The 142483-nt window shown below is 39.4% G+C and overlaps 1 protein-coding gene across 4 annotated transcripts; it reads right to left on the bottom strand.

Moving 5' to 3' along the window:
* Window positions 1-25862: 25862 nt before the first annotated feature.
* Window positions 25863-138624, bottom strand: SLC24A2 (solute carrier family 24 member 2). Of its 4 annotated transcripts, none has more exons than XM_058043389.1 (11): window positions 138578-138624; window positions 135648-136722; window positions 82562-82600; window positions 81468-81576; window positions 65307-65357; window positions 57810-57905; window positions 56129-56214; window positions 42503-42634; window positions 35513-35602; window positions 34926-35092; window positions 25863-32896 (listed from the first exon to the last, which is right to left on the bottom strand). In XM_058043389.1, the coding sequence occupies exons 2-11, from the start codon at window positions 136578-136580 to the stop codon at window positions 32647-32649; spliced, it is 1953 nt and encodes a 650-aa protein (XP_057899372.1). In that variant the 5' UTR covers window positions 136581-136722; window positions 138578-138624; the 3' UTR covers window positions 25863-32646. The 4 variants fall into 4 exon arrangements, with proteins under 4 accessions (XP_057899372.1, XP_057899371.1, XP_057899370.1 ...); XM_058043388.1 differs by lacking the exon at window positions 138578-138624 and adding an exon at window positions 138337-138508; XM_058043387.1 differs by lacking the exon at window positions 138578-138624 and adding an exon at window positions 138354-138508.
* Between the last annotated feature and the right edge of the window lie 3859 nt (window positions 138625-142483).

The raw sequence follows: 142483 nt of genomic DNA, 5'->3' as shown, positions 1-142483 counted from the left end.
AAGCCAGGCCTCTGAGACAAGCTATTGTTAAAATAATAGACAATTTACCCAGGAAGGAAATCTAAGCAGTGCTCAGGTTCTGGATTTGCTTTTCCTGTAGTTTGTACCAGCTACAGCATCTGGAGCTCTTTACACATGGAAGGAATTTCACATGCTTCTGTTCCAGGGATAGAGGAATTACTTTCTTGTGTAACACACAGAGATCAACATTTTGCTCCAAACTTACAAGGCAGAAACTCCATCAAGAGGTTGGTTGGCAATGTCTTGTATTACTGTGCTCCAGGCTGTCACAGTGCAAGCTGAGAAAGACTGCACTTTGAAGGAGGTGACTTCCATGTCACAAACTCAGAAACCACAAAAACCTGTTTGTAAACTTCCAGTATGTAGTGAGGAGATGAGTAGGTGTTGGTTAAAAACAAGTTGTGTCTACCTAATTTAGTTTTTTTCTACAACGGGGTATTTTCTGTCCATGTGGCTATAGAAGAAACTGAACTGTTAGATTTTGACACATAAGCATTTTAGCATGGTTTGACAGGACATTAATATGAAAGTGCTAGAAAATCTGTTTTTGATAGAAGTTCTGTCTGTGAATTTATGTAAAATTGTTTGAATAGCTGTTCCTGAGCTGTCCTAGATGATCCATGATAAAATAAGAAAAAGGTACAAAGTGGACTTCAGTAGAGTCCTTCTTGGGTCACCTTCTGTTAATTGCTTAGCAGTACACACTAAAAGTTGCTGATAAAGTCTTGGAATATTTGTGGATACCTTGAGAAAGAAGTCTGAAATTCAAAGGTGGTTGGCTGAATTGTGAAAAAAACCCCAAGAACCAAAACCAAAAACAGTGTATTGAATCTGTATAGTTATTATTGACAGTGCCAAATGCAGAATAACTAGGAAAGGAGAAGTTCTTAGTACAAGAACTGAAGGACTAGTGTGGATAAGGAGCCAAATATAATACAATAACATATCACCTCATTAAAAAGAAAAAACCCAAAATCATTCTGAAAAAAGCCTTTAAGACAGGAATCAATCCTTTCCTTCAGAGTGTACTGATGAGGATTACCACAATTGGAAAAAACAAAAGGCATGTATGGAGAAAGAAACTTAGCCTTAAAAACCAGTGTGAAATAGATATGAATGTGATGCAAGTATGTAGAAGGAAGTGTGCAAAGAGTCAGGCATTAGGAGAGGGTAGGTGCAGGAAACAGGAGTAGACTGTGGAGGGTCAGTATCTCTATCTCTTCATGAAGACAGATATTTAAGGAGCAATTGGAGAAGCTGTAGGCATTTGTGTAGGACATAGACTGCTGATCCTGCCTTGGCAGAGAGATATGGAGTAGTTGGTTGTAGCTGCAGGGGGGTTTAGATGGTGGATGCTGCTACCTCTTTCCCAATAAGCATCTCCTGTGGAAAATCCGCTTGGGTAGACATTCAGACAAAGAAGTCAAGTCCACACACCACACTCACCATGGCTAGCTCAGTGAAGAGAGGCAGAAGGGCCTTTTGTATTATAAGTTCCAGCTAAGGTTTATTCCAGCATCCCAAAGGGGAAATCAGCCACAAAAGACTAGGCCATGTGGTGTGCACAAGGTTAAGTAGGGGTCAGTGGTCTGAGGGCACAGGGGCAGCACAAGGGACAGGATAAAGGTCATTGGCCTACAGGGAAAACAGGGCTGGCCACTAGGGATACCACAGCCAATGAGGAAACAGAGAAAGGAGAAACTGAGAATTTGGGACATACGGGGAAGGCAAACTGAGGTGGATCAGTGTTGCAAGGCTCCATGGGGAAGCCTTTTCTTTCAGCCGAGGTGGAGACTCTATGGTATATGCTTCCAGAGCAAGGCCCTTGGGATTTCCCTGAGGAGTTAAAACAATTCCAGGGTTGGTGGCAGTCCAGATGCTCAGACACTGATATTTTTTTTCCTCTTGTTGCTGTGCCCATGGGCTGGACAGAATGGGTTGTGGGCAGAGGTAAAGATGGGTACTTGGCCTGATTGCACTGGCAGAGCAATACCACCTGTACATAACAGTATAATTGTGGGCATTACTGGAAAGTAATTGCCATTGAAATTTGTGTAGATTCTTAGGTTAGGAAGACCCCAGAAGCACAAAGGTCAAGCCATGATCATGCTTATGGGAAATCTGCTGTGACACTGACAGTTTACAAAGTCCAGTCTGTTTGGAGAGCGCAGAATACACAAAATCACACAGGATATTCTGACTAGAAAGGTACTCAAAAGTATCATTGAGTCCAGCTCTTAGGCAAATGGCCTGTATGGGGATCAAACCTTGACCATAGTGTAACAGCACTATCCTCTAACCAACTGAGCTAATTTTTAAAAATGGAAAGGCCCACATAGCACTGGTTGTGCTGACATCAGATGGGACTCACTTTCCTCAGCAAAGGAGGAGAGACTGCTTGGGAGCTAGCAGGGCTCACTGGCAGAGCTTTAAACTAGACCTGATGGGAAAGGGGGACAGCATCAGTCTTGTCCCTGGCAAGCTGTAGGATGAGAGGCAAAGGTTAGAGGGACAGGGTGCTGGCAAGGGCCCTCAGAGTCTGAACTGTGCTGGAGCGCACTTGCTGTCTTACAGAGATGAGCCAGAGACTCCTGAGGTAAGAGGAGCCAACAGAGAAACACCAGGAAGTATCTCAAAAGAATTAAGGGGTGCACCTCTAAGAAGGCGGCGCTGCTGACAGTCCAGCTGAGGTGCCTTTATACCAATCCTCACACCATGGGCAATAAGCTGGAGTTGGAAGCCACTGTGCTGCTAGAAAGTTATGATCTTGCTGCCATTACTGAAAGTTGGTGGGATGAATCCCATGAAATAACTTTCTGTAGTACAGCTGTGGATGGCTGCAGGCTGTTCAGAATGTACAGGGGAGGAAGGAGTGGTGGAGGAATTTCCCTCTGCATCAGTAAGTCAATCCAGTATGGAGAGTTGTCTCTCAAGAAGAGCCATGGCCAGGTTCAACTTTGGATCAGTTGTATTATTTTGCATCACATGCAGTGCTCTGGTGCAGGGTCTAGGGAACCCTTTAGGGGGGCCTTTGATGGGCTATGACACACTCTGTTACTACTCATGTGAATGTTGTCTAGATGTGCACAGCAGAGGATGGATGCTCACTCCCTCTGATCAGAGGTTTTCACATGCAGCCAAAACCCTCCTTCTCCCCCCTGGTGGAGTGTCTGTACAAATCTAGCAACAGATAAGCCTGGAGCTGTGACCTCCACCCCGAAGCTGCTGGGCTTGTTGCTTCTATGAAAGCTCTCCTAGCCTTATCCATTACTTCCTAGGCGTGAGATGCTTTGAACAGTAGTGTCACTTTTATCTGGAGTAGCCTTAGGCAGTTTAACTCACATTTAAGGTTTTCAGTCAGGAGACCCATTCAGGGTGGGCTTTGGTGCTGCAGCTTTGTTATACAATTTCACCATAATGGGCAAAAATCTTTATGACAGTGTTTGAGCCATGAATTGTAACATTTCAGTCTCTGGCCCACCCGGAGTTCTGTGTCTAGCTCTTGGGTCCCCAGCACAGGAGGGGACATGAACCTGTTGGAGCATGTCCAGAGAAGGATCAAGTTGATTAGAGGGATGGGACACCTGTTGTATGAGGAAAGGCTGAAAGAATTGGAATTGTTAGGCCTCAAGAAGAGAAGGCTTTGAGGTCACCTAATTGTGGCCTATCTGAAGGGAACTTAAAAAAAGACAGACTATTTACAAGAGCATGTTGTGACAGGACAAGGGGAAATGAACTGTAAATAGATGTTAGCAATATAAATAAAATAGATAAATAAATATATAAATAAATATATATATATATAGATATATATAGATAAATAAATAAATATAAATAAAATAGATAAATAAAATAATAAAATAGATGTTAGCAAGAAATTCTTTACTGTGAGGACAGTTAGACTCTGGAACTGGTTTGCCAGAGAAGCTGTGGATGCCCCATCTCTGGAAGTATTCAAGACCAGACTGGATGGGGCTCTAAGCAGCCTGGTCTAGTGGAAGGCATCCCTCTGCAGGGCAAGGAGGCTGGAACTAGGAGATCTTTAAAATGCCTTCAACCCTAGCATTCTATGAGTCTACCATTCTCTAAAGATGCTTACAAAACATTTTGAGAAGTAGTGTGGCTCTGTCTCTATTCCCATTATCTTAAGTATTTTTATGCCAGGGCTTCTACCTCAATGCCAAAGTAAGTATAGTGCTTTATTGTGTTGCAAAGATTCTGTTAAGTCAGTGTTGTGGTTTGATATTTGGCCAAACACCAGGTACCCATGATAGTCATTCACCGTCTTTTGCTATAGTTGGGCAGAGGAGAGGGAAAAAAGATTAATGAAGGGTTCATGGGTTGAGATAAGGATTGGGAGAAAAAAACACTCTAAGAGCAAAACAGGTTCAAATTTGAAGGTATTTTTTTCTGTTCACTCGCAGAAGCAGGTAGTTTCTCTGCTATGCTGTGGGGTTCCTCCCACAGGCAGTCTTCTCAAAACTGTTGTGGCATGGGTCACTTGTCCATGGTGTGCAGTCTGCTCTAGTTTGGAAGCAAAGGCCTTCTCTCTCTCTTTCTGTCTTTGGGTCTCCCATTTGATCACAGCTTTCTCTAACATCCACCTGCTCCAGCATGGGCTGTGGGTGGATCTCTGCATCACCCATGGACTTTGTGCCTTACAAGGAGACTGTTTGTTTTACCATGGTCCTCACCATGGCTTGCAGAAGAATCTTGGCCCTGACACTTGAAGCACCTTCTCCTCCTCTTTCTTCTCCACTGACCTTGGTGTCACCATGTTGTTTTCCCTCACATGTCCTCCCTTCCTCCTCTGACTAGAAGAAAAACTGCTGTTTATAGGCGCCATTGTCAACAAGTCCCACCAATTCAAAGATTCTTGCCAGATCCTGCAGCGCCAAGAAGTTGATTTTGTCTAGGTTCTGTATCAGGAAACCACTTGTCATTCATCTACTACCGGCCAGATGACCCCACTGCCATTGCAAGGCAGTGGTGGCTGCCGCAGTGCTGGTGCTATTTAACACCTCTCTTCCTGCAGGGCGCCAGGAAGGGGAAGCTGCTGCCACTGCCACACCACCCTTTCACCTGCAGCATGGCTGGCTAGGGCAGCCAGGCAGGGAGAAGCCACGGGCTGCACCGAGATGGTGGCAGCTGCAGCAGCGCATTGCCATGCACCGCGCCGGGGACGGCTCCCAGTGATGGTGCTTCACCACCCCTGGAAAAAATCTCCGCCTGCACTGTTTAGATTTTCTTCTTAAATATGTTATCACAGAGGCGTTACCAACCTTTCTAATTGGGCCAGCAGCATGTCCATTTTCAGAGCCATCAGAAATTGGCTCTGTCAGACATGGTAGAAGATTCTAGCAGCTCCTCACAGTGGCCCCACTGTTGCCAAAAACCAGGCTGTGCCGAACCAACACAGTCAGTTAACTCTGTTTTTCATGTAGCTCATGTAAAACATTCTTAGAATTAGAAAGTGATCCATTTAATAAATACTAAAGAAGGAAAATATCAACAACCTACAAAAACAAGAACTAAATTCTAAGGGAGTTGTTTTGATCCTCATATTCTCATATAACCTTGGTATCAATGAGGACTGTGAAGAGTTCAAAGAATATAAAAGGTCTGTAAGTTTTCTCTGGATGACTTTCATGGGACTGGATGAAAGGTAAAACATATTTTGATCAAGAAAGAATGGTGCAATATGGTCACAGCATGAACAATTTAAGTATTGAAAGACACGTCTTCAGCAACCACACAGGTACAAAATAGAAGGAAAAGCACTTGGATAAAAGAAAATGTATATTTAATGAAAAAAGATAAAAATTACTTGAAAACACTACATACACTCAATATTTACATAATTTGCTGTGGGACTTCACTCTGCTTGTAATGTATCATTTGTGACCACGTTGTCACAATGTGTGTCAGGTAGACTTTCTCCATGAAAAAGGAAGTTACAAGCCCTTGCAGATGCTAATTTACAGTGTGATGAGTGACATGATCTTGAAAAAACCTGTTTTCTGAGAGAAATAAAAAAGAGTGCATATTTGAACAATGCACCAGAGGGCAAAATCTGCACAAGGCTAGATATTGTGTTTGTATAGAAGTGATACCTGTTATTGAAAATAATGACTACTTGGAGAAATTACTTAACAGCTGGGATGCAAAACAAGTGCCTTACTCGTCATCTGTGGGGAAAAGAGGGCTGTGATAGGGGTGACTGTCTGTTCAGGGAAGATCTTCTGCTGACAAGAGGTCAGTTGCTAAGTTGTCTGTGAGAGAAGTGGGAAAGAAACTGTGAATGATGGGCTTACTGGTAGGCAGGAGGGGAAGAGTCACAAGCAGACAGCTGCCTAGGGGAGAGACTATGAAGGGAAAAACCTAAAACAAAGTGTGGGCGTTGTAAGAGGACTGCAGAGGAGGGAAGATGACCTAGTTTTTTGTAGAAACCCATACAGCACTGCAACGTGATTCTCCACATGAACACATTTTGGAGTGATGCACTCCTTATAAGTCTGTCTACAGAACTGTGGTCTGCTTCTCTGCTGGCCATGCACCAAGCAAGGATTGCAGTGTCTTAGGCAAACAGACAACGCAGTGTTTTAATATTGTGCTGTCATAGCTGCACATAATATCTCCACAGCAAAGTGATGTGGTCTGTTTCACTGACCACAGTATCTGGACCACCTTTGTCAATTGCTAAGCTATTTTGCTAAAAGGAGAGAAGTTGATCACTACAGCATAACCCATGTGTAAGTCTGCTGTCATTAAATGATGCCAAAATAGGGCTAGAAATCATATCAGGAAGTCACGTAAATCAACAGAAGCTCAAAAGCAAGTTCAGCCCTTCAAAAGGTTTTTTCCTTCAAAAAGCCTCAGGACGGTTTTTGCCTAGCCTGTTCAAAAATGCCAGTGCTGCAGTAGCTACATTTCCCCCTTGTTCCAGTCACACAGTCAGAAGGGAACAGTGGGCAAACAGAGTGCAAGACTTACTACCAGCACATTTGTGCAGTATGAGGAAGAAGGATTTCGTAGGGCAAGGCTTCCTGCTGTCCTACATTCACATGTCTGGCTGAGTCAGGGCTTTAATGGTGCAGAAGTCCCCTGGGTAACATGCTAGCTAGTTTGCCACCTTTGTGAAATGCAGTGAAAGGGATGGATCAGGCTACGGGTGAGAAGGTGCTAACTTAGGCTTGCCTTCTGAATTTAACTGTAAAAGAAACCCTAAAACCAACCAATGAAAAAATACAAACCACAAAGAAAACAAAAACAGCAAAAAAGAACAAAACAAAAAAAAAACACCAAAACCTTCAAAAAAACAAACCAAAAAAAGCCATGGCAGAAGTCACTCAGTATGTTAGTGATGCCTATTATATCTTCCTGTAGAAATAGAGAGGTGTAATCACAACAGGACTTTTACTAATCCACTTGCGTAATCTGAATAAACCCTGATCCTGAAAAATGGAGTACATAATTTGGACTATCTTTGTAGTACTATTATTTGAAATAAATAAAGAGGCAGTGATGTGAAGAAAAGTTTAATTTGAAAGTTGGATTGAAGCAATCTGATTCCAGAGCCTGCAGTAATTTTATTAATGGAATTGTTTATCTTGATTACTGTAAACGCTTGGTAGTTATTAGGGCTGCTGGAAGAATGAAATATTAATTAAACCTGTGAGCAGGATTCTCTATCTCTGGATGCCCTAACTTGTGGTTTTCCTGGTAGTCATGAAGCTGCAGTGTTATGAAGAGCTACTGAATTGATTTTTTTGTCTGTGTTAAGGTGCTATCTTACCTTTGAAAGTATTCCTTCCTCTGGCAGTGCATAATCAGTTTCCTATACCTTTAAAAACATACCACAATAGGACCACCCTAGCATATTCAAATATGGGTTTGTGTGAATCCTATTAAATGCTACTGTAACCATATCCCATAACTCCAGAGACTTGCTGATATGCTGCTGTCCAACTCTGCTTGCAGGTGATGAGGTAAATTCCCTTTCAAGTCAGTGACACGTCCTGTATCTTAGACATCTGAGGACCACGAATGAAGTCAAGCCAATCAGGCTCTATATAGGTTATTGTGAGTCTTTCCCCAAGATCGTGAAGTTTGTGTCAAAAGCTACACTATTTTAACCTTAGACAATTAAGACTTTTTTCTGGTATTACCTTACACACTCATGCAATATTTCCATTCCTTGTTTTAAGTAAAAGCTATATCTTTGAGCCTAAAGTCAACAGTTCATGTTGCTTCTGTGGAGCCAGACATCACAATCCATATGCAGAACTGAGGCCTACCATTAAGAAGCCAGGGTGACCCATCCTTCACCCATTCAGGAGAATGAATGAAGAAGCCAGAGCTTCTCTTGCTTGGGTTCTCCTGGTCTCTGAACTGTAGCATGGCATCAATCCATGCTTAACACATGTTTATTTTCACACTGTAGTGCTGTACCCATGTCAAACTAAGGTGTCTTTATAAATGGTCTTCTCTTGAAGACAAAAATCCATTGGGTGTCTGTCACAGGAAGTCTGTTCAGTTGAGATCGTGAGGAGCAAACTGGGTAAGTGGCTCATGTCTTCTCCACAGCACAAGGGAGGAGGAGAGGGTTAATGGCACTGCAGCGCCTCATAGAGCATGGCATGAGGCATCCACCAAAGGCAAGGTTGCATCTGCTATCTGTCTAACAAACACTTGTTTCTTACTTCGTGTCTGTGTTAATTTTGTCACTCCCTGAACGATGATGGATGGCAGTATGTCTTACCACTGAAGGAAAGGAATAAATCACCTGGGGAGGGAAGAAGCTAGTGTGCCAGAAAAGAGCTGCAACATGCATTGACAATACCAGTTTTAGCTTGACTGCAGAAAGGGAGAAATACACAAGGAATAAAATGCATAGGAAAGGAAAATATTTCACAGTGTCATAAGTGATATTGGTGAGCACTTTCATGGTGTTTTGCAATCGCAGATCATGTGGCACAGCAGCCTTGTCCTTTGACCTTACTGCTTGGTACTTTTTCATCAAATCTTCCCTTGCTAGTTACCTATTTTGCTAGTTAACCTGATGTGTGCTCTCACAATTCAGTGTCTTTGTAGTTCTCTTTTCCTCTCTCTCTTAGTCACCACAGCAAATAAAACTCCTGTGTCCTGCCTCTCAAACTCATACCTCTCCTAGACTGAGTTCTTAAATCTTTAATTCTCTGTCTGTGCAACCACTGCCAGTGATTGCTACACTGAGAATTAATACAGACAGCAGAGCTGTTAGATACCTTCTAACCTGCTGATACTGGTGGTAGTTTGTGGCTGCAGTGTTCAGCAGCATAGGAATGTCTAAATACATAATATACATTGGACCTGAGCATACAAAATAAATTTTAATGTAAGTCATAATATAAAGACCCTTCCACAAGCAGTGCTCTGCCGAAAGTGAAAGGTGTTGCATCACTTGCAAAGGGGGAGATCAGCTGCTCTCTAAAGACTATGTTATCTTAATACTGCACATTGCTGTAAATTATATGAAATGCTAGTCCTCCACTGAGGACTGGTGGTGAATGCCTGACTCAAATAAAATATAACTTTAACTATGAATATCAGAATTTAATTGTAAAGTGTGAGATTTTGTTCATTTTTACAAGTGTTAAATGTTTTTTTATTCAATATTTTTATACTTGTGTCATGAGGTGAAATCTTTTCCTGAACCAGTGGGGGGGGGGGACGGGGGGGACGGACTGCTTGAATCTGCTTTCTAGAGGAAAACTTCCCTTTGGAAGTTTCCTCCCAAATTTCCTCTAAACAAGACAACTTGTAAAACTGAGGAGTAAAGGTCAGTCAGTCCTCAGACTGTAGCATGCTGTTTTATAGCTGATAATTATCTGCAATATGAATAATAATAAAGATAGCTTAAAAATGCATGTTTTATCCTGGCCAGAAATTGAATGCAAGTGTTAGTTTTTGCTATAAGGCTCTATGACTGTTTCTAATAAAGTGGAGCATTTAAATAAGCAAATAGTTCTTACTATCTTAATTAACCACATTTTATTTACTTATTTAGAGTACAGTATAATCTGCTTTTATTGCTATTTCCTTTTGGGAAGGTTGGATGTGATGTTAGTAATACAAGTCACTCTGTGATCTCACTGATTACTGCAGCAATCAAAGCTGTAGCATAGGCAGGACATTGGCAAATGTAACATAGAGTGAAAGATGGACCAGAGAAAATCACAGAAGTCTTCTCCCCTGGTGGCATTTGTGGCAGAAAGAAGTATTACATTTTAGAAAAGACTCTGTATGCAGTATCAGTGATGTTATTTCTCAAACAGCATTTAGGAAGTAACTGCAACCTAGGGAATTTCAGCCCATTTAGTCTCTCAGCTGGAATCAGAAATGGAAAGGGCAGAACTGCAGTATGAGCTGTCATTTTTTAATAGTATTTAACTGGAATATGTGGGTGATAGCATCTTGATAGTGTGAAGAAAATGCATAGAAAAAAATGCCTTAACTGTGGAACAGCTTTGAAATCACTGACACGTTTGCAGCTGAATGACAGCTTAGGTGCTCCAGGAGACCTCATGTCAGGCTCTCTCTGTGAGAAACCAGCTCTTTGCTCCTCCATTCATAATGAAATATATGATTGACCCTTAAACTGTTCCTAGCAATAATCACACTCTCAGGAAAAAGTGGATATTCTAGCAGAAAAAAATTTTGAAATATTCTGCAGTCATCTCCTTTTTTTCTCTGTTCCCATTGCTCCTCCATTCTCTGACCCCAAATGTTCATTTTAGGAAAAAGATGGCTCCTACAATAGAAAACCGTAAATGTAAAGCATATACTCTACATGTAAAGCATAGGTAAATGTAAGCATATATGGCATCATTTGTGACTGTATAAATGTGCAAGTGAAAAATTGTACAGTCCTGCTTTTATAAGGCCAAAGCTTTAAGAAAAATGGGTAAGACAGTCAGTAAACACCATAGTACCTGAGTACCAAATTCATGCTAGCTATTAGAGAAGTCTTGTTGACAGCATGCAGGATTGGTTCTCTGTGAGGCAGATTATTCATTCCTTGTGTGCTGCCTTTTAGTGTGGGTGGAGGACGCCATGGAGCAGCTTCTGAGAGAGAAAGCTCCTCAAAGCTTCTACTATATCCAGCAGAGCCAATCTGTGAAGGCTCTGACAATGGACATTTGCTGGCCCGATTAGAGAAGTTGGTAACATCTCTGTGATGACATATTTAAGAAGGAAAAAAACAGCAGTCCTTCTCCTTGGGAGGGGTGGGGAGGTGCCATGGCTGGGGCCCTCCTGGCACCACAAGGCCATGCTTGACCCACACGGCCGAGGCGTCACAGCCAGGACCACGCACTCGGGTCATGCGGCCGCCGCCGTGGCTCGTCAGGTAATTTGTCTGCTTAGCCACTTTTAACCAGCCGTGCTGCCAGCAGTAGGGCAGAAGCAGTGGCAGCAGCTTCTCCTTTTCAGCGCCCTGCATGGAGCGAGGCACTGCTGTGGCACACTCTGGCACTGCCCATCTGGCGCTGATGGGGACCACATGGCCAACAGCAAAGAGCATGGTGAGCAATTCCCTGGTATGCAGCCCAGAGGAGATCAACCTTTCAACACTGGAAAACCCTGTGTGAACTTTTCAACTGATGGACCTTGAGAACAAACAAATTTGCGGGCAACAATTTTCTCCTGAGTCAGAGAAAATAAAAAGTGGAAACACATGAGGAGAGCAATATGGTGACACTAAGGTCAGTGAGGGGAAGGAGGGAGAGGAGGTGCTCCAAACATTGGAAGTGAGATTCCTCTGCAAACTGTGGTGAGGACTATAATACAACAAACTGTTCCCCTGTAATTCAGGAAGTGCAAGGGGGGATGCAAAATTCACCTGCAGCCCATGAGTAAAGGTCCTCATCTATTGTTGCAGAGCAACCCCCAGTCAGGGAATAAAGAACTTTGACTCCATGATTGCAGAAGGCTGTTCGATGCTTTTTTAAGCCATACTATATTACACTATACTACTAGTATACTAATATTATACCAATGAAAAACCCCTTACAGACAGTCACAACACAGCTTTGACCTAACTCATCAATCAATCCAAGCAACCATCATCAGAGTCCAATTAAGAAATCCCTCTTTGGTAAACAATCTCCATAACACATTCCACATGTGCCAAACAACAGATGCAGCAAGTGAAGATGAGAATTGTTTTTTCTTCTTTTGCTGAACTTTCTCACAGCCTTCCCCAGGTTTTTTCCAGGGAAAGTTGTGCCTGCTGCTTTCTGTGGAGAGCTGTGGCCACAGTTACACTAGAGAGAGTTGATGCTGAAAAGCTATAATCTAGTGGGAAACTCAAATTGAGAGAGAAGATAGAGGACCCTTGCTTCCAAATTAGAACAGCTCATCCTTAAAAGACTACACCCCATGAAACTAATGACCCATGCAAAACAATTGTGGGAAGACTGTTTCCCCATGGCGGGGAGGGACTCACATTGCAGCAGGTCAGGTAGGACTGCTGCTTGTGAAAATTAAAACCACTCTGGAGAAGCTCACAGAAAACTGTCTTCCATGGGAAGCACAGCAGAAAAAAACCCCTCCTTTCCCTAAGCAAACTGAAGAAAGATTTGTAGAAATAACAAGCGGACTAAAAACCTGTGCTTTGTGTCTCTATGCTGTTGGTGAAAAAGAGGGAGGGTCTGGGAAAAAAAGGTGTTCTAAAGGTTTAATTTAGTTGTCATTGTAATATTTTAATTTTATTAATAAATTTTATCTATATAATTTAAATTTGAGCCTATTTTGCCCTTAGAGTTTTTCTTCCTAATTTTTATCTCAACTCATGAGCCCTTTGACTTTTCCTTCCCCTCCTCTGCTCAACTATAGCAGAGGAGAATGAGTGAATAAATTTTTCATAGGTGCCTGGCTTTTGGCCAGTGTCAAATCACAACAGCTTGCTTCAAGAAGGAAGGTATTAAAACCAAATAAAACCTCAGTGGGTGAGGCTTATGATGCAAATTCATCAGGCCATTGCTAATTGGATACTAGGAGGAAGACAGGTTGCAAGGATTCTCCTGCTTTCAGTCACCATTGGGGAAAGGCCTCTGGAAATGTCTTCTCAGTGTAATTCTCTGCCACTAGAGATCCATGATAAAACCACGAGAAGTGGCAGATAATCACACATTTCTATTGAAGTTTCTCACTAGAGAAAAAAAATTTGTATCTTTTGTCCCTCAAAACATACTTAGTTGAACTTTAATCAGAAGACTAGGAGTTAACCCCATAGGCAACCACTGGAGAAGGAAGACTTTACAAAACTGTTACCCTCCATCAGTATTAAGTCTGCAGTTCAAATATAAAGGTCAGCTGTCTTTCTGTATGTTTCTTTCCATATGTCCTCAATAGGAGAAAACAGATGTCAAATTTCCTTCTTGATATAATCCTGATAGCCTTTTTAATAAAGACTGTGGAAAAAAATTTCTGAAAGGTCAGGCGTTTCTCAGTCTATTTAATGTTTGAAGTTGCTTAGTACCCAGATGAAAAATCCTACCATGTTAAGCAAATCCTCTCCCTCGCCCTGCTGGCCACACTGCTTTGGATGCAGCCCAGGATGCAGATGTGTCTCTGGGCTGCAAGTACTGTAGTACAGAGTAGTGTAGTGTGCAGTATTGCCAGGTGTCATGGTTTGATGCTGGCACAATGCCAGTGCCCCCATGAAAATACATTCTCCCTGGTGTCTGCTGTGAAATGTGATCAGGAATAAGCAAAGCAGGGTCCCACTTAGAAATAAAGAAGACTTTATTAACTAAACTACAAGAAAAAAAAGGAAACACACAAGGAAAATGAAAACCTTACAAATACATCTCCTCCTTCTCCTCCCCACCAAATCTCCAATACAATACATCCCCCAAATCACCAAGTCTCGGTCCAGCACCACCCTTTAGACAATCAATCCTCAGTTCATCAAGAGGCAAGGAGTCCTTCTTGTGCCATGGTGACCTCTTCCTTCATGTCCAGTGCTCTGACCACTGAACATGGACCAGAGCTGCTTCTAGGGTCATCTTTTAAGGATGTTTTGTCCCATTCCAAAAAGGGCACAGTCTCTCCTTTGGGACACCTGTCCCCCGCCCACATTTTTTCACTCCTTGGGGCTGAGGGGTACCCACACTGCACCCTCCTGGTTCTGAGGCCTTGCCTCCCCCTGGAATGCAGTCTCTGTATCACTAGGAAACATGGTTCTGTCCATGGCTATATAAAAAGAGTCCAGCAAAAATGCCACTCCATCATCTCTTCCACCCAAGGTTCTTCCCTATTCTTTTCATATCTCTCCCTTGCTCAGACCTTCAACACTTGCACAGTTCCCTCTTCATTCTCCATCTCCCCTCCAGGAAAGGTCAATGCTCTGCAAAGTTTTCATTGTCCACAAAGGGTTAAAAGCTCCTACAAGCGGCCAGCCTCCTCGGTGCAACGCGCCTTCTCCTCCTTCTCAGCCATGCTGCCTGCTGCCAGCACATGTTTATCAAGTTTCAAGGTAACACAGTCACAAGTACAGGCTGCCTTCTCTCTCTGTCTCCCAGGGCAGGGGGTTGGGGGGGTCAGGGGACGGGGACGGGGACGGGGACGGGATGGGACGGGCTGCCTGGTGCCTCCCGGTACTTCTCTCTTCCACCCTTGGGCCCCTCAGGGTCAGGCCCACCTCTCCCAGGCCGCGTGGCTTTCTCCTCCCCTCACCCAGCCAGCAGCTGGGCCGGGGGAGAGATCCGAACTCTTCCCACCAGAAAACCCAAGAGAGCTTCTCATGGGAGAGCTCTGCGTTTAACCCCTATGTTCTCAGAGGCAGATCCAATGTCCCAGTGGCCACAGTAGGTGCCTGTATTAAAATCTGAGCACCCATTGGTTTGACCACAGGATCCCAGAAAAACCTACTTCCTGTCAAACCACCACACCAGGTCATACTGAGCTTCTCATCCATCACCAGCTCCAAGTCCTTCTCCACCCCGCCTGTGTTTGTACTTGATATAGCGCTGACCCAGGTGTGGAACCATGCACTTTGCTTTGTTGGACTTCATGAGGTCCACACGTGCCCGCCTCTAAGGCCTGTCAAGGTCCCTCTGGATGACATCCCTTCCATCCAGCGTGTTGACTGCACCACACAGCTTGGTGTTGTTAGCAGCCTTGCTGGGAGTGCACTCAATACCACTGTCCACGACACTGATAAAGATGCTGGACTGGACTGCTATGAATACTGACACCTGAGGAGCCCCTCTCATCCCTGGTCTCCACTTGGACAACAGATCATTGACTGCAACTCCAGAAAATTCCTTATCCATTGAATAGTCAATATGTCAAATCCATGTCTTTCCAACTGAGAGACAAGGATGTCACACATGACTATTTACCCTTTAAAAGAGGAGGTTTTTTTTCCCCTTTTTTCCCTTTTCCATTCAGTGGAAACTTCACCAGACTGCCATGACTTCTCAAATGTGATGGATAGTGGCTTACCCATTTCCTCGGCCAGTTCCATCAAGACCTGTAGATGTATCTCATTAGGTCCCATGGACATGTGAACCTTCATTTTCCTTATGTGGTCTCAAACCCAGTCTTCTAGAGCAGGTGGTTCTTCATTCTCCCAGTCTCTGATCTCACCTTTACGCAACTGGAGTATTTTCTGGTGAAGATGGAGGCAAAAAAGCAGTTGAATACCTTGGCCCTCTCCATGTCTTGGGCAACCAAGTCTCCTTCTGACAGATGTCAGGTTGTTGAAGTTCCCCATGAGGACCAGGATTTGTGAATGTGAGGCTGCTCCTCTCTGTCTTAGAGGGCCTCATTTGCTTAGTCTTCCTGGTCAGGTGGCCCATAGCAGACTTCCACTATAAAGTCACCTGTCCTTGCCTTCCCTTTATTGCTGACCCATAAGTTCTAAGCTCTTTATCCAGCTCCTGGTGGAGCTCCATTCACTCCAGATGGTTGCTGACATAGATGGCAAGATTGCCTCCCTGCCTCCCCTGCCCATCCTTCTTAAAGAGCCTGTTCCTTCCATTCCAACACTCCAGTCATACGAATCATCTCACCCTGCTTGTGTGATGCCAGTAAAGCCATAGCCTTGCAGGTGGGCACACGTTTCTTTTTCCTCCTGGTTATTCCCCATGTCACTGTCTGCATTAGCATAGAGACATTTAAATTGGGCCCTGAATGAGGCTGACTTTCTGTCTGATGTGGCTGGAATTCCTTAAAGCTGCCCTTCAGATGCTCTCCTGTTGACCTCTCTATCTTCTCAAGGCTCTGGGCATGTCTTGCAGGCTCAGGCATCTACTTACCTCATTGCAACGGAGCATGATACACAGCTTGGGTTTTTCTTGTTTAAAAACTCATATAGTTCTTCCACTGAGGAGACTGACTGTATATGCAGCAGTGCTAAACTGTTAGCCCTGCTGCGGAACAATCACCTGGGCTAACAATCAGTCCTCCACCCCCTGCTGCCTGCCTATAGCTGGCACTGCCACTGGACTGGTGCCTACCTCAGCCCCAGCCTGGGGTGTCTGGGTAGGATCTTGTAGCAGGTAATCTGTGTCTTCAGAACCATACCCTCCAACACTCCCTGCTTTTGCTGACCCCAACGCTTGCATGACTGCTGCTACAGAAAAAGCTTTAGTTACTGCAAAAGCCAGCCAGCTAGCCAGGCAGGAAAAGCAAACAGGGAGCTCCACAAGCTGAAGAACTTGAACTTAGAACAGTTCTCTGCCTTACAAATTGAAAGCCTTCATGTCATTGATAATGTCTCTGTCTCTCCCTCCCATGAATTCTCTACGCTTAAAAGTGCAGAATGTCATTGACCTCTTTTTAAACAGAGGTACTTGATAGCAACTATTTGCTCTGCACTAAGGTATTGGCTTCCATGTAGCTCATGGAAACTGGATTGCCTTTGGGGTCTTCACCTTTGTGTCAAATCTGAGTGAAACTAGCCAATGAGTAAAATACAAGAATATGTCATCACTGGAAGAGGCAGGCATCCTGTCATATTTTCCAAGGAAATCATATCAGACTCTTAAAGGAAAGAGAGATAACTGAGATACTGGGAAATCCCTTTCTGTTGATCCCCACTTGTTTTAACTGCAGCAGACTTCATACCTTCTGGATATTTCTTCATTATACTTTGGAAGACAGAGGTAATTGTCTAAAATCAGCAATTACCATTCCACAGGATGCATTTTGTCTTTTTTTTCCCTACAGCAACACAATGAATTTGAACTCCTGTACTGCCATCCTAGCCCTTTTGTTCATGAAGAAGTACTGCACAAATTATATCCATCTGAGAGTAGTTTTAATCTTTTGTTGGCTCTAATGGATTTATCTTGCTTTTAGTTCTCCTCATGCAATCTCTGAATGCAACAGTCCAGCAAGTAAGAGACGAAGTCACTCTTTTAGGCTCACTCTTCATGCATCTACTTCATCTCCCACTGTGAAGTCCATGGGGATTTTGCTATGTCTGATGACAAGGCCAGTAGACACTGTTCAGACTGTGAAATAAGCTAGCTTGGTTAACTCAGGCTGCACTGAGTTTGCACTGCACAAAATTAAGGGAATGTAGACTCCAGTAGGAGTAATGCAGACCAGTTTAAAGGAACAAAGAACTGTAGACCTGACAGAAACAAGACAAGGGACCGTGTCATGAAGAAAACTCTTTCCCTTTTGTATTCTCTCCCTGACCTATTTGCAGGAAGATGATCATCGCTCAGGCAGCACAGCTGTACTGTCTGTGGCTTTGATCTGAGGACTTTAGAGTGCTCTGTCATTGAAGTCTCCTGCCTCCTGAACTTTGCCCAGTTGTCCTTTTGACAAAGGCACTGTAGGTAAAATGAACAGATTGTTCTTTGCAGCTGCTCAGGGAACATTTTCCTCTCCTTTCTGTTAATCCTATGATTCCCAGTGTTGCCCTTGACCCAAATAACATCCTACAGTTAGGAGAACTCACAGCAGCTCTTCAGCTTCCAGGACTGAGCACTGACTATACACAGCAGAAATACCTTCCTTCAGACATTGTCAATTGCAAAAATGTACTGTGTATTGCTTCGGGTAGGTGCCTCAGGAAGGAGAGTTCATCATTCCTCGTGGGTTCTCAGTCATACTGCTGTGGACAACAATCTGAAATGCATGTTAGAGCTTGTGGTATCAGATTAAAGAAAAGTCAGAAACAGAAATGCTATTAGTCAAGTTGTCATTAAAACTGGGAAAACCAGAGAGTTTCTTTTCAGTGTTAGAGAATCAACAACATCTTTTCAGTGTTAGAGAATCAAGGCATTGCCTCATTCTGGCCAGGATGTGCAACTGAAATCATTCCATGCGTCTTTACCAGACTTTTCACATACCTATACTGACAAAACCCAAAGAAATTCTCAGAAATTCATCTTAAATTACACAGTTCTTAGTATTCAGTCTCCTATTGGCTATTGATCCCTTCACCTCCAATGCTGACTTGGTCCTCCCTCTTTGGTTCTCTTATCAATCTTTTCCCAGACCAGGTGTCTCATCAGGGGATGATGTTTGGGGTAATATTTGTTAATGTTCCTTTCTGTCATGTGCATCTTCTGGCTACTCCCCATCCACAGATCTTAAACTCATCAGGCCTCTCCCTGAGAACAGAGTCTTTTGTAGAGAAACTTCAATTCCCCTGCCCCTGGGCAAAGGGAAACAAACCCTTTACTTAAGTTACATTAAAGAATATTAAAAGTCATATAATTTCCAGCAAAGTCACCTACCTCAAACCTGTTCTGGCGGAGGAAGCTTTGCTGTTTGCCATATGTTGCCCTGAAAAATGAACTATATAGTGGTTTCCAGCAGTATTTGATTTTTCTGGTTGAAAAACACTATCAGCCTAATAAAAATGTGATTGTTCTGCTAGATTTTTATCCTAGTTGCTGGGGTATAAGGGCAGAAAGATGTCAACAGGCCTGGCAGTGCAAGGGATCCAAGCGTTTCTCTCCCATAGATTTCTGTATCTCTTCCTGTCATAGTCCACAGACAGCAGATACCTTATGCCAGAATAGGGTTTTATTTAAAGCAGATATTCAAAAACATAAAGATGAGAATCTCTGGAAGATGACTTTAAATAGAACAAAACAAGAGATTAACCATTTCATAAGCCAGAGGAAGATGAGGCGCTGTAACCTCAGAAACTCACCGCGCCACTGTCCATGGCAAAAAATAGGCAGGCGGGAGTAGTTATGCCAGGAAAACATTTGCTACAGCAATCTGATGAAGGCAATGCAAAAGAAATGTGTGGAAATCACACTATGAAAAGGCAGTCCATAAAGGAGACAGAGGAATCCTGCAACTTTATTTGTATAAAGGGAGAAAACCAGAGGGGCAGAGGAGTGCTGTGGGATTTCCCTCTCTCGAGTTTCCAGAGGATGCAGCTTTGTCCTCAACTCAGCCACATGTTGCTCCCTTCCTTTCCACATTGGCTGAGGTACCAGGAAGGTACAGCCTTCCCAAATCACCTACCACATATTCCCCCCTTGAGAATGTAATTTTCCTCCAGTGTTTGAAAATTCAGGCTATCTGGATTCTGCAACAGACTTTGTGTCGACCCATTTGCGTATTAGCCTAAGTTCAGGAGTCAAACCAACCAGGTTCTGTAACAAACTTGTGGGGCTTGAGGGTCATAGAGACATTAAGATCCATTTCAAAGACATTAACACCCATTTCTCCTGAAGACCCTCCCCCATCAAATTGTTTGTAAAGAGATTAGCACCAATCCTTCCTATTAGAAGTAGGGCATCAACTGAATGCCTGAAAATTGCAGCATAAGCTATTTTTCAGCAGTGCATGTGAAACAAGTTGTCAGACATCCTGTAACTCCATTTTCTGGTTCATGAGAGACAGGGACAGGGGAGGGAGTAAATTAAAGGGACATTGTTACATGAGGACAAGTCATACTCGAGGTGAAGGACACTAAGTACCATAAAGGCCAGATATATCTTTAATAATTCTTTTGTAATTCTGGTGGAAACAAACATACATTTGCACTATTTCCAATATTCTAAATAGCTGTACGCCTGGAATGGTTTTGTTTGCAATTTTGTGTTAAAAAAATTTACCTTATTCCATAGCAGATACTGTTGGAAATTATACAACTTAAAAAAAAAAAAATACTGTAACTTTAGTAAAGGATTTGTTTCCCTTTGCCCAGGGGCAGGGGAATTGAAGTTTCTCTACAAAAGACACTGTTCTCAGGGAGAGGCCTGATGAGTTTAAGATCTGTGGATGGGGAGCAGCCAGAAAATGCACATGACAGAAATGAACATTAACAAATATTACCCCAAACATCATCCCCTGATGAGACACCTGGTCTGGGAAAAGATTGATAAGAGAACCAAAGAGGGAGGACCAAGTCAGCATTGGAGGTGAAGGGATCAATAGCCAATAGGAGACTGAATACTAAGAACTGTGTAATTTAAGATGAATTTTTGAGAATTTTTTTAGGTTTTGTCAGTATAGGTATGTGAAAAGTCTGGTAAAGATGCATGGAATGATTTCAGTTGCACATCCTGGCCAGAATGAGGCAATGCCTTGATTCTCTAACACTGAAAAGATGTTGTTGGAGAGTTTCAGTTTTGGTGACAATATCTCCTTATTAGCATGCAAAGCCAAACTTCCAAGCAAGAAATTCATGCCCAGATATTGTCTCCCAATTCTACAGAAAGGCCAGTTTAAACACACTCACTTGATTTCACCTAGTTGTGGTTAGACTGCTTTTTCTGGTGCCAAAGAAAGGTGTTATCTTCTCAGACTAACTCTCTACCCAATAAACGACAAATTGAGGAAGGTCTATAGTTTAGGGTAGAAAAATTACTTTTCCTATATGAATTTGACTTTCTGGTTTTTTTATTTCTTTCAAATTAGCTGCATATTAACTTACATTAAAACCAGACAGCACTGTAGAAGAAAGAGAGAGGTTGATTGAACCTACTTCTTTTGCAGTTTCTAGCTCAGTGTAGTTTGACAAGCTTCTCAAAGACATCAGCATTTTACTCTGCTGCTGACTCACTGTTCAGAACACAGATCAAAATCAGCAAGGCTTTCAGATGCAGCCAGTCTGGACAAGTTGTTCCCTGCAGCCTGCTGGCAGGCTGCGTGCTGCACAGTGGGTTTGTGTAGCTCGGAATGTTGAGCAGATGTGTGCTTTCACCCAGAGCCCTCCTGGAGGTGCGGAGACCTTCACCATCCCTTCCCCAGGAAATGATGGGATTCACTCCATTACTTGGCATGGCAACCAGAACACACAGTGAACAGAAGGGAATCTGTTGAACCTCAGTCTAGAAGGGAAATACAATTCACAGCTCTTCAGAGGTGATTGGTGGGGCTGAGGAAAATTCACCCCATGTGAGAGTTAAGTTAAGACATTCCCTACATGGGTCCTTACAACAAAAGGCAAAGTTCCATGCAAGCCCAGCTGCTCTTTATCGTATCTTGGGCTAGTGCTGGAGCCTAGAGAAACCTAGAGATTTGTTTAGGTACCAGCCCTGTATTGGCAAATGTAATAACAATTTACTGCACTCTTTATGATCTCTATCACTGCCCTTATTCTTTAACATTCAGTATTGAGATCAGCCCAGAGGAGGATGCTTTTGTTGCAATGAAGGCCAGCAGGGGTTTTGACTGGAGAACAGCTGCTGTAATGCTAAATATATATTTGGAACAAGGACATGATGAGATGTACTGCCCTGCTTAATGTCCTTGCCTGGCTGTGCCTTGCTCTCTTCCTGCATTAAGGGTTTTATTATATCTCCTTGTCAGCAGAGATAATTTTCTGCAAATGTCCGCAAGCACACCTGCTACCAGACACTTTGCTATTAAGGTAATTCCAAGAAAATGAAAGCTTCAGCAACCATGCCAGCACAAGTTATTAATCCAGATAAGCCACCTTTCATGCACTGAGGACATGACCTGTTTGTGTTTCAGTCCATCTACTTCCCCTGACAGTCTACAAGATTAATGTTTCTCTGGGAGATCACTGTGCTCATCTTTTCTTGATTTTGTGGCAGGCCTGGTGATGAAGAGATTTTTTTTCCCCTTTTCCAGAAGTGTCCACTCACAAGGCATGCATATTGGGGTTTGTTACTTTAGCAGCTCTAGACAAGTTGGTACAGGTGCCAAAGTACCTTCATGCCAGTAAACTTTCTGTAGGGCAGGAATGGCAGAGCTCACCAGGGCAGGTGAGGCAGTGGGTGCACGTGCTCGGCATCACCTTTCTGTTGGCACCCAGACTTTGCACAAACCCACTGTGAAACAACTGAGGGCGCCCTGCTTCTGCCAGTTGCTCTCTGGTCCTTCCACAGTGCCTGGTGGTACCTGCAGAGCTGACCTGGCCGCTCTGTGTTTAGCTGCCAAGTGATACCACAGACAGCTAGAAGTGGTGTCAGCTGTGGCGCCAGCTGGGAAAAGCTGGCCTTGCCTGGCCTGAGACCTTCTCACTCTGAGCATCACCTGCCTCCACTTGCTGGGGCACCATTTGTGACAGGAATTCTTTTGGATGCTGAGTAGAGTGAGGAACAGAGAGGACAGGAGTGTAGAGGGAGCCAGAGCAGTAAAAACAGGCCTGAGGACAGGGAAGATTTGGCTTCACCATGCTTGTCCCGGCTTTTCTCAGAACAACAACACCCTGGCATGTTTTAATAGGTTTTTAGCAGGACAGGTGGTGGGGAAAAGCTGTCCAGGAAATTTCTTTTTGGAAAAATTGCATATTAACAATCATTAATCTTTAGCAATTTCTGTTTCCAGTCAGTTTCTGGTAAAATCTTTGCTGAAAGTTATTCTTCTGAGTGGAAAATAAAGTGAATTTTAGGGAATAATTTTTCAAAAATTCATTATATAACAACAGAAAATGGGTTTACTAATACTTTTGACTGAGGCGTGAATGCTGAATCCTACAGCACGTTAGCCTGGAACAAGCTAATTTAAGCTAACAAACTGATTTTTCTTCAACAGTCTTGTGTTTTGTGAACTTCAGTGAAACTCTTTCGAGATAGTTTTGGCCAGCAGTATGTCCTAGTTCCAGAGGATCAGACTACAATCTCTTAGTCTTGAGAATCAAGCTACAAAATTGGCAGGAGTTGGTCACTGCTGTGAGAGACAAATTCTGACCATCACTATGGCATGGTATCAAGGTAGGCAGGCAAGCAGGCGGGCAGTACAGTGCAAGAGCAGGTCCAGATCTTCACAGGGAATTAGACAATTCTGGGAGTAATTTCCTTTTTCCCTCATACTAGTTGGTAACAAAGAATAGGAAATAAGTGGGGGTGAGGAATGGGCAGTGGGAGCATTTTTTTCACTAAACCATTCACAGAATCACTGTATTTGGTTGTAAGGCATCACCACTGGGCTCATGAGTCCAACCTCCCTGCTTACACAGTGTCCCCTAGAGAATGTTACTCAGGGTTGTACTCCTTCATTTTACAGCAAAATTAAACTGGGCTGCAGAGAGCCAGGAGGGAAAACCACCTATTATATGTCTTTTTAGACATAAATTTTAACGGAATTTTATGTCAGTTTTTCCCATAGTCTTCCCTCCTGCTCTCTGGATCACAGTGTCAATTCAAGGTCCAATGAAGTGGCCTGTTTTCCCATGCTAGACAGGGCCCACCTTCCCACCCACCTCCTCCTCTGCCCCACTCAGCAAGCCCAGACCTGCTCTTTGCTCTGACACAACCCCACTACGGGGAATCCTCCAGCACAGCAGAGCCAGCACTTGCAGTTTCACATTTTTAGCAGCAGTTAGTGGAAGGTTGTAGCTGAGGGCCAGTATTTGCTCATCATTGCTGGTGGACAGGCAAAAAGTGATTGCAAGCAACCCAAGGGTTTGTGGGACACCTCTTCATTTGAAGTTTCATTCACTGTAAAACTGTTGCTCAAACATCCTCTTTGGAGTGATTTAAACTGACAGGATGCCGATAACTTCTCTGACTATCTTCATATTTACCTAACAAGAAATGGTTTGGTTTGGGTTTGATGCCTCAGAAGCAATACTGTAGGTTTCATCCTGCCAAAAAACATCCCGTTGTCCATAAAATAGATGTGTTGTTCAAACCGTGATGTGAAAACTTGCATAAATAAGAGATGAAGGGAGGAACATCTCTTCAGGGCTAAAATCTGTACTCTTTGCAAGGTTCTGCACAAATATTTATTTCTCTGAGGTATGTGTTGACAGAAAAGGAATTCTTTGTTTAAAAGGGAGATTCTGAAGTGTTTCCACGGAAGGAAAGTTTGAATTCAGTTTTAATGGGCACATTGCTTTTCTCCTTGTCAATTAACAATCCAATTGCAACTACTTGTAAAGGAGAAAAGTTATAGTAAATGGTTTTTTCAGCACTACAGTTAGGGCAGTGAAGTACTTGCTTGTGGACACATAGTGAGGCAACTTGCCTTCATTCGCCCAGGCAGGATTGTGGTGGATACATAATTTGTTTTTCTTTTCTTCCTCCTCAACCCAGTCATATAGCATCAAGGCCTGCTGTGGCACTGAAGGACTTAAAATCCTCCGTTTTACAAAAGTCACTGCAGTTGAGGAAGGGATCAAATGTTAGCAAGCAGTAGGGTAAGAAAACACACACCCATAGAGCAAAGCTGTGAACACCTCTCTGTGTATGTATGCATGTTCACTCCTCAGATAAAGACTAAATGTCTTTTTACAAACTCTCCATCTCCAATCTAAATTTTGAATCATCCCACATGTGCCTCTGTGACTTGGAGATTTAAATTTTGAAACATCCCACATGTGCCTCTGTGACTTGGAGCCAATTTTAGGTTTTGTACGATGTGTTTTACCTTGTTGTTTTTTGTTGCTTGGCAGGCATGGTTGTCTCAGGGTAATCATCATTCTCAGCTCCTAAGCTATCTGCAAATTTCTTTTGTTTTCAATATAAAATTTTAAGGCTCTAGTAAAGTTAAAGATGAATGAAAAACCACTCTCCTGAGCTCACACCTTCAGCGTTGGCATGATGCCTCACAAAAACCACCTTAATTCATTGGGGAGGAGGACTTCCTGGGCTACAATGGGAGAAATATTAAGTAATAATGTCCATGTGCAATGTTTTGTAACTTGTGAAGATGGAAATTTTGGTTGATTATGAGAAAATGCTAGTATTGTTGACTTTCTTTTACTGTAATTTATTGAAGATCATTTAAATGCATAATTCACCCAAGGACAGACTAAAAAAAAAATCAAACCACCACCATAAAAAAACCAACGAAAATAACAAAAACCAACAACAACAACAAAAAACCCCCCAAACAAACAAACAAAAAAAAACCAACAAAAAACCAAAAAACAAACAAACAACAAAAAAACCCAACCAAAACCAACCAAACAAACAAAAAAAAACCAAACAAAAAACCCAAAAACAAAACAAAACCAAAACAGAACAAAAAGCCTAGCTGGCAAGGACAATAGACTGTGCAGCCTGGAGATTAAACAAGGTGTCAAAGTAAAGAATGGAACTCAAAACATCTTGTGATCAAATGTATCAGTAAAGAAATGTAAGGGAACTTGATCCTGAACAGAACAACAGGGCTCCAGACATACACATCTCCAGGTAGTTTGGATTCACATTGAGCAGTAAATGAAAAATCCTTGTCTAACAAAATTTTAAGCTCACTGAAAGACAGGCAATTTCCTTACTCTGTGTATATACAGAAGGTAGCACTGGGACACGGCAAGAGGCAAGCAGCACAGCTTGAACACCAGTAATGATGAGCAGCACTGCAGCCCATCACTGAAACTGGAGAAGGTAGTTAAAATACCATTTTCAGAGCAACAGCAAACCCAAGACCCAAGACAAAAGATACTGAGCAAATTGACACACTCTTCATTCTTTTTATTAGTATTTATTGTTATTGTTATTCACACTTAGACAACTCAGTTACATTAAGTGATTTATATGAAGAACTCTGTATTAGTATGATAAGGTGAGAAAGTGTACACGCCACACTGAAACATTCTGTAGATAGTGAAGTAGGACCTTGATAGAAGGGATTATTTCCAAGAGCCTATATACAAATAAAGGTAACTTTCATACTATATACAAACTTATATTCACAAAGCATATACTGATTCAGAGATACAAGAGTATAATCTAGTGAATAATGATCCATACACTTAAACACATGAGAAAAATTGGAATTTTCAGGAGGTTGCCTGGACTTGCAAAATTAAAAATACATGGAAATGTATTTTTACTTTTAAAGTTTGAAATGAGTGAAGATGGGGGACTTCAGATTTTTCTTACAATAGGCTGAAAATTATGGATGATAAGAGTATGAAAACTACAAAGTGAAACAAACATGCTAGAAACACTTTATTACAAAAATAGCCTCTGATTGTCAATTATAACACACTATTTTCACATCACAATACCATGTCCTGATCTTGCCATCTTAAGTGACAGAAATAATTTTAATTCATGTAAGTCAATTCCCCAGAGTCAGGATTGCAAAACTAAAAGTGCAACAGAGATCTTGATAATGGAAATGAACACAAAACCAAGTGAAATCCTTTGGCATTACTTAATTTTGATGAGGGATTAAAATAATTGATTTATTTCTATTGGATAACCTGACCCTGGAAACTTTTTGAAAAATTGACAGAAGCAACTCATCTCTTATAAACTTACTAAAACATAAGGAGCTTCCTTTACTCTGATCTCAGTGGGAGAAAACATCAAAGGAGCAGAATGATTTAATTGCTTTATTGGGCCTGACTCTGCAAGCATTTTATTCCTTCTCCTGGGGTGAACAAGGGTAGCAGGATTGAGTCCCTACTGCAAAGGTAGTGTGCAGCATTTTGTACAGCCCCACAGGAAAATTCAAGAGGATGAGGAGCAAACTCCCCTGACTTACTCACAGCATCACTAAGGCGAAACCAGATCCTGCTTTACTGTACATTTATTTGTCAGTGTTTGACATTATACCTTAAACAGAGACATGGAATTGATTCTTTACTTTAAAATTAATGATCCCCTTACTTAGAAACCCCATACTAGTCTTCTGGGTTCTTTATGGCTTCTTTTTGCATTAAGACAACTATGTGACAAAATAAAAATAGAAATAAAATAGTAAAGTGCACAATCTTTAAAAATGTGTACAAATTTCATTGTTGGGATTGGTTTTGTGTTTCATGAGTGGAGAATTTACAATAAATCTACATGAATGTACAGTTCATTTACCAGTCTTGAATTACTCATTCTTGTCCTGGGCTGTTTCACTTATGGCTCGTGTAGGAACGATATGGCCAATTTTGTGCCTGGTCTACCCACACTCCAAGGGATTACATGGCATCTAGGCTGGGGCTGACCTGTGTCTGGCTGGCTGGAGCATGGGCTCAGCGCCATGCTAATGTGACAACACGACTTCTGGAGCAGACACGGCTTGCATCCAGTCAAGCAGGAGCACAGGCAGGGGAAGGCTCAAACGACCTGCACCCATCCAGGCAGACAAGTCCTGGGATGCTGCACACTGACACCCAGCTACACACTGCAGACCTACAGGATGGCCTGTCTCAGCTACAGGGCTCTGAGCCACACGTGGCTGCTGCATTTGATGGGTGCACTGAACTGCACAACTTCATCTGGGAGGTGACTCTCAACAGTTCCAATGGAAATGATGGACATCTCAATGCCAATATTCCTGTAACTGATGGCAACAGACCCAGAAGGTCAGTTGCCATCAACCAGGCATGAAACCCATGGCTTTTGGAGGATTGGAGCAGGATTCTTCTCCACACTGTTGCAAACTATCCCATTTGATAATCTCAAAGTCACTTTCTGCAAGTATTTTTCTTCAATTTAACTTTCCAGGAAGAGCAGAAAAAAAAAGAATCACCTGCTCAGTTAATTGTGTCATTGTTATTTACAAGAGGTAAAATTGTTTCCAAGAATACAAGTGAATGTAATTTATCTCTTTGTACATAGCTCCCAGGACAACTAGGTACTGCATTTATGAAACACAGGAACTTAAGATAGAAGTCTCTATCTTGTCCAGGTTAATGGCAGAATTCTTCTGTATTTCATTGGGCCAGTTCTTAGAGAAGGGATTATTTCCTTGTTATAAATAAAGAAAACCATCTGATACAGACTCATACTTGACTCAGAACATAAGTTATATGGACCACAAGATGCTATTTTAAGGAATTACTGCTGAAAGAATAATAATTAAAAAACATTGAATATCCCCTTTTTTGCAAAATATGTAATGAAGTAAAAGACAACCAGAGAAATAATCCCTTAAAAAACACCCAAACATTAATAATATTTCTAAGCATCTATTTTTTCACTGTACTTGGATTAACTACATGTTTAACTTACCACTTTGTGGACCTTCATATCCACACACAACAGTACCATGAGTGACAGTGACCATAAACTACTTCAGAGTAGTGTATATTGAAATTATATGGTAGGTTCATTGCCATTACAAACAAATGACACCTAGATAAGGTTGCTTGTCACCCACTGTGCTTTATGCTTCATGAAGTTTATGCAGTCAGCCACATCAACTGGATACATAAGCAGAAGCATACAGACACAAGAGCCTGTCTGCACTATAAGAAAGCACTAGCTTTCAGTAAAATAGTTAATTTAAAATACATAGAGCTCTGCTGAAAGATTTTTCCATGTCTACATGTAGTTCTTAAGGAGAGAATCTTCACACCACACTTTTAATCACACTTCTATAGCTTTTGCCAAGTTGTGACCAGGGTGGCTTATGCAGAGGGAAAACAGAATAGTTGTAAGACTCGAGTGGTATTTTGTACCAATGGGCCCCATTCTCATATTTAATTCCAATGAAGTTTGTGCAGAAGACCTTTAAAACTGGCTACAATCTGAGCCATGATCCTATTCAAATGCTACCAGAAATCCCTTCCAAAAATTGTGTTCAACACTGATTCCATTCAGAGATGATGGTGCCACAGAGGGTTGGCTTTTTAATCTGAAGTTGCATTGTTATCTTACTTCCATATTTCCAAGCTGGTGTCCTGAAAGTGCTAAGCTAGAACAGGATCTTTATCAATGCCAAATTTTCTATTAGTTATTCATTTATACTTCATAAGGATTATGCAGACAGCAGTAGTGATTGAGCTAGTGAGCATGGGCATACAGGCAGGTGGAAAAGGCTTCAACGCCAGTCAGCTCACTATAGAATTTGGGCAGTGTGAAGGACCAGATCCCTAGTGAAGTTATACAGAACTTTGGCTGAACAAAATAGAACTTTGATTTTTAGGTATGCTTGATTTCTGGATGTGCAATGTTGAGAAGAGTTCGTGATCCTACACTGAAATAATTATGAACAATGAGAAACACTTTATGCTGGGAAATTTGTTGAAATTGTAGAACAGGAATGTTGCAACAAGTATGTGTGTTTCTGGCAGCATGAATCTGGACAACTCACTGACATCTAGTCACTGGGTTGGAGCAGCTTTTGACTGTTTTCTCAGCATTCTAGTTTAAGATTGAATTCCTTCTGTACAGGATAAGGGACTAAGCTTCTCCCTCCATCCCACTCCTCTTTACTAGCCAGCAAAGCTGTTGTCTTGTAATCAAAGAGCATATCAGCATCCAAGTATCCACTAACAGTTTACCCCAGCAGTAGAAAAGTGCCTTGGCAAGTATAATCATTGTTCACAGAAAGCACCACACAATTGGAATCTGTCCTATTACCTCTGGATCTGAGGTACCACTGGCACAGTTATTCAACCATTTGAAAAATGATCTGCCCAACAGACACAAGGCAGTGGGAGCCATGAGGTGTCTTATTCTGGAGAAGGAGAAGTTGTTTATAACACCTTCTTAGATAAAGATGTGATAGGGACAAACAGACATGGGAAAGAAATGAGACACATTTTAAGACAGTATAGAAATGCCATTACAGAATATCAGTCCTTAATGGTGTACATAAAGGTCTTCCTATAGCTGTTGATGCCAGTTACTCTCTACTTACTATCTGTCCTCAGTGGGGCAGCAGTCTCTGCTGCTGATGCCCTGAGTGCACCAGAGAGCTCTTAGACCTCTGAAGGTCAGGCAGGAGCTTTCTGTTTCCAATGTGGGAGTTGTTACACCACGATGGTATAAAGTTAAAAAAAAAAAAAAAAAAAAAAAAAAGTAGTGTATTACATAGAGATTGGACACTGGTCTGGTTTCTTGATTTGAAATGTCAGATCAGTGAAATCTGGGCATTGCAGTATTTTGTAAGTGCCCGCATACACAGCCCTTAATTTGGGTCACTCCTATGTATGATTCCGCTTACTTGGGAAAGGATTACCTGTTTTGAGCACTGTCATCAGAAACAAAAGCATTTGGTGACTCCTCTGGAATAGATTGTACTGCGGAGTCAGCTCTGTATTTTGGGACACACGTTTTGGTTGAGGTCAGAATTTGGGTCACAAATCACTTTAGGCTGCTGTTCTGTCAGCAGAGGGCACCACAGGTGTGTATATCCTGCGTATATACCACAGGCGTGTATATCCACCCAACTTTCCACGGCTACATCCCTAGGAACAAATGTTAGAGATGGGCAGCCCTATCGCTAGTACAGGTAACGATTCTGCACCAGTGAAGGGTCTTGAATACAAAGACAAGTTTTTGCTCTCGATGTGAGAAGCTCACTCTAAACAGCACTAAGAAGCAAGAAATGTTGCTTGTTGTATGGTTAAGATCAAATACTGATTCTGCATGTAGCTAGGACTTAGGAAAATATATGAGTAGCAGACATTGCAACTCCTAGTATCCTTCCTTTATTTCATTAAAATCTCACTTTTTTCTTCATGATATCACATAATATTAATATAACTAATATGAATTTTGTACTGATTTCTCTACCATTGTTTTCTGTCAAGTCCTTATTTTCTAATCATACACTTACATAAAAACACATATAACAGGAAAATAGTAAAGGACAAAGGGAATGAATGAGAAACAAACAGTGTGGAGCAGAGAAAAACAGCCAAGACAAAATGTGCTGAGACTTCTGTTACACAGATGTGAGAATGGCATTGCCATTGTGAGGACAATACACATATAAAACAATGATAAAACAGGTCACAGAAATGCACTGAAACTTCATGAACTCTTAATTGCACAAAAGACTTGAACAAACAAATGATGATTATCTGAAATAATTTCTTAACATTCGTTCCAGTCCTCTCATTTTTAAAAAAATCAGCCAAACTACAGAAAGTTAGTTTCTTTCTCCCTTCTTGGCTTTTTCTGCTCTAGGTTTGGACCTTCTCATTCTCTCAGTATCTCAGAAAAAGGATGTTGCATATTCACTCCTTCCTTTCTTTAGACATGTACACTTCCAGCAATACTGAAGAATTTTCATGTAAGTTTCCTGCAGCTCCACTGTATTTAAATTGTGTTTCTCCTACCTAGTTTCAAGATTTATAACAGCAAAGTGAACTTCCCCAGCTTATACAACAGCTGGAGATCTCTTCCAGCAAATAACTATATGTAGCTGTGAAGGTCCTTACACTCCAAGTAATAGTGAAAGCCTATAAAGTATATATTCACTTAGCAATTAGGCTGCCACTTTATAACTACTTCTATTTTCTTTATGAAATACTATGCATAAGCAAATTAGCCTTTTTATTCTGGCATGAAAAGGCAAACTCATAACAGCATCTGAAAGCCATTGGTACTGTTGATATTGCTGCATTAGAAAAAATGGTGTGTTCACATAGCTGTATGATGTCACTGCATGCTGCGTTGCTATTAGAGAAGAAAGATTATCCCCATTCTGGTCTTTGCATGAGAATGCAATGAAAATCTGCACCAGTTACAAAATGGTCAGGCATCATGGCTCCTTCAGTGCCAGAGTTTCTGGAACCTGAAGAGTTTTGCAAGATGCAAGAAACCACCATTAACATCCTGCTGATTGCCTTTACGGACCTGTGATGCAGATGATCAAAACACTGATGAATTCCCTGGCTTAGCTGAAATCACATCACATAAATCCACTTACGTGAAGAGACATACAAGCCCTTCCCTGTTTGTGACTCATCGCTTGGTGTATGCTTTCCACTCAGGAGTATCAGCAGGTTATCGGAAAAATCCTGTACCAGGGTGTGTGGGGGGTGGTGCCTCCACAAAGTTAACATTAGCATTCCCCTTGGAAGAGGAGAGCTTTAGGAGCTGAGCACACAGTGTGTCTGTGTATACCACTACAGAGAAGGAGAAGTCTGCAGGTAGGTCCCGTAGGCAGAGGAGAAGCAGTAATTTTCACTGCTGCCACGGGCACGGTGCATGTCCAGTGCTGAGCAGCGAGGATGTTCTGCAGCAGAGGAACCCTTGGTGCTCCCAGACTCAGCCCTTCAGGCAGTACTGCAATGTCCAGCAGCAGCCATTCTTCAGCTCTGAGACTGACCCTTTATGTCCTTTTCTTTCTTTCATTCTTTCAAAATCGAAGAAGAGAACATTTACAGATCCATGGGTTATTCCTGCTGCAATTGCAATTTTCCACTGTGGTTTTTTTTTTCGCTGTTTTGTTTTGACATATGTATCTTTTCTTTAATAAATATATATGTTTTGGTTTTTCTTTTTTTTTTTTTTTCTGTTGAGAAAAAAATAACTTTCCACTCTCCACTTTCCACTAGATGGAGACAGGACACTGGATCACTTTGTCCTCCAGAAGGACACTGACAATCAGGAACACAAAATAAAGCCCAAACATGAGTAAACCCAGGATTTTATTCATCCTCCACTTGCAGGAGGCAATGGAGAGGATGACGAAGAGCAGCATGATGAAGAGGAGGACAATCGCACAGAACAGACCATTGCTGCTGACTGTCACCGGGGTAAAGCTGTTAACCACAGCATACAGGAGCCATGGAAGAGGAAGGCTGTTAAAAAACAGAAAAATTAATTTAAAACATTGCAGAAGTCCAGAAGGGAGCACTAGAAGGTTTCTGGTGACAAATCAAAACACAAGCAAAGGCTTCCTGCAGAAAATGAGGCAGGAACATGTTCAACTCTTCTAATAATTGCATAAATATAAATTGTAAGCTTTCTCACGGTTCTTGGAGAGAAAACACGGGATTTTTTGCCCCCCACTCTTCCACCAATTATAGTAGTGAATTATTTATCCCTTGGCTGGCAAATCACCTGGCATCCTGTCTGTGAAGAGGAAAACTCCTTTCATTTGTTTCTAGATTAAGCTATTTGCACACTCTTTCCAAGAGCCTGCCTGACAGGAGGGTGGGTTGGAAAGAAACATGACCTTGCCATGAAGAACCAGCACTCTGCAAGGCACTGCCTGCAAAATTTCGCCCTTAAATATCTTTGTCCACATTTACTATATAAACCTCTGTTAAACTGTGAACTTCAATTGAACTTCAGCTTAACTTCTATTTCTGTGCTTGCTGTCATTGCATTTCTCATCTCTCATGCCAGAGAAGGAGACAATATCCCTCTGCAAGATGTCAAGCTGAAATAAATATTTAAGACACTGACTGGAGCTTAGCAGGCTTAGAAAGCATGAAGTGAGTTGTCAGAAGCTCACAACATTAAAACTTTGAATAAGCAGCTCAGGAGAGAATAATTTATTACAGCTGCAGTACTAACTACACCAGTCTACAGCTCAGCTGTGCCATTTCTGTTGTAAATGTAGCAGACTGGTGCAGGACAAAACCATTTCCTTTGGCAGGAAGATTAAACATTTTTTTAAAGTAGGAAAGCACTGCAAAAGAGAAATAATTTTCTAATGCATGCTCTGTACTCCAAATTGGAGGACATGGTTTTCATGCATTTTACAGGTTTGCTGCATATAGATATTTCAAAGACTGAATGCTTCTGCATTAATAGAAAATTGGCTAAGTTTTCCTACTATGTCTAACTACTGCCATTAGCTAACAGATAAAGTAAAAAATATATTTACTATACATTCAAACGTTGGGATCCTTTTTTGTACCTTTTTGCAGATGCTGGTATATTTCCAGCTGTGAAAACCAGGATCTCTTCTACAATCAGGCTGTCTGGCACTGTAACTATGACTAGACCTGTTCTTCTGTTTGCATGTGATAGTAAGAAACAACCAAAGATGGAGAAATTGAAAATGGACATGATTCTCAGTACCTCCATCCTGTGTTGAAGATGGTAATGTGGGAACAAAGACAGAATTTACCTGTGTATTTCCTGCACATTTTTGAATCACTGAGGCATGGATTACACTTTTTCTGAATCTGATCTACCTTGGTCTGAAAAGACCAAAAAAGAATTTGAATTACAACATTATGCCACAAATCATTACCCTAGAGCTGCCATGAAGCAGTGAAGTGTAAATATAAAACTTCTGCACAATCTCATGTACCTTCACATTGTCAGAGCTATAAAAAGGGTCCTTTTTGTTAACAGAGAATTGGTTTGTAATTTTGGGCTTGTCAGGTATAGAAAAAAAAATTAATCACATGGCAACAGCAGCCTAAACCAGTTATACAAGACAATGACTTTCTGTTGTTATTACAGCAAACATGTTGAATACTGCAGAGGCAATGAATTATTCCTGATCATCATTTATAAAGAAAGCTCTAGTAAAAGCCCAATGAGTGGTAGCAGAAAGCAAACAGCAACCTCACAAAAGTATAAAAAGCTTTGAAATTCCTTTTCGGAACAATGCCCTTGCACAATTTTAAAGCGCAATTCACTTGCCTAAGCCTCTCTGTAACATATCAAAGCAAGGATTAGGCAACAAATTTATAACATTTTTTTATGCAGACATCTATAAACTTCAGAGCACTTGCCACAGTAACATTCGCTTCCTATTTGCATTACTCTGCTTTTTAAAGATTGCTGCTTGTGGGCAATACCACAGCAATATGCTAAGAACAAAGGACTTGTTTAAAATAGACACAATTTTCTTGGTGTAGAGCTTACCCCACTGTGATGTCAAATATGTTGCTTCCAACAGAACTGGATACAGCCATGTCCCCCAGACCTTTGCGTGCTACAATAACACTGGTAATAAGGTCAGGTATGGATGTGCCAGCAGCTAGAATAGTCAGTCCCATGATTTCTTCAGTAATACCAATGGTCTCTCCAACCTAGAAGAGTTTAAATAAAACCAGAAAAAAGTTTCCTGCAGTGAAGAAATGTTTTCAACTGTCCTGGGCTTTCCCACTACCTTGGAGAATACCAGGCAAGATCACAGAAATTCTAGTTTTCATGGATTTTCCCATGTATCAGGAGAAAGGTAAGGCTTTGAAATAGAAGCATAAGATATTGACGGGCAGTTGCTGATAGTTCTGATGCTACAAGAATGATCAAGTCCTGTGGTCAGGCCAACCACAGCTCTCTGAGCTACTTTTCATTTAGTGAGTACTGATTTACTTTATCCATGGCTACAGCTCCTGAAATAAAGCAGCACCCAGCATGAGATAGATGGACCCTTGATTAGAAATGATCTTTTACAGTGCAAAACAAAAAAGCAGGGCTTTTATTTAGTAAGAGTATCACCTCCTTACCTGGTGTGCCCACCAGACCATTAAGTAAGAAAAGAAGGCAATCCAGCTGATAGAACCAAAAAACGTGATGGGAAAAAATTTTCTTGATGTCTGAAACAGAAAGACGGAGGAACAGTGAAAACCTATATTGAAGGGTGATATGCCATACTCTTAATTCCTTCTCAATATGAGAGTGGCTTCTCATTTTTTCTGATGGCCTGTTCTAAGCAACTGTTCTGATCATCATCAGATGATCAAAATACCTGTCAAGAAAAGTAAGAAACAGAAGCCCTGACATTGGTATATATGTACCTCATTCTTCCAATTGCTTCAGCCATAAAATAAGATTTCCTAAGAACATGTATGATGACTGGCAAGTTCTGGGTTGTCATTTTTATCATTATTTGTTATGATGCAGTTTGCATATGTGTTTAGCTCAATAGTGGTTTGACTTCTAAATTTATTAATAATTTCATGTTTCTTCAGAATAAATGTTTTCAAATTGCTTCAACAGGTAGGTGCCAATATCTTTCCTTCCTACATAAGTAACTTTTTGCAACAAATTTCAGTCAGTATAAAAAAGACTGCCATATGGCAGAGCTAAAAATAGGTACACCTAAAATTTATTACAGCATTTACTCTGCTTGAAAACTACACACTTTCTCAATAGAAGATATGTTAAGCACATATTTTCCATGCTTCATTTTGCAGAGAAATGTAATGTTATAATGCTATAAAAGCATGCAAAACATACTGCCAGGCCCTTCAATGAATTAAAAACTCTCTTTAACTTAATTTTCCTTTTCACTGTTTCCCTTACTTGTGTCAGATTTTGAACAGACAGTGTTCTTGCAGCCAGCGAATGGGTTATATTCAGATTAATGATTTATTTTGGTTTCTGTTCTTTCCAATCTTACGCATTTTCCATATTACCTATTAACTAACTGAATCTATGTAACAAAAAGAGGTCAAGCTAACTACTAAAGGAAGGGAACAAAATTGCAGTACTGCACCAGGCAAACACTATCTAATCAAATTAGTACTCAAAATTAAATTTGTCCTGTGAATGAATTCTAACAGTCTTTCTTTATGGTCATTGACCTTCTGAATGCAGATCTTACCCTAGATGATTTCTGACATGCGACCAGCAGAGTCCTACAAATTTGAATGAATAACCAGTAAGACTGCCTGTGGAAGTAAGTTATACCACTCTAAATGCCTCTTGCAGCTGCTGCTCAGTCCTGCAGTACTTCTTTCCATTTAGTCCTCACTAAATCCACTTCCACTCCAGAATTTTTGTGCCCCCTTTCACTGCAGGTCATGCCCCTGCTGCACCAGGAGGCTCACTAAGACTGTGGATCATTCCTAGGTGTTGTGGAAGTATATGGGATTGCAGGGCTTTCCCTCAGTGTGTCCAAAATACCATTTGTTCTGATTCAGATTCTTCAAGCCATAATAAACACTTCTTTTTTTAGGGAGTTTACAGAGCTGCACAGTCAGCTTTCCTTATATAACAAACTCAACAGACATTTGTATGAAACAGCTTCACATTTAGGAACTGATTAGCACAGAATCAGAGGGTAGCTGTAGACTAAAAGATGATGAGTGTATTGGGCTGGCCATCAGAGCTGGTCAAGCAGGAACGTCACTGTGTTTTACCTGAACCTGGAAACAATGAGGCTGCTCTGTACTCAATGAGACTTTCTGTGTAGACTTTCTGCTGATGGAACTGGAACGAGCTCGGGATGTTAACAGATGTAAAAAGGGTAAAGTCAGCAGTGCCAATTGTGCACACTCATCTACAGCATGGGACAAATAGAAGGTCCATATCTGTTCCATCAGCAGGTGCAGCTGCTGGCAGTGCTACAGAGCACTAACTCATTCCCTGTGTGTACTTTGCATAATGCTAAATGTCCTCCTGAAAATCAAGCATGTTGACTAACACAATCTATAAAATTTCACAACTGAATATACACAGAAATACACATTAAAAATGGTACAGATTTAACAACAATACCAGAGGGATGGAACACCTCTTCTGGGAGGAAAGGCAAGAGAATTTGTATTGTACAGCCTGGAGAAGAGAAGGCTTTGGGGTGATTTAATTGCAGTCTTCCAGTACCTACAGAAAGCCTCTGAGAGAGACTTTTCACAAGAGCATGTAATGACAGAACAAGAGGACTAGAAAAGTAGAAAAAAAGAAGGTTTAGATTGGACATTAGGAAGAAGCATTTAGTATGAGGGTGGTGAGACACTGGAACAGGCTGCCCAGAGAAGTTGAGAATGCCCCATCCCTGGCAGTGCTCAAGGCCAGGTTGGACCAGGCTTTGAGCAACCTGGCCTAGTGAAATGTGTCCCTGCCCATGTCATGAGGGTTGGAACTAGATATCTCTAAGTTTCCCATCCAACCCAAACCATTTTATGAATCTGTAATTCTAAACTCCCTCATAATATAAATAACTGAACACCTGTGGGAGTAAAAGTGGTTCAGTAGGTGTTTTAAAGAGATTACCCTTAAATAATCACCACAGCACCTGGAAACATCCTTTTCATATAAATTCCACTACTGTCACAAGCATTGTTTTCAGAAGTACTGAGAGTACTTTGGTTGATCTATTTCTTAATTGCTTCTTAACTCATTACAGAGTTACTTTTTCAAAAGAGAGTTCTAAATTTCTGTCAAACCAGGAAATATGATAATGAGCTTATGATGGAACCTACCCAGATGGAATTTTAAGTTTAAAATCAAAATTTGATATGCGTTGGGGTACAGAAGACCTTAATGCGAAAAGGAATACAATTTGAAAGAAACATATCAATGGCTGTTATAATGATCTGACACCAGTGGGAGCAGAATTAAGACTGGTAGAAATAAATTAATCTAAATAGCCATTTCTCTTTTAAAACTAAGCAGCTAGCACTTTTTTTTCACCATTCCTCGTAGTCAACTTTTCCAGCTTCCAACATTTTCCATGTTCCTTGTAAAAGCTCCGATCTTTTGTCAAGACATATGGTTAATGAGACAAAGAAGGAATAAACTTGTTGGAACTGGTCACAAAAGCTGCACAGAGCACCTTGCAGCACCGCAATTTGAATGATCACCGCACAATACTCAAGATTTAAGCATACCCTGGCTTAAGCAAAACTAATACAATACATGCTGATCAGTAATAGCTCTCTGATGGTGTGATTGTATATATCAAATGGTTCTTGCAAAACAAGGGGAGACTGCCTGAGTCAGACACCCAGAGAATTTGGATGGCTAAGAACTATGAGCCAGTAACTTTGCAGCATGTGTACTCCTCGCCTGTCTTAGCTAATCCTCTCCCACTAAAATTAACTGATAAGCAGCAGTCCAAGATACTTTAATAGGCTTAATGCTTAAATTACCTATTTTAAAATGGGGAGCATTTAAATTCAGAAAGGGCAAAATTAAAAGCTTGTACATTTTACAGGAGATGAAATCAAAAATGGAATCCACAGATACTGCTCTACAATATGCATATAGATGAAAATTTGAAAAAGCCATAACCAGAATGCTGATTGTTTTCTGTATGCTGGATTTTATTACAGACTGTAACAATAAATATCATGCTTGTTTTGTAACTAGTTTCAGCATTCTTTTATGTATTTTATGTATATAGATTTATGTAATTTCTACTCTCTAGCTCTTTGATATACCAAGAGCTGCCAAATCCAAGCATTTTCCTAGAAGAATTAGTCAGAGACAGCAATACTTCTCTCCATCTTTTTCAGTAGTTGTTGTGGTGGTTGTCTGGTAAAGACAGAGTGCAGGGTTTGTTAGCAATTGGCCCTTTTGTGGTCGAAGAAACAGATAAATGAGAGAAGCCATGGCTCATTCAGTTCATCTGCTATTTTCCCTTAACAAAAGCAGAAGGATTTTGTAGTTCCACTGTAGATTAGATGGATTGGTACTGTTCCTGTCTATCAGAAACCTTAAGAACATTTTTCTTGATACATTTCTATACATTTGTTTAATGCCAATGTCTGAAAAACAGGCCTTTAAGTAGCAAAAATAATCTAGATATGAAGGCTTTTCTTCTAAGAACTTGATCCTGGAAGGTAGTATGTGCTGAATAATGTGGAAGGTAACTCTTTTAATTTTAGCCAGCATTATTACTAACATCTTTAACCTGAATGATTCACATGTTTGTCTTGTTCATAAATGTATCTGCATTGCAAAGTTTGATCTTTCTTTCACACTTAACAGTGCTTAACTCTGATTACTCAGAATCTGCTCTTCTAACTGGATCTGTACAGGAACATGTTGTCCTTGTCCCCTTGGTAACAGTGCATCTCTGTATGGCAACAAGAGTTCATGCAAGTTGTAGCTCTTCGTTTATAATGGGAATTTGCAGAGATAGAAGGAACTCCCCCATATGGGTCCAGTGACGGCAGGGCTGGAGCCCCAAGAGCCATTTTTCTGGCCTGTAATGCAAAGGGATGGACAGTGGAGTAAGGTTATAATAAAAGAGGTGGTGTTCAGTATCTGCTCCTGATCTACTGGGGCGTCTTGGCCACATAATTTTTCTTTCAGTCTTTCAACATCTGTTACTCCAGGGTATGGGCAGTTACATATGTGACCTTTACAGAGCCACTGGGGAAACAAGCCATTAGTACAGGAAAAACAGCCATTAGTGATCAAAACACCTGAGCAAGAACTCAGGAAAAAAATTCCCTAAGGGCACACCTACCTCTGGGATATGCCAACAACATTATTGATGTTATAGTAACGATTTTAATATATACTGGCTTAATGTGAGCAGGTGTTATTAAGGCACTAAACACATTAAAACATCTAAGCTAGTCAATCAGCTGACAGTTAGCTGAACTAATGCATAATCTACTTTAAGTATACAAAAATCTGCATATGTGTGCACGACAGCATAATAAGGGAGCAGGATTTTGCTAACTTTAGAACCAGAGACTTTGTCTACAAAATAATTTTCCTAGAGCTTCTGGGTTTCATGGAACTAAATGTACCTCAGAATAGTACAAATAAATGCAGGGAAACCATCTCCTTTGTGTGGAAATAAAATATACACTAGAAAAAAGACTCTAGATAGAAGGAAGAACTTATTGAAAAGTGGACACCCACAGAGGATGCCAAAGGCTCCATATGGTCTTTCAAATCTGTATATAGCACACAAGCATTCATTTTATATATGCATATGCTAATCTGAGCATCCTGATGCAGAATTTGGGTTTCTGACTAAAATTATCACACTTGGAAATCGAGCCCCTGATGGCAGACCTGTCTAAAAAGTCTAGTCGAGTATGATTTTAGGTTTGCTTTAACTTTTATCTCACAGATTTAATTGAAAACTGTTTTCTGATGCACATACTGAGCTGTGATAGCAGGCATCAGTTTTGTTAGGAAGGGATTAGTGGGGATGGCACACAGAAATAAGTGAGAATATTTTGAAGATGCATTAATGAAGCATACTTAAAATGTTAGATAGTTTATGCAACTGTCTGGTTAATTCTTTGACACCAATGTTCAAAGTAAGCAGCTTGTCATACTGATACAGCCCATCACCTCTTCTGTTAATTTACATGTAATTACAAACTACACTTTTTTCTGTATAAACTACACTTTCAGTGAATGGAGTTTTAAAACTTTGTTTTTAAAACTTGCCTATCTGGAACATGCATCCATGTTTATCTTTTGTATGGCAAGGTGTTCCAGCTGCTGGATGTCAGCATGGAGTTCTGTTGTGAATGGTACTAGTGTTAATAATTACATGCATCATAAACTTGCAGGCAACTTGTCAAGATATTCACTTCCCAAAGCTATTTTTGAAAAAAATGTTCTCATTTGTACACTACAGAACATTGAATAAAGCTACAGGTCTACTTTCATTAGCTTCAGATTTTCAAAATTCAAAACAATGCCCATAAATATTCCTCGCTAATTTTATATCAAATTATGAAAAAAATTACAAGGATAGTTTTGAATGATGAAAGGAGGGCATACATTCAGAAATAATTAATTTTTAAATTCATGCAATATGTTCTGTGTGTTATGTAACAAAAGTGATTTCCAGAGTTTTCTGGAATCTTTAAGAAAAAGAAAGCTTAGAAATTGGAAAGGGGAAAAGCATGAGAAGGGAAAGAAGGGTAAATGTCACTTTATAGCCTTTGGAACCTTTTATCTAAAAAAAGTCAGAGATCTTATTTTAGCTTCTTTCTTGCACTGAATTGCAGTTTTTCAGTGTGTGGGATGGCAGGAAGGTTTTTCACTATGTGTGAGGAGAAAAGAAGAATTCAGGGTGTTGATTTATAAACTTATATGCTGTGCATGCCTCTCTTGCACCAGTTTTTAACCTGTTTTTGATCCAGAAAGGAAAAGAGATTCAAATGCCACTAATTTTTTTTTTTCAGGTCTTGATGCTCTCTCTTTTGCTTTCCATGAGCCTTCCCAGTCAGGTCTATTTGTATATGTAAGTATAAAAGTGGTAAGCATTGGTAACCTGTCAGTCTTACATTACTTCAAGCTGTGTTTAGTAAAAAACTAGTAAGTATTTTAGACATGACGACTTAAAAATCTCATCCTAGTATGAAAATTACAAGATTATGGATGGAAGAAAAAGGTCTAATAGAACATATGTTTGAACTACAGAAAATATTTAGTCTCTAAAAGCCTTCCAGTCATATCCTTTGGGGCATTGCAGATAGACAGATACTCGGCACTCGTGTTCTGCAGAGATTCAAAAATACAAATGTGAAGGCCCCAAAGAATTTTTCAGACTATTTACTTTATATCATACAGTAAAAGTGAATACAAATCATAATCTTTATAGAGCTACTAACAACCAGCTGCTCATAAACACCCATTTGAAGATTTGAATGCTAACATTGTGACCTCTTCTTCAAAGAAGAAACAATCAGAAAAACCTGATAGCTCTAGTTCTTTTTTGGCATTTAACTAGAGAGCCACCCTTCTGTGCAGTACAAACTGACTTACAACAACAGTTATAAGTTACTTACAGGTTTTCTGACGTCTGGCAGGGTAGCCCACAGTGGAAAAACAATGGGTAACACCAGAAGATAGGTGACCTGCTTGCGTGGGGTTTCGGGCCAGGCCAGGCTGAGAGGCTGTTCCTCCTCATCCTCTTCATTCTGTAAGAAAAGCTCCAGTGAGCAGATTACCAAAGTGGATGAATGAAGTTAGGGACTCTTTCAAAAGGAGTTCAAGGACAGCATTGTGTTTCCGGGAGAACACAACACGTCTGAAAACATTGCATTAACACCACAGCTACCTACCAACATTAGCCAGGACACACCAAAAGAGACTTTGGCCAGACTGCGAGGGATCCCTACAGCACAGGCTGCCTGAGCAAGTCCACTGGTTGACAATGTGGGTGGTCCCTTGGGATGCACAGGGTGTCTCTGACAGGTGTTCCCATGGCTCTCCCTTGGGATGTGGGCTAGTCTAGTCATGGGTTAAGACTTGTCTGGGCTGCATCAAGCCTGGCCACACAGACAAGAGAGAGAGCACGTGTGCACACACGTGCCTGTGTGTGTACACACACACACACACACACACACACACACACACACACACCCCTTTACGTGTGCATGTAGATATGTACATGTACCTAACTACTTAAGCTTTTGAGAGTAACTTGAAACCTTACTATTAAATATACATGCATACGTATGTTGGTATGTGTGGTCTTCTCCACAGGTGGGTAGGGTAAGTCAGGCACCTGTGGAGCTCTAGTGCTAAGCTGCTGGGGTCAGACTGGGCTGCTCAGGGCTCTGCCCATTCAAACTGTGAAACCAACAAGGACACTGATGGCCCAGCTTCTATAAACCCCAATACTGTTGCCAGGTTTTCTGCATGAGGAAAGGACTTCTCCTTGTCTCTACCCAAAGACTCATGTGTTCAGACCAGTCACAACACAGCAGTGTTCCTAACAACTTGGTGCTAAAACTGAAGACACTCCTCTCCAATTTGTGTCACTGATTTTCACACTGGTCCCTAGTTTCCATTTATGTGTCAGCTGCCCACCTGTCATCCCTGTTATAGAGTAGGTGTATAGGAACCCTCTCCTATGACAGCAAACATTTGGCTTCCAAACACTTCTCTTTCCTTAGACTGCTTCTGCTAACAAAATGGAGCAAGTATAGTGGGCATGACTCAGCCTTTTGCACACAGGTATTAAAATAACATTTAAATTGTTAACATAGGTAGGTGATGTCTCCAGAACTGCACATAAATTGCAGAATCAGGCAACTGAAAAAACAGCCTGAATACTACTTTCAAACAGATGCGTACAATGCAAATGCTGTTAAACCTTGGAAAGATTTCTACAGAGCTCAATGAAAGCTAAAAAAGTCTGAAAAAGTGCACCCAATGATAATTGTTTGACAACATGAGTGATATAATGATGACTTATTCAGGTAGTGTTCTTGGGTTTTATTTTTGAAAAAAAGATACTAATTGAGATATGTCCACAATATGCATGTTATTCCCCCGACAGATTTATTACCAGTTTCTTTTCAGTTATTGCCCTATATTAAGATTGCTTACATAAACCTTATGACAATGCTATATAAGGCAATCATTCAAATTTTAACACCAGTTGTTCTTTTCTAAGCAAAAGAGTTATTGATGAAACATCACCATATGTTGGTATTGTTAATAACATTCTATTTACTGCTAGTTTTGAAGAACTGATCTTGATTATTCCACTATTGTGAACTTCCGAATTGTTGAACTGCCTGAACTGATCAGTACCTACAGAAGCAAGCTCAGCTCTTAGCTTGGGCTTCTTCACCTGACATCAATGGACTGGAAGCAAACTCCTATTTACCTCTTGACACACTAATGAGTTGCAGCTACTTTTGAGTTGTGTGTTAATGTTAACAGAGGACAATATTTTGCTAAGCCCTATACTTTGTGAAACTCCCAAGTTGCACGATTGTATGACAACAGTAAAGTACACAGGTCATAATGGCTATAATCATTAAAAACATTTTAAAAATGTATGACCACAATTTCAACGCAGTACTTCAGAGATTCTGGAACTGCTTAGAGGCTAGCTTTTGCCTTTAGCTTTCAGCTCCTCACTGAAATGGACACACTATGCTTCATTGCTGGAAATTTACCGAAGCCTGACTTTAGAGGAACTATGCTAGAGGAGAAGTTTATGAGGCTACTTCCCAAACCCAAATCCATTCACTTTCCATTCTGGTTGATGCTTTTGGGGTGGGCAAATCAACCTGAAACACAGATACAGGCTCAGCTTTGAATTATGATGACTGAGATAAAATTTGAGCGCAAAAGGACCAATTGAAGGGTTGCCTAGGTAACTCTTTCTGAATGGCCTCTGTGTAATTCAATCAGCCAACTCAGCTGGAATAAAGCTTTCTAAGTGACTGCTGCATAAACAGCACTGAGTGGCAAAGTACTTCCTGAAATGCCATCTTTAGAGATTAGCCATGATTAGCAGTTATATTTAATCACAACAAAACTTTATATTAGTCTGAGTTTGCACATACGTCTTAAAAATATCTAGACAGTAATGCCTATGTTAGTTCAAGCAATACTGTACAGTACACACATATGGCTCAACAATGGGCCTTGTTCTATTCTCATGACTGTGTCAAACATCTCTGGGTGTGCATGAGCACAGAGGCAGTGTCAGTGGCTGTTGCAAAGAGCCATAAAGAATTGCTTTTGGGCATTGCCAGATGTCTCCTGAGAAACCTTGATCTATCTGTTCAAGATTTTTCCTCTTCCAGTTGTACTCCATCATCCCTTGCCCCAAGACAACTATCCCCAAATTATAATGTCAAACACAAGCTCACAGTGCAGGCAAAACACTTTTTCTTGCTGTTTAACTCCAGGATACATTACAGATGTTGCAGAATGGATATTCTTTTCCCATTTTGTAAATTGGATTTGGCATCTGATTTTCAACACTGACCTTACAGAAACCAGTGGAAGTAATGAAGTTCAAAGTATTTGTAGATCTAGCTCCCATGAATTTCAAAGCAATAGTAAATTTTCCATTGATGTTGAAGAAAAGAATGGGAAATCATTTCGGTAGCTCTAAAACCACACAAATGCGAGTGTCATGCTGTGGACTAAGCAGCAGCGACAGGAAATGACTCAGCACAGATTTATGGCAGAGACTGCATGCACTGACTGTGGCTCCAGCCACATACATACTGAATATGCGCTATCACAGTTCACACAAACTAATCCTGAAAATATAGTTTTATTTCTGTACGATGAAAACTCTGTACTTGCAATGTTCAGTCGGAGCATATTCTGCAGTTCTAAGAAGAAAGCACAATTATAACATGATATATACTGAGGAATTCAATTGCCTAAACACATACAATGGTACCATTTTAGATACCTTCTGGTATCTGCCTTGACCTCTACATGCTCTAACAGAAGTGAAGGATATTCTGCTCACTTTATGACACACCTGCCACCACTGCGCAAAGATCTCAGTTTTTTTAGGGCAGCCAAAGTGCTACTACCTACCCATCTCCACTCCAAATCTCATTCCCTGCCATGACTCAGTAGCTAATTAACTTCAATGATACTGGACTGGACATATGGGAAAGCTGCACCACCTGATATGATGAGCTCTGGTGCTAATCCATTAGAAAGAAATGCAGCATTAGGTCAGAACAAAAGCCAATTTACACCAGTATCTTACAGATATGGGCATTCAGAGACGAAGCATTGGAATATGGCATATTTTTCATCTTCCACCAATTCACAGAATCATAACAATATTTAGGCTGGGAAAGACATTTTAGATCATAAAGTACAATAATGAAGAGAACACTGCCAGCTGCATCATGAAATCATGTCCCCAGCCACCATACCTACACATATTCTAAATACTTCCATGAATGGTGGCACAACCCCTTTTGTGCTCGATAATTGATCCAATGCTTGACAACCCTTTCCATGAAGCAATTGTTGTAATCTCTGATCTAACTTTCTCTGACACATCTTGAGGCCATTTCCTCTTGTCTTGTCACTTGGTGCTTGGGATAAGAGGTTGACTACTACCTGGCTACGCCCTCCTTTCAGGCAGTTGTAGAGAGTGATAAGGTCTCCATTGAGCTTCATTTTCTCCAGGCTGAAAGACCCACCTCTCTCAGCTGCTTCCCACAGGACTTGTGCCCCAGACCCATCACCAGCTCCATTGTCCTTCTTGGACACACTACAGCAATTCAACGTCTTTCTTGTAGTGAGGGACACAAAAGTGAACAGGATTTGAGATGTGGCCTTATCAGTACATCAGGAAAATTCCCTGCCCCTGCTGGCCACACTATCACTAATACGAGTCAGGATGCCACTGGACCTCTTGGCTACCTGGGCACACAGCTGGCTCGTGATTAGTTGCTGTAGGCCAGCACAGAATCACAGCATCACAGAATATCAAGGCTGGAAGAGACCTCTGGAGATCTAGACTAAATGACCCCTTCTTTCCCACCATGAAGTTTTTCATTCCCCAGCCTGTAGCATTGTTACATAGGGTTGTTCTGACCCAAAGGCAGGCCACAGCATCTGGCCTTACTGAACCTCATACCACTGGCCTCAGCCCATGGATCCAGCCTATCCGACCCCTCTGAAGAGCCTTCCTACCTCCCAGAAAATCAACACTCCCACCCAAATTGCATCACCTGCAAAGTGACAGGCTGTACTAGATCGCCTCATCCAAATTATCAGTAAAGACAATGGGCAGGGCTGGCCCCAGTACAGAGCCCTGGAGAACACCACCAGTGACTGACAGCTTGATTTAGCTCCATTCACCACCACTCTTTGAGCCCTACTGTCCACACCCAGTCCACCCCTCCACACCATGGAAAGCCAGTATCTCCAGAGGAATGATGGGGGCAATGGTGTCAAATGCTTTACTAAGCTCCAGTAGACAACATCCATAGCCTTTCCCACATTTACTATATGAGTCAATTTGTCACAGAAGGAGATCAGGTTGGTCAAGCAGGATCTGTGTCTGATAAACCCAGGCTGGCAGGGCACGACCCCCTTGATGTCCTGCACATGCTGTGTGATGGCACTCAGGTGATCTGCTTCATGACCATCCCTGGCACTGAGGTCACACCGATAGGCTTGTAGTTCTCCAGATTCCCCTTCCCACCCTTCCTGCAGCTGGGCATCACATTTGCCAACTCCAGTCAACTGGGACCTCCCTGGTTAGCCAGGACTGCTGTAATGATGCCAAGTGGCTTGTGAGCACTTCCATCAGCACCCTCAGTACTCTTGAGTGGATCCCATCCACTCAAGATTCAGAGATTCATGTGTGTTAAGCAGTACAGCAAGTCAATGGCCATTTCCCCTTTGATTACGGGGGCTTCATTCTGCTCCCTATCCTTGTCTTCCAGCCCAGGGGTCTGATTGACCCTGATGACAGCCAATCTTGCTGTTAAAGAATAAGGCAAAAAAAGGCATTCCATACCTCTGCCTTCCTCCTATTCCTTGTTGCAACGTTTGCTATTGTGTCCAAGAAAAGATGGAGATTGTCCTTAAGCCTCCTTCTGCTGATGTTGTCTTTCTAGAACACCTTTCATTTCTAGAAACACCTTTCATTGTCTTTAACTGCAGACGCCAAATTAAGTTCTAGATGGGCTTTGGCCCATCTAATTTTTTCCCTGCATTACCTCACAATATCCTTGTAGCCCTCCTGAGCTGCCTGTCCCTTCTTCCAAAGGTCATAAACTCTCCTTTTTCTCCTGAGTTCAGCCTGAGCTCTGTTCAGCCAGGCCAGTCTTCTTCCCAGACAGCTCCTCTTTCAGCACATAAGGACAGCCTGCTCCTGCACCTTTAAGATTGTTTTTTCAAACAATGTTCAGCCTTCCTGCAGTCCCTTGTCCCCTTGGGACCACATCCCAAGGCATGCTATCAGCCAGTCCTGTAAACAGGCCAAAGTCTGCCCCCTGGAAGTCCCAGGCAATCCTGGCAGTTCTGCTGACCCCTTCCTTACACCTCTGGGATTAGAAAGAGGCTCTCCTTTTGTGGTTTCTGTGCCCAAGATGGACTCTGGCCACCACAGCTCCCTCTAATCCTCTGTTCACAGGCAGCAGGTCCAGCTGGGCACCTTCCCTGGCTGGCTTCCTCACCCACCGTGAGAGAAGTACCAAGGCATGTTTCAAACGGCTCAGAAACCTCTTGGGCTGTCCCCTTTCTGCTATGTTGTATTTCCAGCAGGTGCCTGATATGCTGAAGTGTCCCAGAAGAAAAACGTCCAGCAATTGTAAGACTTCCTCCACTGCTTTTAGTACATTTTTGTTTCCCTCTTTGAACTGGTTGGATGGTCTATACTAGACTCCCACCAGGATATTGATTTTGTTAGTCTGACCCGTACATACGCAGCCCTTTTATCACCATCATCAAGCTCTGGAAAGTCAAATACTCCGTAACACACAGGGCTACCACGCCACCTCTTCTTCTTTGTCTATCCTTTCTGAAGAGTTTATAGTCACCTATTGCATCACTCCAGTTGTGTAAGTAATCTCACCATGTCTATGTTACTGCAATTACATGATAGCTTTCCATCTGCTTAATGGCTTCCAGGCCCTCCTGTTTGTTGTGCATGCTGCATACATTGGTGTAGATGCACTTTAGGTGGGCTACCAGTCCTGTCATATATTGGGTGGGAAGGAGCCTTAATTACTATGTGACTGTTCTCAGGTGCTTGTTGTTTCTAATGGATTGATGATGATTAGGTCTTTCCAGCTGTATATGGATCTTGACCTTCCACTGGCACCGAGATGGTGAAGGTGCAACGTGAATTAGGACAGGGACATTTCAAATGTGCTTTGGTGTACTCAGCAGATGGAGCAGACTGAATCCAGGACTGCAATAGCACGCTGCTCCTCAAACATTGATGTGCCACTCTTAGGCTCATCTCTAACATGCCTGCTTTCATTCCTTTCTTCTTTCAAATCTAGTTTAAGGCTCTTTCACTAAGCCCTGCTAACCCTTTGCCCCTTTGAGACAGGTGTACCCTGTCTGTCATCAGCAGGCCCAGACTTGTTTAAGGCAAGCTATGATAAAACCCCCTAAATTTCTGCTGGTGATACCATTCTTGGAGCAAATTATTGACCTTCTGCGTCTTCCTGTTTCTTCCAGCATCATGTCCTCTGACTGGAAGAATACAGAATGACATACTTGTACCCCTCATCTCTTAACTAGTCATGAAAGATTTAGGCAGAGTTGCATTAGATCTTCACATATAATAGTTATTATTGTGTTTCCATGAAACCCTTAATAATTCTGTCATAGTTCTTTTCACTCTTTATGCATAGGATCCTAATTTCTTCTTGCTGATGTTTGAGACTGTCTTTTTGTTATAGAGACATCTGCAGTGCTGAATATCAAACGTATACTAATGCCTAGATGGGATAAATGTGGTACTCTGGCATATATTTTATTGTTATTATTATTATTATTAAGGACAATAAGGAAATGAATCCTCTATTAGGAAAATGTCCTCCTTGCATCTTAAGAAATGAGATTAGAAGTGCTATTCTGCTCAGTGTTCTCTTTCATACACCTGTAAAAAATACTCTTTTAAACCAATCTACATACATTCAAAACTCTATTCTTGCTACTTCAGCTCTTATTTAAATCATTAAAAACAATGAAAAGGGGACAAAATCTATGGATGTTCCATATTTCACAGTTCTTTATGCAAGAGCATCTATCAAATACTTACCTGTAATCCCAGGGAAGAAAGCACTTACTGGTTTGATCCGGACTCTTTAAGAAACATGGGGTGGTGTGGGTTAGAAGGAACCTTACAGATCACCTTGTTCCAACCTCCCTGCCATGGACAGAGGCCTCTTCCACTAGACCAGATTGCTCAAAACCCCGGCCTTGCCTTGAACACTTCCACAGCTCCAGTTGGGACAATCACAACTTCTCTGGGCAACCTGTTCCAGTACCTCACCACCCTCAGAGTAAACAATTTCTTCTTAGTATCTAATCTAATCTATCCAATTTTCCCAGTAAAATTTTTCCAAACAGAGGAAATGATGGTGTGTTCACATTACATAAACAGTACAAACGTATGGTGACATTTCATCCACAATTATTTTGCTTATAAACAACAGCTTATAGCAAGCTTCATCTGCCAAAGTCACAAGGTAGTCACTCCTAGCAAGCATCACAAAATCACCGTCTCCATAGAGGCTTACAGTCATATTACATTAGGAAAAACAGTTGCTTTTCTGGCAATGAAACAGAATTTTACACTTTTTTTCCACACATTAGGAGGAAACAGAAAACAAGTACAAAGAACCACTTCAAACTTACCAGAAATACTGAATCTGCCACTCTTCACCAACTACTCCTATTATATAACAGCTATAACATATGAACTATAAATACCATATTCTGAGGATTAATCTTAGTCCACCTAAAATGAAGAGCTAAGCTATTAATTCACATGCTTGTACATTTCTTGTGCATTCTGAATGCTGATACAATTAATCAATAAAGAATTAGCATGAGGTCTCCAGAAGAAAGGAAACTCAAGACAGGAATCACACACAGTTCCATTTGCTTATGCTATAGTAGGGACATTGTACCACCTATAAAGAGGCAATTCCTTTCTTTGCTGCAAAAGACTGCTCAGGCCTTCTTTTGTTTTGGGGTGGATTTTTGTTTGTTTGTTTGCATGTTTGTGAGGGTTTTTTTTGGAAATGAGGTCTGTAGAACCCAACTTTTCACAATGAGTAAGTCAAGAAAAACAGATGCGATTGTCATCTCAAATGTTCTCTGTCCCAGAGGTATATAGTGATTTTCAAAATTGAGGTTTATTTTTTCTTTAGAAGGGCACATCTCACATTAATCTATTTCACTAAAAAGGCAGAGAGTTTAGGCAATACTCTATGAACAGCCTCAAGTCTCTGCCTTCTGCTTCTTATCTGTAAGCCTCATCACTCATTTTTCTTCTCCTACGAGTAATTTAAAAAAAAAAAAGGGAAGAAGGTGAGATAGTAAGTTAGTAGAAGAGTATGCAGTTTCTGGGATGACTAAGAAAGCAATATCTTTCCTCACAAATTCTTGAGTAAAATTCAACCAGGCAATAATATTAAATCCATTAGCTTTCAGAATGCATTCCTTATATGTGTATACTCTTCTTAGGACAGCTAATCCTTGCTGTACCACTACTGAAAAGAGCTGAAAAGAGCTGCCTTTAGAGTGGACCCTATAGGAAGGAGTAAGGTCAGGTAGGTGTTTGGTTCATATTCTCCTCTTGCTGCTTATGTTCTCTTGGGCACTTGAAGAAATAAGTAAAATTACAGGTTCCAAAACCAACATGCTAGTTTTTATGCTATGTTATTGCCAGCACTCTTAGGGGAATTTCAGAATAAATTCTCAGAATATAACACACAAAACTGTAGTGAGCTCACCTGGAGAAATAACAGCTATGGTATCATGGAGATACTTCTAAAGAATAATACTTCATCTTCATGCCATTTTGCACAGTCTTAATTTTCAAGTAAGTCAAATGGGTCATACAGCAGCAAAAAATGTGGAGTAGGCAACTGAGTACATTGTGAAAATAAAGATCAACTCATTTTGATAGCAGCACCTACTCTTCAAGTTGCAATGAGCAAACAAGATGAAGACATTTCCTTAAGGCCAAATGTGGCAACTGAAAAAATATTTGGGCTTTGGAAAATAACCTTTTTATGATGAATCAAATAACTACCAGGGATGCTGGACTATATCACAGCCTTACGACAAAGGCTGCGTTAATCTTCTCTACGCTCTCTCTCTATGAAATAGTAATGTTTAACATAGCTCAGATTAATACCCTGAGACAGAGAATGCAATGCTCCTCACATTCTCACCAAGCTAATTTGCTGTGAATGGAATGAGTATTCCAGGTCAGGGGAGATATGCCCCAATCAATGCTCTGTCTTGAAATGGTGCTGCTGCTCTTCAGCGGGGAAGACAAAACATGCTTTGCCAGACTGTTGCTCAGGTAAGTGGATTAAATCCAATGCAAGCAATGAAGCCTTTGCACCACTCTCCTATGACATAAAAATTGCCATATATTCCCATGGAAAAGTTATCTCAGTCATGGTTGGCATGTAAACACTTTCCGGTGGGGTTTCCACGGAAACAGGAAAAGCGGTGCGCATGTGTGCGCGTGTGCGTGTGTGTATGTGCGTGCATGTGTGCGTGTGTGTGGGGGCGGCAGGAAAAGGTGTTATCTTCAGATTGGAAACTATTTTTAGGTAAGCCACAGGTTAAAACAGCTACCAAATGCCAGTTAAGAAGGTGGCAGGGGGTGGAACTGGACTTCTCAGAAGGATCACATTCTGAAGGGCACTTTATAAAACATTTAATGAGCTAGTAAGTGTCCTTTCAGTCTTCCTTAATTTTCTTGTGCATGTTTGGTACCACTCTATGAAGTGGTATTATATAACAGAGTCTTCTCCTCTGTGGCAACCTGCTAAAGGTTAAGAGACAGAATGCTGTAAGTAGAACAAAATCCCCAAGGAAGATGCAATATCCAGCAGAAAGGAAGGCAATTTCTGACTTCAAATAAAGCAGTAATGTCATACAGATGGTATGGTGGGAGGAGGTATTGTTCCCTCCTGTGCTGGCTAAGAAATGGGAAGGAGACCATAGTCGTCTGTCCTTCTTAGCTGATGATCCCAGTTTTATCGAAGAGTAGGATATCAGCTGCGACTTAGAGTAAAGTGGGGTGATAAGAGTCTCACTATCTGGCAGAAATGTTGCTGGGTACATTTTCTGGACACCCTTTTTGAATTTCTACAAGTAGCATTAGGACAGAATTTTTCTTGCTGCTCAAGGGTTTGAGCTAGAAAGAGAACAGCTGAATTTCCGTGGAGCACAGTGGAATAAGAAAAATGGGAGTTAAAGTCTAGGAAAAAGGGAAAGGGAAAAGCAAGACAGTGGAATTTGGAAGAGAGAAATGAAGACATTAAGCCAAAACAAAACAAACTCCCAAATAAACTAGGTGAAATCCACCTAGTCATGACACCTTGCAGGAGTCATTAACTTGACAGTGTCCTAGCATCTGTCTTGTGTGGTGTTTCACCTCTGTGTAAGCCTTTCCTTCTTTTTGAAAAAGAAGGAAAGAAAGAAAGAAAAAGAATTTGTGAAAAAATATAAAGAGGTTCCTTAAAAGCCCCTAAAGAAACCAGGAAACTAAATCGTGGCAATGGGAGTATTATCCTTAAAAAAAAAAATTTCAAGTATATAAAAATCAAAATACAATATGAAAGCTATTTTTTTCTCCTTTGCTTGCAGTCTTAGCCTGGACCATCTTTTCACAAGGGTCTTCTCCTCAAATTTGTAATTTTAAAATAATAGGGAATTTATAAGTAAAATGGACTTATGTGCATATTCTGTTTTTACTAGAGGAACATAGAATATTTAACGTACTTATTTTCAGACAATTCTAGCTCTAATACAGAGATTGCTATTCTAAAATGCTTGTTTCCAGGGATTTAGACCCAGACACTATAATCTGCATCAGTAAAAAGTAAGAAAAAACCCAGAAATATGCTTGTTTTGCAAGACAGGAAAGCATGAAGACCATAGTGGAACTTGACAATGGAGGAGAAAGAATTAGATGCCTATGCAGGTCCTCTGTATCATCATGGTAAACACACTTCACATTGATCTGCCCTAGAGCCTAGAGCCATTTCTCATCCTGCCGTTTTCAGGACAGCATTTTTTCCCCTCAAAGGCATACCTGAAGCTTTGTCAGTACAGACTGATAGTCCAGAGTGACAGTTGTCTCTAGTTTCTCAGTTCTAAATTATCATTTCCACAACATTGAGGCAAAACAGCTTTTTGGAGGGATTTTTCTAAGCAGCACTTATGGATCACAAAACCTTATCCTTAGACTACACAAGTGGAAAACCAGAGACAAGCAATTTTATACTGTCTTTCCAAATTCTGGCACTACAGCAATCCCTTTTTCATTAGAGTAAGGAAAAATAATCTAAATTTTAAGCTGCTTGATTGAATTCTACTTAGAAACAGAAGCAAATGGTATCAATACAGAATGGAGAACACTTGGTTACAAAAAGATCAAAATTCAAGACCATTTGTAGTTAAAGTTTTGAAAAGCTAAAAAGAAAGCCTAGGAGGGCAATGACCAAGTTGCCTTCTTCAAATTGTAATATTCATCAACGGAAATGGTCACAGAAATGCTGTGAGTGGCCTTCTGTTGCTGCCTGCAAACTTTGTCTACTATAAATTGAGAGTAATCTTATTAGCGTCTGTTAAGTCAATACACAGAGCAGAAGGAAACTGAACCACCCAGTGTTAGCTTCAGAGTGATGCTAGAGTTTGGAAAGGTGTTTAAGGAAGCCATGTACAAAAAGCCAGGCATGCATTGAGGGGAGCCTCTGGTACACTACAGAGTTGGCAGAGACCCTGACAATGAAGTAGGGTCCTAAGTATTATGGAAGCCTATTTACTTGTTCCATGGATGAGTAGACTATTTGTATTACAGCTTCTCAAAAATTCCAGCATGTACTTTTAAATTACAAAATATGTTTCAGCAATACTCACGTAGCCTAAGAAAGCTGTCAGGTTACCACTGGAAGAGGACAAAATTGGAAAGGCCACTGGGGAGGAATCCAGCATGGACCATTTCAAAATGCTGTTAGTAGACTGCTAATTTTTATTTTGACAGCAGATACCTGAAATACTTTCACTCAGATTGATGAAGCTAAATCTGCAGACTCATTCCTCCTCCAGAGGAGGAACAAACTGCCCTGCTTTGCTCTATTGTGCCATTTGGATAAGGATAAATAATGTATCCCACATCTAATAGAGCAGAATCATTGTTCAGGATGTCCTAATACTTGCTGAAATTAACATAAAAGTTCCAAAGCCCGCATAACTGCAAATTTAAACTGTCTAAAGGGAGATAAAAGGAATTGCACATTGCTGAGTAATGTACTCTTGCAATAATTTTCCCTTCTTCCCCTGCAGTGGATTGAGACTGAAAAAATTATCTCAAATGATAAAGCTCTTTGACCTTGCAGATTTCTGAAGCCTAGGAAATGTTTTATTACAATGTAAATTAAAAACATGTGGACATTGCTGTGATATGTGATTGCTTAAGATTGCTTTTTCTTCATTGTTTCCACTGAACATACTCAGTGGGACATAAACCTTATGAAGCAAGATAACAGAAGGAGGGATGCAGAAGTTTGTGTACAGGTCCTCTTTCATAATGAATTTTGACTATTTCATGATGCACATCATGACAGGTTCTCTCTAAGAGAACAGGTTTTGTGCAATGTGACAAGCAATTTCTATTGGCTATATTTATGGCTTCAAACATCTTATCTATCAAGTAAAAATACATTTCCCAAAAGAATAGATTCCAGACTCCTACCTTACCTTACACTAAAGGGCAGGGACAGAAGGCAAGATCTTTTACATATGGCAAACTGGGTTCAGCTGTAAATGAAAACTAAATATTATGTAGTCACTTCATACTCTCAGCTACTTTCTATTAAGATGTTTGCTTTCAGTGAAAAGCACAATCAAACACACAATAAATTTGGTAACACAAGAATAAAAAGAAGAATAAAAAAGTCATTAACCTCTTCAACATTATGGGCGATTCCATTCTGCACTGGTCCTGAATCACTTGGTGGTGTTACTGCAACTTCCACTTTTGCACCTTTCTCTGTGGCACCATCCATAGATAAGAGAGGGAAAACAACAGAACAGAATATTAAATTACAAATATATTATTGAAATAGCTGTCATATATTCAAATTGTCAAATACTAATGTTGAGTCAACATCTGTGTTAAAAGAGAAGGAAAAGAATTTGCCTAGTATCCATTTTCAATAAAAATCTTATAAGCAGTGAGTAACATTTTGAGAAATATTTAAGTTCATTGCAATATTCAGTGTTCTTTGTTTAGGTAGAAAGTGACATAGAGCATTCACCCCTGACTTTATAGAATGCACCATGCTGAATATAGGTGAGGGGATATATTCAGCAACGAAAGTTTTATAACACACTAACCCCTGCAATTAGTAAATTCAAAGCTTTGAAGCTGTAATCCTGCTGTCTTCCCTGCAAAAATGTGGGAAGGAGTAAACATATGGTGTAATAATATGTAATAATAGAGGACGATTTTTAAACCAGAATCCTGTAGTCCTTGTTCTAAACTTGCACAGGAATTAAAGGAATAAAGTTAGGCCTTAGGTTTATGATGACAAATTTATTAAAATTTATTCTTTGACTATCTTGGAATTCTCCAAGTGGTAATTACCTCTATAAGTATGTGGTACATAAATGTGTCAGTGGTCCAAAATACCTTAGACAATACAAAGTAAGGGGGAATAGCAATATGAAATGCCTAACTCAAGTTCAACATGCCTTATGGTATGTTCTTGTGCATAGAAGTAAATACAGCTGTCTAGTTACATTACTGCTATCCTGAGATTCTTCTAAATTAAAAATCTGAGATCACAGCCACAGCAGAGTGCCAGACTATCTGTAATTATTTCAGTATATGTGTGTTGTCTCTTAACCCCTCACGCAGCATTTTGGTTTATTAACAGACCATCCAAACCAACTGCCTGATTTTGGAAGCAAATACTATGTTAACATAACACAAGGTCAGAAAAAGTGTCAAGTAATAAAATGATTCAGATTTTATTGGACACATTTGTATCTGGTTTTCTAATGCAGATAATATGATGAGGTAAAGTAGAGAAAACAGGTCATGGTACAGATTTTCCTTTAGCATAGGAAATTTGGAATTAAAATTAAAATTCTTGCCTGAATGGCAAACTCTAGCAAGTCAATTTTCCACAATTTGCATAGATGGGCCTCAATGACTCCCAGAAAGTAGTACACAGACAAATCAAACCTTAAATATGAAGGTGATGCTTTTTGTGATGAGGGTGGTACCATATAAAACACATGTTCTACTAGAGCATTTCAATAAATTAAATAAATTTTTCTGTATATACTGCAAGGAAGTTTTGCCTGTCTATCACTTCAACCCATAACCAAAATCAGCTTTGCTTTTTTCTCTTCAACCTGCCTAGGAGGCTTTCCATATGCCTTGACTGGCTTTCTATTCTTGCATTTAACTTCTGTCCCATCCATAAATTTCATATTCTTTGGTACAGAGAATCAGAGTATTTTTACTAAAATAGCATATGTAATGAAGGAGAAAGTAATGATTAACAATTTTCAAACAAAATAAAACAGTGAAAGAGACTCTCAGGCAGGTGATAAATCTGCAAGTGCCGCACTCACCATGATTAGCCGCTCCGTTCTGCCTTTCACTGTCTTCCACCTGGCACTTTTTTTTGGCAATCTTATGCAGAATTGAGGCCCTTTCCTTGAACTTTCCTAAAAGAAAACATTGTCATTATTACAATGCAGCCATTTTGAGATGCTAAGTTAATCTTCCATAGCTTAGTCTCCATAGATCACTGCTGAGAATCCGTTTCAATTCCTCCTCAAACAGCAAATATGCTATTAAACATTATCTCATGGTCCCATATACAGGGTTGAGGATTTTTTCTTTCTTTCTTTCTTTTGTAGAAATAAAAATGTAATTTCTTTGAGAACTCGGCAATGAATAGAAAAAGAAATTGAAACCAAAAGCTATGATTTTTCTTTGGAAGAAGTCAGTACACTTCCACCTATAAATATGCTGGTGTAAGAGTTCAGCTGAAGCAGAAGATGAATACAGATGAATCAAGATATCATAAATAAAAACAAACAGTTTCAGTTCTCAATTAGTAGTCGTGTAGAACAAAATTTCATATTAACACATATACTGCATTAGAGTGAGTGTGGGCAGTTTTGTCACTTTGGACTTATTTATGTGTCTGTGACTTCTACTCATTTCAGTGCTTGGTAAAATTATGAAGAAGATTATTCTGGGATTTACTGAAAAAGACCTGAAAGACAACACTACCACTTATCACAGCCAGCATGGCTTCACGAGGGGAAAGTCCTGCTTATCGAATCTGATTTCCTTTTATGACAAGGTAACACACCCTGTTGACAAACAGCAACTAATTTATGTGATCTTTTTGGATTTCAGTAAATTTTCAAATACTGTCTCTCACAGGATCCTTCTGTGCAGCCCACAGCGGGATAAACACACCATGGGGTGGGTGAGCAGCTGGGTCACGGGTCAGGCACAAGGGTGACAGTGAATGGGGTGACATCAGACTGGGGACCTGTCACCAGTGGGGTTCCACAGGGCCCCATGCTCGGCCCTCTGCCCTTCAACATCTTCACAGATGACTTTGACATGGAACTGGAAGGAATACTCAACCAGTTCCCAGAAAACAAAAAAGTGGGAGGAGCTGCTGACTCCCTCAAAAGGCAGGGAGACCCTGAAGAGAAACATCGACAAATCAGGGGTCTGGACAATCACTAACCATATGAAGTTCAACAAGATAAAGTGCTGGATTCTGCATCTGGGACAGGGCAACCCTGGATGCATGGACAGACTGGGAATGAGATGCTGTAAGCAGTGCCATGGAAAGGGACCTGGGGGTTCTGGCAAGTTGAACATGGGTCAGCAGTGCCCTGGCAGCCAGGAGGGCCAACCCTGTCCTGGGGTGCATCAGGCACAGCATCACAGCTGGGCAAGGGAGGGGATTGTCCTGCTCTGCTCTGAGCTGGGGCAGCCTCACCTCCCGTGCTGGGGGCTGGTTTGGAGTGTCACGACATGAGAAAACATGAAACTGTTAGAGAGTGTCCAAAGGAGGACTACAAAGATGTAGGAAGGCTTTGAGGGGAAGCTGTGTGAGGAGCAGCTGAGGTCACTTGGTCTGCTCAGCCTGGAGAAGAGAAGACTGAGGGGAGACCTCACTGCCATTACAATTTCCTTGTGAGGGGAAGAGGAGGGGCAGGCACTGAGCTCTTTTCTGTGGTGACCAGTGACAGGACCTGAGGGAGTGGCCTGAAGCTGTGTCAGGAGAGGTTTATGTTGGATGTTAGAAAAAGATTCTTCACCCAGAGGGTGGTTGGGCACTGGAACAGCTCCCCAAGGGAAGTGATACCAGCACCAGCCTGACAGAGCTCAAGAAGTGTTTGCACAGTGCTCTCAGGCACATGGTGTGACTCTTGGGGCTGTCCTGTGGCAGGGATTGGGTTTGATGATCCTTGTGGGTGCCTTCCAACTTAGCATAGTCTGTGATTCAGAAGGGGAAGAAGAAGTCTCCAGAATACATGATTTTAATTTCAGATTCTCAGAGATACTTTTTCTTCTAAATCTGCCAGTTTGGGGCTTTTTTTGTCAGCCATGAAGTTAATCACACAGCTCAACCTCTAAACTCCCTAGGGCAACACACTCTCCAGAAGTCCCAGGTTTTGTCACTCTTTATTGACCATTGTGTCCAAATGATACACTAAAACAATGTAATGTCAAAGACGTCAATATTAGGTGAAAAGAAACCTTTTTCTGCCTTCATAGCTCTTTCTATGTAAGGACCCTTTGGACATCCTATGACAGCCTATGATGTGTAGAAAGTTGATGTATCTGCCTTTACTGTTTTATCCTGATTGTTATTGCACTTTAAGCATTTTAAAATATTTTTAGACGTTTAACTGGTGGCTATTTTACAGCACATTTCCTAATTAAAAATACTATGATAATACAGGACCTGTAGCTCTTTTAATTCTTCATCTCCAGTCAAAAAATTCTATTGAAAACTGTTGGTGTCCCTGCAGCAAAACCAGCACAGACTTAAGACCAGAAGATATTTCAATGGAGTTATATGAAAGACTAACAGTGGGAAGTAAAAGTAAGAAGTCATGAATTAATTCAGTTATTTGGATAACAGTCACTTCTTGCCAAGCTAAAAACTTGGAGAAATTCCAAGCATACAAGGATAAATCATTAGTCAGGAAAGAAATCCTCTCTTCCCTGCTTAAAATGGAAGCTTCACACCCCTGTATCCACACTTTTGTACATGGAGAAGCATATGAGCAATTCACAGGGACTAGCAGCTATCATTTGCTGGGAAGTGGAACTAATTTCTCAACAGCAAACCACTTGGAAAGTAATAAAAATACCACAAATATTTAATAAACTATACTGTCCTTTCTGCAGTCCCCACCTTTTCACAAATACATCATGCTCAAAAAAAAAAATCAAAAATCAAAATTAGCAATTCACAATGTTTTGCAAATATTATATTTTTTGGCACCCAGAGTTAAACACCTGCAGAATAGTATTTAAGCATAGAACACAAGCATAAATAACAAGGCATCTCATTATTTCATTGCACAGGGTAAGAGGCAGAGATTCCAGTTAGATGGGAAGAAGTAACAAAGAGTTAAAGAGAGAGAGAGTGAGAGAAAGAACAGGAATTTTTTGTGATAGCATAAAAGAGAAAAAAACAGAAAAAAATATGAATCATATCCTCAAATATTTTAGGCCGAAATGCTGAGTCATGGTGGTTCCTAACTTATTTTGAAAGAGTAGCAGCATTTAAAACTACTTATCCAGAAGAATGAGTAGATATTAAAAGGTGCCTGATACAATTTCAGTCTCCTAAAGGATTGTGCTAGCTTTCAGATTCCAATTCAGCATTATATGTTTGAGAATTCAGCTTGTGATGCCACATATATAGAAATGCATTTTATGCAAGCAATGAAATTGATGCAGCTAGCACATTTCTGAAAACTATCTGTGGAGCCATCCATGTCCCCACCTATTCCAAGACGGTGAAGGACCTTTCAATCGAAGGTCCGGTTTTAGAGGTTAAGGATATTCTAAGAACCTAAGGATATTCTAGTATTTTATTTGAGACTGTGTGAAGCTGCGTAGGTTTGCTTAACAGAGAAACATGGCCACTACTGAACTGAAAAGAAAATGTCTTCGCAGAGATTCACACTGGTTTAGATTAGTTTAATTGAATGTGACATCCATTTTTTTTTGCCTTTACAAAAACCTCTCAGCAACTTTAGAAAGAACTCCTGACACTGACTTTTAATGATTTTGAGTTACACCATTTCATTCAGGAGACTGTTCCACAGTGGTAAGTCACTATCATGAAAGTTAAAACCAACACATGCAATGGAAAATGTCTTTTGTTTTATTTTTATTTCTCAGTAGATGTATTTTACATGTAGTTTACATTGTTTTACGTCATTACCTTTGATTAGATTCACTCTATGTAGGTAACAAAAGTGCAAGGAAATTATTAAAAACATAATTAACTATCAAAAACATGAAACTGACAAAAGCAGTAGTACTGGCCTGCATGAAGACAGTACTGAAATATAGAAAAGACCACAGAGCAATGTCCCCTCGCTCTTTCCCGCCCTCCCTCCCTTTCTCTACCGTTTTCCTCCTTTAAACTAAACCAAAACTTTTTCACTTAAGGGGAAGCACAGAGCTATCAAGAAATCAAGAAAAAGGACCAGCTGAGAATGTATCTAAGTCATTCAAATTTTGAGAAAGCCACAAAGGTCAACTTAGGCACAGGTCTTCTCTCGTGTCTTCTTTCTTATCTTTAGGTGGGGTCATTAAAAAAAGCAAGCATTTTATCTCACTGTTCTTATTTCTAGAAGGTAGGTACCTGTGTTTCCTCTGGAACAGTCCTATGTACTATGGTTTGACTATGTAACAGAGCTTTTCACAACAGGTGGCATAATGAGAGTTTAGATGAATGACAATGCATGCTTCCATGGACCTAAAATAGGACAGATCACCACAGCAAAATTCTTAGTTAATCTAGGTTCACTAAACTCCAACAGATTTGGCAACCTATTTTAGTTTGCAAAGAATGAAGCAGAAGGAAGAGGTGATCAAGGCCAGATCATTACCAAAGAAGGCAGCTTAAAACTACATCGGTTTTTGTTTGAATAGATACAAACAAATCATTATTGTATAATGTAGATATGCGTTGATCTGCATGAGTAACTCTAGCTGGCATCAGTTGGCAGAGATTCTCCTCCTGATAAAGGATATATTAAAAAGCCAATCCTTTATCTACAAACTAAATTGCAGTCTACAGGCTCCCTGGGTCAGAAAAATATCTGATTTGATGTGAAAACAGTTCTTCAGAAATTCACTCATTTAAAAAATTCAAGACTCTACCACTTGCCTTGTTTTCAGTCTGTGATCAAAGGAAACATACTGCATCTATCTAGCTATAGCCAAGCTTTCATGAGCCTGAACATGTCAAATCTGTGGCTGTTGAGCACTCTGAACTATACTTACTAATTCTGCTTATGACGTGCTGTGGAAGATAACTAGTGAGTGACTACCAATCTAAATCCAGAAATCCACCTTACATGCTTTCTTGTTTAAGATCAAGCAGAAGTATCAAATGAAAACACATGCAATTTTGTCATGGTGTAGACAATTGGTGGAGCGCAAGATTAGAGTGAGGGTCTCTTCTCATCTTGTGGGACACATTTACTCTCTCAGTTTGACCTGATTAATCTAAAATTAACTTAAAGTCACTTTCAGACCAAAGAGAAAAGATCAAAACAATAGAAATCAGTTTCTAATATATGGAGCACAATGGCTCTCTGGACATTAGGATGAATCTGATTGTGTATTGTAGCTTATCCATTGATTCTTGTCCCTGATTGTTCTGATGCAGCAGGAAGAATAAAGGCACCTGAGTTTCTTTACTGGAGAACTGAAAGAATATTTTGTATCTCTACTCCAGGCTTGAGGACTGGACATAAGGATGTCACAAAAAAATCAATGGATTTGTAACTGGATTTATGTATTCCTGTGACTAAGCTGCTGTGCAAAAGGTACAAAAACCTCAGTCACAAAAAGGAAGAGAAAGAAGTAAATGGGTAACGCAAGTAGGTGTGATGCAGAGTGATAGCAACTAAACTTCGGAAAATCCAAACAGAAAGCTGAAAACATAGTACATAGTACACTTTGATCAAAATACAACTTGTGAGATACACTTATCATTACTTGCCTCATGAAAGACAAGTGAAAATTATGATGGTTGTATTTGAGAAGGTAAATTGCATCACAGACTCTTGTAAATGTTAGTGTTTCTAAAGACAAAGAGTTTACTTTTTATTTCTGCTACTGGATTTTTCCTGTGGCTATACTATGGTTCTGAAATATTTATTCATGAGAAATGCATTCTGAGGTGACATTGAATATTAAAAGCATTACTTCTGCATAGGCACAGGAATAATATATATCCATGTATGTATTATACTGCAAAAACTGTTTCCCTACAACTACATTTAGATGCCAATAGAGTATTTATGAATCTCAGAAGGCTACTTTTGAAATAACAGATATGATACTTCGCCATAAAAAATAAAAACCTTAACATATTCACATTTAAGGCTACAATAAGAAATTGCCTTTTTATCTTGATTGTAATGAAGACTGAAGTAAAACACACTGCAAAGCTTTATCTCTGGTAGCCATATCGTAGTGGCCCAGGTTAATGGCTCCTTACAGGTACTTGAGAGGTGTATTTAAGCAACATAGACACCACTGTCCGCCTGTTAAAATCTACTTTCAGACATCTTTTTTTATATTGGTACCACCCCTGTGAACCAGATGCTTATCTGGGCAATGGAGCGCAGTGAGGCAAGACCATTCTATGAGCTCAGGCCTGCCACAGATGAAAACAGCATCTTCCAACGCCTGGTACAAAGGTGCATGGGACCCCTCCCACAGCCTGCCCCAGAGCCAGGTGGTTACATTGGTGTACCAACAGCAAATACAGAGAGAGGGAAACAGCCCTTATCACTTTCCATCCTCCCTGAGGAATGATCATGAGTAAGTCATGCAATGAAGATTCTCTTAAAATCTTCAAGATTACTCAACACTAGAAAGGAACTGTGTTTTTAAAAAGAGAGAATTAACACTGTTATTATACAAATACTGGTATTTGTCCTAAATTCCCAAGATTAAAAACAAGTGTGAATAGGTAGCTAACTTTTCTACAGGCCTCAAGATTTTCCCCATCCCCAAACATGCTGCTAATCTCTAAATTTAACATAATGAAAACATCTGTCTGGAATTATAATCAGAAGGACGGACAAGAGGCCTTGATCCTACAGACAATCAGGTCTCAGTTCAGGGATAATTCCAAATTGTAGAAATGCTAATCACACTAGGACAAAAAGCATGTGTTGGAAATTTATTATGGAGTTAGCTTCTTTCCTGAATTAGTATGATAGAATTGCAGCGCTTTTGAATCAGCAGAAAAATTTCCTGAGATTTCACTGAGCCCTGATTCAGGCCCTAATTACTTCCTTCTTAAATTGCTAGAATGAGGATTTCAAACTGCAATTTTTTTGCATTGCAATCAAGCATACAATTAATACTCCAGGAATAAACATGCCCAGTTTTAAAGGTTATTCATTGCTCTTCAATAATACAGTAAACTGAAGTCACTTAGCAATTGTTCAAGTGATTTGAAAATCTATAAATTAATTTCTCTTCTTGAATTCATTGTAAAACATGGCATCAAGTAAGCACCTACAATCTATGTTATACTGTGCCATATAATCTGCAAGTATGGTTTTGCATATGTTTTTTGCGAAAAGTATCCCCTTGTATTTTCTTACCTGAAATAGCAGAACTGAAATGTTGAAAACAAAGACTTGAAAAAAGAGTTGTAACTGATTGAGCCACCAATAAACACATGCAAAAAATGAGTTATTCAAAAATGGAGAAAATGAAAATAGGACCAAGAAAAACAAAGAAAAATGTAAACACAAAAAAGACACTCAGAGGGCTTCAAAAAAAGCTCATACAAACAATTCTAAAATATTTCTTACCTTCTTCAGTCATTGTGTCATAATATTTTAGGTTTCCATATGATCCAAGCTCTATAACATCACAGTAAAAGACACAGAGATAAGGAACCAGCAGACATTAAAGAAATAAATGTACATGTTTTTGCATGTGCTTCATAAACTGGAACAGTGATTATGCAAAACATTTTCCAGGACAACGAAACACAGATTACAGAAATGGCACTGCTTTCCCCCTCCAGAATTTCACAAGTCAATGACTTTAGCTAAAGTGTTAAACTTGCTGAAGTGAGATGTAGGAGAAGCACTGAAATCTAAAATTTAGCCTTTTCAAGTTTCTTGCCATTTGGTGCCTTTACATCAGGGAAAAGATAATAAACCTTGAGACTACCTAAACAGCAGAAATTTTGCAAACTAAGCTCATTTATTATTCCCCAGGTCAGATATTCAAATATGTCTGTATCCAAATTAAACCAAAAAGTTTCAAAACACATAATTTTAGGAGCTGCTCATAATGCTGTCTCCCAAACAGTGTTTTGATAACAGTGCTGATATTGCCTGGCTTAGACGGGCTACTTAATTAAACCACTCTTGTCACTTGTGAAATCAGAAAAATATTTACTTGCATCATCAGGTGAAATGACACCTTAATTCGTTAAATCATTCAATCTATCTGAAAATATTGCATTACTAGATTCTATCATAGCAGAAAAAAGAATGGAATGCAGAGGCCTCCAGATCTTTAGGGCTACTACTCTTTGTTTCTGTGCGATAAAATCTTGCATAAAATCACCTTTTTACCACAGTGGCTTTACACTATTTTTTTGAAGTGCTTTTTTCTTAACATTTGGCATACGTGTTATTGTATGCATAAACACAATAATTAATATAAACCTACAAAACAGGACAATGAAAAATTAGTCTCAAGGAGGAATTTGTAAGTGGTCTGGCTGAGGAATTTGTGGATGACCACGCATCATTTTTATGAAAAGTTTTGCAATTGAGTTTCTGAGCATCTAACCTTTGACAGAATGTAACCATTAAAAAGTGAATACTTAACAGTTTGATGATGCTTTTTTCTTTGCAAATATTCTCATTCATATTTATGAAACACCTTAAGCAATTAAATGCAAAAGTGATGTCCAATTATTTTGTTTTTCAACGATGCATGATGATTTTTCAACTATTTTTCACAAAGGTGAATTTCAGTAGAGATGTGGCTATTAGTTTTTAACTGTAAAATACTGGGATGATATCAAATCTGACACTTTGAGAGATACATTTAAAAAAAGAGAAATCTTACATCATTTCCAGAGACAGAGAATGCCTTATGCCATGTAACTAAAATATACAGGATATTATCATTGGGTTTTTTTAGTAAGTATGATTGGATTGTAATAATTTTTCATAGGCATATTACAAAGAAACTTACAAGTATTCATGTACTCTTGCTAGTAAAATGTAGTGTCTTACTTGCCCATAAGTAAGCCAAATAGAATAGGAAATTAAGTCTCTCTTAAAGCAAAGAAAAATGTAATTTAAAGACAGAATTTAATATATTCTTTTACAGCAATAAAAAAGTACATACTGTTTTTTAAAATTTTCTTAGTCTTGCAACAAAATCTTTGCAGCTGCTAGTACATACAAGAAGCTATTGTCCTACCATACTAATTTTAGTCCTTACCTGGAAAGAGCTCCCAATAACTTCAATATAGGCGCTCTATATACAGCATTTGGAGCTACTTGTCCTATTTAATTAGGGCTCAATATTTGCTGAATCTACGGGCAGCACCTTTGCTTCTACTTATTCTCACTGACCCTTCATGGGTCTGGGGTCTGCTTTGCTAGAACCTGGGCTGAGGCATTCACTGGAGATCAAGGATCAAGGACAGGACTGGAACACACATGCCAGAAAGAGTCCACCAAAAGGAGGGTAAAAGTAAAAAAAATAAATGCAGGCACATGGAGACCAAAATGTTAGCAGAGAGGGAGACTGCATGAACGAAGTTGAGGAGAGCATTGCACCACACAACAAACTTCAGAATTAACAGAATAGTATGAGGCTTCTGACTCTGCAGATGAACAGGAGAGATTTCAGAGGAAACCAAGATCAACTGTGTATTCTAAATCTCAAAACAAAAAACTGAAAAAATTGAGTGGAAGCAAGGCAGGACATTTCACACACTGGGAATCCCATTTAAATCTATTTACTTCCCATCTGAAGCGAGAGATAAAAGACAAACAGTAAAGAAAAACAGGGTCAATCTGACCTTACAGAGACCAAAAGAGAAGAGAAACAAGGTGATGCATGACAGTGAATGATGCTGATGATAATCATGTTCTGGGAACTCCAGCAATTCAACACACCAAGGATTATACCAGGTTAATTCCTGCAGTTAGCAAAATTATTTCCAGGAAAACTCCAATCTTGCTGGTGAGATTATGCTCTCCAAAGCTTATAGTCCTATACCCAGAGAGGAACTCTTTATACAATCATCAGCCCACCGACTGCAATGCACTACGCAGAAAACATCAGCTGCATGTATTCACATGTATTATACTTGAGGGTTTTAGGACTACTTAGGTCAGTGCTGCTGGGCAGCATGACAGATCTGCCTCTGCACAGTCCGCTTCCAATATATGGTACTTCTGCTGTAAAGTTTAGACTAAATATGCTCTTTGTTTTTGAGTTCTCCCATTAAACAAGACATACCCTGTTTCATATAACTTTGAGTAAATAGAAAATGAAGTACTTTTCAGAAAAAAAAATTAAATTGGAAAAATTTCACAGCTTTAGAAGTAATCTTGTTTCAGATGGAATTGAAAAAGGTACTTGAAAAATTATCCCCTAATCCAATACAATTAAAATTTGACAATTCCGTTTTTGTGAACGTGCTATGCAGTTCCCATGGTGAGGTCATAGTAGATAGACTGGATGGCAGCCAGTGCCTACATCCCTGCTGGTCACATGAAACAAAGAGGATGCAGAGATGCAGCTTAACAGTTGATCCCCAACAGTTACAGAGTCACTGAATTAATTTGTTCCCTTCTGCATATTTTTACACCAGAAAAGAACAGAAGGTTCCTAGTAATCCTGACTGACATTCCTGAAGGATTACAGCAACATTTGTCTTTCTATGTACTGTTCTCTACTGTGTTTGTAGGTGTCACACCACATCAAAGCAAACAGAAAAATATTGTTGGTTAATGGGGTTATGTTGTTTGTGATTTCAAATTCAAGACACCAAGCATGGCTTCACCAAGAGAAAAGACCTGCCTGACCAACTTAGTGGCCTTCTACGATGGAGTGACTACATCAGTGGACAAGGGAAGAGCTACAGATGTCACTTACCTGGACTTCAGTAATATCCTCTCATGCTCCCTCTCACTGAATTGGAGAGAGATGTATCTGTGTAAGTGGAAAGAAATTGACTGGATGGTTGCATCCAGAGGGTCACCTGGCAATGAGTGGTGTCCCTCTGAGATCAGTCTTATTTAATATCTTCATCAACTACATTGACAGGGGAGATCAAGTGCATTCTCAGAAAGTTTGAGGAATATCAAGCTAAGTGATGCAGTTGCCACATCTGAAGGACTGTGTGTCATTCAGAGGGACCTTGACAAATAGGAATGGGAATTTCATAAGGTTTAGCAAGACCAAGTGCAAGGCACTGCACCTGGGTTGGGGCAGTCCCTGGTTCCAGCACAGGCTGGGGATGAGCAGATCAGAGCAGCCCTGCTGAGAAGGATTTGGGGGTGCTGGGGGATGAGAGGCTGGACATGACCCAGCCATGGGCACTCCCAGCCCAGAGAGCCAAACGTGTCCTGGGCTGCATCCAGAGCAGCGTGGGCAGCAGGGCCAGGGAGGGGATTCTGCCCCTCTGCTCTGCTCTGCTGAGAGCCCACCTGCAGGGCTGCATCAGCTCTGGGGTGCCAGCACAGCAAGGACATGGAACTGATGGAGAGAGTCCACAGAAGGGCCACCAAGATGATTAGAGGGATGGAGAACCTCTCCTATGAAGACAGAACATTTGGGTTGTTCAGCATACAGAAGAAAAGGCTTTGAGAAGACCATAGAGCAGCCTGTCACTTCAAGGGGAACTGCAAAAAAAATTGGGACAAACTTTTTAGTAGGAGTTGCTGTGGTAGAAAGAAAGTAGATTCACACTAGACATAAGGAAGGTAATTTTTATATCGAGGACGTTGAAACAATGGCCCAGGTTGTTCAGAGAGATGAGGTAAATTCCCCATGCCTGGATATATTCAAAGTCAAGGTGTACAGGGCTCTGAGCAACCTGACTGGTTGAACATATCCCTGCTTGTTGCAGGGAGATGGTACTAGATGATCTTTAAACATCCATTGCAACCAAACTATTCTATTAAATAAGATAGCTAATAACTCAGCTTATTTTACTCTCACTAAGTATAGTACATACTGTCTGTGATGAAATACTAATTTCTGTCTTTTAAGTATACAGCCCCAGGCTGCCATAGAAGAAAATCAGAATCAATATTTCTCTCCACTCTCCTGCAACTAAAATCTTGGCTACAGACTGGACTGCTGTTGACACAAATAAGGCCAGAAATTAGCCTGTTTCTAGAACTCCTCATAAACCATACAGCTATTTTAGATACAACAACCTGCATTACTAAAGTTTTGTATCTCTTCATGGAAAAGTCAGAATCTGACTTTTGTGAGAAATGTATCCCTTCATGTAAAGTCAGACTGAAAGAAACTAATTGTGGATTTCTTCAACAAGCATGAGACTTTCACTTTCCATAAAAAATATATTTGTATGAGAATTCATGTCACACTCCTCCAAGATCATTAAAAGTTTCAAAGTTGATATATCTATTATCTAAAACAGAACTGGTAAAGAGAAATTACTGATGGCAACCCCCTAATTTTTAGCACAATTACATGGTTGTATTTACTAGACACTCCTTTTGTTTGACTTCTACAGTCATGAAGGTGTCAAGGCTTCTTTAATTTGCCTTTTTAAAAAAGAAGGCAAAAATTTTGGTCAAAGGAATTAGAGGAATTCATATGATAACATCAAGGAGCACAAGGATGTCTTTACTGTTTTTTCTGCTAGACGTCAAGGTTTTGAGCAAATTTGATTAGATGATCAGTCTCAGCCAAAAACAGAAAAAGAAAGCCACTTTAAAACTTTTCTAGATAAGTTGCAGTGACTATCCAAACTAAACTGGAATCAAAGTTGGATTTGCTTTCAGCAGTGATGTTATATTAGGAACAAAGATCTCTTGATGCTAAGAACTTGTGAAAGATCGAGTGAAGATTAAAACTGTTAAATGTTACTGTTTTAAAACGAAAGTCCTAACCTCTAACAGATCTTTAACAAAAGAAAATGCCTTTTTACTTACACTATTAGAGGAAAAATATACAAAAAATCCCACCAACTGAAGGCTAGCAGGAATAGTGATTTTTAAATAGAAACGATTATTGGAAATAATTCTTTTCAGTGAATCTAATCTTATTCTGACTCCTATCTTTTACAAACTTCCTAAACCTCTTAGCTTTCTTACTGAGTAATTATATCCCATCTGGGATAGACTGGGACTGCTGTGGGAGTTTGTACGTAGTATCATTGCAGAATGCAGACAAAACAAAAATTCTTTTAAAAAGTAAAATACTTCTCCTACTACATCTGGAAAATCAGATGCTGTACCCTACATTTTCACTTGTGGACCTTCCAGCTGCCAGTTTTTCAAAAATAGAGGCTTTGCCATTGAGCTATTTCAGTGGAAAATACAAAAAGATCCCTTTTGGATAGAAATAATAAAGTTAAAAATTGCATTGAATTTCAGAATTACATATTTTTTGCTTATACTACTACTAATACTGCATTATTAAAGGTCCTAAACAAATTCAGAAAATATTATAAATAAAGTCTTTCAGGTACTTGGCTATTGGCAGTACATTGAGAGTAACTAAATCATTTACTACTTTGTACATCATGAAAGGTGACCACATCTAGTAACATGTGGTCACCTTTCATCCCTTTAAATCGCAAGCCTTCTATTCCTGTTCTCTCTCCTCATGTGTCCTTGCCCTGTTTTTGTTTTTGTTTTTGTTTATTTTAGGTGGTTTTGCCCTAAAAATAATTTTATTAGAGTTGTTTGCTTTTATATAATTGGTTTATTGCAATTTTATCAAGCTGGAGTGTGAATAGAAATATAACTAAATGAATTTACAATCATATCAGCAGAGTTCTGGGCAGCTTAAGATAGTGACACATCCAGAAGTTGCTATTATTTTGCTCTTAGTGCAACATTTAAAATGAAAAGTGAAAATCCACTGTTTTCAGTCCATACCACCTAACAAATCTCCTTGTGGTGACAAATGGAAGTTTGTTGGGGTTTTAATTGATATGGGCTGAAGAGCAAATGTTTTTAAGGGGATGGTCAATGACATATGCAATGGAGCAGAAAGTAAATTAAATTACTATTGCATGTCAGACCCTGATTTTGATATTTTTAGGTGTTTTTATTTTGCTTAAATTAAAGAAAAGCATGAAATTGCTTGTTGTTGAGAGCTCTGTTTCTTCTTCCATCATAAGATACCTTTTACCATCTGTCGTCAACTGTTGAAGACAAGCGCCAAACATTCTCTACAATGCAGCAACACCAAAAGACAGCCAATATAACAGAATTCACTTTGCCAGGACCAAACACAATTCCTGCTGACTTTGAAGACAGTATTTATCTTCAAATCTTCATGAAAATGGGAATTTCAAGGCGTAGAAGTGAAAACCTCCTTCTGCTGATGATATTGGGAGTGCAACAACTGATTCTAGTGGGATCAGGATTTCCTTGAGTGTCTGTTGGGCCAGACACTGTAGGGTCTGGAAACCTACAACTCCAACTGAACAAATTTCAGCTGTTTTGCTTTCCAGTATATCCAAGGAGAACAACAGCAGACAGCACGCCTTCCTTCCACTAGCCAGTCACAAAATCCAACCAACTTGTGCATGACGAAGTCATCTGTCATGTACAAGCTGTACTAAAGGAAATCTCCCACTTTTCAGCTTCAGTGGAAAGTCCCTCACAGACACTACTATTCCATGACCTGTACAGGTTCATACATTGCTTATGTTCTCTGTTGTTCATATTTTTAACAAAGAAATACGGAGTTAGGAAGAAACTTGAAATGAAGCTAAAGCCATTAAGCATGTAAATACATAGTCAGGACAACTGCACCCTGTGCTGGGATCATGCCTTGTATTCTATATGTCTTCCTTGCATTCTCTGTAGGAAATCCCAAGAATACACTGTCTGAAGAACAGGGCAATACAAAATTTTGAAGAAGAGAAACAAGAATTCTGCCTGCAGTGTACAGCTTGAGTAGATTGAAGTTAAAACAACAAAACAGGGCATGCAGAAGTAAATCGTGAAAACTGACAACAAAACCAACACAAGGACTACATTTCAGATTCAAAACTAAATTAAAAAGGCATCAGAAAATTTTCATTATTTAATTTTTTCCACCTACAAAGATCAATACAGATTTTAAAGGGAAACCTATGCTTCAATTTTATGTAAGTAGAAATCTTCTCAATGAAACTAACACAACAATGAGTTGTGCCTTCTCTCTGAGTCTTGGGAATCTCTGCAGATAAGCAGATCTAACACTGCTACAGAGCTGGAGAGCATTAACAAAGAGCTGAATTTTCCCACTGAACTGCCCTTTCTGACAGAAATCTGCAAGGCTTTCATTGCCCACAAAGTTATGTATAACCAAAACACAGAGAGTTTTTAATATCTGTGGGTAGGATAAAAGTTGCAAGCCCACTCACCCTACAGTCATGGAAGTGCAACCTCTGCTACCTAGAAAAAGCAAGACCTACATGCTCAAAGTATGACAAGAATGAAATGGTTCCGGTACATAAGCTAAATAGATCCACTCAGTAAAATAATTTAGACTTTGAATATCTACTTCTTTGATCATCACTATATATTCATGATTTACATTAAAAAAAGTCACTGGAACCAAAACCTTATAATAAAATTCTCTTTGCTAGCCCAAGACATCACTTTTCTCTAGGCCAAAAGCACACATTTTTATAGACAGCTCAGGTTCCACAGCTGTTACAGTGACATTTATATCTTCTGTGTCTTACAAAGACGTTTGTAAATACAAGTGCTATCCATTCTTGGCTTTGAAGTCCTAAGTAATATTGGAGGAAACAGCTATCTAATTTCTCTCGCTCTCTGTCTCTCTGACAGATACGAATTAGGCTATCTAAAATACTGTCTCTGCCTATTTAAATAGACGTGCCCTTAGCTGCATGTAGCTCATGTGGGTTTCTACTCTACCTATGCTGTTGCTGACTCTGGCATTATGGGGTGTTTGATGTTGGAGATACTTTTAAAATACTCATCTCATCTACATTATCGTGGAAGCGCAGGTATCTAAGTTAGGAGCCCAATTTTGGTGGTCTCTACCATAGCTGAAATGCAGCGAAAGGTGAAAGAAGACCTTGCTGGAGAATGACGTGCCTCACTGCTTCACCTGTCTCATTTAGATGTCTGAAAACTTTCCCAGGAAAAAGCCTTCTTCTTGCAAATGACTGTGTGGAGAGTCATGTCACCGAAAGCAAGAAAAGTGCCACTGCAGCAATGGTGACCAGCAGCACCCTTAGGGTGCTCCACTAGGGAGAGCACTGCCACAGGTCAAGGAGGTGGAATTTTGTTTACACCAGTGCTCATGAGACATAGGTGGATGCTGGGACTAGTCCCAGGCTCACCAGTACAGGGCAGTCATAGACATACCAGAACCAGTCCAGCACTGGGCCACAAAGATTATGAGGGGACTGGAACGCTTCTCATCAGAGGAGAGGCTGAGACTGTTCAGCCTGGAGGAAAGCAGGTTCAGGGAGCTCTTATCCCCATGTATAAGCACCTGATGGGACAGAAAGAACACAGGGAGCAACACTTCTCTCAGAAGTCCCCATTGACAGGGGAAGAGTCAATGGAGATGAACTAAAAACCAGAAAATTCCATCCAGACACATATTAGGATGATGAGCAAACACTGCTCATCATCCTAATATGTGTCTGGATGGAATTTTCAAATGTGTCTCCCAAAAAGACTGTGGAGTCTCCATTTATCAACATTTATGAACATTTCAAATCATGACTGGAAGCTCTCATAGTCAACCTGCTGAAGCTGATCCTGCTTGAGCAGGGGATTGGACTAGCTGGATTCTGTAATGCAAAAAGTCCCTTTCAACCTTAATGAGAAAAACCACCTCACTTTTGTGAAAGCTAGACACATAAAAAGAGTATGAGTATCTGCCTGACATGACACTACACTTTGAAAGTTAGCCTAATTGTCTTTTTCATTGGTTTCTCACCATCGTATCAGACTGAATACCGTGGGAAGGAATTAAAGAGAAAACACTGTATTCTGATTAACAGCTGCTAATATGTATCCAAGGCTGGCAGGGAGCCCCACCTTCTCTGGCAGAAATCCCTTGCAAACATTTCAGTCTGCAGCTGAGAGGAGAGCTAGAATGGTCTGAGCATTGTGCTCAAAGGACTGTTTTTCCTTGATGGGACAGAAGAAGAGCCAAGGACAAGCAGAGTAAGTACAAAGGTGCAAGAAGAAGGATGCTCAGGTTTTTTGCAGGCCCATGGGTATGCCTAAAGGATGCTCAAGATTTATTAATTATTTAAAGCAGAGATAGTTAATAGCATACAATATTACTTCTATAAATTTTGTCTAGATTTGCATATTTCTTCATGTTAAATAAAATACTTTTGTGCCTATATAATTCTGAAGATGTATTTCTTTCTTCTCTGGCATGGTGCCAGGAAGTGGTGAGGCCACACCTCGAGTGCTGTGTCCAGCTCTGATCCCTCAGTTTGGGAAGGACCTTGAGGTGCTTGAGCGCATCCAGAGGAGGCAACGAGGCTGGAGAGGGGCTGGGAACACAAACCCTGTGAGGAACGGCTGAGGGAGCTGGGGGGGCTCAGCCTGGAGAAAAGGAGACTCACAGGTGACCTTATCACTCTCTACAATCTCCTGAAAGGTGGCTGCAGCCAGGTGGGGTTGGTCTCTTCTCCCAGGCAACCACTGACAGAATGAGAGGTCACAGTCTTAAGCTGAGCCAAGGGAAGGTTAGGTTAGATGTGAGGAAAAATTTCTCCACTGAAAGCATGATTGGGCAGTGGAATAGTATGCCCAGGGAGATGGTGGAGTCACCATCCCTGCACATGTTTAAAAAAGGCTGGATGTGGCACTCAGTGCCGTGGCTCAGTTGATGAGGAGGTGTTAGGTGGTAGGTTGGACTCCATGATCTCAAAGGTCTTTTCCAACCTAGTTCATTCTATCATTCTCTGATTCTGCTCTTCTGTGAAGTGCACTCAAGTCCTGCTGCATAACAGAATCAAAGAATGGTTAAGGTAGAAAAAGATTTTTGAGACCCATGTTCTGGAGATGAGGGAAGTGGAAGTGCTCAGGCTACTTCCGCCATGCAGGAGCTGAGCATTACCCCTGAGCTGGTGTAAACTGAGCTGCCTGGCCTTACTTCTCTGAAGATACAGCAAATAAACAGCTTCAAGCAAACAACAGCACCAATGGCAGTGAGCACAGACATGCTGGTGCATCTCACCTAGGCCACGGGCCGAGTAAGAAGATGAGTTTTTTGCAAAATGAGATAAAAATTGGGAGGCTGCTGAGTAACCGTCCAGGCAAAGGCTACCCAACCTCTGCCAGATGTCTTTAGGGTGAGCTGACAGTTTTCATGACATCTAAGAAAAGTACCCAAGCAGCAGGAGCAAATGAAGCAGAACAGCTCACAGTGAATGGAAAAGTTGGAAAATTCTTAACACCAATATGTAGGAACAGAACAGCACCTACCAAGCCATTATGAATAATTCACTACTATGTCAAAAACTTTGAGTATTCTTCTTTATTTTCCTGTGAAGTATGAATGCAGGTTTTCTCTTTTTTTTTTGTCAGAACAGCGACAGTATACTGTACTTTTCTCTGTTAAGTGAAGGAAGTGACAGAATTGTAAGCTCAGCTTTATGTAACAGAAGGTTACTTCTCTTACCAATAACATGAACCATATTTATATATTAAAAAAAAAAAAGTACAGATTATAAGATAAACAATTAATTTTCTGCAGAAATACGTCCTGCAGTTTTCCATTTTGGAAATAGGACTTGAGATGGGAATAGGAGAAAATTGCCAAAGATATCTGCTTCTCACTGGGGACTAAGCCATGACAGTGATTTATATCACACCTATTTTCATGCAGAGGATGTCATTTGCATATGAGTTATAGCCTTGTCACACAGAGCAAGAAAGTCAGCAACTAGCTAAATCCTCACTTGTGGGAAATGTTTTGCTGGCCTGTAGCACCTTATCAGCAGGCAGAAAAGGGCTGCTATGATAATGAAAAAATATCATTCTTCCTGCGTCTTGATAAAGCCGTGCAAGAAAAACAATGTAGTCTTAGATTGCACTGGTGCTCTAAATCCTCACTTCAGTGCTGGAATCTTCCCTGTTCAACAGAGTACCTGCAGAAGCCTCCAGAGAGAAAATGCTCCCTCCACACTTCTGAAGGAATCATCTTTACAGCAATCTGCAGCTGACAGGGAGAAGGTAGGATTACTATTCACAGCACACTTTCATAAAAAATACCTACTATCTTATTCTTGCCCAGTTCCCACTGCAAAACAACAGCCATCTTCTATTAAAAAATGTAAAGAGATCTTTGCAAAACCTACACTTTCATAACCCAGGAATATCCCTTTCAAAATTAGGACAAAGGTATCTGAGGTACAGGACCCAGAAGAAAACAGCTACAAATGATCAATGATTGTCATGATTTATGTTCAGGTTGCTTGGATTTTGGACTGGGGCCTGGCCAACACAGCAGGTCAGATGATGCCATCCTTTTTCATACGGGTAATGTTGTTATGAACAGACCAGCTGGATTGCAAGACTAGCACTTAAGCAGAAGCAAATATGGCATAGGATTTCCTGGGGATTAATGACTGGCTGAGAGTTGATGATAGCCAGAAACACAGGCAGTCATTAATCTTAATCCTCAGAAATTATGTCTATCAAGGTCATTGTTTCTGTAATAACATAAAAGCAAACAAATACCTAATGTCATACAGATATTTATATTTTTAATGAATGATGATGTCTCAGCTGTAATGTAAAGTTCACATTCCATTAAAAACATCCTACACATTCACCTGCTAGAGTGGCCGAACTCTTATCTTCTTATAAGCTTTATGCTGAGACCAAGATTTTGAAGGGGAGAAGCCTTCCTTGTCTAGACTGTTAAATCCACAGCATGACTGCACACCTGCCTGATTATAAAGAGCCAAATATCCAGCAGCTCCCACTGATCTCAGATATTACTCAGCTGTCAGAGGTGGGCTGAACACCTTGCAAGCCTGCTGATTCTGGAGAGTTTGCAAGTTGGCTTTTACAAGACAGCCACAAGCCATATAAAGCCACATTTATTATGTGAAAAGGGAAAAGGAAGGATAGGTTCACAAGTGTGCAATAGTATATAGGGACTGCTCTGTTTATCGACATTTTTGGAAAGTAAATCTTACTCTCTCATTTCATGTTATCCTACTTGCAATCAAGTGCATTTTTAATATGCTTTCAATTGCATTAGAGGTTGGTTCTGACTTCACAAATGAATTATTCAGAAGTAAATTTGATGAGCTGGTTTTCTATAAATACACTGAATGTTAATGCAGTAATAATGGTGTGTAGGTCAAGCTGATCTTTAACAGTCACATGGCCTATTTATACACTCTATACAGCTTTTGCTATCAAGAGGATGCAGATGGACTTCTTCTCTGTCACCCTTGCAAAATCCACATAACTCCAAGTGACAGTGCAGTGTGCCTTCTGGTGCCCCCATTTCCCTTGCAATTGTTCAAGGGAATGTAACAATGAATTTTATTACTGACTTAAAGAGAAAAAAAAAGCTGTATCTCTCTGCAGCAGTGCAAAAGTTAGAAATGTAACTTCTGAAGGCAATATTTGATCTAGAAGCCCTCAGGTACCAAGCGCAGAGCCCGCAGACTAGGCACACTTTTCCAGGCACTGCGCAGACAGCTCAGGTGGCTGTGACAGCCGCAGTGTGGCGGGAAGAGATCGGATGAACGGAGCCAGCAGCCAGCAGGGGCTGAAGAAGCCATCTCATGGGAGAAGGCTGAAAGAAGGAGGGTGCAGGGGAGTGAGATCCAGTATGAAAAGGGCCAAGAAGTAATTGCTAGAGAAATGCAGAAAAAGGCAATGAGACAAGAAGGAGGAAGATGTCAGGAGTATGCCCAAGTGCAGGGCCTGCCAGGGTCCCTGTGTATGTGGTAGCTTTGATAGACACCTTTCAAACTTATTTTTTTATTTCAGAGTGGCACTTTTTAATGCTCTCATAAACTGTTTTTCTGCAAATCCTACAGACTCAGCAAAGGATGCAATGCTTTTGACCTATTGATCTAAGTCATCATCTGGCAGAAATACTGAGGAAATTTAGGCTGACTAAAGCAAGAATGAAAAATTTTTATAACATCTTTCTACTTTTCCTTTGAGTCTGATCCATACTTGCATCAAATGATTTGGAAGAAACCCTTTAGCCCCATTGGTCATGCAGCAGGTCCATCATCATCCATTACATGAGTGTAGCAGAGCTAATTTTCTTTGCTTATGCTAAACTCCAAACTGTTGAGTTTTTTTGCTAGAGGAAAGGGCGTGTAAATTGGAGAGAGTCACATGGGCCAGAGAAAGCACCAGGTACTCATTTACATTTCTACATCTCCCCAGATAATGGGTTTATAGAGCAGAGGACTGATTTCTCAGACACTTAATAAATATTATTTCTTTCAATTTGTAATAATGAAATGCTATCAGCTTAAAAAATTACTTAGGCGGCATGGTAAAAGGCTCTTAAAATAAAGATGATGCACCAGTTTGGTTCTTCAATGTCTTATACACAGTTTAAACCACAAAAAGATGGGGAGAAATTTGGTCGGTAAAATTCATACAGATCCAAGTAGATAATTAATATTGTATACAGTAGGTACCCACAGGCATTTTCACACATAGTTTTTAAGTGAATGTAAGATTAAAATACAACGACATCCAAATGTATTAACTAGCATTACCTGCCCAAACCTGACACATTATTTACATAAAATGAATTTTTTCCTGAATGGAAGTTTGCAGAATAAGGTGAATACAGAATAATTAATACAGACACTCAAAAGCTTAAAATTTCAGAAAACAACATTAGTGTGTTCAGTGGACACATCCAGTACTCCTCATGTTTGCCCTCCAAACTGCCTGCTGTGCAAAAGATCTTGAAAACTGAGTCTGTGTACAAATGAAGTGGTGCCTCAGAAAAGGTTAATAATGTGTGACAGAAACATGGATGCATTTTTCTCAATTTTTTCCTAGAGTCGTAAGTCTGTTTATAAAAAGCTAAAACCAGTGTTCCACATGCAATTGAATGAATTGCACTTTCATGCTCTCATGAGCTAATATTTGAATTCTGTAAAGTCAGCAAAAGCTTGAAATACTGGCTTCTTTATCTACACCAACTTAAATATCTGCACATACAAAGGCTATTTCCCAGCAGCTTTTTGGCCCTTTCTTCAAGGAAGTTTTGCATTCAAATACAGAGTTTACTGTAAAGGTAAGTAGATTCTTTTGCCCTTTTGTAAATTTAGTGTGTTAGTTTTAATGAAATGTCCAGATAATGAAATGCACTTACTTGAAGGCAGGAATACATTTCTATTCCCAGTTTTTCTAAAGAGTATTATTCCCAGGACAAATGAAAGACTTTGGAAAGGAAAACATCTGTAAGTAGTGAAGTACTACATGCGAAAAAACCCTGAAGAAAATGTTACTGGATTAATTTAAGTTAGATTTATGCATTGCAAACATCTCTATCAATCAACAATCAATCTATTGTTTGAATTGTATCAATAGTTTTACTGACATATGAAAACCAAAACTGAGTTATTTGACTTAATTATAAGTAATACCTGTTTGTCAGAAGTGTAGGGTTTTTGTCTCCCTCAAGATGAATTTCAAATTTCAAACTCCTTTTGTCCTTCACTGTCATGAAGGGAGAAGCCTCTGGATCACACTACACAGCAAAAGCTTACTATAGCACAAAAGTGGACAGGTCTGAACACTGAACAAGCTATGTATGGGAAACAAATGAAATAAGCTTGAGCAATTGAAAAGTACCTGAGAGATGATCTTATTCTCAATTTACATTAGATTCAAATTGTGCTCCAGTCAACTATTCTAGCTTTCTTGTAGTCGTCAATCTGTTATGTATGCTCATGTGAAGTGCTATACATAGTTTTTGGTCACTGAAGTTTGAAAGGTCTGTCAGTAATATTTTAGGTCTCTTTAGAACATCCCTATTCTTTCACAAGTGCTATTTCTCAAGAAAACTATTAGTGCAGCAAGAGAGGTCCGACACACACAGACATCAAATAACACACGGCCTTGAATTTTTTTGATTCTTCTACTAGAATCTGAGAGACAGATCACTCCACAATTACAAAGCCAATATAGTCAGCTTCTCAGATTAAAGCATTGGTCTTCTTGCTAATTTGTCAAAGAAACAATAAATCACACCACACTTGGATAAAGCAAATAAATCATTTGCATACATGTAACACAGAGGTATGTTGGCTGCATTTTTATTAAAGTCAGCATTAAACAACCCGAAGTCAAATCAACGGATTCTCATTCTTTCCTACAGTGCTCATGACAAATTATCCATCATTGTGACTTTCTTTTTAAATAAAATCAAAATCAGGGAGGAAAACAAAAAAAATCTTCATGAAAGTACAGGACTATGCAGTTTCTGTAGCTTTTACATTGCTGTTGAAGCCAGAAGAGAAGAGAATCAGTATTTATGCACTGACCAAGTGACCAGTTTTAGTTTTACTGTAATGAACACATTTCCTAAGTTGAAAGTCTTGGTGTGAGTATGTAAATCACACCATAAAAGTGCAGAACTCTCTCAGAAAATCTAGCCATCAGAAAAGACTGATGAAAGCAAGAGAAATGCAAAAAACAGTTTCATGGAGAGAAAGGAAAAATAAAGCATTTGTTTGCTTTTGCATCAGGAAAGCAAAAAAAAAAAAAAATTAATAGGCATACCTTCGGCCAGTGGGTCAAGTGTGTGAATCATGAGCTGGAAGATGCTGTTCCTCATTAGACTGTTGTGGAGAGATGCGGAGCTTCCTCCCCGCTGGAGACGTGGCTTGGTCTAGGGTAAAAAATATGGTGAAGAATTTAGGGTCTTTTTGTTTTCTGTGTGGAATGATGTCCGAAACAATATGCATTGATCTCACACCTCACTGTACGATGAAACATTTTTCTGGAGGGGATATAATTTCTCTGGAGGGGATGGATTGTCAGAACAGCCATTAGTCTCTCAGGACTCAGGAAAAAAACATGGCAAAAAGAATCTTTCTTTGCGAAAACTCATAAAGTGTTAAGAAAATGAAAACCTCATACTTGCATCAGGAAGAACTAACAATTTTTTTCTTTGTAGAACCTTTTGCTTAAATCCCTGAAGTTATAATTTTTATTACTTCAGTACATTGCAAATATGCGTATGATCGAAATTATGGAGAAAAAGGGCAGACAGTAGTATCCTTTTAATGGCACTCAGTCAGAAACATGCTCTTCATTTTGGCTGGATCCATTGGTCTCATGGCAAAAAGAGACTGAAAGTGTGGTAAGGCAGTTCAGACATCTGCAGCAACGAATCTAATGTACAAGCATCTTTTGCATGCTTGTAATGAAATACAAAACATAGTCTGAGATTCTGTTCCCCATGCAATTGTCTAGTATAATAATCAATGCATTTTATATACACAGAATAAGACTGTTTAGTGGCTGTGTATTTCAATAAAAAGGATAGTGAGAGCCAACAGACTACTGACTAGGAAGACCCTAAACTCCAATTAGAGAAAAAAAAACAACACTGAAGAAAATACTATTTGGCAAAAATTCATGGAATAATCTTTCGTATTGTACACATACAAAGTGAGAAATTATAGAAAACAATAAAGAATATTAATTCACTGCTTTATGTTTGGAAATAAATTATTTCAACTCCGTAGCAGTATAGGAGGAGAAAGAAATCCCAGCAATTTAGAAAAATGTTGATGCACAGCAAACTAATGTAAGGCTTGTCTCACCACCCTCCTGAGAAACAAATGCTCAGATGTATAATTGCTGCCTACCGTCAACGTTTGGTCATCCTTGTCTCCAGCATTAGGTGACTGCATGAATAGGAAAAAGAACAAAAAGAAGTGTCAGATGGAGCACGTAGGGAATGGAAAGGCAATAGAACATCACACATATCTGATCCTATGAATTCTGTTGTGATAGATTTTTGAACAACTCAAGGCATCCCACTGATAAGTAAATCAGAGTAAATTCACACTGCAATGTGCAAGCGCCTATTACTCTTGTCAGTTTCTTGGACAGGAACTGTTGTCATTTCAGGCCTGGCACAGCAGCTGGGCTGCAGATCACTATGTTCACTTCATACAAATTACCCAGGGAGGCAAACTCCCTGTACAGAAACCAGTTTGAGAGAGTGAAGATAGAAGACTAAGGGCAACAAGAAACTCAGGATTGATCAGCTGCTCCACAAAAAAATGCCTAAAAATGAGTAACCTTTGTATTTTGCAGCAAGAGACTAGGCAAGGAAATGAAAAAATGTGTTTCAGTTTAACAACACCCCACAAATTACCATTTAGCTCTGATTAAGGGCAAGCAGCATGGCACACACTGCCCTGCCATGAAGGAAAATGAGACTCTGAATGGGTATTAAATTATTTTCTCCATCTCAAAGACTCTTTAGTGCTATGTAATACACAGAAAACAAATTACATCACAACTGTTCCACAGAACAATCTCTCCCATTTAGTGAAGCACCATTTTTGGACACACATCAACGGTGATTTTTTGGGCATGCCTTTGGGGTTAACTAACTTTGAAGGTTAAGTGGAAGGCAAGCAGCCATGAACAAACACTGATGACAGAGCAAATCCTTTATGTTCCATAATAAATACAAGAATAATGACAACCAAACTCCTTGTCAAAAATGTACTGCTGCAGCTCTGACTATTAACTCAAAGAAAAGATAATCAGACAACAAAAACATCTTTGTTCTAATAAAGGAACACCTCTCACCTCTAAAATAAATCTATCCTTGTATAAGAAAATAATAGGAAAAAGGGTTTATGCTCTATTGAAGAAAACTATCACAAAAAGAACTTTGAAAGGAATGAAAATGAAACTAAAAGAAAACACAAAATCTGTGTTCTAAAATGCTATTTCAAAAGTAGATGCATCTCAGAAAATGTTGGCCTAATGTGTACGTATATATGGTTATATATTTTACATATTCATGCGTTTCAGATACAAACACACAAAAATGAGCAAATCCACAATTTATATGTGAGTATTTTGAGGAACCTTCAAAAAAAATGGAAAAAAAATCCATCTCACAGCAAAATTTGCAAGGAGGCAAAAAGGACAAGCTGGGGAAAGCTTGTATTATCTCCAAAAAAGAAGGGGTTTAGGGTAGCTGAGTCCTAAGGATCAGTGGCTATAGTTATAGAAGTAAAATCTGTGATAGATGGATGAATGTGCAGAACTGGAACTTGATTAGAAGGTCAAAAAATGTATTATTTGAAACTTTGATTCTCTGAAGAAAGGAAATCCATTTTTTATTTTTAATATTGAAAGACATGAGAATGTATATTTGACGAAACTGAGTAAATTGTACTTTCTACCTGAAAAAGGTCTGAAGACTATCACTTTTCAAAATTTCATGTTGAACAAAACATTTCTCATTTATTTGAAAAAAGAATGAGATGAAGCTAAATGAATGCTTAAAAACAGCTAGTTGATAATTTGCACCACACAATTCAATTAGCAAAAGATAATTATATAAAAAAGAGAAAGAACAATGAAACACATTTTCCATCTGCATTAAGGAAACAGAAGCGTGAAATAATTTAATTATTTGCCAATACAAATTGGGGCATACACCATGAAATGGATTTTTTAATTTATTTTTTCCACACTTGATTAACCATGTAATTGTTTCTGAGTTTAACTTGCCAGTCAAGCTATATTCTAGCAGAAATATTCAGGACAATTTCAAAAACAGGAATGAAACAATTGTTTTTTATTCTGGTGATATTAAATACTTATATTTCCTGGATTCTGTCCTGGAGAAACAATTAAAAAACTCTCCTTTAAATAGTGTCTTAAACAATGACAGTGAAAAATTTAGTGTTGCTGTCCACAGTACTGGATGGCATTTTGTCCAAACCAGGATGGAAAATTAAACTATTTTACTATTGTTCACAGCAAATTTTGAACATGGTCTTTGCTATTTAGTTTCGGTATCATACACTGCATGGGAAAGCATCTTAAAGTATCATTTTTCGCTTACAGAAACTTTGAGTATTCAGGCATTTTATGCCACCCTAATTTGAGGCAACACTTAAAAACTGGTCCAGTTGGTGGTGTTCTTTGCACTGGGAGCAAATATTGCATTTGTGGGACATTCAACAATAATATTTAAAAGAAAATACACTGTTTCTGCAAAGATAGGTTTGTTCTTAAATCATGACAACTGTTGCATGTTAGTTCCCTTAGGATCAGAAAGAAATGAAGGTTCCATGTCTTATAAACTACAAATATTTCTTAGTAAAAACTATCTTTTGCAATTGCATGCTTTAATTTCTTTAAAACCATGAATTTATTATGATTCTGCAAAGTGAAAAAATTGCCTTCTAACATACCTTCTTATTCAAAATGTTTGGGGCACAATCAATTATCCTGTTTTTATCAGAATTATAAAATGATTAATCATTAAACAGATCACTAATTTTTTCAGAGAATTCAATGGAGTATTTGTTAGTTCTCCCATTCCCCATGGCAGGACATAAGAATTTGTCCATCCTTCTGCCGCCATCAACGATCATGTATTCAGCTTGTTTCAGATGAGCTAAAAGTCTTAAAACATTTTGTTTCAGGAAGGATGCATTAAAAGTGTCTACTTGCTATGGAGAAATGGTTTCTGGAATTCTTTTTATATGTCTCTCTCCCTCAGTGAACTAGGTTCATCAGTGATTGAGCCTGACAATTTCCTTGCCTTGTTTGGGAACATATGTTATTGAAAACCAGGGTTCTGAGAGATTAATGCAAGAGGTGATGGCTCACCAAGTGCCTGCTGAGTATCCCAGTGCTTTCCTTTGACACAAAGGGCATCATAACAGTCAAACGAGGAGCAGTATCTAAAAAAGCTCTAGGAATTTGACACAGAGCATCCCTGTTAACAAAAGACGGCTAGTAACTAGAATAATCTGTTAGAGTGTGTAGTCCACTGCCAGAATCAGAAAGCTGACTGTCTGCAGCTCGAGCAGTTGTTGCCCTAATTGAAGCTTCCATATTAAAGGTTCAGTAGCCAGAAACAATCAGTGAACTGAACTGCACATTCTCTTCTCCTAATATGAGAAAAGTATGCTGTCAAACAAAAGCAAGTAAAAATGTAATGGGATTTCAACACCCTTTCTGCAGTGTGCGTTCACATCTCTTTTCTGCTTGATAAACATTTTCCAAATATAATAATGAAAAGCTGTTAAAAATCAATCAGTCAATCAATCAATCAGTCAATCTTTTTTGAGAATAATGGCTTTTAGTGATATTTGTTGGTTCACAGTGTGGTGCTGAATGCAATATGGTGTCTCCAATTATTGTATTATGAGCCCAGACAGGAATTTGCATAATTTTCTCAAGATGCTTTCAAGCCCAGGACTTCTGCAGTTCTCTCTTATGCCTGCTTTAAAAAGTGGCATCTGGACACAGCAACTTTACAGCTGGCAGTGAGTCACCACTTGTAAGTTCTCAAGTTAATTAGAGAAGATGAGTTTTGTTGGTGCATTTGTCTAGGATTGTCTAATCTTACACTTAAGGTCTGCAGGGTATTTTGCTAGACTGAACTGCAGAAAAATGAGATAGATTTCCAAGCCAGCCACTGGAGTCAATCTAGTTAACCTAAGACAGTTTAGTGTAATTTCTAAAAAACAGTATCCTAAGGAGTGTTAGTAATGCACTTGGAATAGAACTGTTGTGCATTTCTTTGAAATTATATGGTAAGTCAAGTTAAGACATAACTAAAATCCTAGCAACAAATTCACCTTGGTAGATTTCAGAAATAAGCCTAATAAGCTTAGTGAGGGAATGAAAAAACAAAGCTAGTATTTTATCTAGTTCTCTTAATGCATAGATCTTTGAATTTTACCAAATTAGAAAATCCCTTAGAGTTCCTTTCTCTCAATACTTCAAAACAATGCAAATTTATAATCTTTGCCTACTTGATGGTTGGCTCAAAAGATCAAATCCTAGTGGTCTCAATATACTTACACTAAAATTCTAGGTATCCATGGAAATAAAAGTTTGCCATCACCACCTGCAGTACCTCTGTGAGGTGCTGCAGTGGAGCCAGTACAACTTTAAACTGAAGGTGACACACCTCATTACCCCACTCTCTAGATTATTTCTGTAGAAAGACTGTAAGTAGCTGCAAGGGGATACCTCTACAGTAAACTGATGGTAAAGATTTTAACTTACATGTTACTGCTTAGACATCAGTATCTGAATCCAGACTCTGGATTAACACTGCATATAGAACCCTGGATCTTATTTAAAACAGAGGAAGAAAAATAGAAAATACACTATAGAAAAATACACTAAAGTTATTTTTAACTTTGCCTTCTTCTTTTCACCTTTCCTAAATATAAAATGAAACAGGAAGTTTAACTTAAAGAAGCAGATCTCTGTGCTGTTGAAGAAAGTAAACATGATTCACAAAACCAAATCCAAAATTAACCTGAGGTTGTAAAGTTGTTTTACTCATCAAAATGAAGAATTTATTAAATTAGAGGTTGAACTTCCAAAGGCATTAACCTGGACCACCAAAATGGAATATCTGGCTACATTTATAACTGCTTGTTTAGAAGTATGAAAGCTGTAGCTCTGGAACAAGCAAATGACTTTGTTATTTCAGATCAGTTGTCTCTTTTATGCCAGTCTATTCATGCAATTACCCAATGTGCATACACATAGTGAATCCTCATAAATGTTCAGGAGAGATGTATCTTAGTTGATTTGAGTAGTGACAAATAGATGGTGTAAGCCATCAGTTGCTAAATCACATCCTAAAGTTAGGTCAACTTATTTAATTCCAGATATCTGTGCATCCCACTGTGTGAAATAAGGCTCTTCTAGTCAGACTGTATAACCAATTATATGGTATTTAGTTACTCATCATGTGTAAGGAAGAGTCTGCCCCATGTCTCTTACCTTCTCTGAACTTGCTTAAAGTCAGGTATCTTTGGCTTAGGGTGGCAATGTAATAGCTCAAGCTTAAAGACTTCAGGAGTTTTTAATCACCTTAGTGTCAAAAATAATTATGCAGTTTTAAGTTGTCCCTCTTACCCTCATTTCAAGACTTACTAATGAAGTCACCTTTTGCTATTTTTTGAGTCAAATAATTTAGCACCACAGCTCTGCATGTCTATGAAACTTTCAGGGGGGCAAAAGAATCTTTAAATAAGTAAGTAAATAAATAAATAAAAATCTAAATCTGGGTACTTAGCAGTCATTAGATACACATGCACAAAACATGTGTTCACAAGTGACGGTTTAAGTACTTCAGCATGGATTTATGTGGATAACTTTAAAATACATGGACTTAAAGTCTTTAATATGCTGCTACTGCATCAACATTACATGAGAAAGCACAAGTGAGTGCATTAGTATAAGTTCATGAAACATAAGAAATTTTGCAAGTAAAATCACCTAAAAATAAAGAAGCAAAATGTAAGGAGGGGACTGGGAAGGTTTTAATCTGAACTGCAAATACACCACAGAGACACTGACAGAAAATGCTTGCTTTTCATTTCTTGTAACTCAATCAAACATGAGTGGCTTAGTAATAAGCCAGCAAAAAAACCCCACTCCCTGGAACTTCTCCCTGTCTAAATACACAAAGGATCTGCTACAGATAATGGAGGTTTCAGAGTTTGCCTTAGAAGTGGTCACAATAATTCCCAGAGGGGAAATTGTTTGACAAATCTCAGCTGTGGCTGTTGCTACACTGATTTGCAGCTCCTGAATAAATTTTACTGCAGTCAGTTGGCTGTATACTGCAGAGGATTCATCACATGGGCAAGAAGGCTGCAGTTCCACTGCCTTCCCGCCTCAAGCATCCTGGAGATCCTGAAGGACAGCTCCAGCTGCAGAGAAGAAGCCTGCACAGCCCATAGGGAGCAAATACTGAATCAACACATCCTCAGCTGCCCTCATCATGTCCCTGTTCCACCAAGATCTGCTCACTTCTCTCACCTTATTGCACATCTGCCTTTCCCCTCCAGGAGACTTTTTTGTTACCAGGATCTCTGCTGACTGACTTTATTGTCAGCTGGCAGAAATGCCTGATTGAGCTCTCTGGATAAGCAAATGTGTCAGAGGCATGTACAATAATTCATGATATTGGGAAAACTAGATGAGTATTGCTAACAGTGGATGTTTCCCACTGTATTGGAAAGGGACAGAGACTAGAACACAGAACACTGGCCAAAGGGAAAGTCTTGGCTATCCTGTGAGACTACCTTCTCCATGAAGCAGTAATAACATTAAAAGTGGTCCAATTCACATATTAAAAAAAAAAAAAAAAGAAAAAAAAGAAAAAAAGAGAGAGAGAGCAGGTCTAAAGGAAAGCATCACCAATATAGTTGGTATTGAGGTACAAACATTCCAAATAACTGTATTTCAAAAAATAAAATCATCATCCCTGGGAGCATGATGGCAGCTATGAGCTGCAGGAACATGGGTATCAGTTTTACACCAGTGTAACGGGCAAAATCTAGCAGTCAGCTTCTGTTCCTCCATTTCCTCATTAGTTAACTAGGAATAGAGACACTGTTTGTAAAGAACGTTTTTTCTTATGGAAAAGGCTGATTGCTTTAGGAGCAGGTTACTGGGTATAACTGCCCTCTCTACAGAAATTAACTGTGCTCATTTGGGTTTTGTATGTCCTGCTGAGCACAACATAGAGGTTCATTTCAATAAGCTACAAAGCAATAAGCTTCAATAAGAAGCTTTCAATAAGCTCTTCTTTGAGACCAGTGTCTCCAATAACTATAGGTGAAGGATCAATATGTAACACCTACAACATTTTTTTAGCTAACAAACATCTAAGATGTTAAAATTTTTTGTGCTATTTATGTCTCTAACAAGTCTGAACCTAGATTAGGGTTTACAAGATTATACAAGAATTCATGTAATCAAAGCACACATAACACTTGCACATCCCATAGGATGTAGAAGTGCTTTTTACATGCTCTAGGATGTTAGACTAATTCCTCAACATTGTAGGAGGGAAACGAACAAAAATATGTTGGTTTAATTTTTTTTATTCACCCACCAACTGGATTATGTTACATGTTCTCAGTTTTACAATGTGAAACTAGACATCATGTCCAAGACAAAGTATTACTAAAAGAAATATCTTAATTTTACCTATTTAACTCAAGAGTATTTCAGGCTCCCTGTCCTCCTAACAGACACTGAATACCATTTGCCTCTATGTTAATCCTTCAGATAACCATATTCAGCTTTTCCATCACTGCCTCTTAGGTCCTTCTTATCAAATGAAACATGGAAATGCCACCCAAGGTTTTGTCTTATACCTGGTTCAGGGCTAAGAAATGGTAGGGAGAAAATATTTTATGAAGAAATAGAGAAGAAATTTTACAAAAGAACCTGCAGATAAGAAACCAGCACTGTACTGCAAGTGTCCCTGAGGGAGCTGTGGACAGAAAAGCAAGTCAGATTTCCAAATTTCATCTACAACTACAAAATAAAGTTTTCTTCAGATTAGGACAAGAAAAAAAGAGGCCTATATTAGCTTCTCTCTTACTCTGTTAGATCTGATTTTAATTGTTTTTCTACAGTGTTCTGCTTGGCATTAAGATGAAAGAGATTTAAGAATTGTGACTGAAATCAAGAGCATACCTGTGTGCTGGGATTCTAGAGACCAACAGACATGTTCTGGACAATCTGCAGTAGGCACATGCTAGGTTACTTTTAACTCTTTTAGAGCTAAGATATGAAACTGAGGCAGAAAGACCTAAATGACAATGTTCTTCCTAAACCAAGGGTCACAACATTCAGACCTTAAATCAGACCTCCCCCATTTTGGCTCTCGGCGTCTGGATCATTAGAGAAATTGTGTCCCCCCTTTATGACATAACTGAGGATAGAAAGAAGATCTTTGTGCTCACCTTCCTTCATCAGTGCCATTTCACACTGCCTTTCACACTACAGATTTGTCCCTACAACTGTGAACCAGATGCCTGAAAGGAAATCATTGCCAGTGTCTCTGTTGCTCTTCCCTGCAAAGTCTGACCCTCCCAAAACAGCTTCCAATTAATATTTAAACTAAACATACAGCTCCAAGGATATTTCCCCTTGTGATGGAAGAGAATAAGGCATTCAGGAAAGCAGATGTGCTGGAGTTAGGAACGACTTACATGGATATGTAACAGGAGGCCATAGCTACAGGAAAGCAAGAGAAAATTCATGGTGAAGTAGTGAGGGTGGTAGTACTGGTGCTACCGAGGTACAGCTCTTAGCTGTATTTCACCTCTTTATCCCATTTACAGCCTATGGCAAAATCATTTCTTCACCCGTAAGCTGCCAATGAGCTTCACTTTAAAACATGAAGCTTCTCTGAGACTTATGCTGAGAAATGCTATTTTGGACACCAGCCAAAATCAGAGTCTGCAAGGTCTTTCAATTAGCAAGAGAAGAGAAACTCACAATAACTCCATCTGTCTTTTATCTAATTCCATTCCACTACAATAAAAATGAAAGTCTGGTATCTCTAAGTCTGCAGTCTCTAACTGCAGAAGTCACAAGCACAAAACCATGCCATTACTCCTAGCTGCAAGCATCCTTTTAGCCATCAGTTACTCCCCAAATGCAGTTTGTCTCTATCATAAAATCACAGAATCACAGACTATGCTGAGTTGGAAGGCACCCACAAGGATCATCAAGCCCAACTCCTGCCTCAGCACAGGACAGCTCCAAGGGTCACACCGTGTGCCTGAGAGCACTGTCCAAATGCTTCCTGAGTGAGCTCTGTCAGGCTGATGCTGTGACCACTGCCCTGGGGAGCTGTTCCAGTGCCCAGCCACCCTCAGGATGAAGAACCTTTTCCAAACTAAACCTTCTCTGACACAACCTCATGGCGTTCCTCAGATCCTGTTGCTGGTCACCAGAGAGATGAGATCACTGCCTGGCCCTCTGCTTCCTCCTGAGAGGACGTAGCAGACAGTGACGAGGAGGTCTCTTCCTCCCTTGACTTTTCCTCCAGAACCTGTGCTTCTTTCATTGTGTCTTAGACTTTCCTGGTGCCTTTTCTTTCCTCCTGAATCATTGGCAGGCACATCACACAATGCTCATGGAAACCCAGCCCATCAGGAACACTTCTGTTTGAGGGACTGGCACACCTCTGTACCTGAGAGGGATGTTCCCACTGTTTCAGCTATCTGCTTTCAGTAAGAAGTGTGCTCATAACTATCTGCACTTAGCAACAAGAGGGCTATTACATCCCCTTACTTTCCATATTGCCCAGCCCAAACAGCCCTTCTTCAATGTAAAAGGTACACCAAATGGAAGGATTGGGCTGAGTTTTTTAACAAAAACCACACCCTTGCATTGAGTGAAGCCACCCAAGACAGAGGGGATTTGAAACTAAGAGCTGAACTTGCACAGTGAAGCTGGAGCCTCATAATGAAATACACTGGGTATGAATTCTATTATGACAAATAAAACCATGTTCTGAGCCTTAGTATATACATTTGTGGATTATTTAATAGCCAGTTCCTGGAACTATGTTCTAGGTTATCATGTTTTGGTTTTTAACATCCCAAAAGAAATGTGTTTCCAGATAGCACACATACTGTTGGATCTACAAAAATCTGATTGCTCCAGGAGGGAACAACCTAGTTTCCTAGGATATAATTTCAATACAATTAAATTAGTCATAAAAGAAAACTTTTAGTTAAGGCAAAACAGAAATCACTATATGCTGAGCATTGTTAATCCATCTGGAAGTAATCCAGACTCCCATTGCTATGACTCTACATGTTTCTAATTTTGCAATCACTCTGCAAGTATATAAAAACTTCAGTGAACAATGCACAGATGATTATTTTCACAATATTCATCTGAGATTTGGACAATTGCAGTCTGTTTCAAGGTAAATTGTCAGTAAGCATGGTACTTTTATGGTAGAGTTTGTGAATATCAAATCAGGATTTTATGAATTTAAGTCATTTTTTATTATATGGTCTTTTATTTATTATATGGTCTTCATATTTTTTATATACATGGTCTTTTACATCAACCTTTTGTGTTTTAGTGATGCTGATTAAGAGAGTCAAAGGAATAAATGTATTTGAATCTTTTAGAGTCATCTTTCCATTTGTAAAACAGAGTGTGGACAGAATGAGGAAAAACACAGATTAGAACTCCCAAAATCTGTCTGCCTCCTGTTTGCTTTACACTAGCTTTGCTGGCAGTTTTACACTAGACATCTCTGTGTATGTACATTTTTAATACGCTCCATAAGAAGTATGCAGTTAGTGCGCTATGTGCTGTGTATATGAATGGTGATACCTGAAATGCACTTGCTTTATTTTATTTATTATTAAATAATTTTATTTATTACTAAATCTTTTTTTTTTCCTTCTGGTTCAAAACCATGCTTATTGAAAGGGACAGAATCATCAGATCTGTCACTGTTCAATTCTTGCTGACAGTATTTTTTTTTGCAAACTGAACTTTCCTATTAACAATCACAGAAATCTTCTCTCAAACCAATCATGGTTTTCAATAGTTTTCAATATTCTAGTTAAATCTGAATTATCAAAACCTCTGCATTCTAGTTCACAGAGATTACATAACAAAAATTAAGAAGATCAGGTAAAATCATAATCTTAATAAAAAAATAACAAGTACAGGGGACACTGGCATATGCCCAACAGATCAAAACAACAAAAAAAAATGGCTCAAAGTCTGATTTCACACTGCTTGGAATTAATTTCATGGCATTAGCATAAAACCAAATTAATTGAGAACAGGATCTGATTGTGCATGCAGGAAAAGAGGTGATATTTATTCCACAGCATGCTGAAAGAAGGTGTCCATCTCATAGTTTGTTAGATATAAAACAAAACTACAGTAAAAATAAAAGACACATTTTGCAATGCAAATTTACGGTTTCATTATGTTTATAATAAAGTTTATCTGTAGGATGTGCTCCTATTTCAAACCTTTTCCCAGACCTTTCCTGACAAGGGCTTTTGAAGTCATGCAGTCAGGCTCTACTTTTACCCTGCAGATTGTTGGGATTTTGCTAGCTCAGCCTGGAGCCTCTCCCAGCAAACAGCCAGATGCAAAACTTTGAAGACTTTGGTGTAGTTTGAAGTTACAAGTGTCTGACACACAACACTGAGAGCTGGGAAAACGGAGGGCTCAAGGTCGAGTTACTTACCCTGACAAGCTAGATCAAACAGCATCTGGAGAGTTCAACTGCTTCAACAAGACCAATTCCCTACGTATTTCTGCAAAAAGCATTTAAACCACTTCACATCCTACCTATGCTAGTCAGCTCTCACAGCAACGGCTGTTTAAAAGAAAACAACACACAATTATAATTGCTCTCCTCAGGCTATGGCGAACTGGGTTGGTGGTGCTGGTGTTTCTGCCAGACCCGGAGCGCCAGGCCGCGCCGAGCGCAGCACGCAGAGCAGCCCCACACAGCACCGAGCAGTCACGCTGCGGCTCAGCCACGTGCCACGCCACTCACTGCTTTCACTCCTGGCCTCCACCACAGCCAGAGGCACAGGCCAGTAAGGACAACCTGATAAACCACTCCCTGAGCTCATTAAAGGATGGCAAAGCAGGAACTATAACAGGATTCCAACCTTTTCATGTCTCATTTCTAGCTGAAGGCTTGTTCAGGTTGGGTATAAACAAGAGCTGCTCCTGTCTGCTGGATTAGTAATGCCATCTGTGAAAAAAGAACTGGAGAATCGACCTGAGTGATTTTGTTGTGTTAACAGAATCTATCACAGTATTTTCAATCCCTATCAATCTTTTGGGCACAGCTAGAAAACAGTAAAGCACAGATTTGCATAGGGATGGACTGGTCATTTCACCAAAGACTTTGGACCTAAACGCAAACATAAAATCAAAGTTTTGGTACACCCTTTGGAAAAACTGCTCTCCAGATTCTTATTAGCTCTGTGGAGAAGCTACATATATTAATTGACGCAAATAAATTGGCTAATATAACTATACCAGCTTAATTTGCAATTGCATATAATACAGAAGAACGCATTCTTTGGTTTAGGCCACATAAAATGACATGGTATCCTGGATGAAAACAAGTCAAGAGATGGAAAACTAAAACAGGCTGAAGTGCTTCCAAGACACAGAAATTACAAATTTTTGTGTGCCTGAAGAAAATGTGCTATCCACAGAATCAGTGGTGTTTTTCTCTTACCTATCTTCTTATTAAATAAAAGATCAAATGACTGCCTATAATTTTTTTGTATGTAAAGTGTTTGTTTTCTGCCTGAGAAGCAATCACAGACCCAGGGGCAGGCTAAATTTGAACCACTGATTTTCTGGGGAAGGAACTGATTTATGCTATTTATCTCTCAGAAACACAGGACAGAAATCTTCCTGAGAAATGTAGACCTGTTGGCAAGATCTTTCCATCCATGACTTCCCAAGGTAGACTAATCCTGAGATCTATGATTGCATCTTTTTCTATGAAAACCATACTGATGATGAAAAATTCACGGCACAAGTTAATTATAATTATGTTTTCTGGGCCCATGAAAGAATACCCAACAAAGAGGCCTGTGCATGTCTCTGATGAAGGTACTGTGAAAACCTAATAAGAAAGACACTGCATATCTTGTAGCTAAAGGCAATTAAGTATATCAGAACACCAACAGCACCAGAAGTAGAAATGCTCCAAACAAACAAAACCTAATCACTTTCATCACATATTCTGCAAGAAAGAAGTCATGTTACACACTGAGTTTTAAAAATTGTGGATTAAAAATGTGGATTATACTTACATAAAGTGTATTTGGAAAGAGAAGTTTTTTCACTGGCATCAAAGCAGTATGAATTTCCTATAATCATACCCTACTTGCTATTTAATTGAAATAGAGAGATTTAAAACCTTTGCAGCAAGTCTTTTATTACCAATTTTCATGTAATTCTTCCAACAGATCATTTTGTTTAATTACTTCAGGCATTTTGTCTCTCAGAATATGTAGCCCTCTATAGAAAGGAGAAGAGGAATAATTTCTACCCTTTTTTTTTGTCATGTAGGACCTCACAGTTTATTGTGGTGTCTGCACGCCTGACTTTTGTAGAAAAAAATACATTAGATTTTCTCAATTTATTTTTTCCATTCTTTCATTAGCTGAAGAGAAAACTTGCTCTGTGATCCAAATTTTGTGAACTGTTTTCTTCTGGTGGGAAAAAGAAAAGAATTTAATTTTCTAGGTCATTCACAACCCCTAAATTTGCCTTTATCACTACCTCAAAGTCATACCTAGTGTCTCATACCTACAAATTCTTCTGATTTCAGAAACTATGAAGGTGAGTCTCAGTTTCATTTATAAAACTGTATTTTTGCTGCTTTATCCTTGTGAGGATAACCTTGTAAACGTAGATAGCCATAAACCACTTATTAGGATTAAACAAGTTAAAGCAAGCAAGTTTCATTTCTGCAGTAAAGGGCTGAGCATGGTGGGGTGGCAACATGCAAGACCTAGTCTAGTATACTCTGAGAAGGAAACCTTCTTCTTATATATTATATCCCATATTTTTGTATTTGTCTCCCCCAAAATATAAGCAAAAAATTTTCAGCAATAACTGCACCAAGAGCAATGGTTCCTTAAAAGGTTATGGGTAAAAGGTATCGGCTTCTTCATAGCTACTTTTTCTTAGTTTCTTAGGTTCTTCTAAGGGAAACTTCAGCTTTCAGTAGTATGTGACTCACTCTTGCACATGAAAAAAAAAATAAACTTTTCCTATGCCTTTTTAAAATTCTTTAAAGAGAATTACAATTTTAGGGCCTTAAAAATAAATAATCCCATTCCATATGCCTAATGAAAAAGGTTTCAGAATCTCCTGCAGGAAAGGCTTCATTCAGGATTCTTAGTCTAGTTTGGTTTTGGTCTTCAGTCTGATACTCTCAGAAGAAGGACCAATTAACTGTTATTTTTCCCCCTCAACACTTAGTGAATCAATCTTACTTCTTACTTTTTCTTTTTCATTTTTAAGTTTTATAGCACTAACATGTTCACTTGCCTTGTCTTGCACTTCTCTGTAAAACTGCCAGATTTTCTGCAAGGTCTGTCACTGATTTTAGGACCAAAAGTTACATACGACCATTGCTGTGGTCAGAAATAGGTGACAGAACTTTAAATACCTGGGAGGGAAAAGCCATGCAGTGCAAATGTCACTTCTTCAAAGACTGACTGAACTACTCTGCTGGCACTAAATTTGTCTGCTGAATTTGATTTGAATAAGCCTCATGGAGAGATGCAATTGTAACCCCTGTTGGTTCACCCTAAAATGTACACATTCCTGCTCCTTGAGCCAACACATCCTGCAGCAATGGTTGGTCATTCTCTCCTCCCTGAACTACACCACTGAGTGAAAGAAACATATGGGAAAAAAAAAACCCTATTAAAATATCCAAAGAACAAACAGTTGTCAGTGTTAAACCAAAAAAGCAGCCTGTCAACTAGAGAGCCCCGAACACTGAAGAACTATTAAGTTTCATAACTAGTTTTCATAACTAACTCTTCATTACACTTTTTCAAGTAACTCCACTCCAAGATGTTTTAAGGGTTTTGGTGTAGTTGCTCCAGCCAGAAGTGTAGTCATATGGCAAAACTCTCATGAACATCAATTTTGAACCAAGGATGACAATATAAATGGACTTGATATCAATTTCAAGGCCAAGGGGACTTGGTTTAGTATAAAAAATATCAACATCATAAAACAAAACAAACAGCAAGACTAGAATACACAAACAGAAGATCACCCAGCAGTTTAGGGGATAACAGCAGTGCAACTTTATTCTCGGGAAAACCATGGCAAACCAGGGAAGATGTATTGTAGAGTAGATTTGTGTCTGCATGTGAAGAGCTGGATTTCAGAATTCAAATGCCATTGAACAGACTTTGTTGCCTGATATTCCCACCCTAGGTGATGACTCCTCTTCCTTATCAGTGTCACTGAAACCCAGAGTTTTTAAATAAGTACAGTTTTGACTAACGTCTACCGCAAAAATCCATTTGTTTTTTGGTTAGCATGAATGCAAATGAAGCAAAAATCCTTAACAAGGGACTGAGTGGAGTGCAACGAGGTAGTTTTATAGGCTAACTGGCTCCCCTTGGGAATTTCTTGCACTTTCTGTCTCCTGCAGTATTTTTGTACCACAGAATGGCCATCTTGCAGAACCTTAAAGATCAGGCAAGTCACCAAGGGGCTCATACAAGTAAGAGTTTTTGGGCCTGAGCTCATAATTTCTAATAGCAAATACATTAGGATTTTATAAGCTCAAAAAGGCTTGTGAGAGTAATAATCCATAAAGCCTATTAAGCTATTAAGGTAACCAAATAAAGCATCTGCATTTTGATCTGCCTCCAATCTAAATGCTCAGCATGAAGCCTCCTTAGTGATATAAAGAAGACTGAAGAAATCATTCTCTGTAAGACAATTTTTCATGTTTTAGCTTCTGTTAGAAAAGAATATAAATCCCAGAAACTTCTTCCGTACTTACATGTTGTACCAGAGTGATATTTTAAATATTTGAAAATGCCTTCTCTGTTAAAATGATGCTTCATTCATTAAGCCAGAGGATAAAATACACTGCTTCCTTTAGCCTATTTATATTTTTACTAGTTTGCACTATTTCACCTGCTGCAAAATGAATCAGACACACTACTCCCATGGCCATCTCTGCTCTACTTGTGACTACTGCTCCACACTCTTTTTCAGATGTTCTCCACAAGCATTTCTTTCCTTTTTACTCTCCTCACTTTCACTCAGCATCTGCTTAAAGACAAATTTCTGTGCTCATCATAACAGACAAGTTTAACAAAATTAAATTAAAAGGAACTTCTTAGCTAATGTTCTTTGGAGGTTGCCATTTTGCATCCTAGCTATTTTGTTTTAACCCAGTGAGGTACATCAAGTAGGGCCAATCACAGAGGTTAGGCTAGTTTAGAATATATTTCTTATAATTTTTTTTTAAGTGTCATGTACTAACATCACAAGCAATAATTCTAGCTTTTCAGCCATAAGCAAATAGGTGGATATTTGCTACCCTCAATGGCTGTCAATTAATTTATATTTAAAACCTAACTTTCATGCCTCTGAATGAAAATGGTTTACAGCACTGGTTTTATAAATGTGAAATTGTTTTCTCAGACTTGAGATTTCATATGCATATCTCAAAATAATCATAATCAAATGACAGGAAAAATGGTAATGTATTCATCACTGCAATGCCACTCATTAATTCCTGCAGCATTCATGGCAGAAATATGTTTAGTATTTCTCATCTCTAAAAATTTATTATTCCAGAGTCACAGAAATGCCATTCTTTTGTCCTTTTAGTAAATGCGGTTAAAATTAAGCCATTCAGTAAAATTATGTTGTGTTTCTTACTTAATTGTGAAGTGCCCACTTTGGCAAACTATTTCTTTACATTTTCTTTAATTTTAACTGCCTTCCCTTTCCCAGATCTGGGAAAGCTTAATTTTCAAGACCATGTGCAATTATAAACCAAAAATAACAATTAGAAATGCTTTACAGATAAGTCAACCAAACAATGCTATACTGATTATGATTGGAAATAAAAAGATGAGTCTGTTTCCATGGTAAAATGTAACTACCATATTAGACATGGGTACTGCAGCAATAAACAAAACCTGCACTTAAGTCATCTTTTGCCTGACTCCAACAACATGCCAGGGCTGATCTTCTCAGGTAACACTGGTTTTATTATTTTTCATCTTTACTTTTTTCATGCCAGATATTGTAACAACACACCACGTCAAATGACAGTATGTGTCAGAAAGTCTTAGAGGACCAAGACTAGTGGTTCAGACCATTTGTTTGGAGGATGAACTTAGCAGACACAAAAATAATTGCTTTACCATATTTATAATTTTTATTGCCACTAAATAGTGCTCACCATCTGCACATTTGAGTAGTACTCAGGAAAACTGAGCATGGTGAGTTTGGACTTCTTGAGGATATATTATAAGCACTTGTTAAGTGCTTATACTGTTATACTGTTAGATGGTTTTCATATTTTTTCAGATACAGATACTCCACGTTTGGTCTCAACAACACAAAAATTAATAAAAATATTTTTACAGTGCAAGGAAAAATAAAGTACCCATATCCCAACACCAAGCCTTTGATTTGTTCAGTCAGAGAGCTTTCAAGAGAACAGACTGTAACATTGAAATTTCAGTAATTTTGTTTCTTTTAAGCCTTATGTAAGTAATGTAATGATTATGTTTATTTTACAAACCATTTTTGAAAGAGCGGACTGAAAACCACTAAGCCTGCTCCTGAAGTTAAACATCTACTGACTTTAACACCTTTACTTCCCTCTGTCTATCAAAGAAAATCCCTTTCCTTCTCTCTGAAAGACAGCTAGAGTTCACTGTAAAACAACACAGTAATTTGAGACAGAGAGAGAGGATAAAAACCACTTGAGAAAACCAGGGCTATTTGGTCTATATTAAATATTCATTGAAGAGTGTGACAGTTTTCTTCATTTTTATTTACATTTTCGCACACTGCTGTAGTATGTTGTCACATGGCTGCTGTGTTTCACATGAATTTTGCCTACCTGTCAAGTGGTTTGTGAGGTACTCTACATCTATTTTACAGTGTTCCTCATATTGAATCTTTTTCTGGATAACATGAATTGCTCCTTCCAATATTTTATTATTAAAAGACTTCTATATAAATTCCAGGAAGACTAAGCCAAATCTCAGCGGAAGCCAATGTCCACACTGTGATTAATTTCTTTCCTGGCTGTGTGCTGATTTTCACAGCATCCTTGGTACAGCTACACACAACCAAAGGCAGGAGTCACATAATTCTCCTTGTTGTGTCCCCTCCTACATGAGGGGAATGTCTGTGTAGATCACCGGATTAGACCAACATACCAAAAATTTGGCTAAGGCTTTTTGACTGCAGTTGACCATAAACCACTGAAGTGAGAACAAGGGTAGTCCTCTATGGACTTGGGGCAAAACTGATCTGCTGCTTTTCCCACACAGATGACGAGCACTGAAGGGGAAGCACAGGGTTAGTGAAGAAAACTGCAAACTGTTTCTACAGTCCTTTGAAGGAACCACAGAAACAATGATGATGTGAGACGAAATCTCACTTGCATCTGTATGTGGATTCTGCTGTGCAGGACAAGCTAGATAAGTTCTAAGTAATTTTGCATAAATATCTTTCCTTCAAATGGAATAAAATTAGTAGTGGACTTAAGTCACATTTAAATATAAGATCCTTAGGCTATCCAAATCACTCTTACCAGAGGTGCTTTACAGTCAGCTTAGATCAGCTGTGCTGTCCCTTATGCAAATGGAAAGGATAATCAGGATCTGGCATTTGACCAGACAAATTTGTGACATCTCTTTCCTCTCTGAGATTTGCTGGGACAGAGTTGGGGCGTAACCTTGCCTGGCAGATGAGAGGGAACAAGACCTTGCTTTCATTTCTTCTATTAGAACAAGAATATTTATACTTGGACATCTCCCAAGTGTACTAGCACAGGTCTGCGGGTACTACAGCACTTTTCTCTTAAAAGCCTCAAAACTCATTCACATATTTTTAAAGACAAAAGTTACTCCCACACCACAATTTCGTATAGCCTTATGTATCTACATTTCTGGTCTGCTGGGAGACAAGGGATCCTAATGCTACCTCCATAATAAGAAGGGTCTCTTCCCCTCAATATACCCACATTTTTATTTAAACAGTGTTAATTCACAGTTTTGCTTAGATACCAGACAACTGTGCACAGAGGAACCCCATTCACCTCAGTAAAGCAGCCTCTGATTTCCCACAGCAGTCACAGAACATGGCTCAGTGCACCGTATCTTACTAACATCATCTTTAAAAAGGGGGCACTCTCCTGTTAGTCTATGCATTTTGGTACGAGCTGTTTACAAGTGAAGGCAGAGTCACAGATTTGTCATCTGGGGGAATGGTCAGACAAAGCCCTAAAGCGGCTGCAAGGAGTGCAGCAACAGCACTTCATACCAGTGCTTTATAGGTTTGCATTTTTAGCATTTCCTTCATTTTGGGCAGGTAAGTGGTCTCAATTAGGCACAATAAGGAAGAGCTAGAAAGAAAAGTGAAACCTAACAAAGAACGTGTCAACATCTTGATCTAGATTTAGATCTTATTTTCCAGTTTCTAGGCAGAAAATGGAATTACAATTACATTTTTTATGCTGTGGCTAAATTCTTGGTTTAAATGGAACAGATCCACACAGCACCAGTTAGTGCTGCTGAATCCTGTATGTCCTGTCATTTCTCAACCTTTATAAGCAAAAGCAAGGACAGAAAAATTCTGAGGGCAGAAAATGGTCACACAAGCTACTGAAAGCTTTCATTTTACAGTTTGAAAGTATCTAAGTAGGCACTTGCGTAGAATTTCTATAAGGATTTATTTAATTCATTAAAATGCAAAATGAAAACCTCTATTGATTCAATGATGAGCATTTCTATATGAGGCAATATGGTCATATTCTTCTAAGGCCAAAGCTGATCTAAGCTCTTCATTTGCCAATAAATGGAAGGCTTAAAAATGCTCTCTAGTCACTTTTTCTTGTCTTGCAAGGACAGTGGTGACCTAAAGTACGAGAATCCTGGCTTTTTTGAGAGCTTTATTATTTCTCAAGACAGGTACGATTTGGATCACCTTGGCAGTCCTAGCAGAGGTGGAGAAGATAACGGAGGCATTTACAAGTGCATCTCGTGATATATCTAACAAAATACAGTAAAACACTCAGGTCATACAGTGTTAGTTGAGGCCTAAAACCAAATCTGGTTTTAGGCTTCAACCAAATCTGACTTCTCCCTATAACTGGCAAATTCTGTTTTCCGTGTGCAGGCTCTGCAGCCCCACAGAATGCTTGCTCAAAATGCTGGATACTGAGGGGCCTATTTTGAAACTAAAAATCTTATTAAGTGTATCTTTGATACCACTAAAATGTGTGTTTAAGAACCTTTGTGAAGCAGGTCCTCAATGAATGTGTAGCTTTTTTATTAGCCAGAGAAAATATTCCAAGAACAAGAGCAACCTGCCAAGAGATAAAATTGCGTCTTCTGGAATGATTTTCCTTCTGGAGAGTGTTGCACCATTGCTGCAGATTTAGAACAAACTACAGAGTTTTACATTTCCATAAACTAGCACTATTTACTGACACCAAAGGGCTACCCCTTTGATGTACTGTATTGCTGTTTGTTTCCCTATCTGCACATTTAAGATAATAATATGGACTTTTTGCAAAGAGCTTTGCCAAAGCTCATCACACACACAAAAATGCAAAGAATGAACTAAATATTGGATTAATCACCCATCATCTTCACTACTCTCTTGTTAATAGATATTTCTAATTCCATCTGCTTCCAGCTAAATCCCATGCATCTTGGGCAGTGTTTTTTGGTCAGTGATGAAAACAAACATTTGAAGAACTACTATTTCTGTGTGATGCCTAGAATGCTTTTTATTGTTGCAATGCATGTATAAATTTGAAGAAGATATTCAATGCATATTAGAAATATTTTCAGAAATATTTATTTTTCACAGTATGAAATTTGCGAAACAAACATTCCTTTCAATACTGTAACAATACAGCAGCAAGCATGAACCAACATGTTAACCTGTTATAAGCCAGGACCAAACCAATGTAAGCAGAATCATCACCAGACTGGTGAAATAAATATGTATAACATTCTTTTCACATTTTACAGAAGTTTACATATATACTTTTCAATTACTAAAATGTATGTGCATGGTCATAGCTGTTTCTTGCTCTGCAAAAATTACTGTATTCACAGGTGTATGCAGAGTGAGCCTTCCAATTGTTTGAGTGGTTTTTTTTTTGGCTTTACTTACTGACTTAAGGCTAAGAAAACTCAAAACATGGAGGTTCTTTATTTTTGTTTTGGTTTGTTCTGTTTAAGTAGATTATTCATTCTCCCAAAACAATGTTACAGCTTTTTTCTGATAAAACTGTCTTTTATCATTTTCTGTTAGACTTCATTTTTTTGTTAGACTTCATGTAGAATACTGAAGCTTAAGTAATGCATTTGGTAGTATCAGTTATTTAATGAGTTCTTTGTACCAATGATGTGCTGGAAATCAGTCCATGTTGTTCCCTGCATGTGTTATAATACGGTTCTTGCTGTGAGATAAGGCTGACAACACTGACTAAAGTCTGTCCTTGTTTGATTAAAGCAGCATAGATGTTCCCCAACGGACAGGAAAAGGTCAAAGAAAGAGACTGAATGTTGCCTTCAAATACTCAGTTATACTTAGATATTGCTGTTTTTCACTTGCATTGCTTTGTGACACTGAAAAAGGGAGTGTATGAGTTAGACTTTTTTTAAATTATTTGTAAAGCTTTTGATAATTTCACAGAACCTAATTTACAACCTCATTAAAGTACATGTTGGTTACAAAATACACGGCACCAACTACATCTATGAGAAGACAATGGAAAATAAAAGTCTATTCGTGCTGTCTGTCCTTAGACACTTACTGGGGCAGAAAGCTGCAAATCAATATATATTGTCCCTGTCTCACTGCCTAAGCACTTTCATGCCCTTCAGTACTGATGAAGCCAAACCCGATTCAAATCAGATCTGTGAACTCAGAAGTTTTGGTTTTTTTTAAACATTGTTAAAATTCAGCAAAATTATAATGGAATTCTTTAGCATTCTAATGATGTTTTGGTGCACAGAAGAACTTCATTGGCTTCAGCAGCTTGCTGTTAAAATAAGGATTGCCATATAATTTTGGAATTCACCTACAGTAAGTGAACAGTGAAAATCACTGAAATTAAATTGATAAGTAAATAACAGATTGCATATTTTGGATAGGTCTCTACAATTATGTCCATATAGAGAAAGGGTTTTATACCTTTCTCTATATGGACATAATTACCTCAGTTAGGCTGATCAAAACCCAGGGAATCACCATAACCATTGCAAGGAACTATCAGTTAGAAATTGAAGAAAAGAAAAAAGGTCATACTCTGTCACAGGATGATGATGAGCCATGTACATTTTCACTGTGGAAAAGCTAAAAGCTAGGATGTGCCAATAAAAGTGTTTCCAGCAGAGACTGGCAGCCCTTCAAATAGGCACTGACAAAGGCTCAACTGCAAGACGGTGAACAGCTCTGGTCTTATGCCTAGAGGAAATATGGGTTCTGACTGAGGCACATGCTGGGAAGGGCACCAGTGAACAGGAGAAAAGAGGAGACTTCAAAGCTTTATTTCCCTATATAGCAAAAATGGGAGAACGAGAACACAAAGGCATTTCCAAAATTTATCAGTGAAACAAGGGCAGAACAAAAGGTTGTAAGCTGGTCGTAGAAACAATTAATCTTGAAAGAAGAAGGGGCTTGGCATGTAGGAATGGTCAAATTCTGAGCACCCACACTTGAATCTGCATTTTTCCTGTGGCTTTGAGAAATGTTTACAAAGGATAGCATAAAATAATTGCCTCTGATTGCACCAGGACAAATCCACACCAGCGCTATGTCGTCAGGTTCTGCAATGAATACTTGCAGCACATCCTGATGAAAAACCAGGAAGAGATTTGAATTTTACTAGGACTTATCAAAAGAATATTTCATTGACTTGGTGATATGGAAGTAACAGAATTCTTGTTAACAGCTGATATTCATAAAAGCAAATTCAAAACATGTAAGTAGACACTCCCTCTCCAACACTACATTCTGCATGAAGCAGAATTTGTGGTTTTGATTTGGAGGTCGTTACTGTTGTTTTTTTTTCTTGTCATTATTAGTATTACAACATTTTATTTTAATAAGCAAAACCTTCTTTTTCTGAATTGTCTTCTAGTCAACACAATTCCCTGGTGATTCATCACTTCAACACTTTTTAGACTTCTGCAGGCGCATGGTAGGATGGGATCTTGTCACTGTTCCCCATTTAAAGTATGGTAATGGGGAAGGGAAGATTGAAAAACTGGGGTAAATTATTTTCCAGGAAGGAACTCTGGACAGAAAGGATATTTTAGAAAGCTTTGTAGTCATCTACAAAAATAAATCTCAGTGACAGAAAGCGAGTACATTTTTGCATATCAGTGATGGTCATGTGTCACTTTGAGAAATCTGCTTATTTTCATGATGCAAGAGCAATAAAGTTCATACAGTCACTTCCTCTGTGTACACTAAATTACAAACTTGAAACAAAAACGTCCACAAGTTTTTACTATAGTCAGAATTACTATGAGCAAACTAGAATTAGATGTGAAGTGACAATTAATTTGCATTAATTCAAAATTATATGTAATTTCATGTCTACCAAGTCAGGGTATTTTGTGCTTAAGCCATGGAAAATAGCAACTATTTCTAAAGGACCAGCAGGGGACTTTATACATATTTTCTTTTAAATCCTTCCATCATACAATTGCAAAAGGCCATCTTTACTGTGTTATACTAGCACTTAATTTTAAGGGCAGAACATATGTATATATGTTGCAACAGTAATAATTTCCTTGGAAATAATTTGGTTGACTAAGTGTATAAATGTAATATTATACTCAATTTATCACAAAGTTTGTCCACTGAAACATTTAGCTATATTGATAAAATACTAAAAAGTCACAAAAAAATTAAAATGCAAACATAATTTACTTAAAAATTTGTATCTTGACAAAAATACTTTGAGTTGTTGTGTTCAAATGAAAAGTCCACCTAGTACATTTTGTGAAATAAACCCACGTAGCCAAACTAAAAATTATGACAAGAAGCCCCCCAAAATATTAATGGAATACTTCAATAATAAATCAGATTATTTAATTTGGGTTTTATAAAGAAAAATAGGTGGTATGATACTTAAAAAGAATGCAATTATTAATTTGAATGCAAAGTGGCCATACGGATATAATATGCTTTCATATGAAATAATGACCTTTAAATAAAAATAAGAAATAAAACATTGTACAACAGGAGTATTCAACTGCCTTGAATGCTCTAATTTGAACATGAGAATATTTAGGTGACCTCCAGCTGAAAGTCTAATGTCACAACCCCTTATTCCTGGCGTAATACACAGGTACTGGCACTCTGCTGTCCATGGTTTTAAACAGAGTTAGCAAAGCCAAAAAACCCTAACTCCTAAACCCCCATTTAGTTCTAATGAGTCAGTTTTATCTAATTTTATGAAACATCAACATCACTAATGCTGAAGTGTGCAAGCACATAATGCTTAAATGCTTCGATTTAAGTCCAAGTGCTGCTGAGAAAATGTACCTTAAAAGAGTGCTAAAAGATGAAGATGTCGCCATTTCTTAATTTTTTTTTTTTTCCATTTAAAAATCCCACCACCACCCCCAACTTCCATTTCCTATTTTCATGCAAGCATTCAGTGTGCTGCTCTGAGTCATACCGCTGGGGTCTGGATGGCATTGAACTGTGGAAACCAGGTGACATTTAAAACGACAAAAGCTCAGGTTCCTTAAGGAGCCTGGGTGGCTGAAGACACCTTTAAGATATTGTCCCATTTTGCCTTGCACAGCAGGCAAGGCAAGGCACCTTAAACTCATTCACAAACACTTCTGCAGCCTAATCCATGGATGCTAAGGATTTAAGAAGTAGACAGGCAAGGAAACTGACTGCAAAATCTTCCTATCTCTGCCTCTTACTCCAAAAACCCTCATTCACTTTTCCCTAAAACTTCTGATAAGGCAGAATTTTAAACCTTTAGAAATGGGATCAGCGAAAGTTGAAGCAGATGTATCTTTGGGAAAAACTGCACATGTGTTATGAAATTCAAGAAGAGAATATTTCTTTTTCCAGCGGCCAAATGTTCTTTTGTCCCAATCCACTTCTTCAGAGACTGTTCTCTTAGGTTTTATCTCTCAGGTATAAGGTTATGAAAAAAGAAAGGGTTAAGTTTTATCACAAAAAACGTTAACTATGTCTAAAATTTTCCTCCTCCCATTCCCCCCTTTTTCTATTCCTCCACTCTTCAGAAGGGATCAAAAGTTCAATCTCTGCAGCTCAGAGATTACCTGCTGCAAGGCTTCACTGTGTAGCAGTGTCTATCCCTTTTTCCAATTGTTTTGTCTGCCTGTTGTTTAAAGAGGGAATTACTGCAAAAAAGCTTTTTTGATAATGGCATCTACTCACTTTTTCATACCATTCCTACAGACTTATTTCAATGTATAATTAATTTCTTTTTAATCCTTGACTGAAAATAAATTTAAGCAAGAATAGCAGCTAAATCTCTTTTTAAAATGTACACATATAGTCCTGGGGAAAACACATAGCCAATCTACTTCTTTCACTACTTTTGCCTTTATATTATTTTGCCATCAACAGTATTGCAATGTGATCATGTGGCATGATAGTAAGTTTTTGACTAAGACGAGACATGGACTTCTATAAAACTGTGACCTTTGCTTTAATATTTCAAAAGTTCAAAAAGCATGTATAAAGTTATTACAGAGATGGGGTGGGGTGGGGGGAGGCAGCTAGAATAGACTGTAGCTGTCAACAGTTATGTCTCTGGAGCAAGGAGAAGGAAGGAATTAAATCACCACATCAGAAATTATGTCGTATGAATGGGGTTTTTTTAGAAAAATAATGGTTTAGAATGCCTATTTTTCTTTTTCAAGGTCTGGGGAGAGAGCCTGATTTATATTTCATGACTTTTGCAATGAGCCTCAGACACAAACTAGCCATTATGCAACAGTTTTCTGATGATGCCTGCTCTATGGCCTTCCCCTAGGACCTCCCATCGGATCAAGCAGAGACATTTTGCTGACACATGCAGCAACCTCCTAATATTATTAAACCCCTAGAATGTTGCATCATTGGAACAAATAATTCATTCATGTTATTTTAAAAAAGGGGATATAAAATGTGCTAATGAAAACTGCTGCACATTATTGCACCTGAATGTAAGAATGCATGAAGTGAGATAAAATACAACCACTTCCAAGCACTATCTGATACTGCACAGATACAACTTAGTCTTATTATTATTGGAAATAATTTCCCTTCCTGTGGTTTTAACATCAATAGCATCAATATTTTATAAACATAGATTTCATAAAAAATAGGGACAGGGACTTTTTCACACAGGCAGAGAGCAATAGGACATGGAAAGGACATGGGGCAATGGTTTTTAACTAAAAAACAGAGAGATTTTGATAATAGGTTAGGAAGAAATTATTTACTAACAGGGCAGTGAGACACTGGAACAGGTTGCCCAGAAGAACTGTGGATGCCCCATCCTGGAGGTGTTCAAGGCCAGGTTGGATGGGGCCCTGAGCAGCGTGAGTGAGTGAGTGAGTGAGTGAGTGAGTGAGTGAGTGAGTGAGTGAGTGAGTGAGAGTGTGAGAGTGAGTGAGTGAATGAGTGAGTGAGTGAGAGTGTGAGAGTGAGTGAGTGAGTGAGTGAGTGAGTGAGTGAGTGAGTGAGAGTGTGAGAGTGAGTGAGTGAGTGAGTGAGTGAGTGAGAGTGTGAGAGTGAGTGAGTGAGTGAGTGAGTGAGTGAGTGAGTGAGAGTGTGAGAGTGAGTGAGTGAGTGAGTGAGTGAGTGAGTGAGTGAGAGTGTGAGAGTGAGTGAGTGAGTGAGTGAGTGAGTGAGTGTGTGAGAGTGAGTGAGTGAATGAGTGAGTGAGTGTGAGTGAGTGAATGAGTGAGTGAGTGTGAGTGAGTGAGTGTGAGTGAGTGAGTGTGAGAGTGAGTGAGTGAGTGAGTGAGTGAGTGAGTGAGTGTGAGTGAATGAGTGAGTGAATGAGTGAGTGAGTGAGTGAGTGAGTGAGTGAGTGAGTGAGTGAGTGAGTGAGTGAGTAGCATCCCTGACCATGACAGTGGGGTTGGAACACCACCATGATCTTCAAGGTCCCTTTCAAACCAAACTGTTCTGAGACACAGTTTCTCTGCAATGCCTAAGGCCTAAAAATCTGAGCAGAAAGTGGATAAAACCTTTCATGTGGATACTCAGAAATTATTCCCGTTGCTGCCAAAAACGGGATTTCACATTTCAAGAAGAATAAATGAACCAGTTCAACATCAGAGCTAGTAATGGGGAGCTCTGTAGGGAACTGTGCTCAGTACCTCCACAGGTGCCCAGATGCCACAAAGAGCACTGGCACAAGGAATTACATGCTGTTCAGCAATTATTTATGGTAACACATCATAATGCACTAGCTATATGAAACAGACATCGTAAAAAGCAATGGCTTAGTAGTCCTGGCTACAGAAACCTGATGAGAAGGCTATTTCCTGAGAAAGCCTTTTTCCTCTTTTCCTGAGTACAGGAGAGACACTGACAATTTTTGTGTGAATTAGAAATATGTGGATTATTGTGAGTCTGCTGTATTACCATTTTAAAGTAATCTTTTAAATTTAAATTATTTTAAAATGAATCCTATGGTTAACAGATCCCAAAGAACACTTAATTTAAAAAAAATCTTTAAAAATTAAATATTTCCACAACAGCTGACTAACTTCCAATCAGTTTTATATAATGATATTAAAATATTTTGTTGAATGTGTAATTTATAAAAGCAGTCAAACTCTAACCAACTGTATTATTGCAGCCTATTATCTAGTAAAATGGGTTGTAATCTTACTACTAGAAGAATATTTTATGGCCAATGTTTCAAGAGGAGCAGCCAGTTAATTACTTGCATAAATCTACTACAGGCAATTAATATAAATTGAAAAAATCACATGAAGCACTGCATCTTAATATGGAAAAATGATTTTACCATGAAATAATTTTACTTAACATCTACAATATTCTCTATATGGGAAGTGAGCATTCAAGCAAAAACATTAAATAACAGAAAACTTTTCATTTGCAAACTGAGTTGATGAATTATTAGTGAAAACTTAAAAGACCCAGGAAATAAAATAAACATCATAAAATCAGATAAATTCTGACAGTAAATACAGTATAATCATAACTTTTCTTTTCACATCTTACCAAGAGTTCTGCTTATACTTTGGACATACAGGAATTACTCATAGAGATGCATACCATTAATTCTTTGCAGAATTTGGAAAATCCTCAGTTAAAAATATTGCCTCCAAGTGAGCAAGAACGTCTGGAGTTAAACATGTCATCGCATTTTCTTGGAACAGGAGTATTCATTTAAACTATCTTGCAAGTCACACTGTAGCAAAAACTGCCATTGTGAGCTATTTGAGGCCTGATTAAACCATCCTATTTTAAATGAATGAGGAAAAAAAAAATCTGTTTGGCTCTTCCTCTGCAGGCCTATCAGTTCCTGAATGTAATGTTACCTTCAATAACCTCTCTTTCCACATCTTTCCTTACTATCATGCAGAGCACAGCAAACAAGCTGCATTGCAATAAACATTGAGCAAAATCATACTCGAGACTACAAAGACTTGTGGACAGCTCCAAAAGTCTTCAGGCCTGTGAACACATTTTAGAATTATCAAACAGTCTGGGTTGTAAGGGACTTTTAAAAAGTCATTGAGTTGAACGCTTCTGCAAGAAGCAGGGACATTTTCCACTATTCCACATTGCTCAGAGCCCCATCCCATCTGGCCTTGAATGTTTCCATGGATGGGGCATGCACGATTTCTCTGGGCATCCTGTTCAAGGGTTTCACCACCCTCACTTTAAAAAACCTTCTAATATCTAATCCAAATCTATCCTCTTTTAGTTTAAAACCATTGCCCCTTTTTTTATTAAAACAGGCCCTGCTAAAAAGTCTCTCCTCATTCTTCTTAAAGGCTGCCTTCAGGTACTGGCAGGCAACAGCTAAGGAGCTCCAAAGCCTTCTCATCTCCAGGATGAACAATCCCAGCTCTCAGCCTTTCCACAGGGAAGAGGTGCTGCAGCCCTCTGAGCACAACAGGTCCATATCCTCCCTCGGCTGAGGGCTCCAGAGCTGAACACAATACTCCAGGTGGGGTCTTAGAAGAGTAGAGGATCTTAGGGACAGAAACCTGCAACCAAACTCCTAACTGAGGCCTACTGGCTTCACCCTCAGTGCATGGAAAAAGTGCATCGAAATGAAGTCCTGCTCAGTGCATGTTCATGAGCGGGAAACTACTGGGACAGACAGTGGGACATGGTGAGTGTGGTGACACAGAGAGAAGAAAGTTTTTGTACCTCTCCCTTCCCGCCAGGTGTCAGGAAGATGCACTTTCTGCTTCTGTGCCCCAGCTTATGGCTGGATCCTGAATGTCATCCCTGGCTCTGAGGAAGATCCTGCCTGCCAAATAGCCAGTTCTGGTACTGCTGCCCACATTCCAGGAGCACCCAGAAGCACCATAGCGCAGCAATGCACTCCAGAGTTTGCAGCACCATGCTACCACCACTGCCACTGCTGCCAAGGTCCCCAGGAAAAACAGTACAGCAGTACAGCCCCCCTGACCCTGTGTCCACTTCACTGGTTCTCCACATCCTCTGCATCTCCATTGCTGACAAGCAGAGCAGTCCAGGTCCATAAAAATGAAGGATTAAAAAATGATGGGGTGCAGACACTTCTACATAAATAACTCTCTTAACAATATTCACTGTAATTTAGAAATTTGCTCTTGGCTAACATCACTCATCTACAAGTGAAACATTGAAGTTTCCAGAAAAATCAGCTCGTGAATATAAGGAATCATAGTGCTGTTGTTGGCTTATCTGATGGTTAGAATCAGCACAATACCTAAATGAGATAACAGATACTGTAATGCAGCAATTTAGTAATTAAAATTTTCATTGTTTCTATTGACAGACTCTGTAGTTTCTGTTGCTTCTATTGAGAGACTCAAACAGCTGTTTGACTTTGTGAAAGAATCACCCTTCCAAACTGACAGTGCTGCCAAATATAGACTTTAATTAAGAAACAAGTAACGGCTCCTCATAATGTCAACAATTCCATTCCAAGCTAAACCTACAGGATGTGGTGTTTGTTCAGGTACCAGGAACTGTGGCTGCAAGCTGCTCTACAGGGCTCCACTCAACAAAGTAGTGTATAATTCAGTTTACATAACAGCGCTGATGAATGCTAAGTCTGTGTAAGGTGCAGAGCAGTGCCTAAAGTAGGAAGAGATTAAAATGATACTAAATCAAGTATTTCTGCTTCCTGCTGGATGGCTGGAATAAATGATGTTTCTACAGAAAGACAAAGGCATGTTAAAAGACAGCTTTGCTTTGAATCACCAGGACACACTGACCTTTTCAGAACTGGATATTCTGTGAAACATGATTTTCCTTCCCCTCCCAGTTTTGTTAACCAGCATAGGTTAACCTGATAGGTATGTGGATACTACTGGTTAATAAAGCAATTTCAGCTTTGAATTTCTAGATGTCATGTAGATACTCACTTGAAGTAATTACTAGGCTTTCTATGCTTCTAATATGACAGAGAGATCATCACCCTTGCTGGCTAGCTTCCTTAAAATTAATTACCTATTATTCACCAATGTACCCCAGATTTTTGCAAAGAATATGATGATGCAGGGTGTGAGGACTCCTTAAGGACCTTTATAATAAAGCTGTCTTCACCTCTATATTCTCCTCACCCTATCCCTCAGCTATCATATACAAGTCTTAATAACCTCCCATAAGAACCTAAAAAGATTAAGTCTAGTAGGGGTCACAAATGGAAGGTAGTATTGCTTTGAATGTCTCTGTTTTCATATTGTGTTCTTTACACAGGGTGAAACACCACTCTCTGCCTGTGAAGACAGAAAGATTATGTTCTATTTGTATTTGTAAGAACCTACTTCACAGATATTTTCCACATTTCCATGAAATAAGAATAAATATAGGATCTAGCAGTACTTAGGTCTTTTCCAAGAATTAATTTTCCCCAAACACTTTCTGTCAGGAATCATACAGTCTTAGCTCACCATTGCCCTCATCCATTGCCTTTATCTTATAGTAAGACATAAATTTAAAATGCCATAGCATCCTCAGATGCACAGCTGCTTTTGGGCAGGCTTTTACCACAATACTCCCATTTACATCAGTGTGCAGTCACACTGCCCATCAGCATGAGGCACCCTGCCACTGGCTGCACAAGCTACCAGAGAAGGACCTGCTCTTACTAACAGCAAGTATGTCTTGTCACAAAGTCTTCTTGCAGCACAGAACTACAACAGTGTGTGGTGGAACAGATAAAGATTTCTGCCACCCTTGCTGAATAACAGCCCTATAAAGCCCTTTACTAAATTACTTGGTCCCACTGTGATTTGTGCAGCATGCCTAGTTAGATCTAATTCAGTCAGGCCTCCTACACAGAGAAATTCTGCCTGCTAGAACAATTCAAATTTTACCACATTTGAACAAGGCAACTGCTTTAAATTGCCCCTTGATTACTGAATGCAAAGAACACTGCTAGGCCACAGCAAGCTGCTGCAGGCAGCTGAAACCACTACAGTGCACTGAATATTGGTGAGATAGACATAAGCAAACTTCAGTTTTCATGCTCTCAGCATCATGTCCTGGTGCTTATAGTGTGCTGTCATATCTATGGAAGTTTAAGCACTGGTGTATCTACAGAGGATTTCCTATAAATACCTCCGTATTTACGACATAGGCATAAAGCTGTGAGTAGAAAAACTTGAAATAAGTAAATTGTGTGTGTCTATTTCAACCAAGGTGACAACAGCCACTGCCTGTTCCTGCCTATTCCCAAATAACTCATCAAAACTGAAATTAACCCTTTTGGCTGCCATTCATCTTGTTTAACTCTTCAGCAAACTAGTTATATTTTCACAAAGATTGAGGATATTTTTCTAACATGAGCATACAGAAGATAGAAAATAGCAATGCTACAACAATCTACCAGCTGATTTTTCTACTCCCTCTTCCACCTCTTGATAATTTACAATTTGCATTCAGCAGTCAGTCATTGCTAGTCAATTATTTTAATCCTTTCTACTCCTGATGTGGTGATGTGCTTTCTGCTGGGGAACAAAGGGGATGGTAGGTAAATCTTTGCGAATTCTTGAAATCCTTGTGGCTCTGTCATTTAGATACTGAAGGTACTCACCACTTTCTTGCAATAACTGAAATTCAGTCTGATTTCAGGGTTCACGGCAATGTGATTCTAATACCTGCCACACATTAGCCAGAAAATCATGTCCTACCTGCCCATCTTGGTTGCTAGCTAAAAGGATCCCAGACACGGGTCAATCCTGTATTAGCAACCTTGATCAGGACTGTTTCTGAAGCCATGTCTGAAGAGTCTTCCTGGGGAATAAGGTGGACCTTAAAAAGGGGGGTGCAGCACCCCACCTCATGTCTCATATATCTGCTTGATTATTTGTCTCTTTCAAAGGATGTTTAGGGACATTTAGGGACTGTCAGACATGGTCCAGTAAGTAGAAATCAGCTGATACTAGGGCAATTCAATGAATTGAAGTTAGCCCTGAAATTGATTTACATTTTGTTCCTTGCAGAGAGTACATAATTAAAGACAAAGTTTGCTCAGGTCACTGAGATAGTTTAAATGTAGTAATAAACTCTGATGGACCTTTATAGTTCCCTTGCACATCGCAAAATAAAAAACCACGTCCTTGGTGCGACACAGAACTTTTTCTCTTAGATACACACTGCAGATGCATTTACTTCTATTCATGGACTATAATGAGAGTCAGGTCATAATATCCATGCCAGAAGAGTCTTATACCAGATAAATCTCATCTTAGTGTACATGTGGCTTTCTATGTATTTTTACTGGTTTACAAAATTAAATGCTGCTGTAACTGTGAATAAATATAATGTATTTTAAATTTATATAAAGTATTTTAACATATACAGTATAAAGTATTTTAATCTGTGAGGCTCAGAGGATAAATACACTGAGGAAGAAACAGTTGATAAAGGTGATAATAAACTTATTTTCATATCATAAGAAAAATATCAGCTTCTCAGGAACAAGCTCTTCTACAAGTAATTTCAACAAAAAAAATGGGGGGAAGGTTGGGCAGACCTCTGAATTTTAATGCTGTTTAGAGCTGCTTGGAAGTCCAAGTTTTCAATGAGATGTATTTCTATGGAAAACAGACCCATTGAGTTAGTCCTAGTTTTACTTCAGATTGTTTACAGAGAAAGTGTTTGGTTTTCACTGCGACATTCATCATGACAGTACAAGGTAATAAAACAACTCATTCAGTTCTTATTTATGTTGTGCCTGAAGAAAAGTTCATCAGAGATCGGTACATTTTTCTATAAGATTTGAGAGTTGGTAAAAAAATTGCTCACAGAACACAGGCTCATCATTGTTTCATCTGTTTTCTCCTATGGCCATATCTCCAAGGTATGATTCTGCAAGCAAAATGTTAACTGATGCCATTTTATATAAGTGTCTACAATTAAAAAAGGCAAAATGCTGCCATTAGGCTGACTGGTTTAAAATATAACCACATAAACAAAAATAAAAGTAGGTTTAGTCTCAGTTAAACTTGTTTTGTCATAATTGCAAGGATATCTCATACCAGGCTCATGGAACCACAGAAATCAGAGATATAAAAGGACTTCTATAATGGACGCCAGATGTTCTAGAATTTGGCATTAGTGGTGCTCTAGGGCACCTTGTTTTTTGTTCAAAAAATCAATATCTCAATCTCAACTCAACCCCTTTCAGCAATTCATCTCTGCACTCAAGGTTTCTTCAGCAAGAGAAAGCCATGAGGCTCTCCCAAACACGACAGCCAAAGTGACCCGCAAGAATAGGTTTGTGCTATTAAAAAGCAGCATGTCTTAAGCATTTTCAACAAACATCTTTTACTTATTGGCCCTGTAAGTACTGCATTCCCAACTCATCCACATTCCATCTGCACCAGAAGGACAACCTGTTCACCTCTGGCTTATGTCATGTTCTTCATGGACATCAGTTAATGAGGTTTTTTATCGCCTCTCCATAGACACATTTTTGATGCTTTTGCTACGATACCACAAATAGGCAGCAAGAAGTCCAGATCAACATTAAAGTAACTCTCCATATCATTCCCCCAAACCTCATGCTGTTCAGAGCAAGTTAGCCCTTTCCAAAGTGATTTAAGCTGAAATACACTGAAATGAATTTATTCTGCAAAATCTAAAACATTGACCTGAGGCAAGAGCATCTATAACACTTAATACACAATATGTGAACAGGTGTTGCCCTGGCTAAAAATGTAGAAGTTTTGGACTTGTAGGTTACCACCAAGAATTCTGCTTGATACATAATTAGTTACTTTGATGAAGTGCATGTAACTCAGCCTAATCTGCCTTCTTGCTTCCTTTTAATTTCAAATATAAAACAAATGTGAGGAGATTCTGTATAAAATTAATGTTGGGATCGAAACACCACAGAAAACGAATACTCAGACATGAAAATAACTCCTTAAAATACTGACAGTTTTTAGCCTCAGGAAAAAGGCCGAACTCTTGAATTTGCCCATAGGAAAGAAAAAATAATTGCCTGCTCCCATTCTAGATGCTCAGGGTAGTAGGCAGAACAGATCATGTCATAGGAAGAGAGGCTGAGTGAGCTGGGCCTGGCCTGTCTGGAGCAGAGCAGGTTCAGGGAGAGCTCTCACATGTGCGTAAGTACCTGACAGGAGGGTGTAAAGGGGCCAGACGCCCTCAGCAGTGCCCAGGGAAAGGACAGAAAGCAATGGCACAGACTGAAATACAAGAAATTTTTTCTTAACCTTTGGAAGAAGATTATTTTGAGCTACGAGGGTGGTCAAACAGGGGTACAGATTTCCTAAGGCAGTGTGGTGGATCCTCTCTCCTTTGAGGTTCCTAAGTCCAACCAGGTATGGCCCCAACATGACCCATAGTAGCTGAGCTGCCTGAGGTGGGCTGAGTCTGCACAAGCTCCAGAGGTAGGTAAGCCTCAACCCAGGTGTGATTCTAAATGGAGAACCTCATTAGAGATACTTTAATGAAAGCTGTTCATTTCAAAAAGCTTACTTACAGTCTCTGTGCTCAGAAGGGCAATATATTCAATCAAACTCCTTCAGCAACAAAAGAAAGCTAAAAATAGAACTTACATTCATCTTGTCTTTCAAGCTTACAAAATTTAACAAAGGTATCTGACTTCTAGAATTTAAGGACTTGAAGGATAAAATACTTTTGCTAGTGTGTACCTTTTTTTACAGCTGCCATAAAAAAATATTGTAGTGTTTGTGAGTATAGTCTTGCCTGCTAAAAGTTCTTATTTGTACATTTCTGTTCATACTTGCAACATTGGTAACCTACTGAAAATCACCCCACATACATCTGGGCCTTTATGTGAACTTACTTGCTGTACACAATACACCTGATGACTGATCTGTGATGGGACTTAGTGCTTTCTGGCCTAAAGCATGGATAACTAAATATCTGTAAAGACAGGTGAATGACATTTCCTATCACAAATGACTACAATTACAGAGCAGGAAATATGATACCATATTTTATAGTAATAACAGTGTACATGTTATTACACGTCAACCGTGTCTCCTTTACTTCTGCCCTGCCTCAGAAACAAGGTGACAAAATGGGAAACATATTTAGGAAAAAGTTTAAGATGATCTTTTGTTTTCCAACTGCTACTGAGCAATTAGCTGATGCATTATCAGATTTCTTATCTTGTCTCTAAGTAGGCCCAGCAGGAGTACTCCAGAGATCTCCAGGTGATCCATCTGCAAAGCCAGGGGGCTGTATTTTTATTTTCTGTGGCTCTTTGCAGCTGAGAAGTTGAAAAGGATCTTCAGCCCTATTATCTCAGGATCAAGCAAGAGACTGAGAGCCACAAGGCTTGCAGCAGTGTGCAGAATCGGCTGCTCCCACAGGAGATTAAGCCCTATGACATATGCCATGACAGATCAGCTCTAATCAGCAACAGCAGGGCTGGCCTGTACAGGAGGTGTCATTTGTCTTGCTGAAGAAACAGTGCATTAAGAATAATCTGAATTCCTCATCAAACTGAATGGGTAGCACAGTTCTCAGCTGAAGCAAGAAGACACATACACCCATCAGGATATGTAAAAATTGTATTTTTTCAATATCAGTATCACTAGAGAAACAAACACTCCAATTTTTTATACATGTGCTTAATTTTTTATACACATGAGCGTAACCTCATTTATCTCTAATGGGCTGATAAAATATCATCTCGATAACTCCGAATTTCAATTAAAAAAAACAAAGGCTTGTTTTATTTCTAAGTGGAATGTCTTATGTTGAATCACATATTTTCACTGCACAGTCTGGAAGAAGGTCACCAGATGGCACTATTACACATTGTCATCCTGATTTCAGTCTCTTAATTCACATAGAAAGTTTTTAAATGTGGAAGAACTGGTGTTATCATTACTGTAGCAATACATCTATTTGGGGCAAGTGTGACAAGTAGCATCTCGGTTTTAATCTCTGCAGCTGTAACAAGTTCTTCCAGAGGAACTGTCCTCTGAGAACTAGATGTTCTTTTGCAGGTTTAAATACAGACATAAAAAGAGGAAAGGTACGGACTGTTCTGTTATTTATGCATTTCTCCGCTCAAGGACTAGCATGTAATGGGAGCACATCACAGCAGGAACACACACACATTTGCCTATGCTGATTTTTCCTCTTTGGTAAGCAGAAACCCTCTGCTGTCATTGCAGAGAGATTAAAAGCCCTAGGCATACTTGTAATACTTTTCTGTATTATACTAACAGACAGCCAGCATATCCAAGGTGCTTCTTGGACCCAATCAAAATGCATCTGCACACCTATCAGAAAAATACTGCACACTATGAAAGCTGGCATTTGAACCTCTCTTGATTGTCCTCAGCTCATCTTTTAATAACATGAGCAGAAATATTAACCTTGACACTCCTAATTGCCACAGCATGAACAAATATTCTGAACAACTCCTGATATGTATTTTATATGTATTTTACAACAGAAAACCATTGCTCATTTCTACAGCTACTAATCTGTGATCCCCTGATATGTGTGTCATGATTAGTTCTATAGCCTGTAAGAAGCATAATTTAAAATAGTAATTTAGACTTGCTAATGCTTCAAGGTTGTAGATGTTTTTTAGCTTCATTCAGATACAGCTTTGTTGAAAGCTTATACAAGTTGCCTAACAGTTCTTTCCTGACTCACAGAATAAAGAAAAAGATTCAGTAAATTATTCTTTTGCTTTCACATATCCTATTCACAACACAATTTTTTTGTTAACTGTATCTTATACTTCAACAAACTCATAAATGGTGAAACAGGATAAAAAACAGGCCATGAACTTCAGATGAAAATGGCCAACTGTAACAAGAAGTCCTGACCTGCACAAGGTTGACTGATTTTTTTCTGAAAAAATCGAGTCACCTTTTCATAATCTTGAATGAGACTCATGTGAGAGCAGAATTAATGAAAGAAGTTTACTTCATGACAAGTACATTATTGGCCTACATGCTACACTGGGGAAGCCAGGAAAGTTGCTGAAGAAAAACACTGGCTAACACCAGAAGCATGACTGTGCTGATAAGGAGCCTAGCTTTTAAGTATTGTATCTAATATTATTGGTCATCTGAACAAAAGGTTTGCTCCTAAATTCCAGTTTGGAGAGTTCATGTTTCCCTGGACATTCAGTACCCAAGTGGAACTAACAAAAAGCAACAGAATATCCACCACAGACCTGGGAGAGCCCTGCATTTTACAAGGAATAAATTCACCCAGCAGACACCGTAACAGCACCATATTTTGGAATTAAACTGAAAAAGGCAGCAGCATTTTTCACAGGAAATGGTGCTGCATTTTACCAAAAGTAAAATTCATAAACACAGATACATTCCATAGTTATTTTTGATCATATAAATTAGCAGTTCTGCTCAACACTCAGCTTTATATTTATCCCACATATTTTCATTAACTTAAGTAAGTTTCTTATATCAGGAGCACTGCAAATTATAGTAATAGTTCAAGTCTAGAAAAACTGTATTTCTATCAAAATTCTCCTTGCTGGAGGGATTAATACTGGGCAGTACAGCTCCCCTCCAATACAAAAACTCAGAAAGGTACAGGACATCACTATAAGTTGGAAAATACTGCTTCCTTTTTTCTGCAATGTTTGATGTCAAACGACGTCATAATGGTCAGCACTTTCTGCACAGAATAAGCTGCAATTACACAAAGTCCTTCTAGCCCTTTGAATCTATCTAAAACCCATTAAAACCAACAATGCTGATATCCATCTGCTGTGAACAGAAAGCTGGTCCCATGCAGCTGTTCAGCTCTCTGCAGTGCACAATCTCTGGCTGACATTTGGAGTTGAAAGAACAGATTCTTTTGCTCTTGATGTCAAGATGCACTTTGCTATGTGGTCTTTCACAGGCTGCCAGAAAGCGTTTCTTGGCCCACACTTTGGGAAAGAGCAATGCAACAATCTCAGTCCCTGACAGCACCCAACAAAACTGACATATTGAAGCAGAAACGTCAACATATTAGGAAATCAGGTAAGTAATGGCTCCTTGTCAAGAACCTGATGGCTTTCTTTATTCTTCCCTCGCTCTAAGAGGCTTGGTGAACAAATTGCAACCAGCATTGGCCCTAGAAGAGGTCAGGAAGCAGGGACTGAGGCTTACAACTGGCCAATCCTCCACACCACATCATCTACATTTAGAAGGAAGATACTCATATCTCAGAGGGGTGATTGGCCAAGGGAAGACAGAACATTTTAGGTTTTCCACAACAAATGGACACTTATATGTATGGAACAGTATCAGTGGATGAAGTAACACAGGCATAACAATGAAATGTGGCATGAAATCCTTATTGTATGGAAGAAAATTTGCATTTTAAAAATACCGTTTCTCGATACTAATCTCCTACACTTACGCCTTATTCTTTTACCCTTACATTGATATAACAGTGTAATCGTTACTTTGACATTCATTCATAATGTCAAAATTGGGTGATGGTCAGAACCACTGCAACAGGAAGAAACAGATGATGCTCTACATTTCATCAGTGAAATGCCACCATCTTCTTGCTTCACGCAGATGTTGTAACACTTATTATTTTAATGGGACGACATCCAAGGACATTCGGGGTTTGGGTTCTTTTTCACAAATGAATAAGGCAGGCATAGGATTTTACAACTGTGAGGAGATCCGAGACATTGTGAAATCAATTACTTGCTGAAATTCAACAAGCAAGCTTGAAAGAGCCATGACTGCAAACTGATTTCCTTTTGTTAAGGATTGTATGTACACACCTCCTTACAGCAGGCTCTGTTCCCACACTAAATTGTGAAATATTTGAAAACAACAATTACCATTTAATTGTGAAGAAAAAACACCCAAAACAGTTATAAGCAGATGGAGCAAGAACAATGTAATCTGAATTTTTATAATTAACCACTTTTTTTTTCCATTGGAAGCTGGAGTTGCTGGATCCTAACAAGGATTTCCGTGCTATTTTAGGAGCTCTATGCAATTTCATTAACTTGTTGTAAATGTTCCATCATCCACATGGAAGGTTAGAAATTTGAGCAATTAAAGAATGGATTAAGTAGTTAACCAATACTGTAATTCTCTGAATGTTAAAAGGATGCCTCATTTTATAAAAAAGATAATCCAGAACAATCTGCTATGAAACATGTACGTTAACAGTATCTGTGGCTGCAGTGCCAATAACTTTTCTATAAATAACAGTAAGATTCACTTAATAGCTCATTTGCCCCAAGTACCTGTTTGGAACGATATGTAATATCTACATACTGATCTGAGTAGAAAGAGAGCAAATTCAATGTTCACAGACTAGATTAACACTAAAATGTAAGCATTTTATTTTGCTTGCTGGCATAGAAAAACAGTAACTTTAAATTACCCCTATCTCAAAGGTGACCCTGTGCTAAATGAGACCAGGCTATCACCCTCACACAACCTGATGTAATTCCAGGTTTTAGAAAAGGCAGCAACGGTTATTACTCATGGTATTGCAATAAAAGCACAGGAGACAGCTTTTCAGGTTTTACCAATCTATTGCTGCAAGTGATAGCCCAGATTTTTGCCCAGTTCAGGTCAGGAGAGGATCAAACATTACAGTAAAGATCCTATTGGTGGAGTATTGGTCCACGGCTACTTGAACATGAGCCAGCAGTGCCCAGGCGGCCAAGAAGGCTCCTGGCATTCTGGCCTATACCAACAACAGTGTGGTCAGCAAGACCAGGGCAGGGATTGTCCCCCTGTACTCAGCACCGGTGAGGCCACACCTCAAATTTTGAGACACCTCAAAATCAGTTCTGGGCCCCTCACTGCAGGACAGACATTGAGATGCTGGAGGGTGTCCACAGAAGGGCAACGGAGCTGGGCAAGGGTCTGGAGCACAAGCCCTGTGAGGAGGGGCTGAGGGAGATGGGGTTGTTCAGTCTGGAGAAAACGAGGATCAGGGATGACCTTACTACTCACTACATAGCCTGAAAGAGATTGTAGCCAGGTGGGGACTGTTTTATTCTCCCAAATAACAATGGATAGACCAATAGAAAATGGCCTCTAGTTGCATCTGAGTACTAAGAAAAATTTCTTCACCGAAAGGGTGGTCAGACATTGGAACAGGATGCCTGGGAAAGCCTTCCATCATCCCTGGAGATATTTGAAAACAGCGTAGATGTGGTGCTTAGGGACATGGTTTAGTGGTAGAGCTGACAATGTTATGTTAATAGCTGGACTCAGTAATCTTAAGTGCTTTTTCCAACCTCAATGAATCTATGACACTATAAAAATGCCCATTTCTCTGTAGTGATTACATAAGTAACATGAGGAGACTATATTCATAGGTCAGGCAGCACAGCTAAGCCAGGTGAATCTGTGGCCAAGAGCTGAGTTCTTCAATTGTCTACATCTTGAGCTTCTCATTAGATATTCTGAATGCAGATCAACTAAACCTGAAAATTAGTCTTTGTATTTTTGCAGAATATTTTTTTCTATATGAAGAGCACATAATTCACAGAGAAAAGTTTTCTTACACTTGATCACTCACAAAAATGTGCCTGTATGTGTACCTAATTAACAAAACAGCTAATGGCTTTTCCTACCTTTCAGAAAGGAATTAACTAACTTTTCCCATGCCCACTCTTTCCCTTTACAGACACACCACTTAAGAATGATGAAACAGTTAGAATTAACTAACTTTTCCCATGCCCACTCTTTCCCTTTACAGACACACCACTTAAGAATGATGAAACAGCAGTAGTTTCTAGCAGTGGTCTGGGAAAAGACTATTGTGATCTCACCACACAATAATTGCTTTGATATTTATCAATAATCCACATGACAGAACAGATCATGCTGTGAAACACTGAATGCCCTTTTCCAGTTTGAGTCCAAGGGCAAAGAAAGCTGATAAAGCCAGTTTTCCTTGCTACAAGTGCAAAAGAAATTGCTTTCTTTGTTTGCTAGGGGTGATTTAATATGGAAGGAGAGCAGCTCAGAAGCTTGGAATCATACAGTGGCACACAGAGAACAGAGAAGCATCCAGATCATAAATCTCAATGTCCTGACTTTTGGGCTTAATTTCACTTTCATCAAAATCAACAGGAAAACTTGTCATCAATTTCAAAGATACCTTTCATTGAGTTTAGTCCTTTCCCTCGCAAAAGAAGAAAAATTAAATATTGAAATTATAAAAATCTGCACATATAGGATTTATTCAAGCTCCATTTGACTTTTTTCCCTACTATCCTTCCTTATATTTTAAGGAAGGGCAATAATGCTAATGATGGGAAGAATTCTTAAGCAGAAAATGTACTAACATTTAAAGCTTAGGCAAAGAGGACATGCTTACCAAGATGCTTGAAAACCAGCATGATACAAAATGAGAGCCTCGTGTATGCTATCTGGTTTCTTTCCACCAAGCCTGACCATCACTTTCTCAGATGCCACCGTGTTCTTGCTTTGCCTCAAGACCATTTTGCCATCAATATGCTGATCTTTTTTTTAATCTTGCATACTGTAATCTAATCAAAGAACCAGAAATAAAACTTTCCTACAGCACATTGCTCAATGTTCTATGATGCTTGAAAACCACAGGTTTCTAAGACAATTAAATGAGAGAACCACATCTTGACCCTTAGTCCAAAGCTAAGGCATGAGTTAGCAATTCAGTCCAGCTGTAAGCCTATTGCTATTATTTTAAGATGAGTGTCTGCATTTCTTCACACATGTCTATGTATGAGATTATAAATCAACGTTTATTTCCCACAGCCCTAAAAAGAAGAGGCTGCGTGTTTTGTTTTGGGTTTAGTGGGGCTTTTTTGTTAATGCTAAATATACAAACACTATACTTTATGGAAACACTTAAGGTGTTTCTTGCAAGGACAAAATGGACACAGGAAGTTATCCAAACAGTTCGGCAAGTAATTTCAATACTGATCTATTTGAAAATACTGACTTTTAAGATTTATATTTGTAAATAATTACTAATATATTTGCAAACATATTGCAAGAGATAATTGAGGAATGGGTGCAGAAACATTTCTATTACCTCACTTAAAAGGACTTACACTTTACAGGCAACTTTAAATGAAGAAAGTAATAGATCATCACTCTAACTTTCTGCACAGTTTCTTACTTATATGTAACAAATTTTAGTTACTGTAATTACAGCTGTTGGCCTTTCACTTGAATAAGAAATGCCTTTTCTCTGCACGAAATGTCATGTAGCAAAGAATAGCACCATAGGCCATTCCCATGATACAATCAAATCACGATTACCTCACTGTAAAGCAAGAAATCACTCCAGTACAGTGATGTAGACCTCCTGTTTCTATCTCTGCAGAGGTACAGGATAGAGAATCATTAATGTGATACATTAGGTACAGTAAAATATGTCCATAGTTCAGTACATTCAGTGCTCGGCCTCAGGCAGGATTGTTGTTTGTTGCTTGGAACATATTTAAGAAGAAAACACAGACATTTTTCTCTGAATAACTAATCTGGAAAAATCCTATGAGGAACGTGCTGCTCACCAACTCCAAATATTTGAGCGAGTCCTACGGAAAAGGGTTGCTAGGCAGAAGACAGGTGAGATGGTGTAGGAAGCACAAGAATGTCCATCCTAGAGAGCAGCACCATTTCTGGTTCACCTCCTGTGTGGCGCCCTTCAGACTGACAGCGTGTAGGCTGTCATGCATGCACACACGCACACACGCACACACGCACACACGCACACACACGCACACGCAGGTGCGCCCACACGCACACACAAACAGGACACGGCTCCGGTACACACCGACAATGAGGCAATCAAAAGGCTACAAAATCACTTCATTATAATGTCCAGAGTAGGGTTCGGAGCAGCAGCAACTAGTGATTTTATTTCAGAAATGGAACACAAAAAAACAACAGTGATATTCCTCTGCAATACAGTCCCAGGATCATTCTCTGACTAAATTTCAAAGGAATTTTGCCAGGTGTTGTGAGAGGAGACTCAGGTATTCTGCTGTGACTTCTGGAGAGAAATTAGCATTGCTGTATCTGCTTCCAAAAAATTAACTCAGATCTGGAAAACTTAACAGTTTCAAAGGATTTGCAATATAAATAGGAAACACTAACCACTTCTTAGCTCAAACTTTGCAGACCATTTAATAATATTTATATCACTGCAGCATTTAAAAACCCAGCCAAGATGAAGACTTCAAACAGAATATGCTTCTACCCAGAAACATTCTAAATGAAAAGAAATTGTAGTAAATAAATACAATTAATACTAGGAATAAAGTAGAAAACCAGAAATATTTAAATAAAAATGTATGGAAACAAAACTAGCTGTAAGACAGCATGATGCTTTCAAATAATTTCAGTTGACTTTAAAAATCCATAAGTAACTTATATGAATTATTTCAAACAACTCCTGGACAATGAAATTTTTGGAGTTCTAAATCTGGGGGTTCCACTCAAACATTTTATTGCCATAAATTTTAGTTAAATGATAACTTTGATTATGCTGGCAGCAATAGAAGGACTTTAATTAGTAATTTGATAAAAGCTTGCAGCACAAACAAACAACAAAATTAACGTCTGATTAATCCCAAAAGAGGTGCTCATCCTCTAATGTACAAACCCCGCAAACTTCAACCTTCTCCCTTGGGCAAAAGTCTACATAACTAGACAGGGCTCAAATGATGCCCTGAAGGTCACCAAACACAGGCTGTGACTGCAGACGTGCCTTTTCCTCAGCGATCTATATCAGCTAGAGCTGTTTTACAGCAATGTGAGAGGGTGAAGAGTTTACACTAGCTGGTTATGCAATAAATGTCACTGGTATTACTGCTGACTTCAGACTAGACTCGCAGCATTAAGCAGTTAAGAGGTGATAAAGCAGGATTAATTCCCGAGGAAAATTTTTTATTAATTTGTCAGCATAGTTTGTAGTACAAATTCCCTGCTACCTTTATTCTTCCTCATACAGGAAACCATTCTGCACCAACCTGTTATTCCCTTGAGAGTCGGACTTCATAGCAATTTTAGTATCATTGCACAGACACACCTTTAAGCCTGTTTTCACACCCTCACCTTAAAGGAAGTCATCCAAGATCACAGCTATTTATGGCTGTTCATGTAAATCACAACATGGACAACAAGGGAATGGTTATGGAACAGTGCAAAACACAGTAACTTCGCAGTAATTGTTCTTTGAGCTGCCCTGATGAAATTGTACCTGACAGGGACAGCAAAATCACCCAAAGTGAGTGAGTGGTAAGGGCAGGGCAGTACTGTACCACCAGATAAAGCTGCTTCGGAGGCAACAGGAGCTCTGAACCTCCACCTGCTGCAGAAACAAATGCATGATCAACACACTGAATTCTCATTGCTCTCCCCCACTCTGCGGCCCACTTCTGTTGCCAGCAAGGCAGTGGTTGCTATTACAACACAGCATTTTTTTTCATTTCCTTTTTTCAGATCAGAACACAGGTAAATGAACAAACCACCAATGAGAGCAAATAACTAATTCCCTCAATAATACAGGCATTGCCTGCAAAATAACAAAATGTGGTAAGGTACTAGAATATATATTCTGTCAGATGCAATTTTTTGCCAAAAGTATGCCCTAAGGCTGCTCTAACTTAGGATTTTCAGTTTGCCTCTGACACTGACCTGCACTTCACAATACAACAGCAAGAATTTCAAAGACACAAATTTACAACAAGACCAGAGTAAATCCAAACCATCTGATCTGACTATTTTCCCCAAAAGCAAAATCGAGTATCAACAGTACTGTTTTGACTTAGGCCCTGTAATACAAAAAGGTGCTGCCTTCTACCAGATATTTCATTGATGACACTTGCGAAGATCTATTGCAAGTTCATACAGAGAAATGAACTACTTCTTTAAATCACCTCTTGGACATCTATGTTTAATAAATAATCAGCAACTCAATGACAGCTTGGGTGAGGAGGAAAAGACTGATGGTATGCTAACTGTAATGTACATATTCAAGCTGTATACATGACAAATCATATTCTACTTATCAGGTACTGTGAATCACATTTATCTTTTTCCCATGATGAGTTTCTGTCCACTGAGGAAGGAAACTGTGATTTCCAACAGCTATCCAAGCACCTAGTCTAGGGGAGACCAGGTTATCATCTCATTACTGTGGTAGGAAAATTAATAATAGTAAGAAAAATATGTGCCTGTCTCAGAACAAAAAAGTGTCAGGAGCATTCTTTAAGGCATTCTACTTGAGAGACCAAATTTCCAGCATTTTGAAATGGACAGCTAAGTATTATTATGGTATTTTGTTTCCACTGATAAAGGAAGATAGTGATTTTCAGGAGTACTTAATGAGCAGTTTTGAATTAAAAAAAAAAAAAACCATAAAACCAGTCACCTTTCTTTTTCTAAGCCACCTATATCTCATTATACATATCTGTGCATGATAAATTAATTATAATCACCCAGTATTTGGTCAATCATGTCATTGTAGTTTCTAAAAAACTTGTCAGTGCCAAGAAAGCATTTTAATCTCTGATTTGTGCCAATAGCACGAGTACAGCTGCAAAGATTAATGGAAGCAGCCATTAAGGAAAATAATAAAAAGTGATGTTTAAATAAAAGCTGTCTGAAAAACAACAGAACATGGCTGATCTAGGACAAGGTGGAGGAAACACCATTTCTTCTACAGAGTTATTAACATCACACTAGTCACCATTTGCAGGTTAGACAAAACTTGGTACATGTCTGGGAAGAAATAAGGAAGTCTTATTTTTTATATTGAAGTTTATTTTATAAACAGTAAAACGAGGTTGTTAGATAGAATGTCTTAAGAGTTAAGGTTTTACAGCTGTTCATTTACACTCATCTCTGATACATCTTCCCATCTGTTCTATATGCCAAGTATAAAACACTTTTAATACTCATTCATCCCACACAGATCTTTTCAAGAGAAGCATGGACACATACCTTATTTTTAAGAACTTTCCTGATCTCCACTTCTTTATTACTTTTGTTGCAAGGCTCTCTTTGTTCTGAACATACTACCCCTTACCACTAAAAAATTCAAATTTGTTATAATCTTATTCCTTAGTTACAAAAGCAAAATCCATTAATTCTTGGGGAAAAAAAATCAGAGGAGAAAGGACACACTACAGCCTCTTTTCACACCTCTACAGCTAGCAGTGGAGAACTGACTCCTGCTAATAAAACCAAAAAAACCACAGATCATTAGCAGGAAAAAAGCACTTCATCAAACCTAATTTTTTGGCCTGTGGCCCTGGCAGTGTAGTGCTGGCTGCCTGGGGAATGTCACCACTCAGAAAGGCCAAGGTCACTCTGAAGTCAGCAGTGCTCAGAGCATCACACACTCCAAATGTGGCACCCTCAACACTGCAACAAGCATTGCCCTAGGGCAGCTTCCACATCCCACATCCCCAGCCTGAAACGTATATCGTGGAGCGGGCACTACTGCCTCTTAAAACAAGACCAGAAAAGTAGGGGAGTCAGCTGTGCCCTGCCTCTCAAAAATTGTACATGAGGAGTGCAACGTCAACTTAAAATGCGCCATGAATGTGGGAGATCTGCATGTAATTTCATAAAGGTTGAGCACTCCCATCCCCAAAATATCAAGACTTTGTAAAAGCCTTTGGATTTTGTTAAATATTTATCTGAGAGGTAAATTTGGAGGGGAAAGTACAGGAATATGGGTCAGACAGAAAAGCTGTACCATAATGCTGCACCTGTGTCTGGCATTTCTGAACAAGCCTTTAAGCAAGAAACAGATTCTGAACTTCTTTTTGATTTTAAAGTAAAGCTCCTCCAGAGACTAAGCACCCCAAAACTGGTTGATATTCTGAGGTCTGGTATGCCGATTTGGGGTGACATTCCACCTACAGTCTCCCGTAGCTCTCATTCTGTGAGGGATCTGGAACAAAGTATCCAAAACTGAGATGATGGAGGGGAAAACGTTTATAAAGTCCCCTGATATCCTCTCTTTGTACAGCTTCTGGTACAACAAATCTAACCATGTCTGGAGTTCTGAAACACAGCATGGTGAACATTTGCCAACACAGCTTCTAAGATGTATAATTTGACTTCTTTTTAATTACATATGCTTTTTATTTTTAAATATACTGATGGATATTTTGTCCCCCTGCTATTAATGAATGGTGGCACTCCTCTAGACTTCTTTTTTCCATCATACTTAACAAGGGTGGCATCTAAGTGGATGGCCATATGTTAAGAGCATTTAATATACACTACATTTGCACGCTGTCACTTTTTGCTCATTACCAAAGTACATACATAAAAAACCAAGAGACTCCTGGGGTGAAAACTATAATCATTGATTTGTGGTCAATAAATTACTAAGAAGTGTTAAAAGAAACTGAGAATAGTATCCATTTCACTGTACTAATGGTTCCAGATATAAAGTATCAGCCTATGGTTCTGTTAGTTAATAGTCCTAAATTGAAACAACAATGCTAAAAACTCAAGGCAAATTAACTCATAGTAACTGCTACTGTAGTAACATTAAATTAAAACAGAAGTAGATTGAAAGTTTTCTGAGAGAATAAAAGCAGATAAAACATGACACAAAACCAGACATTGATCTAAACAAGAGATGGTTCGATGTCAGTGCTGAGGCTTTTGTTTCAAACATGTATTTTAAACAATGCACCTATCTTGCAAGATCCAGATACTCACAGCTCTGTATTCACACACATGCTTGCACAAGTAGACCGACTGAGAAATGTCTCTGGAATAAAATTCAGATCTTCCTAAGAACAGTGAAACACTATGAACAATGAAAGCTATGAGAAAAAAAAATTCTTGGTAGTGAAAACAAAGAAAGAAAAGAAAGTTATTCTATGGATAGAGTTACAGTTACTAGGTCTGTGGATTCAAAATGAAGAAGTCCTGAAAAAGGAAATTTCGGTTTTTCTTGTATGCATGCAGGTTATTTGTGTTTTACCTTAACACATACTAGATCAGACGTTATAATAGTGAATGTACATGTGCAGTGCTAATACAACCACCAAGCAGAGAAGTGCCTAAAATACTGTTACTTTCCTTTAGAATGCAAATACTGCCATTAAGTACACTGTGGCAACATTGAGATCATTGTGGATCTTAAAATACCACACACAAGCTATTCAAGTTTCTTAAGACAACAAAATTGGCAATAAAATAATAGTTACGCTGTGTTGGTAAAAATAGCTCATTTTCCAAATGTAGCTCTCTGTAAATGTAGAAAAACTGTAACTGTCTTGTATATACCATAAGCTATTCATCTAAAATGGTACTGTCAGTGAAACAGATGTCATTGCACAATATCCCTGCACCACCCACATTCTGTTGTCCTAGTTGCCAAACAGAACTGTTTTGAATTATTCACTGAACAATCAGATCCAAGCATTTCTGCAATGATTTTCATGCTACATTAAAGGAAAGAGTACTTAAAACTGAAATGCAGTTCCACATGATGTTTTAATGTGACTTAATATAGTCAACATATCTTCACCAACACAGATGATGAAGAATAGACTGAAATCTTAGCAGAAAATTTTTAAAAGTGTTATTTTTAAGATGTTTGTCCATCAGCTTCTTCTGTTTTTCTCTTCCTGCCTATTATAATCAACTTCAGGCTTATGTTTTTAAATATCCTTGTTCAGCTGATTCCTCAGTCCTTACCTATCCATTCTTCACAGGATAGCTACATAAAATCTGAAAATCATACCATAGAATAGGTTAAGCTGGAAGGGACTTCTGGGGATATCCAGCAGTGGGATGGCACTTACTACTGTAGGGCCCATTCAGTGTGACTTGTTAGGGACACATCTTGATCTGCATATTCCATACGCCATCCTACACTGTAGAACTCAGCCATCTGGTTTTTATCTTGTCTTTTAATCCTGTCTTGTTTTTTCATCTATCCTCCTTTTTTTTTCATCCTTTTCACAGTGATCTCTGGAGTTCATCAGTATCAGACTGCAATCAGGCTTCCTAGGGAGTGGCATGAGGCACAGAATTATCCACAGTTCAAACAGAGCCTTGCCAATGAACCCTATGAACTCTAAATGCAAAAAGGTTTGTAATCTGTTCTCACCAGTGCCACAAAATTGTTCCGAAAACTAAAGCTACCAGATTTTCTCAACCTGACACTTTAATAATCCAGACTACATATATTTGAAAGCATGTGAAGGAAAACGGTGAGCACAATGAAATTCATATAGAGTACTCTGTCTGCATTCACATTTGTACAAGCGACCAACACACTAAAGAAAATAAGATCAGAAGTTCAAATAGTCACAGTCTTCTAGCACAAAAAGATGTACTTTAATTTTTAAGAATAGGGATAGAAATCTAAAAGGCATCTACAGAGGTACACATGCATTCCAGCAACCTGATGAATACACCTAGAGCAAATGAAAGCTAGACAAAAAAAATCAGCTCATATCTAAAGCCTTTACTCATGGGAAATACTGTCCTTGAGAACGTAAAACTTTCTTCAACCTCTCAAGACAACTGAGAATAAAAGCATGGAAATTAACATTAAAACACATTTTAGTATCTCAAGAGGTTTCTCATCTGATCAGTTTTCTACTCTTTGGTACTCGTTTGCTAATAAGCCACCTAACCCTTCACTATCCAGCTTTATGATGCCTTATTTAGACTTCTCAAATTTGTTGAGCTGCTTTCAGATTACAACAGCCTTAAAGGTAAATACGACACACACGCTCTTTTAGCAGAATACTTGCCAGTTTGGCAGCAGCAGAATCAACAACAGATAGGCAGAGGGAGTTTTGGTTAGAGGAAAGAGTATTTTCTCTACTCTCCTAAAATTAAAATATTTCAAGTGACTTTAACACACCCAGTTCCAGATAGCTGCCTAGCAATTCTCTGGCTCAGTGGGGGGAAAAAAGAGTGAAAAAGTTTCCATCAGAAACAACAGAGATTGCAAATTCTGTGTTCAGTATACTAATTTGATACATACAATTGTACATACACACTCTTGATGAGTGGAAGCAATCTAGGCTAACAGTTAACACTGTAGGAATTACATATTTTTTGCCACCAAAAGCCAAGACTATCATTTCTGTGATACTTATAAACCTCAGTGTTTAGGAAATAAACGTCCATATGCATTGCATTCACTACAAGGCACCAGACCTCAGACAATAAAAGCACTTTATTCTTTGATTTAGACAATAACTTCAAGTCCTAAGCATCTCCATCTGGCTTAGGACTACATGTAATAGTTTTGGGTTTTGGTTTTTCTTGCTATTTTTTAATTTAAAAAGCAATCTAATAATAGCAAGTAAATTAAGAGAGAACTTCACTGAGATATTATCCAATGAACATAATCTGTGACATCCTTGCTATAAGAAAATAATTTCATTCATCCTGCTTAATGCTGTTCAACTGAAGAATAAAATAATTCATAATGACTTATCATTTCAAAGTGTAAGTGTAATATTAAAAAATATGCCTTTACAGCATAGCTTACAGAGTAAAAACATGGTCTGACACCTTGAGAAGCTATTTTTCCCAAGAAGCAGAAAATACGTATTTGCTAAACTGCAACAAAATTAGAACATCTTTCATCTTTCCTCACTCCTCAATGATTTATGAATACATTATTTTATCATTTTAATTAAATTTAATTCAGGAAAATTATTTTCATGAAACATATCATGCAAAGCTTGTGTTTTTAGGAACAGTAGCCAATTTTTGATTTTTTTTCACCCCATCTGAAATCTGTGTACCTGTATTATAAACAAACTCTAAGTAATTAAAATGTTAAATAACAAATGAATGGTTCTAAAGGTATTCTTTTAAAATCAAGTCCATCTAGAGTACTTCAAATATAACTAATGTTCAATGCGGCTCACAAATTATTTATTCTTCTGTTCAGCGAAAAATAATTAAACACTTTGATATACAGCTACCCTCCCTTATATTGTGGCCTGGACAACACAAGGCAGTTGCTTTTCATATTGATAATTGCTTCAGGCCCATTACTGATTTATATTTTCTGTCCAGTTCTGGACAGATGAAGTTGGCTACATGTACCATAGTCTTTCTATCGTTACATATTTTTAGCACTAACTGTCAAAGGACTTACAGTGCACTATGAACTCTTAGATTATTTAGAAACCAACTAATGTAGTTAAAGAAGCCCCTTGCTAATTAGGGTAAGTATTTTGTTGGTGTTGACCTTTCTTTTCATTTACTAATAAAATCCCAATAATACATTTAGGGAAAGATGAAGATGAGCATGCTGATTTTGGAAAAAAAAAGAAGGAAAAGATAAAGTTACAAGTAAGTACAGCTGTTAAACCTGGTTAGAGAATACAAGGGGAAAAAATGAGACTTTTTTGGGCCTTAATTTTGGTTGTTTGTGGCTTGCCCTAAAACTGAATGTGTCTGTCACAACTTTTAAAATATCCAGCTCTGATATGTCTCTCTCCTCCTGTTTATGTGCCTGTTCACTTATATTGTGCGCGGGATTGTGCCTCTTCTGAACCACTTCATATATGACTGCTAAACAAAAGAAACAGAACAGTGAGCAGCCAGGTCCCTGATAATTTGAATAATTACCGCATTATAAAACCTTATCTGATTAATATACCCAAAGTTATATAAAAGCAGACATTCCAACCAACACATTGCTACATGCATAAGTATTAACCAGCTCAGCCTCATAGGTCCCTTAAATATTGCTTGCTTTAAGAAGAAAGCTGTTAAAAAGATTATTGTAATTGCTGAAAACTCAACAAGCCCTCCGTGCATTAATTTCATTATCTACTTGTGGACAAAAATTAGTTTACACAGTTGCAAATAGCATATGGGAAACCATCCTCCTCAAACAGAGAACCTATGACTTTTGCCACTGCGGTCACTCTTTTCACGAGTTTTTTTTCATGGAAGTGCCACTAATTACAACAGGAAGTTAATGTTGCATTATCAGCATGGGTAGATGAAAAGCATGTATAAAAATACCTTTGTACACTGTTGTGAATTATTTGCACCTCTCTGAGGAAAAAAGTGCATTGAAAGTCTTTAGAAAGCCAAATTTTGTCACAAGATCCTCCCCAGATACTGTCATGGCTTAATCCAAAAGCTTAGGGAAAAAATAGCTCTGACCTCATCAATGTGCCAAAATGCTGAGTAAAGGTTTATGTCTTTTTGCTGTCATTTTAATTCTTGCTTTCTGTGTGATCAGGATAATTCTGGAGTTTAAAGTTATTGATTTGCTAGAAGGCTGCTTGATTTTTTATTTTCAATATCGGTTTGATTAAACAAAAAGACATTTAAGCAAAACATGCAACTTTTCTATATTGACTACTGTACTGTATTAGAACCCTTATGCTACAGAAGGACTTAGCACTTATAAGGACATTAGTACATATAATTCAACTAAAAATTGACCAACCTTTCCTTCAGCATCTGTTGTTACCTTCTCAACCTTGTTCCTGTTTAAAAATTTCTTCACCAATTCTTCTACTTGGACATTGAACTTCATAAATGTCACATAGAAAAAATATGCTGTCAGGAGTGTTATGCTTTCCCACCACATTATGAAGTTATCCAGAAAAAAGATGATTAGCAAGATCAAGTCAATGATGTAAAAGGACATGTCTCGAAAGAGTGGCCACCAAGTTAGATTCAAGATCTCTTTAGAAAATAAAGCACACATTCCAATAACGAAAAGGATATTGAACACGGCAGATCCCACTATTGTACCAATGCCAACGTTGCTGTGGGATATAAACACTCCTATCAAAGAAGTGAAGAGCTCTGGGGCTGACCCACCAGCAGCCATGAAGGTTGCCCCTGCCACATCATCGGAAATGGCCAGTTTTTCAGTGATGACAGTCAGGGAAGGAACAAAGAACTCATCACAGACTATGGCTAAGGCTATAAACATGTAAATCATTCCAATTATATGGAGGATCACTGCTCCCTGTCTTCTCTCCTCAAGAGAGAAAAGGTCCTCGGGGTACTCTCCCTTCGTATGATCATCTGTTTCATTGTCTTGCCCAGCTTCATGTTTCATAGAAGCATGTGGATCTGGAGTGCCATTTTCATTCTGTTCTGTGAAATCCAAGAGAGTTCTTTGATGCCCATGCACCAGCTTTTGGCTATCTAGGCTGCTGACCAGCGCCGCGCTATGTGGTTCCATCTTGAAAAAGGCACTCATTGAAAGTGAGAAAGTACTAATGGCCACTACACTGACAAGGAGCCCTACAATTCGTATCAGTCTCAGTTTTTTCCTGACATTCTGGTGCCACCTGCAACCGAACAGCCGTTCCGCCAAACACCACTCCTCCAAGACACCAACAACAGTTTTTTTCTGAAGAGCCATTTTGTGTTCTGTGAGAAACGCTGAGGGAGTCAGACAGACTGTTCCTTCATACTTTCCTCCAGCTTTGAAGTTAGAAGAGCTGTAAGAGTCTTCCCAGAATCAAGTACTTTCACTCTTCACAGGACGTATTTTCTTCATGCGTCTTAAAAGGACAAACATTGACATTAGTGAAACAGGAAGTGATTAGAAATTTATGAAAGCATTTTACAGACTGGGTTACATTTAAAATTTGAAGCAGAATATGTAACATAAACCTCTGTCACATCCCACCAGGTGCAGCAATTATATGTTTGTTTAAACAGTAACCCTGTGGATAACAGTTTACCAATACTCATATTATGCTTCTCATATGCCTCTGAGCCACTGCTCTCCTCAGGTGTCAACAACAACAAAAAAATCCTAGTGGAAGGTAAAAACTGTCCCCGGATGTTGTGCAAAATTGAAGAAACTATTATTTTAACGGATACACCAAAGATTATTACCTGCTGTAATTACTTTCCACTATGAACATGTAATGTCCAAATCCCAAATGCAGGGACAATAGTGCCAGGAAAAGCAATCAAAGTGCTAACAAGCATCTCATCAGAGCTTTAGACAGCTGAGGCAGCATTAATTGAAATGTTACGTATGCACAGAGCAACAGTCATTGATGTGTAAGTAGAATACTCTGATGCTGGAACAGGACTGAAATGGGAGTTTCTTTCACTCCACTGTAAAAACAGCTCAGGTTTACAGAGAGAACTTGGTTTCCTTCTGATCAGACCTAGGACACTGTCTTGGATGAGTCAAGACAAAATTTCCAGTCTCCCCTCATTCTGTTTTGATTTATGTCATGCATTCAGAAATAAATGTAGGATGTCACTAAGAATACCTATGTGGTACCTTTTAAAAGTGCTCCTCTTACTAATACTTAAGAAAATTGTTTAAATTTACACAAGAGTTGATCCTGAAAGAAATGAAACAGTAAGGAATTATGCAAGAATGGCAATTCATATATGCCAGAGATGAGCATTCTTGACTAACAGCGCTTTCAACACAGGAAAAAAAAATATCTGTAGATAATAGGTATTTTGCTTAAGGAATTTGAAGAAGATTTGTAATGGAGAAGTTAGTTACATATATATGTCTTTCACAGTTATTTTATATGAAACAAAATGTACGATACTTTCTGAATCAAACTGAATGTTAGTCTTTACAATTACTGCCCAAAAATACTTTGTTACATCTCTTATTCAAGTCATTTGTAGCAGTAGCTGAATTCTGAACATTCTATCAATCAGCAGAATAACTGACTTTGTATTCCCAAATACAGGATTACAGCTACTACATGCAGTTATCTCCCTAGAAGTTATTAAGTCATTCTCAGTTTCTCCTGATTTTTTCAGTTTCCACACTAAGATGTCATAGAGACATACTTCATCCGCAAGATGCAGCAGCACAGCAGAGATATTTATCTCCCACCCCAGAGTTAACACTCGACGGACTGCCACAAAAGCATTTAGCAGGAAAGACACCGGAACGGCACCAGCACCGCTGCCGTGCACGGCCGGCGGCCGCGGGCCGGTGTCGGCGCTCCCGTGGCCGCGAGGCGAACGGGACACAGGAGAAGCGCTCCGGCTGTGCCCTGCCCCGGCACTCCGCTCGGCCGCCCCGCTCCCGCCCGGCGGACCCCAGACCCGACGGAGCGCAGCGCAGCCCCCGCCGCCCCGCCTTCGTGCCCGTGCCCCCGCGGAGATGCCGCAGCGCCTCGCCTAACTCAGCGCAAGTTCGCACCGCTCCGCCGCGCTCCGCTCCACGCCGCACAAACTTTTTCCACCTCCGAAAGGGGAGCGGGTCCAGCCGCAAGAGCGGAGAGCCGCGCAGGCACCGACCAGGGGCTCGGGGCACCGGTGGCCCCTACTCGGCAGCCGGTGCCGCCCATGGAGGCGGGAATTTGCGGATGGGAGTCCCCGCACCGCCGCAGCCCAGCCCCCGCCCCGCGCTCGGCCGGCGCTCACCCGGAGCTGCGCTGCGCTGCGCTGCGCGCCGGCCCGCGGGCGCTCGGCAGGGGCGCGGGGGAGCGCGGCGGGCGCGGGCGCGGGCGCGGGCACGGGCGGCCCGAGCGCAGCCCCGCGGCACCGACTGCGGCGGGCGGCGGCAGCGGGACCGCCCCTGCAGGCGGGGCAGGCGGCGCCCCGCCCCCGCCCGCCGCGCTCCCGCGGGACTGGGGTCGCTGGCCGAGCGAGGGGGGCGCGGAATTTATTTATTTCATTTCCCCCCTTCGTTCTGGGTTAGCTGGCGCCGTTTTTAGCGAGGTAAAATTTAGCGCATCTGGCAAAGGTAATAAGCCTCGAAGAGCGGGGCTCTTTTAAAAAGGTGAGGCCTTCTGATCAAAATATCCTTTATGCCAAATGAAAGGAAATCAGGATGAGAAAGATAAGGACGTTTCATTTTGGTTTTGATTTAAGGATGACAACATATCCATGATTAAGTTATTTGTTATGATTAATTTACTGCTGAACAGAAATTTCTTTAAACTGCATTTCAAAGTTGCTGAAGAGAACCATAAAGGTGCCCTCTACACACGAGAAAACAGGACAATTCCTTAGCCAGAGCTGTCCCCTTCTATTTTAATCTTCTGTTTTCAACATTAGTATTTGACCAATAAGCTGCACTTCATTAAGTAAATGCTTCAAAATTCACGAACATTGGAACAGTTACAAATGCAGCTCTATAGCCGTAGCTAATTTCCTGTGACGTATGCTGGAGATCTGTTAGAGTACACAGGTGATGCTCTTTTGACATAACAGGTGCGTTCCTCCTCTGTGCCACTGTTAAAAAAAAACCTATTTGGTAATCCATGGATAAACCAAAGTAATCCAGTGTAGGCGGGCCAACATCACAGGAAAACCCTGATTGGTTCAGGGCTGTTTAAGAAGAGCTTCATGTGGAAGTCCTTGGAAAATGCAGTGCCCAGACAAGAGCAAGGATATTTGCTCTCGGCTGGGTAAGAACAGCCATTGAGATCTGGGAAAAGTTTGGTAAAGAGCTCACTAACACTTCTCTGCTTTCAATGACATACTTTGCACATTCTGAAAAGCCCTACTGTAAGAGGTGAACTCTCAGTCTCTTTGGGGCAAATAATAACCTCTTACAGTTTCTACTTTCTTCATCTTGAACTCTTATTACATCCTATGGCAAAGAAAATAACTATTAATTGGTGCTTCACAAAGAATACAAAAATGTAAAAGTTTATCTTAAGTGGTAATACACTGAAATTATAGGTATTATTAGGACATCACATAAAAATTAAAGACTGTTAGGGTAAGCCTGGCATGCACAGTCTGTTTATATTTCTACACCGGCATTTTGTAGGACCTGGGCTGCTTGGTTTGCCCTTGGCATTAATGGGAAATTCATAAGTTCTAAAGACTTAGGAGATGGCAAAATGGGAAACACCAAAGTACATCAGGCATTAAAATGCAGATTTACTTCTGTATCCACATATGCAAGACCTAAATAAAGTAGATACATCTTAAATGTTCAACCTGTGCCTGCTAGACAGTGGGACAGGGATTAAGGGTAGGTATGCTTATAAAATTTCTTGTGACTGCTGAATTGTTGGCTTGCAGTCTATGAGAAGTGGACACTTGAAAAATATCAAAAATGGTTTTACAGCTTCACAGATGGTCCAGAGGCAGGCTGAGATATGTGCATAGTATCCCAATTTTGTCAATTTATGAATTAAAAATTGGAAGTAGGTGACTTTTACAAATGACCACAGGGAGAATATGTAGAAAATCCCCTATAGTAATGCTATTATATTCCCTATAATGATATTATCTACTATCTGAAACTCCACAGATAGATACTGAATTCTAGTATCTATCTGTTTCTCTGTATTTGCAAAGATTTTTCTTCCAACAGTAAAAATATGTTGCAAGCCAGGGACAATAATATCCATAACAAAAATTATGTGGCTCACAGATGGGTATCTCTACCAATGACTTCAGCATTTTGAATCAGCTGACCCATTCTCATATAAATGCTGCCTACTAATCAGGAGAGAATTAAATAAGCACAGTTAAATTAGTATAAGAAGGATAATAACAATAAAAGAAATCCTTTTTTTTTTTCCCTCACAAAGTTAAACATCAGAGTATATCCTAGTTAAATTCAGAACAACTAAATTATTTGAGTAGAACAACTAAATTATTTTAGTGGAACAACATTTGCCTCACAGCTGTTCAATGTTTCTGCTTTAAAGAGAGGAGAGAAGGTACCTCTGCTAAGTATTTGGATTCTACTCTTTCACATGTGAGGGTGTGACTAGGTTTTCATTTTTATTTATATTTGTGCTGAATATAGACTTTTTAATACCTTATCTGTGGTTTACTGCATCATATGTGAGGAGTCGTCTGAATTCATAAGCCACAGTTTTTTACCAATTCCTGTTTACAGGATGCTCCAAGAAGTAAAACTTTTGTTTGTTTGTTTGTTTGGGTTTTTTGTTTTGTTTTTAGAGGAGGATTTTTGTTTTGTTGCTGTTATAAACCTTAGACTTGGTGAAAGCAAGAACAGAAGTGTTTTTTGTGTTGGAAATGGAAGGAGGAGGGAGTCGAGAAATCCTAAATAATAACATCTCTAAGTACCCCAGCAGTACCTTCTAAAGCTGGAAGATAAAGCTGATGAGGAAGTTACCATGACTACAGAGGCGGCATATTTGAATGAAAATGGATGTTAAGCTTTTAAATGCTAATTGCAGTTGGGAACAGGTGACATTTGAAATATAAAAATTATTTCACACTTTGCCATTTTTAACAAGTGAAACAGGATAGAAAAGATGACAACATAGGGTTCAATTAAAACACTGGTTCTGGCTTCAGCTTGGATAGAGTTAATTTTATTTGTAACAGCCACTATGGGGTTATCTTTTGGATTTGTGGTAGAAACAGTGTTGATAAGTCAAGGATGCTTTATTACTGGTTTTGTTGCACACCCGCCAAGGCCTTTACTGTTCCTCACCCCACTCCACCAGCAAGAAGGCTGAGGGCACACAAGGAGCTGGAAGGGAAAACATGCGGACTGCTGAATGCCACTGACCCAAAAGGTATCCCAGATTATGTGGTGTCATGCTGAGCATACAGAGCTGGTGGGGGGGGCGGGGTGTGAACAAACAAGAAATGTTCTTAGTGATTGTCTTTGTTTTCCCTAGTCACCATCACATATGATGGAGGTCTGCTTTCTTGGGGATGGATGAGCTTTTTCCTACCCGCTGGAGGTGACGATTGAATTCCTTGTTTTGCTTTGCTTGTATGTGCAGCTTCTGCTTTATTGTTTAAATCATTGTTGTCGCAAACCCATGAGTTTTCTCACTTTTATAGTTCTGATTCTGCCCCCAGTCCTGATGTAGGGTAGTAAGCCAACAGCTGTGTGGGGCCTGGTTGATGGCTGGGGTTAAACCACAATAGCACTTTTGTCACCCAGCATGAGTATTAAAGGATGCAAGATAATGTTTGATTGGAAAATGCTAGATTGAATTTACAGCAGTTATGCTGCTTAGCTATTAATCAACAGGCTCCTGTGCTTGCCATGGGCTGAGTTGCCCGGCTGTATATTAGAGTCTGGTGCTTATTAATGACTGCTTTTTGCTTTCACTGCTTTCCATAGGGCTGTGCTGCTGATCATGTTATTCTGCTGGGCCTGGGATTCTGATAACAGCCGTGGTGATGTGCGTGGTCTGGCAGATGGCCAGGGCATCACTGCTCATTCTGTGCTGCTGTACTGGGCAGGCTGGAACTCCACTGTGCAATCAGCTGAGGCACTGTGACCTGTGAGTGAGTGAGTGAGTACACACAGGAGGGAGCAGGGCACCCCAGAGTGTCTGTGGCTACGATATGCCTGTGCCACAGTCTGTACAGCTT

This window comes from Melospiza georgiana, chromosome Z (assembly GCF_028018845.1).
Source record: "Melospiza georgiana isolate bMelGeo1 chromosome Z, bMelGeo1.pri, whole genome shotgun sequence".
NCBI lineage: Eukaryota > Metazoa > Chordata > Aves > Passeriformes > Passerellidae > Melospiza > Melospiza georgiana.
This window is presented reverse-complemented; position numbering and strand designations above follow the sequence as displayed.

Excerpts from the sequence above, each read along its gene's own strand:
- SLC24A2 (XM_058043389.1), bottom strand. The coding sequence starts at position 136,580 with ATGGCTCTTCAGAAAAAAACTGTTGTTGGTGTCTTGGAGGAGTGGTGT. Across the intron at positions 56,215-57,809 it reads GAACGGAGCGGCTAATCATG|AGAAAGGTGCAAAAGTGGAA; the intron begins GTGAGTGCGGCA and ends ATGGTGCCACAG. Across the intron at positions 42,635-56,128 it reads TCGCCCATAATGTTGAAGAG|AATGAAGAGGATGAGGAGGA; the intron begins GTTAATGACTTT and ends CTTTTCTTACAG.